The sequence below is a fragment of the Odontesthes bonariensis genome, chromosome 10 (assembly GCF_027942865.1).
Source record: "Odontesthes bonariensis isolate fOdoBon6 chromosome 10, fOdoBon6.hap1, whole genome shotgun sequence".
NCBI classification, from domain to species: domain Eukaryota; kingdom Metazoa; phylum Chordata; class Actinopteri; order Atheriniformes; family Atherinopsidae; genus Odontesthes; species Odontesthes bonariensis.
The window spans coordinates 33,922,972-34,067,150 of record NC_134515.1 but is presented as its reverse complement, the minus strand read 5'-3'; the positions used below and the strand labels follow the sequence as shown (position 1 = coordinate 34,067,150).

General features: G+C 40.7%; 5 protein-coding genes across 9 annotated transcripts; 1 reads left to right on the top strand and 4 right to left on the bottom strand.

Moving 5' to 3' along the window:
* Positions 1-35,826: 35,826 nt before the first annotated feature.
* ada (adenosine deaminase) lies at positions 35,827-64,296 on the top strand. The gene is made up of 11 exons (XM_075475340.1): positions 35,827-35,973; positions 42,203-42,264; positions 43,946-44,068; positions 53,391-53,534; positions 53,650-53,765; positions 56,333-56,457; positions 58,096-58,167; positions 58,910-59,011; positions 60,892-60,959; positions 61,060-61,189; positions 63,317-64,296. The coding sequence occupies exons 1-11, from the start codon at positions 35,842-35,844 to the stop codon at positions 63,419-63,421; spliced, it is 1,179 nt and encodes a 392-aa protein (XP_075331455.1). The 5' UTR covers positions 35,827-35,841; the 3' UTR covers positions 63,422-64,296.
* A 185-nt stretch (positions 64,297-64,481) lies between these two features.
* On the bottom strand, positions 64,482-96,822 carry pkig (protein kinase (cAMP-dependent, catalytic) inhibitor gamma). Of its 3 annotated transcripts, none has more exons than XM_075475336.1 (3): positions 96,567-96,822; positions 69,170-69,354; positions 64,482-65,419 (listed from the first exon to the last, which is right to left on the bottom strand). In XM_075475336.1, exons 2-3 carry the CDS (start codon positions 69,324-69,326, stop codon positions 65,337-65,339), a joined length of 240 nt encoding a protein of 79 aa, XP_075331451.1. In that variant the 5' UTR covers positions 69,327-69,354; positions 96,567-96,822; the 3' UTR covers positions 64,482-65,336. The 3 variants fall into 3 exon arrangements, with proteins under 3 accessions (XP_075331451.1, XP_075331452.1, XP_075331453.1); XM_075475337.1 differs by lacking the exon at positions 96,567-96,822 and adding an exon at positions 75,760-75,864; XM_075475338.1 differs by lacking the exon at positions 96,567-96,822 and adding an exon at positions 69,755-69,839.
* Positions 96,823-99,615: 2,793 nt separating this feature from the next.
* Positions 99,616-104,108, bottom strand: LOC142390396 (uncharacterized). Of its 2 annotated transcripts, none has more exons than XM_075475816.1 (3): positions 103,995-104,108; positions 103,104-103,219; positions 99,616-102,218 (listed from the first exon to the last, which is right to left on the bottom strand). In XM_075475816.1, exon 3 carries the CDS (start codon positions 102,054-102,056, stop codon positions 100,470-100,472), a length of 1,587 nt encoding a protein of 528 aa, XP_075331931.1. In that variant the 5' UTR covers positions 102,057-102,218; positions 103,104-103,219; positions 103,995-104,108; the 3' UTR covers positions 99,616-100,469. The 2 variants fall into 2 exon arrangements, with proteins under 2 accessions (XP_075331931.1, XP_075331930.1); XM_075475815.1 differs by having other exon boundaries at positions 104,000-104,108.
* Positions 104,109-115,774: 11,666 nt separating this feature from the next.
* On the bottom strand, positions 115,775-121,220 carry ttpal (tocopherol (alpha) transfer protein-like). Of its 2 annotated transcripts, none has more exons than XM_075475335.1 (6): positions 121,175-121,220; positions 120,268-120,494; positions 118,773-119,016; positions 118,367-118,560; positions 117,975-118,085; positions 115,775-117,611 (listed from the first exon to the last, which is right to left on the bottom strand). In XM_075475335.1, exons 2-6 carry the CDS (start codon positions 120,475-120,477, stop codon positions 117,333-117,335), a joined length of 1,038 nt encoding a protein of 345 aa, XP_075331450.1. In that variant the 5' UTR covers positions 120,478-120,494; positions 121,175-121,220; the 3' UTR covers positions 115,775-117,332. The 2 variants fall into 2 exon arrangements, with proteins under 2 accessions (XP_075331450.1, XP_075331449.1); XM_075475334.1 differs by lacking the exon at positions 121,175-121,220 and adding an exon at positions 121,037-121,168.
* Positions 121,221-126,826: 5,606 nt separating this feature from the next.
* On the bottom strand, positions 126,827-131,459 carry hnf4a (hepatocyte nuclear factor 4, alpha). The gene is made up of 10 exons (XM_075475813.1): positions 131,363-131,459; positions 130,161-130,335; positions 129,772-129,866; positions 129,223-129,329; positions 128,980-129,135; positions 128,356-128,443; positions 128,097-128,249; positions 127,701-127,937; positions 127,406-127,528; positions 126,827-126,969 (listed from the first exon to the last, which is right to left on the bottom strand). The coding sequence occupies exons 1-10, from the start codon at positions 131,448-131,450 to the stop codon at positions 126,827-126,829; spliced, it is 1,365 nt and encodes a 454-aa protein (XP_075331928.1). The 5' UTR covers positions 131,451-131,459.
* Between the last annotated feature and the right edge of the window lie 12,720 nt (positions 131,460-144,179).

Genomic DNA, 144,179 nt, shown 5'->3' with positions numbered 1-144,179 from the left:
TACACGAAAGCCCAACAACAGGTGTCAGATATGTTTAAAACAACATTGGACAATCTGCACTTGACAGACATTTGGAGACTTCATAACCCAACTAGCAAAGATTACACATTCTTCTCCACGCGTCACCTAACACATTCCCGCATTGATTACATGCTATGCTCTACTGAACTGAGACCAATGTTTCCATCTATAGTTATGGAACCAGCCATCTTATCTGATCACAATCCAATAATATCAACATTTAAAGCTGCAGTCGGCAGGTTTTCAAAATTGCGAGTCTAAAGTCGGAAAATTCGAACTGATACAACTTTCAGGTCCCTCCCCCAACCTCTAACAAGCTCCGAATCGCCCCCCAAACCCCTCCCCCTCTGTGGACGAGGTTGTGCACGTGAGTTCACACCAGTGTGAGCGCACACAAGCTGGGGCAGACTCACGCTCAGCAGCGTGTGCACAAGCTGTGATTGACAGGTAGGATTCCTCCACCGTAACTTGATTGGTTAAAAACAGCTGGGAGCGCTCGGTTTTTGCAAGCATGATTACAGGCTTCAGAGGGAGCTACAGATTTCGTTATTTTTCCTAAACAGCCTATTTAATATTCTACTTCCAGAATCCCATGACAGTTCAAGCTAATATGACTAAAAAAAAGTTGCCGACCGCAGCTTTAACTGTAATACGTCAGGGGGAAAATCTAGAAGATGGCAATTTAAAGACATGCTATGCAACTTTTTCATGGTCATAAAATTGCTTGGCAATCATCAGTTTGCTTGGCTGACCCGTTCAGATGAAAACGGTGACATTTCCATCTCCATCCTGTGGCCCTAGCCCGAAACAGCGCTTGCAATTTTGCCTGTGGCGCCGCGTGCTTTGTTTAGCTCTGGAAGTCTCGCGACGCACGAGAGCCGAGAACTACTGCTTCACGGCAGGTCGTTAAGGGCTCTGAGCCGAGCCAGGTAGCCTGATAGACACACCCCCTCTCCATTAGCTGTCGACGGCTAAATTGAATGCGGTTAGCTTCTAGAGTTGTAATATAGTTTGTAATAGATATCATGATGGCAGAACCACCGCTACTTGCCCGTCTGACCGCTGAGTCACCTAGAGCCAGCGATTCAGCGGTCAGACAGGCAAGTAGCGGATCCATGCCAACTCGGAGCTTTTTAAGTTTCGATTCATTCTCGTGACTTGACGAGCGAGCGCCCAGTCGGCAGCTACAGGCTCGGTTAGCGTGGCTTCATGCATCTTGTACAGTCGTTGAAAAATAATTATTTAGTGATATAGGGAGGGCAAGATCATTCCATGTTGTTTACTTGTAGGTCTAAACTCAGCATTGCCTCACCTAATGCTACCACATTTGTCGCTGTGTAAATGCACACACTAGCTGTTGTGTCTGGCTTTCAGATAAAATGGCATTGAATTATTACTTGACAAAAATAAATGAATTAACTTGTAGCCGTAGGCTGCTCTTTGATTTATCAAAATGAATTGATAAATGGGACAAAAAGAAAGGCGAGGCGCATAGCCACTAAACGGCAGAAAGGGTTGTTTTTTTTTTTTTTTTTTTTAATAAGTGACTCAAGTGATTCAAGTGGTCCGTATAACTCGAATCCCCTCCTCGAAATGATCCAATCAGCCCGGCTTGCCCAAAAGATTTGAGTTAAGCATCTCTACTTCTCCAACTCTCTGCCAGTGTCTTGAAAAATAAACCGTAAATTGCCTCTGGTGGGTTTACGACAGTCTGGCTAGACTGTCGCCTATTTTCTACGGAGCTCCCCCTACAGCTTTGGGTTGTGTATTGCATGGTAAACAAACCCCATATTACTGAGCCCTGCTTTAATACATCCCTTCTTCAGAATTCAGAATTCGACACAGAGTTCAGAGCAAAAATGGCGGAATTTCAACTACAGACCCATCATTTGTATTGCAAGCCACAAAGGGGTTTATTAGGGATTTTACATCCTCCTTTTCAGCCCATTTAAAAAGGAAAAGACAAGAAAGGATTAAAGAATTGGAGGAACAGTGTCAATCATTGGAGCACAAACTTAAAAACAAATTTTCTAGAACAATACATAATGTTCTTGTAACAAACCGAGCAGAACTAAATGATTTACTGAGAAGAAGAGCTGAATTTTTAATGCATAGAGTATGACAAAACTATTATTCCAAGTAAACTACTTGCTCTTAAGCTAAAACAAAATGCATCCAGGGCCACAATTAATAGCATATTCACAGAGAACGGCATCTCAACAAACTACCAAGATATTAACACCACCTTCAAGTCCTTTTATTCAGAATTGTACAGGTGCCCAACCAATTTCAACACAGCGCAATGTCAAGAATTTCTTAAAAATCTGGAGCTACCTTGTCTAAGTCCAGATGAGGCAGAAGAACTGGGCCAACCAATCTCACTAGAGGAACTTAAAACTGCCTTGAAGGGTGCTAAAAAGGGCAAAACCCCAGGTTTAGACGGAATCCCATCAGAACTATTATTGCAGTACTTTGATATACTTGGACCTACAATTCTACAAGCTTTAACATCAGCTATGGAGAGAGGCGCTTTTCTCCAACAAGCAAATACTGCACTAATATCAGTCTTACCCAAAAAAGGCAAAGATCCGAAACATTGTGCAAATTACAGACCTATAAACCTACTGGGGACGGATATTAAGCTGTTTTCCAAGGTGTTGGCACTGCGCTTGCAACGTGTCATTGAAAAGTTAGTTCATCCCGACCAAACTGGCTTCATACCCAACCGCCATGCAGCAGACAATATACGCAGACTGCTACACATAATTCATGAAGCTAAAAACCTCATAACTCCTTCAGCAGTTTTATCTCTAGACGCGTTCAAAGCATTTGACCGCCTATCCTGGAATTATTTGTGGCATGTACTGGAGAAACTTGGTCTTGGATCAAAATTTATTGACATGGTGCACACTTTATATACAAACCCAACTGCTATTGTTTCAACCAATGGTCTACACTCACTGCCTTTTCATATTGAACGTGGCTCCCGACAGGGATGCCCACTGTCACCCCTCCTATTTGCACTTTCCCTGGAACCATTGGCCCAAGCTATAAGACAAAACGGAGTCTGCAATTATCCACTCAAATCATGTGACAACTCAATGTCCTTATTTGCTGATGACATTCTACTGTATATATCCGACCTTGAGGACTCCATACCTAAAATTCTACAAATCTTCAGTATATTTGGGTCAATCTCTGGTTACAAAATCAATTGGGACAAATCTAATATGCTTAAACTAAACAATGTACCAGTTAATGGGCCAGTTAATCATCCAATTCCATTACAAAACAAAATCACTTACCTGGGTGTCACAATTCATACATCTATGAATAAAATTGTCCAAGACAACTATGAGACTATGTTAAACAATGTACAGAGAGATTTGAAAAATTGGGCTGCACTACCAGCATCATTCAGATCCAGGGTAGCAGTGGTTAAAATGAATATTCTGCCCCGTGTGAATTTTTTGAGCGCAATGATCCATCTAGCACCACCGGTAAAATACTGGAAGAGACTCTACTCACTTATCAGACAATATATCTGGAACAATAAACAACCTAAACTAAAATTTTTAACTTTGTAACGCACCACAAGTAATGGAGGAGTAGCTCTTCCCAACTTTAAAGTGTACCATCTGGCCTTTCAGTTACGTGCTCTTAAGATATGGATGGACCCCTTAGCTACTGTTCCATGGAAAGATATAGAACAACAACTTATTCATCCTGTAAGAATAGAGGACTTAGCCTTTACATGTGTTAGTCTGAAAAAATGTTCTTTAAGCTATCAGAATCAGAATCAGAATCAGAATCGCTTTTTATTGCCAGGTATGTGGACACACACGAGGAATTTGACTCCGGTTACACCTCACTCTCTTTAGTGCAACAATTACAAAAAAAGTAGACAAAAAAATAGACATAGAACAAGATTAAATCAGAAGTGCAAATTGGTGCATGGTGCAAGGATGAAACACTGAAGTCCGGTTTTAGCTGTTTAACACAGAGACAGCCTGAGGGAAGAAACTGTTCCTGTGTCTTGTTGTTTTGGCTTACAGAGTTTTGTAGCGCCTTGCAGAAGGGAGGAGTTTAAACAGTTTGTGTCCAGGGTGTGATGGGTCTGCAGAGATGTAACCTGCCCGTTTCCTGACTCTGGACAGGTACAGATCCTGGATGGAGGGCAGGCTGACACCAATAATCTTCTCTGCAGACCTTATTGTCCGTTGCAGTCTGTTTTTTTTCCTGTTTGGTGGTTGATCCGAACCAAACGGTGATGGATAAACAGAGAACAGACTGAACAATGGCGGTGTAAAACTGGATCAGCAGCTCCTTAGGTAGGTTGAGCTTCCTGAGCTGCCGCAGGAAGTACAACCTCTGCTGGGCCTTTTTGATGGTAGTGACTGTGTTGGTCTCCCACTTCAGGTCCTGAGAGATTGTGGGGCCCAGAAACCTGAAGGATTCCACAGCAGACACTGCGTTGTTGGTGATGGTGATGGGTGGCAGAGTGGGGGGGCTTCTCCTAAAGTCCACTGTCATCTCCACAGTTTTTAGCGTGTTCAGCTCCAGATTGTTCTGACCACACCAGCAGACCAGCCGTTCAATCTCCCGTCTGTATGCAGACTCATCACCGTCCCGGATGAGGCCGATGACTGTTGTGTCTGTTGTGCCGATGACTGTTTAACAGACGGGTCTCTTGAGGTGCAGTCGTTGGTGTAAAGGGAGAAGAGCAGTGGGGAGAGTACACACCCCTGGGGGGCACCTGTGCTGATGGTCCGGGTGCTGGATGTGATGCTCCTCAGCCTCACCTGCTGCTTCCTGTCAGTCAGGAAGTTTGTAATCCACTGACAGGTGGAGGAGGGCACAGTGAGCTGGGTGAGTTTGGTGCGGAGGATGGCTGGGACGATGGTGTTGAACGCCGAACTGAAGTCGACAAACAGGATCCTGGCGTACGTCCCTGCAGAGTCGAGGTGTTGCAGGATGTAGTGCAGTCCCATGTTAACGGCATCATCCGCTGACCTGTTCGCTCGGTAGGCGAACTGCAGGGGGTCCAGCAGGGGGTCTGTAATGTCCTTCAGGTACCCCAACACCAGTCTCTCGAAGGACTTCATGACTACAGATGTGAGGGCAACAGGCCTGTAGTCGTTCAGTCCTGTGATGGGGGGTTTCTTGGGGACCGGGATTATTGTGGAGAGTTTGAAGCATGAGGGGACTTCGCACAGCTCCAGGGATCTGTTGAAGATCCGGGTGAAAATGGGGGCCAGTTGGTCAGCGCAGACCTTCAGGCAGGAAGGTGACACACCGTCTGGGCCGGGTGCCTTCCTGATCTTTTGTCTGTGAAAGACTGACAGAACATCCTCTTCAGAGGGGAGAGGTGGCAGAGTGGCAGGTGATGTCAATGGGGGGGGGGGGGGGGGGGGGGGGAGGTGTGAATGTGTCAAACCTGCAGTAGAACACATTCAGCTCGTCAGCCAGTTGATGATTCGCTGCAGTGTTTGGGGATGGTCTCCTGTAGTTGGTGATGGACTGCAGGCCTCTCCACACTGACGCTGGATCGTTGGCTGAAAGGCTGTTTTTAATCTTTTCAGCGTAGCTCCTCTTGGCTGCTTTCACCTCCATTGTCAGCGTGTTTCTGGCCTGGTTGTACAGGACTCTGTCCCTACTTCTGTAGGCCTCCTCCTTGGCCTGACGAAGTTTTGCAGTGAACCAGGGTTTGTTGTTGCTGTATGTGCGGAAGGTTTTGGTGGGCACACACATGTCCTCACAAAAGCTGATGTAAGATGTCACGGTATCAGTCAGTTCATGCAGGTCTGAGGCTGCAGTCTCAAAAACACTCCAATCAGTGCAGTCAAAGCAGGCTTGTAATTCCACTTTGGCGTTGTTGGTCCATCTCCTCACCGTCTTGACCACAGGCTTAGCAGATTTCAGCTTCTGCCTGTAGGTCGGGATAAGATGAACCATGCAGTGGTCAGAGAGTCCCAGGGCTGCACGGGGGACAGAGTTATATGAGTTCTTAAAAACAGTGTAACAGTGGTCCAGAGTGTTTGTGTCCCTGGTGGGACACTTAATATGCTGTTTATATTTTGGCAGTTCGTGGCTGAGGTTTGCTCTGTTAAAGTCCCCCAAAACAATGAGCAGAGAGTCAGTAACACAGGCCTGAGGAGGGATGTAGACTCCGACCAGAACAAACGAGGAAAACTCCCGCGGCGAATAGAACGGTTTACAGTTGATGAAGAGTGTTTCTAGTTGAGGACTGCATGATTTGTTTAGGACCATGACATGAGTACACCAACCTTCGTTAATGTAAAAGCAGATTCCGCCTCCCCTCGTTTTCCCCGTAAGCTCCGTTATCCGGTCCGCTCGGTGCAGGTGAAATCCAGGCAGGTAGAGAGCAGTGTCCGGGATGTGCTCACCGAGCCAGGTTTCGGTGAAGCACAAAGCAGCAGATCTGTTGAAGTCCGTGTTGGTTGTATTGAGGAGCTGCAGTTCGTCCACCTTGTTCGCCAGAGAGCAGACGTTGGCCAGGTGAATAGACGGGAGCGCAGTGCGAAACCCCCGCTGCCGCAATCTGACAAGTGCGCCGGCTCGCTTCCCCCGATGTGTCCGGCGTCTCCAGCGGAGACCACAGAGAGCTGCTGCTCCTCCAATGAGTAGTTCTGTTAAGTTTTCCGGATCGATGAGAACCGAAGAAAAAACTTTGCTGGTGGTTAGGCCTATACCAATGTTTAGGAGTTCTTCTCTGGAGTAAGTGACCAGAGAAGGAGCACAGAAAACACGACAAATGCACAAAAACGTAAAAAACACGAGAGAGCAAAGTACCGAGGCAGCCATCCGCGGCGCCGTCTCCATGGTTTCTCTATGGCCCTATCATCACAAACACAATATCCAATCTTAGACATGCAGAGGGACTTTTGGGCTACACAAATAAATGGCATAAGCATACACCTTTATGGCACAATTCACACTTAATGTCTGGTAATAAACCCTTTGCATGCAAACTGTGGAGTGAGAGGGGTGTGTATACATTGGACCATATTGTTAACGAAAAAGGTTTATTGAGCTTTGAAGAACTTAAAACCAAATTTGATATCTCTAAAACTAGCTTCTACATGTATTTATGCATACGATCAGCCCTGAAAAGTCAGGATATATCATGGGGAACCTCACCTGATACACACCCCATTTGGAAATTATTTTTTTACTTTCCAGTAAAGAGAGTGGCATCTACCGTCTATAAGACAATGATGGAGGCAATTACAGGGAAACTTCCAATAATTCAAATATGGGAACTAGACTTAAACATTGAAAAATGATCGACTGGGAAGCAGTGTGGGAGAACATTTTTCAATGCTCTAAAAACCCAAATCACCAACATATTTACTTTAACATCTGTCATAGGACATACTGGACTCCTCAGAAAAGGTACATTACAAAAGCCATTCCAAGTCCCCATTGCACTTTCTGTAAACCAGAACAAACTGGGACGTTTCTACACATGGTCTGGGAGTGTGAAGAAGTACAGGAATTTTGGCACAAAATAGCAGAGACTATAGGTGGTTTAATAGACCGTCCAATCGCCCAATGATTCCAAACTTCAACTGTTTGGAAAACAGAGAAAAATCTGGCTTGCGGGGTCAACAGCGGCCAAAAAAATGATAGTGCAGAGATGGTTGCCACCACACTCACTTTCTATGCAGCAGTGGATGGCTTATTTCTTGGACATTGTCCTACTTGAGCTTTCTACAGCAAGGATAAACAAGGCAAAATGGAGAACTATTAACCTATCGAAAGACGCAGCTGAGCAGATCTCCGATATGTTGAACTCTACTGAAAAGGAACCAGATAATATTTCTGTAGAGGATGATTAGATAAGGTGTGATTTATTTTTACTTTTTATTTTGTTTTGTTTTATTCTTATTTTACGTGTGGGTGTTTGTTTTTTTTTCTCTCAGCAGACCGCGGGATGGGGGGAGGGGGGTTATGGGCACATGGGAGGGGGAGGGGGGTGGGGAAACCTTGTTTTGTTCATATATCATTCTGTGAATAAGGAGAAAGTTAATACAAAAAGACATCAATATACTCTACTTGTACAGGAAGATCTTGTAAATGTAAATGTACCACAAGCAAAGATATGTAAGTGTTGAATTTCATAATTGATGTCAATAAAAAATTTATCACAAAAAAAAAGATTCATTAAAACCTTGTTTGGGATTTGTGAAACCTTTATTATATTTGTGAAAATGCAATAGAGACACATTTCACACTATTTTGAGTATATAGACCACATTAGACCAGGTCCAGATAAAAAAAAAACACTGTACCTAGACCTCTCAAATCTCTGATTTGTGAAACCTTTATTGAAAGGGACAAAAACGGGACACTTACATTTTTTTAATATCTTTTATATCAAGTCAAACCCCGTCTCTCCATCTCATTTCTAATGGACATGAAAATGTCTTCTTTCTCACTACAAAACAGTAAAAAAGTAAAAAGGTTATGTTTATCTCTTGAGAAACATTAAACACATCTTCATTGATTGTTCAATTGGGAAACAATCCTATAAAAGTCATGATTTGCACTTACCTTTGTTCCATCTGGCCATGGACCACTTTTGCCACAGCTTCAGTCACCGTCAGATTGCAGACCTCTTCCATATTGTTGCCTGTGTTAGAACCACTTTTGCTGTTAGTGCTATTATTTATCATTTGAACAATACAATTACAGTAATTATCACAATTATGAATACCTGATTGTTTAAAATAGTTTGTTGGGTTTACTAACATCTGCCATCATTTCAGACCCTGCTCTTGTTCTCCCGGCCACCAGTTGTCCTCTTTGTGTTACTCCCTTTCCTCATCACCTGACCAACTACCTACCTACAGACATGATCCTGACCCTACCCGATTGTCCAGAGTTTATAAATATTAATATTGTCCTGCTTATCATTTGTTACATAGTATATTGTATCTCCAACAGACATTACACAAAATTAAGCTAATTCAGGTGTTATATTTGTTTACTATTAATTATTGAGGTGTGCTATAAGTACATCCATTGCATACCAGAATAGATTTATTTTTGTAGCCACCCTATGTTGCATGAACTGCCTTCCTGCAATGAGTCTTACCTACTTTTTTTTAAAGCTCTTTCCTGCTCGACCCTTAAGTTTTTCAGTTTGTTGGTGTCTTGTACAATAACTGCTAACAAATGAAACCTATGTCCCTAAATCCTCCATTTTCCTGAGTTTCTGATTCATCTTTTCTGTTAAAAGCAACATTTCAAGTTTTCCTTTATCTTAATGTCACATCACATATATGGACAGCATCCCTGTCTTTTTTGTGGTTGTGGGGGTGGTGCACCTTTGAAGTGACTCTTTGTCTTTGGATGTTTATTACTGGCAGATGTTGCAGATTTTGCCTCAAGACGCTTTTTTGTTGGAGGAGGGGAGTTGAAATACTTCGATTTTCTCTTTCGAGTACTTCGCTTTTTCCATTTCTCTTCTTGCGAAAGGGGAAGAGAGTCTGGTCCATCAATTTTCTCTCCATCATCATTGTCTGATAAAGGCAGTTTTGTCTGTGGTACCTGCTTTTTCATTCCTTTGATTCTTCCCACAACAAACTCTTGCTGGAGTTGCAGAAAATCTCCTGCTTTTCTGTGAAGCTTTGATGTCAGAACTACATTTTGTCACACCGCGGTGAGGTCAAGTGGGTTTTTTGTCATGTCTCGTCACTTCCTGTTTTATTTTGAAAGATTAACTTCCCTCTCGTTTCAGGTCACTTGCCCTTCCTCTTGTGTTCCAGTCTGATTGTCGCATGAGTGATTCCACCTGTTCCCCGTTAACCCTGTGTGTATAAGAGTTGTCTCCCCTTGTCTTGTGCCAGTGTGTCGTTATTGTTGTAGCCAACGTACCTCACTCTTGCCTTCTTTCAAAACCTAAGTCCATGTTCTATGCCACGTTTCTGATCTCGCTAAGAGAGTTTTTGTTTTTGGATAACTTTTGTATTTATAGCCTTGTTAAATAGCAGTTTAAGTTTAATAGCATTTTTGCTTTTTCCTCCGAGTGGAGTGATTTTTCGTTTCTAAGTAAAGTTTCATATCCTAGTGCCTCCTATTTTTACAGGAGAGGTTTTTTGTTTTCCTCCGTAGCAGGAGTGATTATTAGTTTAAAGTATAAAGTTTCAAAGCCTTTGTTTTTCCTCCTCAGTGGAGTGATTATTATTTCTATAACTTTTCATAGATATACTTCTCTCATTTTGGGAGAAGTATATGTAATTATTGATAACTTATATATAGTCCTTCTTGTTCTCTCTTGGAGAGTTTGGACAACCTTGTTCCTCCTGAATAAAAGCTTTGGATTTACATCACCTGCTCCTGTGTCCTGCAAATCTCTGGGCGTGCCACATTTTCTTACAGTTTCTTTTTAGCACTGCACCTTGCTAAGTTTCACTCTTATCAGCTTAAGCATGTGAGCAGCACAGAGGTGTATCACAGTCATTTGCACTGTTTGCTGCTCTTGGCACACCTGAAAACAGTCGTAAGTACTGCTGAATGCTGACATTGTTGAATGCCTGAACAACTGCGTGGATCATAGCCCAACTGAAATCGGTTTCGATTTTTTTTTTTTGTGGCCTCAAGTCTTTCAGGAACAACTTGTAATAATCCTGACGCAAGCAAGTCAACCAATTTAGAATTGTTGCAGTGGTTTGGTCTGAAGTCAGCATTTCTGCTACTGGAACCACAGTTTGGGTTGTGGACTGGCATGGTGTGTAAAGTGCATAATATAGTACTGACTGACTGGAGGGGTGAGGTTTTGCAACTACACTGCCAGTTGCATCCAGATATAACAGACAATCATTCTTCTTTCGTTGTTCATGGAGAATATGCAACTTGGATTCTGAATAACTGTGAACTACAAAGGGAGAAGCACACTGTGCTTTAACTTGGAGCTTGTTTATTCCACATCCTGCTTTTGCTGAATTTTAAAACACTCCATGAAAGCATCACTATCTAAACGATTATCAAGATTTTTTTTCACTTGATATCTTTTGCAAGACTGGGACAGACTTGACATCGCACAGATTTCCTGCGAGAATTTTCTCTTCATCCATGGATGCCAGTTGTTTTGTGTGGACTAACATTCGCCAAGTTGTCCTCTGAGTGTGTGGCGCTCAGGTTGGCGGCAGTGTCGGCTATGCTGTTCGTGGCAACTGTGATGAATTTTTTCCTGGGCTTTTACATTAGCAGGCATATCATCTTCAGTATCATTTGGATCTTCCTCCAAAGATAGGAAGTAAGTTGCGCAACCAGAAAACGTGCATACAGCCTTACCCCTCCAATATGCACTTTTATTTTTTCGACTTTGACCACATTTTATTTTGTTAGACTGAAAGGAAAGAACGGAAAATTTGTTTATACATCTTATTTTGCGGCTCAGAAAATTCGTCCAGCCTTTCTTCAAGTCTCTGTATCCTTTTCTTTTAGCTGGCTGAATTCCAGCCCATTCAGTCCTTGTTAGGCTTACTGTAAACTCCTGGGGACAGGATGGAATTTCTTGTCCAAAGGATAACCTCTTCACCTGTTCCTTATCCTTACCAGACTGTTTTTGGGTATCTCTGGTACATGAAGGACAGTGCCATGGGGATATGGCAGCAATGTCTTCAATACTTTGGAATCCCACACAAACAGGATGAAACCAGTCATGGCAGAGGTTGCACTGCATGGCTCATTAGGATTGTTTGGTTGTTTACAAGTACAAAATAAGGTATCATCAGGAAACCCAATGTTGTCAGTCTGAATGTACTCAGCTACTGGCTTGTCTCCACTGGCTTCAGCATTAACTGTTGTGTTTTTCTTACTTTTTCTCAATTTCCAGTGTTTTTTCCTCATCTTTACAAACTAGATCCTCTGTATCATGCTGAACCTCCCACCCACAATCCAGTCTCTCTCCACACAAAGTATTATGTACATCCTCACCGATTTCAGGACTTTGTTCTTGCTCACATGTTGGAGAAATGTCTTCAACAGCACTAAGTTTGTCCTTAGTCTCAAATCATGTGTCTCTCTTTTCCTTATCTTCATTTTTTGCAAAATTTTGAGATGTAAGGCAAGGCAATTTTATTTGTAGAGCACAATTCGTACACAAGGTAATTCAAAGTGCTTTACAGCTACATACAATCACATGAAGGCAATAAAATCATTAAAAAAACATAAAAAATAATCATTAATTAATTAATTTAAAAGTGAAGAGTGCAGATAAAATACGTTCAGGTGTCATATGCACAGCTAAATAGAACTGTTTTCAGCCTGGATTTAAACATTGTCAGAGTTGAGGCCTGTCTCACATCTTCTGGAAGACTGTTCCAGATTTTAGGAGCATAAAATGAAACGCAGCCTCACCTTGTTTAGTCCTGACTCTGGGCACCAGCAGGAGACCCCTCCCTGAGGTTCTCAGAGCCCGAGTTGGTTCACATGGCTCTAACATGTCAGAGATGTACTTTGGCGCTTGACCATGAAGAGACTTGTACACAAGCAGAGCTGTTTTAAAGTCTATTCTCTGAGCGACAGGAAGCCAGTGCAGAGACCTGAGCACTGGACTAATATGGTCATATTTCCTGGTTCTTGTCAGGACTCGAGCAGCAGCATTCTGGATGTACTGCAGCTGTCTTACAGCCCGTTTAGAGAGCCCAGTGAGCAGGCCGTTACAGCAGTCTAACCTGCTGGAGACAAACGCATGGATTAGTCTGGTTTATACACTATTCCTTTGATTCTGGCAATGTTTTTTAGATGATAAAAAGCTGCTAATGTTACTGATTTAATGTGGGTGTTAAAATTCAGGTCTGAGTCCAATATTACCCCGAGATTTCTAACTTTTCTAATCCAAAAGTCCAACAAACTATATACCCCACCTGAGTGTGGCCAATGGCTAAGTAACATATATTTGAAATTATTTTTTAAATAGAACTGGCTTGCTCTGGGATGCAATTTCAGCAGTGCATAAGTGGAATATGTGATACTAACAGCCGCAGTCAGTACACGAAAAGAGAATTTTTTTAAAAAATGTGCTTAATAACTTTATTATAGATAGATTATATCGACTAGACAGAATGAAAATATTGCCAAGTCAACAAATCAAAACCAAACCTTTCCATATAGAATGTCAACATTATAATTTAAACACCAAATTGTTCATTTGCTAATATTAAAAATATATATATATATTTAATGAAATGCTTTGAAATGCCATGTTCTCACATTATGATATTTGTCACAGCCCCGTTCTGAGACTGTGGCAAAGATGGGAGACCAGACTGTACAGTGAAATTATTCCAAGCATTTATTCACAACCCAGGAGTGTTAGCAGAGGAAAATATATATAAAAGTCTGTAATCAGTGATGTAAGCGTGTGTGTGTGTGTGTCAAACAAAAAAAGCAAACAGAACAAAAGGAGTGGATGCGACAGAGCTCTGCAGTATGGATAGCCTTATCTAGACACCACACCAGTCCAGTCCCACGAGCTGGTACCTGCAAAGAAAAGCTTGAGAAGCAGAAAACAAAGAGGCACCTTGACAGAACCTCACAAAAACAGCGGTGAGACCATAAAAAATTAAAAGAACAAAAATTGCTGACTTTTTTACAGACTCTGCCTTTTCAACAACTTCTCCATTTAAAAAGATTTGAGAACTCTAGGTACAGTGGTTTTTGATTTGGTCTCACAAATCAGGGACTGTGTTATAATGAATCTTCAGGGTCTGTACTTCAATCCAGTCCAGATTTGAGCAGTCTAAGTAATGTAGTTTCCATACAGGACCCAGTTTAGTGTGATCAGAATGCAAAAAAAGCAATAAAATGGCCCTGTTCTGCATTTTCACAAATAAAAGGTTTCACAAATCCCAAACAAGGTTTTAATGAATCTACAACCTCTTTAGAATAATTCCATCCAGATTTGAGCAGTCTAAGTAATGTAGTTTCCATACAGGACCCTGTTTTGGCCGACCAAAATGCTTAAAATGCAGCCCTTTATGCCCATCCTTTTAATTCGCGCGCCGGACTTTTAAGATATTTCACCCGAAACTAAAGTTGTTTTTGTTTAGAGTGTGTTTTTATTGTGCTACTCCGAGTGTTAAGTGGATGCACGAAGTAAGTATCGTTTCTTTATTGTGTTTATTAGAGGCATAGTTAATTCTCACGTGTGTTTACTGCCGATGGGTAACAAATGTCTGTTGTTTAACATTGTTTAGGATTATAATGTATATGCTGATGTTTGTGAGTGGTTTGAGTGTCCAGTGAGCTAGCAGTCAGAAACTTTATATAGTTCATGTGGTTAATTACTCAACAGCGGACCGCCATGTCCCATTGTCTAATTAGTACCAGGTTTAGCCAGTAGATGGAGCTATCGGACAAGTGAACCTATTATGGCTAATACGTATTTCTGTTGGGTTATTTATGCCATTATTATTGTTACACACTGTATGTACAGGAGAGTCGTATATATTTTTTTCTGCTTATGTAAGCACATTTATTATTATGGACATGGTGTATGTAACTGTTACAACACGGAGTGCTCAATAAATTACCGCAGTCATCAGATCTGCTGGCAAAGAAATCATATCCTATCATCATTCCTGTGTCCTGACCGACACCGCATCTTGTCTGCTGTATAACCCAAACGAGCTAGCATTGATCCTCCCTCAGAAACAGTATATTATATCAAATCTATTCAAAATGCTATATTTTTGTTTTAATAATCAAGTTATAATATAAAATTTACTTCTAAACCTGCAAAATGATTACACCTACACTAAAAACAAAGAAAACATCTTGAGAATACGATATCGCTTTTGGGAACTATTTAACAGACATCAATAGTTGTAAATAATTGGATGAAAATGTTTTTTCAACATATACAGCATGCAAAGAGAGTAATGGTTATTTTAACTATGACATAATCCAACTTGGAATAGAAGATTAGCTTCTTTAAATTTGGACATTTCTGTCACTTTAACAAAGTTTACAGGCCAGGCGCACAAAAACAACCCAATTCAATCAACATTTTGTTTACATGCTTAGATGTTATCTTAAATATATATTTTAAAAAAAGTTTGAGGTGCAAAATGTAACTTCTGGTGGAGGGTCTGCCATGTTCCACAGTATGGCATAAAACTTATCCATGGAGATAATCAGGTAATGCCAACAGGCCAAGTTACAGGTCAGATCTGTGGAGAGGCGAGCCCCCCCCCTCATAGTAAGAATGCACGTTTGTTAAGGTATTTATTTTTCTTTACTATAAAAACAGTTCTAATTGAATAAATGCAAGATGGATAAGTTACTGTGGAACATTCCTGCAAAAGAACATCTTCATTGTCATGGTTTTTGGTAGTTATTTGACACACATGCAAAGATTCTCTCAGAAGGTAGATGATGGTAAATAAAGTTTATTATACAAAGAAGTTCTGAAGAGTCTCTTTGTCCAGAGCAGCTGGTGATGAGGTTGGAGTTATTTGGGCTCTGCAGTGGGAAGTGAAGAAGGTGAGTTCCAGAATGTTTTGCCAGGAAGATTTTGTGAAAGGACAACTTACATGTGATGAATGGAAGTCCGCCAGGGAAAGGTGAGTGGAGGGGCTTGGGTCCAAGGGAGGTTTCAGGTGAGTTCCAGAGAGTTTGAGGATCCTTGGGAAAATCCAGAAGGAGTTCGTAGTGGGTGTGAGTTGGAGGACGGACAGGGTTCGCAGGGTTGTTCATAGTGAGAAGGAGCAGGTTACGCCAGCCGTGGAAATGGATCCAAGAATCAAGTTGAGGTTGATGAGGGCACGGGATTACTGAAGCGCTTGAGCTGACTGCGATCAGGCGACAACGGAAAGGTAACCATGTTTGGCTAACACTCAGGTGCTGAAGGACTGGCAACCTGCTCCTCTTATCCTGCTGCTGATGATTCTTGATGAGAATCAGGTGTGAGCAATAATCCCCAGACCATCCTCCAGGTAGGCTCCAGAACTCCCCGTAGTGGAGAAAACAGAAACCCAAACCCCAGCTTCCTAACATTCATGAAACAAGCAGGTGGTGGTTTCCTCTACCAGAAAATGCACCTTTAAGACTTTTAAAACAAAAGTTACATGTTGTGCCTTAATAACCATAATACACATTGTGGATTTAACAAAGCGAAAACTAACAGTTCCTCTTCTCAAACAAACGTCACTCGTGATCAGAGAGTTCCTGTATCAGGGTGAGGACTTGAGGGTTCACGTTGAGACGAGTTTTCATTCTCTTCTTTGGTTCCTTTTTCTGAGTTTGAGAAATAAGACCTGTAGAATAAAAGCATATTAAACCCTATTAAGCATTTTAATTGATCAGTTAAAAAAATAAAAAAAATCCCAGCCAGGCAGAGACTCAGGACCAAAACCCAGACTCAGGCCACACCCTTTAACTGTGAAATGTAAAATGTTCTATGGAAATCTTGTGTTAAAACCGGATGTGGAGAGTACATTGGAACGGTTCTGGAGCGAATGTAGATACCTGGAGTAAATGAAGAGTATTGAGTAACAACACCCAGAGCCAAGAGTCGGACCAAGGTCCGAGTCCAGAGGGGTATTCCACGAAGCTGGCTTAGCGGAAAACCTGGCTTTTCTCGCTACTTCTGGCTAAACTTAGAGAGAGTTCCGTTCCACGAACGAGGTTTATTTGAATGCCCGCTGAGTAACCATGGTAACTTATGCCGCAGAACTAGCCTGGGCGCGGGCAGCGTGTATCCCTTTTCCAACCCAGTTTAGACAAAACCACGCCCGCTTCCGCAGTACGGAAGCCTAGTCAGGAAGCGAGAGACTGACCCAATAGTAGAGATGCTTAACTCGAATCTTTTGGGCAATCCGGGCTGATTGGATCATTTCGAGGAGGGGATTCAAGTTATACGGATCACTTGAATCACTTATTAAAACAAAACAAAACAAAACAAAAAAAAACCTTTCTGCCGTTTAGTGGCTATGCGCCTCGCCTTTTTTTTGTCCCATTTATCAATTCATTTTGATAAATCAAAGAGCAGCCTACGGCTACAAGTTAATTCATTTATTTTTGTCAAGTAATAATTCAATGCCATTTTATCTGAAAGCCAGACACAACAGCTAGTGTGTGCATTTACACAGCGACAAATGTGGTAGCATTAGGTGAGGCAATGCTGAATTTAGACCTACAAGGAAACAACATGGAATTATCTTGCCCATATCACTAAATGATTATTTTTCAACGACTGTACAAGATGCTTGAAGCCACGCTAACCAAGCCTGTAACGAGGTACAGAGGCTTCAGCAGTCAGATGGGTTGACGACAATCTTTGCTGCTGACTGTGCGCTCGCTCGTCAAGTCACGAGACAGAATCGAAGCTTAAAAAGCTCCGAGTTGCCATGGATTCGCTACTTGCCCGTCTGACCGCTGAATCGCTGGCTCTGGGTGACTCAGCGGTCAGACGGGCAAGTAGCGAATCCATGCCAACTCGGAGCTTTTTAAGTTTCGATTCTGTCGGGTGACTTGACGAGCGAGCGCCAAGTCGCGGCAGCAAGGATTTTCGCTGTCGGGCCGTGACGAGTCAGCGGGGATTCATCCCTCACTGCAGGGCCGTCACTAGGTTTGAGAGACAGGGGTGGCTCAGCCTCCACAGGAAAGATATTGCGCGCGCCTTGTGCGCGCGGAAAATTTTTCAGTGCACCTGCTAAGGCTTTGTCTATCAATTCGTTATTTTAAGAGCATCATACCTTGGGGAAACACTTCCCACCATTTCTATTCTATTTAAAAATAGCTTTCTTTATTTAATTGCTCGCTAATACTACTTCACCAGCTAAACTACACCACCTAAAATGTGCTAAATTACAAAGAATAAACAATGGTAGGTGCCATGCATTGCTGCGTAAACGGAAGAGGGCAGGTGGTTCTCATTTTAAAGAAGACTGTTCTCTAACCACCAGACTCACCAACATCTTCATAAACCAGGCCATCAGCATGGTGAACTCCCCCTGCCCCTCTTTCACCTTTCCCATCTCCCCCCAACATCATCGCAAAGAAGGATATCCTTGATACTTTTTCACATTAGTCTGAAAAAGTTTTAATGCAAATAACAATGGAAGCATTATTAAGTACAATGTATTAATCAAAACACAAATCAACAGTATATGAAACTTACAACTTATAACTATAGTCAACCCAAGGAAGCACTACCGCAGCATGCGGTGCTGCACTAGCAGACTGGGAGCTTCTTTCCACAAGCCATCAGACTCACAAACACTGAAAAAACATATTACATATCCTTACATATTACATATATATATATACATATATAAATTACTCCCCCCATCAACCTGGCGGGTCAGGAGACTGGTCATACGCAATTTCAAACTTGAACTACAACAACTTCAACAACTTAAGCTTAACTTCCTGTTTACTTTGTTGGAGGAATAATCAACGAGTGTCTTCTCTCTCTTAGTGGCAAAACGGTCAATTATTTTGCCGTCATTGACCTGACTGACTATGCCATTTTCAATGGCCATGACTGCAAGGTTATGAAGCCTTTTTTGCCCCATTGTTTTACGTAGCCAAGTGTGCAGTCGGCGCAGAGCACTAAAGGACCTCTCACATGAGCAGCTACTTACAGGCACAGTCAGAGCAACTTGGAGGACTTCTTTCAGTGAGGGGAACATGTCTGCGCTGAAGAGATTGTGGACAGCTAGCATATCTTGGGGTGTATACCCAGCATCTGCTTTGCGAGCAAGAAAGTTTCTGGCAACAAGGACCTCCTCTGTTTTCAAGACAATGTTATAGTGCCCAGCAAGCTCTTTCAAATTCACTTCATTCAAGAAGTTGTCAGATTTAGGGCTGCATGCCTGTATTCCTTTAAGGAGCCCTGCATCTACACTGGCAAACCTTTGTTCAAGTTCACCAACCATCCTATCCAAACAGGGGAAAAGCAAATCTCTTTTAAAGACCACAGAGTTCACTAATTCAGTGCGCAATCCAACAGTTGTGTCACACACAAAATCTTCCATCCTTCTCTGTTTCTGCCTTTTCTTGGCATGTGGTTCTGGAATGTCATGTGTGAGGCACAGAGCCTTGGTTCTCTCGAACATTTCTGTTGCAAATGCATCAGTGCGTTTACCTTTAAGAGTGTCGCACACAGCATCTTTTCCAATCAGTGCTTCAGCCAGGTCTAATGTCTCCTTCTGAAGGAGTTTGTGGAGGCCTTCAGTGATGGACAGAAGTGTCTGAAACATTAGCAAAGCATAGATAGTCGAGAACCTTGCTAGCTTTGCTTTGATACCGGTGGCCATGGGAGACCCGGTGGCTGACAGGCACTCAAATATGGTAGATAAGGTCTCAAGCACAGCATTGATCGACTGAAGCCGACATGCCCAACGAGTGTTGGAAAGTTGGACTAGTTCCACTGCCAAACCAAGCTTCAGCTGAGCATGTTTGAATGTGTGGTGATGTACAAGGGAGGTGGTGAAAAAAGAGTAAAGAGACTCCAACAAATCAAACAGCTCCACAGCCTCTGAAACAGCCCTGCAGGTGTGGCACAACACTAGATTGAGCTGATGTGCATAGCAGTGTATATAGATAGCCTCAGGATGAAGCCCTCTAAATCGTGCCTGCACGCCTCCCGTGGGTCCACTCATGACGGCGGCACCGTCATATGTCTGCGCCACACACTTCACATCAGCAATGCCATTGGTTTGGAGCTGCTCTTGTAGCTTGTCTGCAATAGACTGTGCATCAAATGACATCAGCTCTGCAAGTGCCAGAAAATGCTCCTTTACCTCCCCCTCTGACACATATTTAACACAAACAGCCAGCTGCTCTGACCGACCATCTCTTGCCTCATCCGCCATGATGGCATACATTTTAGAGCGTGTGATCTCAGACACAATGACACTTGTCACTTCCTGAGCACAACACTCAATCATCTCATTCTGAGAGACTGGTGAGATGTATGTGGAATTTGATGGAGGAATATGGTTTTGCAAGAATGGATCAAACTTCCTAAGAAGACCCATGCAAGCCAGAAAGTTGCCTCTGTTTGTGCTCTCAACACTTTCATCATCCCCACGAAAGGGTAGTCCCTGGGCCCCTAACATTGAGGTGACAGCAACAATTCTCTTCAGATACTCCCTTCTAGCCGCTATCTCATTTGCCTCTGCAGACATCATCATTTGCACCACATCTCCCTGCTGGGTAGTTGCCTGGTACCCCCTCCATGCAACAACACTGTCCTTATGGGACTGTGCCAAGTCATGTTTACTGAAGACGGCCAAAGCTTTTTTCCAATGTCTGCAACCACTGCTAACCAAAGCGTCATGTTTAATGTTTTTTCCAAACACTCTACATGGGAAGCAGAATACAGCATTCCGGCTAACTGAATACTCTAACCAATGGTACTTAGCAAACCAGCTGTGGTTAAATGCCCTTTTCTGTGCACCAAAGCTGTCCTGTGGATAGCTATTCAGCTTCACCTGTCTGGGACCTGTGTCTTTATCACCTAAATCAGAAAGGGGAGCAGCAGCTTCTTGATCATTTTCTTCCTCGTTGCCTGCTTGTTCACCTTCTGCCTCTCTCTCAGATTCCTCTCTGTCTCCCTGCAGATGTATTTGCTCGACCTCCTCTGAATCTGGACTCCCTTCCTCACTCTCGTCCACAGTCTTTCTTTCTGCCCCACCCTTCATGGAGTTCAAAAACAAAAACATGGTTAAACCCTGAAGTTAATTTTATATCTGATCATATCAATATAATGTATGCCGTCGTATTTTTCCGAAACTACAGCATAGGGAAGGGAAGTAAGTATATGGCTGTTAAATTAAATGATGTTCTAATAATTAAGTTCATATTTTGTTGGCATAGGTCAATTTCCAGATCTGTGTAAAGTTGGCCAGAATAAGGTCAAGACACTCTAAGAGGAAAAACGCCTAAGTTGAGTTTGGGATACATTGCACCAAGGGCGAAACCATAGTGTAAATATTTAAAGTGAATTTTGTACAATTTTCATATAGGTCTATTGATAAAGATGTGCTTGTCTAGAACATAGTTTTAAGCAATGCAGTATAATGACATTCAACTTTATTTGCACATATGCACTAGGCCATGGCTGCCACTCTCATGACTAACATTATCCATTAACCTCACCTGTGAATTTCCAGCCTCTGTCTCTGCTTGTCTTCCTCCCTCTCCAACTGTGGGTTCTCCTCCACTACCACCCCCATCCTCTCCCTCAGCCTCTGCTCCTCTATCTCTTCCTGCCTCTTTTCCTCTACCTCCTCTGTCCTCACCTCCAGCCTCTCTGCTGTCCGTCACCTTAGTAAAATATGTTGATGCATGGCATACAAACAGATTAGGGATAGAATTTCATGCTAAGTTAAGTTAGGTTACCCTAGGCAACTTATTCTTTGGTGTGACAAATAACAGTAGTAGCATTAATTGATTGTATTTAAATGCAAGAATATTTCTAAAGGGAAAACAATAACAACAAAACTCTGGCTAGCAGAAAGGCCAAATGGCTAGTGACGCGGGAAAACCACTAGCCACAGTGACCGGTGGGCAAAAAAAGTTAACGTCAAGTCTGGCTTCAGATACTGAGATGCTGAACACTATTTAATAAACTACTATGGCTCTTAAAACTAAAACAAAACAAAACAAACAAAAAAGTAAATGGTAACTTAGTGGCCACAACGTTCTGAAACTTTAACTTGAGGAATGAGTTGCACAATGCTGTGGCCAATTTACATCGTTGTTTGTTGCTCTTTACTGACCTCCATCGAGACCTCATCCTCTCCTCCTTCTCTCCTATCCTCCTCCTCTGCTGTGCCCTCTTGATCCTTACTTGGTTCTACTTTCTTAAAAAATCTTCGTATATCCATCTTGCCAACGAAGAGACAGACAGTTTATACTTCCATGCCAAAACTAATGCTAGTACAACATCGTGTTGTCCCGCTAAGTTTGTTCACCATGGTAACGTACGTGCCTAATTTATTGTTGAAATGGACAAGCTACAATATTGTCTTTCCTCACTTCACGTAGCTCAATATACCCCAGGTAAAGTTAAGCAAATGAAATCCGCTGACATCAAATTGCAAACTCACCGTGTGTATCTTCAAAGGACGCGCTGCTGCGGTGCTTGCTAGAAGAACTATCCAACAACATGGTCCAACTGATGCACGCGTACCACGTGACGTGAGACGCTGGACGCAGAGCCAATGAGGAATATGAATAGGCCTAACGATATTAATAATTGCATTAAACGATAAATTAGTAAACAGGAACTTGTGTTCAGATTAACTTGCCTTCTTGGTGGCTCGTATTCAGTGCTTTACTGCATTAGTTTAAAAAAAATAAAATAAAAAAATAATATGTATAAATAAATTTAAAAATTGCAAAATAATTATAGGATGGCTAGGTCTGTCAACGTCACTGCATTCGAGGAATCACAGAAACATTTCTTTTCTAAACTCAAATATGCGCGTAACCAGCTCTCTGACACCAAGTCAGAAACGCCTTTTTTTCTTCTCCCTTGCTTTGCCGTGAGCGCGCACACACAGGCTCCGTCTCCCCACTTCTTTTTTTTTTTTTTTTTTGCCTTACACGCTGCTCATGCTTGGAACAGAAATGGGTTTATCAGAATATGTCTGGATTATGCGTGAGACATGCATGTTCATGTACTCGCATCTCACCATGCGTCAGTTCATCCATCATCAATAGGAACACTCCACCAAAGCACGCCAGTACAGTATGAAAGTTAGTGGATAGCTACCGACAGACAACATATACACAGACAACATTTAAACCAAAGACTTCACAACACATTTGAACCGAACAGCCAGAAAACAGAAAACATTAACCCCAAGCCGGCATATTTTCTCTCTCTATTTTCTCTGTGCGCGCACCCGCGTATCTCCACACTCCTGTTATGTTGACAGCTGTTTAATTTTTAACAATTGTAGCGTGCACTGGGCCACGCCCGAACTCATTTTACTGACAAAAGTTACTGATCACTTAATGCCACAGTCAGGTCAACCGACCTGTAAATAACAACAACTCTTCTTAGCGCATGACGTGTCTCTCAACGACACCTGTTTCACATCTCAGCGCGCCCAGCGATAACGCGCATTAATCAGTTTACCGAAGCTATTGGCTCCAAGACCGAAAACAGTATCTGCAGACATCCCAAGTCTCCCGGAAGGTCCGGGAGTCTCCCTGATATTGATAGTTAATCACGGATGCCCGCGAGTCGGATAAAATATCCCGGATTTTAGACTATTCGAGGGAGTTTTTTTTTTTTTTTTTTTTTCAATGCGAGTGAGAGCGTGCAGGCAATAAAATAACTCGTGCAACTTGCGCGTTTCGACTGCGCAGGCACGAGAGAGAGAGGGGTGTGGGGAGAGGTTGCTTGTGAAACCTGTCTGTCCAAAGCGACGCTCTGTTCAACGAGCGTCCAGGGCGAATGCTTGTCGGGGGGGGGGGGAGAGAGAGAGACTGAGTCATCTCCCTGAAATGAGTTTTTGGAACTTGGGATGTCTGTATCTGTGATTTCGTCTCAGCAAATTTACACCTTGACTAACATGCGATAAGCAAGCGCCACGAATTCACATTGCACAGTTATGATGCATTATCGACGAAACCAACAAGAAACACTGTGACTTAGTATAGGGCTGCTGTGGGGGCGCGCGTCCGCGTTCCCCACCACACTGCCCAACTCACACTCTATTACTTATGACTCGTTTACCGAAGTTGTTTTAATAACTAACTCCATGATCTGAATACAACGACTATTGACTCAATAGTATTGAGCTGAATTTCCTACTGGGCGACAACCGGCTTATCACAATGCGGCAATGCGGAGTAGGCCTATTTAACCAGCCCAAAATCCTTGTGATCACGCTCAGACTTTTTAATAACAGCAACTCACAGTCCTGTTAAAATTTACGTCATCAACTTCACTATTTATATCAACCGTAACAATTTAGACGGATTCTTCCCCACTCACTGAAAACCACAGGTGACCTTTCCTCCCGGACAGGCCCTTAAGCATGCCCACTTGCAAAACGACAGTCATCCAGCCTCCCGTGCAGCTTAGCGGCCCTCATGAGAAGATGAAAAACTCACGTTTGATTAGCCGGCCTCAAGAGTACGCAGCTCCCTGGGAGGACAGACGAAAGCTGAATCGCAGAGCAAAAACTTCAGTTCGTGATGCCAAAATGTGGTAAATATGAGAGGATCGCCGAGCCGATGTAGAAATGAGTGATGAAGAAGTCTGCTGACACGGACTTAGTCGAACAAAGAAATCTTTATTTCTGTCGTCATGTCCGTCTCAAATTTACAGAAAAGATGCATCTTCTGGGAGAGTCTGTGTCGATTAGCCAGATGAAAAACTCAATCCCCTGGAGAGAAAGTCCCTACGTTTTAAGCGTTGTTCAAGGCCACTTGTCCAGGCGTTTAGCCAAAAGATATGGTCTGACTTTAAAGATGAACTGAAACGAATGTTCATCTATCATTCAAATGAAATTTTTGTCTTTTTCTAAAACCATCAATCCAACTTGAACTAAATTTTCCGGGCATAACTTGTTAAAACGGCCATTTAAAAGTGTGAATTATGTGGCCTTTGGTGCGAAATTGGCCACATGACCGTGACGTCATAGGGTTGACTCCCTTATTTGCTTGTATGGCTGGCTGCGAAAACAACATGCATTTGATGGACCTATATCTCATAAAGGAACCAAAATTCTGATACAAACATCAGCAGGTCAAAAGAACACACCTCTAACATTATGTGGAAAAACTTTCGTTGAATTTAAGCCACACAAATTGATTTAATATCTATATTGTAGAGGCTCTCTGCACCTCCGTATGGGTAATGGAAATGAAAGAAAGTTACCATTTTCGGCACAGGATCGGCGGGCACAAAACAGCCATCGCTCCTACTACACGCTGATTATTATTAAGATGTTATCAATCAAATGACACAATAGTGTATGTTTGCTGTGATAAACTGGAAAAGATTTGAACATGCCGGTTTGGCAGATGCTCACCATCCTCCCCTCCTGTTCCCAGCCAAAGAGACATCCCACCCTCCTCTGACCCACAGCTTTCCTGTAACATCTCCATCTCCACCTCAGTCATGGATTCTTCTGCTTCCACTAGTTTGTCATCAACCCAATCAGGAGATGCTGCTGTCCCCTTTGCCTCCCCCTCCCACTTTTCTGTTTCTAGAAGTCAGGTGAAGAGGCAGTTGGAAAGACTGAACCGGAACAAGGCTGCAGGTCCAGATGGTGTCAGCCCCCGAGTCCTGAAGGCCTGTGCAGAGCAGCTCTGTGGGATTCTGCAACACCTTTTCAACCTTAGCTTGACCCAAGAGAAGGTACCACTTTTGTGGAAGACATCCTGTCTGGTTCCGGTACCAAAGAAAACTCACCCTTCAGATATCAATGACTACAGACCTGTTGCACTGACATCCCACATCATGAAGGTCCTGGAGAGACTCCTGTTGACCCACCTGTGTAAGCAAACCAGCACATATCAGGACCCCCTGCAGTTTGCTTATCGCCATGGAGTTGGAGTTGAAGACGCTATCATACACCTGCTTCAACAAACCCACTGTCATCTGGATAAAGCAGGCAGCACTGTGAGGATCATGTTCTTTGATTTCTCCAGTGCATTTAACACAATCCAGCCTGATCTGCTTCGTCTGAAACTCCAGAAGACTCAGGTGGAGGCCTCAACAATCACCTGGATTAATGACTACCTGACAAACAGACCACAGTTTGTCAGACTGAAGAATTGTGTGTCTAACCAGGTGATCAGCAGCACAGGAGCACCACAGGGGACTGTACTCTCACCATTTCTTTTCACTCTGTACACTTCAGACTTCCAGTACAAGTCAGACTCCTGTCATCTACAGAAATATTCAGATGACTCTGCAGTAGTCGGGTGTATCAGAGATGGACAAGAAGCTGAGTACAGAGAGCTGGTGGACCGCTTTGTGGCATGGTGTGGGAACAATCATCTCATCTTGAATGTTAACAAAACAAAGGAGATGATTGTAGATTTCAGGAGAAACAAGGTCAGATCAAACCCTGTTTCCATCATGGGAGAAGAAGTGGAGGTGGTTGAGGAATATAAATACCTTGGTGTTCATGTGGACAACAGACTGGACTGGAGACACAACAGTGAAGCCATCTACAAGAAAGGACAGAGCAGACTGTACTTCTTGAGGAAGCTAAGGTCCTTCAAGGTTTGCAACAAGATGTTGCAGATCTTCTACAAGTCTGTTGTTGAGAGCGTCATTTCCTCTTGCGTCATCTGTTGGGGCAGCAGCATCAGAACCAGGGACCTAAAAAGACTCAACAACCTGATAAAGAAGGCTGGTTCTGTTCTGGGGACGACTGTGGAACCTCTGGAGACAATAATGCAAAGAAGGATTTTGCATAAAATCAAGAGAATTATGGACAACCCTGAACATCCTCTCCATGAGACTGTTATCAGAAAACAGAGTCTCTTCAGTCAAAGGCTTCTTCAGTTTGGATGCAAAACGGACCGCTACAGGAAATCTTTCCTGCCCACAGCCATCAGCATCTATAATAACTCTTTGATTTAACTGAGCTACATCAACATTTAATTTCCCTCTGGGATAAATAAAGTATTTTTGAATTGAATTGAATTGAATGGCATTCTGCTGCGCTGTCTTTGACACGTTGAAACCTAACGAAGGGGCACTTTGAAATCCAGCTACTTAAAAAAAACGTATGTGATAATAACATGGTTTTAATGTAAGCTTAATAAACAATGGCGTGGATTAACGGGTCGGAGATTCTTCAGTGCGCGGCCCCGTTTGCGGATCCTCACGGGTCGGCGGCAGGGAGATGGGCACCCGGCCTCGGCACGACTGACAGCAGCCATCGGTAGGACTGATCCATGGAGCCTCGGAGGTCGTAGCCGGCGCAATCACCAGAGAGACCAGACAGCAGCGAGCGTTGTTGGTGGAGGGCAAAGCCAGGTGGGCTTTCAGCCGGCATATTACTCCACCTCTCTTTCCACGTCTTCTGCGACGGCTGTTGCGTTGCAACCGACCAGGTAGATGCCATAGGTAAGAGGGTACAGACGCCAAAACAGGTGGAGGTGGCTTTGTCTGATCGTTGACGTGATCGATATTATGTCCACAGAATCTCTGATTTTCAAGAGACTCAGGCGATCATGCATCAGTAGCGATGAAAACGATAAAAACATGACAAAACACAAAAAAAGCTAGCAGAGGTAGACGGCCAGCCACTCACAACGTCGCCAAATTCTAGCTGGATATGTGTGTAGACCGAAGAGCAGACCGAGCAGTCCCCTGCTTCCGAGCAGCAAACACCGTAACAGGTGCAGCTATCGGCAGGCGGCAGCAGGCAGTGATACGATCCACCGTGCTCTTGTCTTTGCCTTGTCCTTGTCAGCCTCAGTTCCAGTATTTTTTAGTTTGGGAAACATGTGCAGAGAGATGCCTTCAGTGAAGCTGTTATTTTTGCAACTAACACCATTTGGCCCTCCAGCAACACAATATTTTCCACCGTGCTTTGATGTCTTAGCCATAGACGCCACCATTACAGTTAGACTACTAGAACTTCTGTGTCAACCCTATGACGTCACGCATAAAAAAATGAATTCGCACAAAAAGACAAAATGTGGCTCCTTTTGAGCCCGTTTTAACATGACTTCCTGGATAAATTATTATCCAGACAATATCTCATTTTAATCGCAAGGCTTGGAACCTTTAGAATCAGCAGCAAAAACTGTGAAATTCCAACAATTAAAATTCGTTTCATAAGTCCTTTAAGGATGTCTCCTATCAAATCTACCTTATTTGGTCATGTTAAGTGTTTATTTTTCAGTGTATCCCCGTGCCTTGCACGGAGGCGCGCGCAATAATTATGCACTTGATGAACTTACGTAGCTGTGTACTCAAATGAACTCAGTAAGGCCTGTTCCTCCATTTTGTATGAGTCCATACACTTCACTACTTTCGTGGAATACCCCCCAGGTCTGAGAAATGAGTAAGCCATGTTTACTCACCTTTGAAGAAACTCCAGAGTTGAAGCCAGCTCAGATGAATAATGGATGTTGAAACAGTAGATGCTCTCGAACCTGAGGCACAATGATGAAATGAAGGAGGAGATGTTTGTGTTAAGGTTCCGATCCAGACTCAGCATGGACCTTGTTGAGGAATAGCAGAACTGTCCTATGAACAAATTATTTAACAGGTTATATTAATAAGTGCTGCACTCTCATGACTCATTTTATAAACAGTGCAATTTAAAAAAAAGAGAGAGATATGAAACAGACTTACCACAGACCATAACAGTGGGTGTCAAAGGCTCCAGTTGGACCTTTTCTGCCAGACGTGGATCTTCTACATAGAAGGACATGGACTCCTCCTCCTCTTCAAAGTAGCCGAGCAGGAGCATCTCTTTCACATCATCTGAGCAGCCACTATGCTGTCCCCGCATCCTCTGAAGGCTTGCATAAGTCTGAATGAACTTGTTGCTCTTGTTGACACAAACTGCGGTCATGTAGTTGAGAAGCCTTTTTTCCTTCCAATCCAAATTCGTGTGAATGTCTCTTTGAGGTCAGTCCAAGGACTGAAAAGCCAAGTTCATCAAACCAAAACGGCCACTCCTCTCCAAGGCATTTGATATTTTGAAGCTGTGTGTAGAAATTTGACCTCCTCTGGATTGGCATCAGAGTGTTGGAGCATCACCTTGAGTTTTTCCATCTGTTGCTGCTCGCTCTTCCCATGGGATCTCGTCTGTGCGGTCTGAGTCATCAGTCTGATGTTTTCTTTTTCTTATTTTGGGTGTTGAAGTGCGCCTCAGATTTTCAGTTCTGTTTTGAAACTTTTTGACAAGGGAATAGTAGCCTATTGCAACAATATCACCCTCTATTACATCTTGCAGAGAACTGGGATATTTTGCCCCCATTTTTTTTGCTTTTTACCTACATGAGGGCCTTTTTCCATCATCTCAGACCATTTGCCTCCTCAGTTTTGGGCCTGGCTTTTTCCCCTTTACAAATAATGTATCACTTCCTCAGGAAATTTACTCCATGGAATTTCAAAGTTGCCGTCCCACTGTGTGTCGAGTCCTGGGGTGCTGGAGGAGGGTGACGATGAACTTCGGGATGAACCGGAGAGTGATGACAGCGATTGGGTAGGTGAGGCTTCCACAGATGATAGTGACCTGTTCTCGGGAGTTTGGTCTTTAAATGACAAAAAAAAAACAAGATTATGATTCACACTGTACAATATTTCTAAATGTCCATGTCTGCTTGCGTGGTGGTGTGTGGTGTTTTTACTTACATTTCTGTTTCTAAACAGAAAGAAGGTCTTAATGTTGTCATCAAATTGGCCTCTGTTAAGGTCTTCATATGTATCGACTCCAATGGACTGTACCACAATGTTATTGTTTACTGCTTGAAGTTCTGGTAGGACTTCCATGATGGTGACATCTTGGAAGGTTTGCTCTGAGTCACTCATATTTGTACCGAAGAAGAAATGCCACCTTCAAACAGAACAGACAAAAACCCACTATATACACTTAACAGAGCAGAGCAGTGGCGAACTGGGACTAAAAAACAGCCCTGGACTTTGACTCGGCCCAGCCCACAACGAATGCGCGAAAACTCATCAGCCACAGACACGGGTCTCAAAATACTTAAATCTTAACCCATGATATTTTACCTTCTAAATTATAGCATTATCACTGTTGACTAAAAGTTTTATTAAGAGCATAGTGTAGAATACTCACTGAGAAATAAACAACACCACTTAAATGTCTCTCTGCTGAACAATACAATGCAGGTGAGGTGACTGCCTGAAACACACAAAAACAAATTATATAAGTTATAATAGCTGGATAATGAATAGCTGGATAATAGCTGGATCTTAGTGCAGCTTTTGATACAGTAGATCACCACATTTTATTAAACAGACTTAGAAGCCTGGTGGGTGTCTCTGGCACTGTTCTTAAATGGTTTTACTCCTATCTCACGGATTGACAGTTTTTTATAAGTATGGATACATGCTCCTCAAGAATTCATAAAATCAAGTGTGGGGTTCCCCAAGGATCAATTTTAGGCCCATTGCTTTTTAATCTGTACATGTTGCCACTTGGGGATGTCGTCAGGAGACATGGCATTAGTTTTCACAGCTATGCTGGTGATACACAGCTTTACATTGCCGTGTCTCCTGATGACCTAGAACCAGTTAACGTTCTTTTAAACTGTATTTTAGATATAAAGTCATGGATGGCAGAGAATTTCTTACAGCTCAACCAGGGCAAGACTGAAGTTTTAATTATTGGTCCTGAAGACAAGAGAGAGATAATTTTACCCAAACTACAAAATTTTCAATCTTCACAACATGTAAAAAATCTGGGTGTTCTTTTTTACTCTGAGCTGGATTTTATCCAACATATTAGAAATGTAACAAAGACAGGATTTTATCAACTTAAAAATACTGCCAGAGTACGCCCATTTCTCTCTCTTGCCAGCACGGAGGTGCTGATGCATGCTTTTATTTCTAGTAGAATAGATTATTGTAATGCCCTGCTTTCTGGTCTTCCCAAAAAAAGTATTCATTACCTACAATTAATACAGAATTCAGCTGCACGTGTGCTGACCAAGACCAGAGGGCGGGAACACATTACACCAGTTTTAAAATCGCTGCATTGGCTCCCTGTGCATTTCAGGATTGATTTTAAGGTTCTTTTAGTTGTTTATAAATGTCTTAATGGTCTTGGGCCTTCTTATCTATCTGATCTGCTTTTAAATTATGAGCCCTCGCGGACCCTGAGGTCCTCTGGTACCGGCCTTTTAGTTGTTCCTAAAGTTCGACTATTATGGACCTCATTTGTGGAACAGCCTGCCAGAGAACCTCAGGGCTGCAGAGAATGTTGATGTTTTTAAAAAGAGGCTCAAGACCTACCTTTTTAGTTTAGCTTACAGCTGAATTTTATTTAATTTATTTATTTATTTATTTATTTATTATATATATATATATATATTATTATTATTTGTTTGTTTGTTTGGTTTTAGTTTATCCATTATTTAAAATATCTATTTATTTATTTAATTATTATTATTATTATTATTATTATTATTATTATTATTATTTTATTTTATTATATATATTTTTAATTATTTTATTATATACTTATTACACACTTATTTATCCAGTGTTTTTCCTCATGGGGATCTTCCACACTGGGGACTATGCCCACTCGGTCTGTGGGGTCATTACTGTGGGGATCGCCTTGGTTCGGGGTGGCTGGGGAATCCTGCACTGGAGCCCTGGCTGTGATGTGGATGCCAGCCTGCCCTGATCTGGGCGGTTCCCCGTGGAGGCGGCCTCTGTGGTCATTGGTGGGCTGGCTCCCGGTGTGGACAGAGCCCCAAGATACCGTTTTCTCACTTCAGCGTCAAGCCAGATTTTAATGTTGATTTTAATGTTGATTGTTGTTGATATTGATGTTGCTCATGTTGGGGGTGGTGGGGGGGTAGTATGTGTGCAGTGTGGTTGTCGGTGTGATGTTGTGTGTGAGTTTATGCATGAATTGATTTGATTACTGATTTTATTATGTAAAGCACTTTGTGCTGCTTTTTTGTATGAAAGGTGCTATATAAATAAAGTTTGATTTGATTTGATTTATGTTAAATCACAATGTAAAGAGGCTGTGATTATAAGGTTAACTTGAATACTCACTGGTAAATAAACAGCACACTCTTCAAATGTGTCTCAATGAACAATACAATGGTGACTGCCTCAAACTATGCCAGCAACGAGCTGAAGCATCTTAACAGCTCAGTGTTGGGGGAGAAGATGGTACAGATGGTATTCTGAGAGGAAGATTCAAGAAGCTTTATTTATCCCGAGGGAAACTGCTGTGCAACAGTTATGGTACAGGAGGGAAAGTACTAAAGTAAAATAAAAATAAAATAAAGCTAACATAAAATAACATAAGTACCTGAATACAATATGTGCAGTGCGCAAATTAACAGACTCAATAAAAAAACAATATATGCAAACAAAGTGATCTGGAGAAAGTGGCATTGTATAAAGTGGCATTGGGTAAAGTGACATTTGGCAGGGGATATTGCCTTTGTGGATATTGTCACGGTTTGGTGGTGGATGCGAGGAAGGAGGACCCAGGTGCAGACACGTAGCAGGAGCCAGGAGGGAACTTTGGAATTGAAATGAAAATTGCAGCGAAGCTGGAATACCATTAAACTAAACTTGAAAAACCAAAAACACCTAAGAGAAAACAAAACCAGACTGTTCATTATTCAGGAGTAGGAATGGGACTGCAGAGGAAAGCCATGGGAACAACTACGAGGATCTGACAAGGAATGAAGACGACCGGGAGTTCTATAAAATGAACTCCTTCTATCAAACTTGCTTTTCTTGAGAATTGCTCTATGGTGCAAACACAGCAGAAGCACAGATTACTTACTTAATATCAGACCAGGCCATTGCATTGTAACAGAGTGTAACAAAAATGAGCAGCCAACTGTCATCTACTGAAGGGCATAAGTGTGGATGCGGTCAGATTGGTTGATGAGAGTCAAAAATTGGTATAATGGGTAGATAGAAATGTTTGAAAAATGGGGTTACTCTAGGATTCCATCAAGGCGACTGGCTATGTCTGTCCTGACAGAAGTTTGGTAAGAAGAGTTGGCTGGGACCACTCTATACGATGCCTTTTATTCCACCAGACTTGCTGTTGTGCTTTCCAGAAGCATCTCAGAAGTGGATGTCTGCTTTAAATACATGCTTATTCTATTGTTTTTATGGCAGTCATATAAAGCTTCTCTGAGTAGATGCTGATTCCTGATCACTTTATCGACATAACTAAAGTCACCTAGCCAGAAATTAACCGGTCAGAAGATTTTCACCATGAATGACAGATTCCAGTTGAAAAACACATTACATCACATACTTACTTTTAGATTTAAAAGTTAGATTTTTAAAGAAATAAAAAATGTAACACCAGAAAGGACAAGGTGTGGAAATGCAGAATATTACAGTAGATAGCGATAATCTAGATAACACAAAAACGCCCAATTTTCCCTTTCTGAATGTGACTTGAAGAACTTGTACTGCTTCTAAAACACTCCCAGTGTGATTTTTAACCCGAGACGTAACAAAACCACTTAAGGAGACATTGGTCAACAGTGTTGGGTGGAATCCCAGGCTTCCTGCCAAAAAATGAATGCCTGTGCATGTTGATAAAACACTGCATTGCTGGTAGAAACCGCAACCACTGGGTGGTGCTCACTCGCAAACACCCAAAATTAAACTAATGAGAAAAGATCTTTTGGTTTAGTCAGAAGTGTGGTTCCAGAGACCTTGTAGCTGTTCAGACTTCATTTTCTCTGAACTATAAAAAAGTTGTTCTTCTGCAGTTGTATAGTTAGAGGCAGATAAAACAGAAATTTTTCAGTGTATGCTGTGAATTTAAGCTGCTTTATGTGACCGTTCCTTTAGGAAAAATAAAGAGCAAGAGATATACTTTAAAAGGGACTCTTGTGAACATATAAATGCAGTCTGACCCTATAATGATTAAGAAAAATAGTTTTAGGAATAGGGAAAGAATATAGGCTGTCAGTATTTCCATCAAAAATCCACAAACATCAAGGATTGAAAGTGGAAGCAAAGAAAAAAGGCATCACAAAACAATTATGTATTACTGATGTGATCAGTTTCAGGGCAAGTCTGGTTGAATTGGTCTGTTGCCAAAGCAGACTTAACATTTAGTTCACAAGTTTGAGATTCAAAGTGTCAACGAGTTTTCTCCAGATCTCCGACTTTGTTTTTTACAGACCACACTGCTGTTTCTATAAAAAATGATCACTAAATACATTTTATTAAATCCTTGTGTGCTTTGCCCTAAATTCTTCAAGTTGCTACATATTTGGCTTGTACATTTGACGAGGGTTATAAGCCATGAAAATGTACATGCATTGGGTGTGTAACATTCTTCTTAAACTAAATAAACTTCTATCAGTGACTGGGCCTTATCTAAATGAACCAGAGACAAATATTATCAATTTTAAAGTAGCCATCCAAATTAAAGCTTTTTTTAAAACTATAGGCCACATTCTATTTCCTTCTATATTGCCAGGAAAACTGGAAATGCTGTAGTGATTTATTGAAACGGAAACAGAAATACACTATACAAGGGAACAAAACAGAAATCATACCATTCTAATAAGCTTAAAAGTGAATATTTATATATATATTCTTTAAATGGTCTTTTGTAATAGTTCTCTGGGCTTCACGAAGACATTCCAAAGCTCTTCTTTCGGTGTTGACTGTCTTTTGCTCAATTGTCTGTCAAGATGATTGGAACTGCTTCAACAATGTTGAGGTCTGGGCTCTGGGAGGATTTACTGCTCTATAAGACCTATTGCTACTGCATTTCTGTCCACTTCTCATGTACTGTGGCATGCTGCAGCCTTTTCCCCTGCTTCCCTTTATTAAAAAAACGCCAAATCTCAATGGCGACCACTCCTAATGAGACTCTTGACATATTGAATTTTTTATGGACATTGATTTCCAATACTGTTTATTTGATATAGATAATTTTTTAAAGCTTGTTTATTCTATATTTGTACCTGACTTGTCCAGTTAACTCAAATCTTCTAAAGATACAGTTCACACGATGTTCAGATATGCTGTATTATGCTGTTGAGTCTTTTGCTAATTGCTGTTTAGACATCACCCTATTTGTGCTAAATACAACTTAATGCCTCTTGAACCTTTACCTTTGACGCTTTTTCATCGATGTAACTCCAACATTGAAATGATTACAGTATGTGTCATTGCAACAACATGCCTAAAGATACAATTCGAAATGGGTTCTTAGCTGAGTTGTCAGTTATGTGTGGACACAACACAGGTTCATCCCTTGAGATGGGGGCCTTTTGTTTTGCTTAAATGATTTAAAAGTCAATATAAAGTGATTTTTACAAACAAAAACACTGAAAATGGTCTGGTACAAGGACTGCACTGAAAATGAGTGAAAAAAACCAACGATATCCAAAGAAAAACTTTGAAAGACTCTCAGAAAACCAGGAGAACCACTGCTTCAGACGGTTTCAGGAGTTTGGCACAGTGCTGTATAGGAAAATCCATAATTCATTTTTGAGACATGAGGCAGATGTAATGCATGTTCCTTTGTCTGGCTTATGAAACACAATATCTGTTCTTAATCAAACTGAACAACCTGATATGTCAGTGTAGAAGGCCAGTGGGCTTAGTACGACCTCAAACAGAGTTAAACACAAGTTTCAGAAGCATATCCTCTAAGATAAGGCATTATCTGCATACCTGTCAGTTGCTTTTAAGAGTAGCCTTTCTTGAACAAATTAGGTTTTTGGACACCCACAGGTAAGTAACTTTGATGTAAATCCTCTACATCATTAAAATCCTCCATATTTCCACTGCCAGAGGTATATTTAAAGATATTGCCTATACCCCGACGAGGATGACTCGCAATTTATTATTAATACAACAATTTGCACCGTTTCGTAATCTGGTTTGACATGATTAATTAGCCAACGGAAAAGCTCTCATCACATGGGTGCAAAGCTGCTGCCATACAGGGCCGTTAATCCCTGTCCCCGGTGCTGGGGAGACGACACGTTAACGTACAGTTCCTTCCGCCTGTTGCTCCACGCTGCGCACTGTTACCGGCGGCCTCTCCTCTCGCTCTTATCTACTGACAGCACTTGTCGGTGCTTTTTGCCGCTGGCTGAGCGAAGGCGTGTCCCTGAGCCATGCATATAATAGTGAAACGGGCTGCGATAGGCATTGGCTCTCCACTTCTCAGCTCCGTGTGCACCAGCAGACTCACCGGCTGCCGCAGGATCTCTACAATGGCCGAGCAAGTGGTTTTCGACAAGCCAAAGGTACGTTATCAGCTGGAACACCAGAGAATGACGGTTAATTCCACACATTCAGAAAGGGCTGATAATAACGGTGCGCCCTTTGCTGGTTGGACAGCCGCTCTGACTGATTTTTAAGTACAATTAGAGAGAAACAGAAGAGAATGACAACAAAAGTTTGAAATATGAATAAAGATTTAACCGAACAAAGCAGCTTCGCGTTGTTGGCATGATAACCGGTTTCAAACCAGGAAGAGCATTTCTGTACAATTAGGTTTGACTATCTGCCAACCATCAGCTCACGCGACCGCATCAATTAAACGAGACTTTCATGAATACACATTTTACACGTGAAAGAACTAACACTTATCCGTTAGTATAACTGTAAGCTATTAGTGTTTGCTTGTGATGATGGGCATCCCTGCATCTGACCAAACGCAAACTTTTCTAATAATTTCGCCCAACGTGATGGTGCTTTGAATGAATAGAAGAAAAGCTGTGAGCATAGGAAACCCTTCAAGTTACATAATACTTTGGAAGGTATCGCGTACAGTCGTGGCAAGTTGGAGTCAAAGTGCTGACTGAACATACCTGTTCTGCCCAAGTATGATGAGAAATAACTGTCTGACAGAGACAGAGAAGTGGAAAGACACGCAGCTCAAGGAAAGGGGATGTGGGCACTGTTGCCACACGCAAAGAGGACACACATATATATAGACGTGTGTGCATGTGCGTGATATTGAAAATTGCGAAAGCACCGACCTCAGGGAGTGAGGCTGCTGGCAGCGATAACTTCATTACATATTAATATGCTGTTGTACAACTGATACCACCGATAGGGTCATTGTGTAACGTGGCAACCTTCAGTGATTCAGCATCCACAATTTATATGCTGGCTTTGCTTCACGGTAAAATGTAAACAGGGTTATCAAAGAATGTGCATTTATCAGTAATCTACCAATTGAGCATTCGGTCTAAAACATGATGGAAGTTTTAAAAACTCCCTTTATCTGACACCTTCACATGTATTTACTTGAAAATGGAACATATAATGATGATGCTTTTTTTTGGGCTTCAGAGTACACGTTTGGGTGTCCAGAATTACTGTCAACTCAAAAAAATACAACACGGGCAATTTGTTTGGGATATCCTGAGTTTAAAATATGTCATTCGTTGAACCGTTTACATTTGCAGTGCTTTTCTGTGTCAGACTCCCAGCTCAGAGTAAAAGCATCAGTTCTTTTAATCTTTATCTCCCCCCAAACTTCAAGTTCAAATCATGCGGCAGTTGGAGTGGAAAGTCATAACTCTTTTTTTTTATTGCTTTTTGCGTCGCTATTAGCCATAAAATCCCATCAGCAATGATAATGCTTTATTGGGAGCCTGCCAGATGTTTTATATCCCCATTAGCAAGTCTGACAGGTGTTCTGGATTTTTCTCCTTGTTTGATGTTGGAAATTCAAATTTTTCATTTCTCACATTTTTTTTTATTGATCGCACCATTGGCAGCTAAAATAAACTAAATTAAAATTAACTTTGGTAGAAATTAGACCAATAGGCCACAGCTTTTAACATTGGCCTAATTTTTGTTTTACGTTAGACGTTAAAGTTTTAAGCCAGTTCAGTAAATGACTCAGATTGCGCCTTGAAAGAGGGATCAGTGCAAACTGAACTGCAGGCAAGAGAAATTTGAATATTTTTAGATCAAATTTCCAGTGAGGTATTTCTCTCTCAGTTGGCAGTCTGAGCAGGGTTGCTGTGTTTGCTAACGTGAGCTCTCAGTCTACTTACTGTTTACTGTCATATGGTAGTAACTGCTTCAAGGGTTATTGAGTACTACTGGTCTCAAAAGAGGCAGAACCTGCAGAAGTGGAGTAAGCAGTTAATTCCACACCCTAAAACAGGTTAGTGAGGATAGATAAGTAAATTCACGGTGGGAAACAAAGCTTTTGTAATGTCTCTCTGTGGTCCAGACATTTGGTTAAAACCTCAGGAAATTGCATCAACTTGTGAAAAAAGAACATCTATCTTCTTTAAAGAGAAATGCTGCAAGAATGATCTGGAACAAATACAAATGTCAGCTTTCTTTTAGGAGTGAAAACGTGTGATTTTATAAAGTTAATGGTGCATTTAGGGTGCTTAACATCTCTAAGATAATGAAAAATGTTCATCACGAGTCTCTTTAAGCCCCAGGTAACAATTTGACCTATAGTCCCAAAACCCAAAGACATTTAGCTTGCCCTAAGACCCTTACCCTAAGACAAGATGGCAAATGTTCACAATTGCACAGGTTTTGTACTGGGTACATTATTTTCATTTTTGATTTGTCTATTTTCTTTCACTAATTCATTTCTTTTGTTTATTATAAGGCAAAAAAAAGGGACATTTTCCAGTAACACTGACCAAACTGTGTGCTTATCGTGAATTTTCTGTTCTGTTTCAGGTTACACTCTGACACAGTTGGGTCACATTAACAGTGTATATGGTAAATATGCAAATAAATACAAAGGATTAGTGACAAAAAGCCAAATGTTGCTTCACATGAGTCATAACTAGAATTTAGCCTTGGGATTTGTTCCTGTTCGGTCTCCTGAATTTGTACAACAATTTTCACATCTCTTGCAAAACGGCCCCAGGCTGTTTAACGTCTCACGATTATATAAGTAACCTCGATGTACGACAGGAAGTTCTATGTAGACTCAAAAAAAAAAGAAAAAACTGTGACAGGATTTCCTCAGCTTGAAGTTGAGTTAAGCAGCTGTCTTCTCTCTAGAAACAGTTATCTGGCAGTCTGGTGTTACTGACACATCAAGCTTTTTATCGAGGCAATATAGACAAAACAAGGCCAAAAAACACATGAATGCTTGTGGTTTGGCGAAAAACAAAAATCGGGTTCATGCCTGCCTTTGTTACATACAGAGGTACACAATGATGCAGATGCTTTCACTCTCTGTAAAGTAGTACAGTTTGAGGAATCGAAGCAGTTGGTCATAATCAGAGCTGCAGGTGACATTTACCAAATAATAATTTGCTGCCGGTTATTTTAGATTAAATAACCGGCAGCAACGAAGCATTTTAACTTAAAATTCCTAATTATCTAAAATTGCAAAATTGATAAAATGGTTAAAATTCACTTATCTATAACAGAAAAAAAGTTGAAGGAGTTGAAGCGTACCTACAGATAAATTTTAGCCTGAAAAACAGTTTCAACCTTAATCTTTTTACCAGGTTTTCTATGAGAGTTTTAGAAGAAAGCCGATCATCAATTAAAATGCCAAAATAAGTCCAATCTCACACCCTTGTAACGTTAAAATGCTGGGAGGGGGCTCAAGTACTTTCCTGCCATTGGAGAAAGTTATCAATTTAGTTTTGGCAGCATTTAAACTGATGTACTTTATCTATGCTCTTCCATCACAGCACAAAATGCTGTTTTAAAAAATAATGTAGTATGTCCTCACTTCCATTTACTGAGCCTTTCTTAAAACTTTCTTACAGTTCTATAAAGCCTCTAATTTAAACAATTTATTAACTGACCACAAAGTTGCTAAAATTGTGACTGACCAATTCGTGAGATCAGTGCTTCTTCCTTCATCTTGATTCACCAGAGCTACTGCAGACTTGTGACTTTTGTAGTTCCTGTTTCCTGGGAAAATTGTATTTTGTAATCTTTTAATTAACCTCACGTTTTCTATCGCGGAAACAGCAGTTTGCACACTTTAATGTGCTTCAATTCAGATATTTTTTTCAAGAATTATAATGTCATCATGGCATGGAAGTTTTTCTACAACACAGATCAGCCTTTTTCTGGATGAATGGATTCTAATTAGAGGGCTGTGTTCCTTTTCACATCCAGAACAATAAAGACACATCCTGCTCCACTTTACTGGCACAATATCTTTAGCATACTGTAACTTTCTTTTCGTATAATTTTAGACACATTTGAAATAAGTTATTTTTAGAATGACTTTGTGACTAGTAATTATTTTAAAGATAGATTATTGCAGGTCTGCAACCCTAATGGCTCCATGGAGATGAGCACTGATATCGTCAGAGGTTCAGATGTGGAGAGTTTTCTTTAGGGAATTATAAAGACAATCGACACATTTCCAAAATGAAATCTTGCTTTGGCACCATTTCAATTTTCTTCAAATGCTTTGGACCTTCCCACTCTTAACATGGAGCCAGGTTTTCCAGGGCTGAGGATTACATTTAAATCATCATAAGATTTCAAGAGCAAATGCAGGATCTGGATGAAGCTCAACCTTTGGTCATGAGGAGGATCAATGTCTGCTTTCTTATATCTAAGTTCCAACATATTTAACTGAGGCCTCAGCTGTTGAAAACTGTCTAATGATTTATCAGCGTCATCTGCTGGGATAAATCACAGCTCTCAGCAGCAGAGGGAGAGCCAGAACACTTTTTCTTCTTTGACCCTTCTGGTACCCCTGGCCTCTTCAGCACTTGTTGCCCAGTCATGCGTTTTGCATTCATAAAGTACTACAGCCAAAACATTACAGTTCAGTTCTGCTGCTCTCTCGGCCTGCTCTGATTTTGAGCACTAACACATTATTTTCTCACTGAAATGTCTGTTAACATTTATCTGTATGTTTATGTTTCTGTTTATGCATTTAGCAGACGCTTTTATCTAAGGCGACTTGCAAATGAGGATATAATGTTACAGCTAACATCAAATCTAATCCCTTCTTTCTGTTCATGCATTTTACATGTTTTAAGACGTGACGTTTAAGATGTGATACAGTCTTTAAAAGCATAATTAAAGCCTCTCTCCCTCTCTTTAAGCCTGTTATTCTTCAAAGCTTGTGATGTTTGAATGATATTAAATTGATACTGAATGATGATTTAAGGGTCAAATCTGCAGTCAGGGGAGGATCAGGTGGATGTGGGCTTATTTCGGATTTTAAAAATAAAAATAAAAGATGATGGCACTCAGGATCCATCCATAAGGGCTGTGTTATTAAGGGCTATTTCACTATAAATCTGGCGTGTCACAGCTGTCATGTAGGTGTGTCTGATACCGTCAGATCTGGACAATGTCATGAGTCCGTGGTAATTTACAAAACGCACTCCAAAAGCAAATTAATGATATTCATGTAGTTTATTACACAAAAAGGTGCGACAAACACAGACAAACACTCTTCACTTATTGATTTAAAACTAATAAAAAATAAATAAATAAATAATAAAATGGGTAGCCTAATATATGAAATTGGTTTTATTCGCAGCACTGGGACGTCCGACACAGGTGAGCTGTCATTAATGTCTGTATTTGTAATTATTAATGTTGCATGATGCCAACGCTTTTGCACGCTGAAAAGACGCGTGGGCTCTGTGGAGAGCTCCGCTCCAGCTGCTGCTGTGACAGGTCACTGACGCTGTGTTTCTGCTGAATCTAACATGTTTCAGACTCGCCTGATTTACATTAATACCTGGATTTTGATATTTGAAATTTCAGGGGATTTTGCTAAAAAATTATTATAGTTGGTTTGGGAGGTTGTGGAGTTCCTCTAAAAAATGGTAAAATTGGAATTCCGACAATGGGAGGAAAAAGTGTCAGAATGGCAGGACGTTTGATATAAAATTAAGTGTCACCATTCCGATAACTGGAGGCCCATGTCGGGATGTCAGAATGGTGGCATGTAACCGGGAGGGACTGGGAGGATCGAGCGGGTTTGGTGGATAGAGGACACAGACTATCCAGACATGAGCTCAGTGTAGAGCTGTGGCATCATTAACATCAAGGGAGGAGAATGTGCTGGAGGTCGGAAGAGCGCAGGCAACAACGGAGAAGAAGCGGGTGGGCGACAGGTTGCTGCAGAAGGAAACCATAGGGGTGGAAGCAGAGGGTCTTTTCGGGAGACTCACTCTGAACTGAAAGAAATAGTGGTCAGAAAAGTGCAGAGGTGTGACGGACAGGGCCTCTGTGACACAGTTTCTTGTGAAAAATCTAGCTCTTTGCCAGCTTCATGAGTCGGAGGCCTACAAACCAGTTGTAGCTCAAATGAGTGCATTAATGTCAGAAATTCTGAAGAGTTAGGACTGTCAAGGTGGATATTCATATCACCAAGGACCATTATGGGACAGTCATGCTCAGGGATGGAAGAGACCAAGATGTCTAGTTCATCTAGAAAGTCACAGAGTTGTCCTGGTGGCCGATACACAACAACCATGTTGATTTTGAATGAAAATAACTTTGATTTACTGACTATTTATTATTCATCTTTCTCATCCACAGATTGAGCTGCATGTGCACCTCGATGGAGCCATCAGGGTGGAGACTATTCTAGATGTTGCCAAGTAAGTTGCTTTACTTTATTTGGATTTTCATCTTTGAATATTGTTTGAATCAGTTGCCCTGAGATCCAGATACACTTGTTTAGACAGATATATAAAGTTGGTCAGCAAAGACATGTAAAATCATTTATTTGTACCTGTGTCTGTTAAACAAATGTTTTAGAAATGACAGATATAAGCTTTTATTGCATTTTCTCGACTGGGAATTGGGTTTGTTTTAGCACCCGTTTGCCACATGGTTCCACTTGGTTCTGGTCAGGTGGTTCAGTGGGGTTATCAATGTTAGTTTTAGCAAAACAGCTGCCTACATTATGTTAAATGACAGTGATGAAGGCTGTCAGAGTATATTTACTCTATTGAACATTAAACTAAAACTACATGGTGAGTTCAAGAATGCGTGTCAAAATGCTTCACGGAGCAAAAGGAAACAGTTGAAGGTGGTAAGCATCTGTAGGATTGTCACAATGAAGAACCTATCCAAAACATAGCCATCAAAACTAATATTGTGCGTTGTAAAATGTTAGGCTCTGAAATACTTGTAAATAAGCGTAAATAAAAGCCAGGATCAGTGGCTCTCTAAAGTAAAAGTTTGTATGTGCTTTATCAGAATATAAGAAGACATCATGGGGTAGTTTAGGAGCCCTGGTTTATTCAATTATATATAAGTAACTCAGAGGTCAATGTCACGATATATCACACAAATAACAATACTTGATAACCCTAGGAGGCAACTGTTACAGTATGAGACAACATATACGAAAATAACCTGAGTCCAGACCACTATAATACTTGGATTTTCATTTTCCACAGGTCGACCATGAACAGCTCGTAGGCACTGATTGCGCTTTAAGGCAGCGACTCATTGTGAGTCATGTATTGATCTGGCCCTAATTGTTAAGACATGCACCACATAGGTTAAGAACATCATTGACAAATTGTGTCAGAATTCCTCATTACAGAATGGCTCCATGAATTCTGGACTTCATTGTAGCCCAATTTTTTCTGTGTTTTGTTTATTTTAGTTTGCAGTGACCAACATGAAGAATTGTAGCTTAAATGGGCAATGTTTCACCAATCTTTGTTTTTAAAATGACTGTTATGGTACTGTGGTGACGGTGGACTTACGGATAAATGGAAAACCAGAATTTCTAACTTAGGACTGGTAAAAAATTAAAGAATGCTAATTTGAAGTCAGATTTCCTTGTGAGGATATAAAACATTAAACAAAATACTGGTTGAGCCTTATTAGATTTAATTATTTTGTCATTATTTTTCTTAAGTTAAGCGAACTAAATAACTAATGGTGAGATTGGACGTTAATCACAAAACTATAAGCAAGATCAAAAGAGTATCAAATTCTGAGGTACAAGGAATCATCTGAGCATCATCTGAGGTTGAAGCTGGGCAGAAATAACGAGAAAGGAGGCAGGGAATCTTTTTAGTGCTGCATATTTTCCCTGCAAAGCATAACAGTTCACTGAATGTCACATTTTCAGATGTGGGGGACCAACACATAATGTCAGGGTTTTTGAGTTGGCGGGGACTTCAGACATCCAAAAATATACTCTCAAGCATAGTCAATGGAGATACTTTTTCATAATACTTCCCCTTTAAGATAAAACAAAATGCTTATTTAAATTTCAACATTGTTGTATAACTTCTTTTTTCACTCTACACCTTCTAGGAGACGTGGGATTCGTCTGCCAGTCAGTACTGTAGAAGAAATGAAAGAGAGAATTATTGTCCACGAGCCTGCCACCCTCACAGCATTCTTGGGAAAATTCGGCGAGTACATGCACGTGGTTGCGTAAGTGCTGACATGTCACCTTTCAGTTGCATAATTACCAAAGACTTTTTTTTATTGAGCCAGAGACAGGGAGTGCAGAGTGTGAGACTGGAGTTATGAAGAGTCAGGGTCCACATTCTTGCACCAGGAATGTTTACAGTAAGAGTCAAAGTCCAGTCATACAATTTGTAGTATGTAACAAATAAGTGTTATCACTACAGTTATGAAACATGCAGTATCTGTTAAAACCAGGGTGTGTTGTACAGTTTGTGATTGATTGTATTGGTATGTAAGACACAGCAGTATTATGTAATACAACTCTGTTCTGCTGCAGGGGTTGTTGGCTTTAAATGCCAGACATGCAGGACAGGAACACAGTATTATTGAGATCAAGTGTCACCTTGGCAACCAACCTAAGAGGATAGTAAACCGGTTTGGCTAACCTTCCGGTGTCCCTCAGTCTTAGTTTTAGTCCTGAACTCTTTAGAAAACACAAAATACAGTCTTCTGTCAACAATGCTGGCCTGTAGTTGTTAAACTGCATCACACAGTATTGCTGAATGGACTCTTCTGTATCAGAGCGCATGAAAAGCCTCGTGTGCACAACAACCTCAACATTAGGGAACTTGCCAGTGTGGTTTTGCTCATTCAGAATTGTTGTATTCGGTTAACGGCTATTGGAGGAGTCATTAGAGGATGTTGGAGAACATCAGACATTCAGGTCCATGCATTGAGCTTTCATTGCCATTGAAAGTGCTGGAAGCAGTGTTGTTGTGATGGTGTGACATGGAGTGGAATGAGGTCTGCACTGGAAATGAAAGACTCACTCTTACACTCTGTTTTGTAATGAAGCATGACCATATGGGTAGGACAGGTAAGAATGTTGTGTAAACAGATACAACATATACATATAAATATATACATATATATAGGGCTATAAGTAAAATGTTCCCTTATCACTTAGTCTGACAGTATTTTTATTTATTTTAAATGTTAGCTCACCGTATTTCTTATAGATTTGCATATGCTTGTAAATATGACTAATAGGTTAATATTATAAAATGTAACTATAAAAAACACGACTAGACAGTGTCTAGTCAAATAGACTAACTTTCTCTCACAGTCTTATTTTTGTTTGGTTTGGTTTTTATTGGCATAAATCAGATTCCATATACTGTACTTTTCCCATCTATGACAGTAATGCACATTTGTGACCATGTGTTGATATTTTGACAAAGTATGTTCACAGAAAAAAGGTTTGGCATACAAATGCTTATCTGCTACAGTTGGCGTCTCCAGGATCATGTTAAGATGTGATGGCACACACACACACACACACACACACACACACACACAAATACTTGCACAGCTATTCCTGGATTTTGCATTGACATCCATTCATTGGGTAGCCCAGTCTCTAACCCTTACCTATCCTCAATTCACAACTTAGCCCTAAGCCTGACCATGACATCAGAAATGATGCACTGCCTCATTATGACTGAGCTTTGCTCCCCCATGACTAATAAAAATAGGATCATACTTAGACTTTCTAAAAACAGTACACATAACACCAGATAACAGTTCATGTGAACAATGCACATGAGAAATTGTAAAAGTAAAATCTGTCACATCAACATAAGAAATTGATAAAAAAAAGTTCAATTTGATTCACGTAATATGTACACACACAAATAAAGTTACATGCATACACAGAGAAAGCAATTAATTCCTTTTAGGAAGGTAGGGTGACAAGTGAAAGGTAGAATTACAGGTCTAAGTCTTTGTATTTATTAAACGTTCTAATAAATCAGACCACATTGCGAGTTAAAGAGCGGACACCAAGTTGTACCACAGGTAGCCTACCTGCCACTGTTGGCTTCTGAAATGCCTCACATTTTTGGATCCCTGTGTGACACTCGTGTTGTCACCTTGTTTGGAAATCTATCGTGGGGTAATTCTGATCTGTTGGCCCTGGATGTTGGGCTGGATCCTCCTGAGGTCGTGAGATTCTGCCCACCGGCTGAAAGGTAATCATCTGTTAGTAGACCCTTCAGCATCGTCAGGCTGCTGCCTGTTGCCCATTGTGGAGCTGGGCTGCTGGTAGCTGATGGCTGCTGGCAGATGAAGCCCCACTGCAGGTCAGAGATCTGCTGAACCGCTGGAGCCCGCTAGCTGTTAGAGCCCTCTAGCCCATTGGTTCCCAAACGGTGTGCCGCGGCACACTGGTGAGACGTGAGGCAAGTCCAGGTGTGCCGTGCAATCTACAAAGAAATATACATTTTTTAAATTTACTATATTAGTACTTTGTATGCACTTATTTCATAATACAGAGGCAAACTCTATACCTAAAAACAATTATTTATTTAAAAATCCTCAGAGAACCCCATATTTCACTGTTAACGCAGTTGCGCAGGTGGGAATTGCGCAGGTGGGAATGTGATTCTCATTTTCTCCATGTGGGATGGTACTGTCGAACTGTGGCAGTGGAGTACATAGACACGCCCCCCAACCTCCTTTGGATCCCTCCAGGTCAGGGACCTGCACCTGGTCATTGGCTGTTGATGAATTGGCCCTACATCCATTGCTGTCCTGCTGTCTCGAGGATTGATTCATGTGTCTCTTCTTCCTTTGATGTGTATATCTATCTTGCAGAACAGTTTCATTCACACAGATATTTCACTCATTGACCTGGTAATTTCCAATATTGATGACAAGGAGTCAATTTCCAATTCAAAACGAAAATGTTTTATCCTTCTTCTTCTTCTTTTACTATCTGGCAATGTTCAGTCTGACCCAGGCCCCTCTCTGAAGAATATTAGTACCCCTGATGAAATCAGGCCTTGGTATCTTACACCTAAATGTCCGGAACCTGGTTCCTAAAATTGATAAAGTTAAAATCTGGGTACAGACCACTGAACCTGATATTCTTGTGTTGTCCAAAACTTGGTTGAATAAATCAGTCTCAGGTCATGCTATCAACAGTTACAATGTTTTCCGCTGTGAGCAGCCCAGGAAAGGTGGAGGTGTGGTCATTTATATAAAAAACATGTTTCATACGACTCTCTTCTCCTCTCCTCTGTATCTATTAGCAAACAGTTTGAATTTTTGGCATTGAAACTTGAATTTCCACAGAGACAGTCACTTACAGTCATGGGCTGTTACAGGCCTCCCTCGGGCTGCAATGAGGCTTTAAGTTCTTTAAATAACCTTGTTGCAGGGTTGAACTGAGTTTGTCTTAGTGGGGGATCTAAACCTTGATTGGTTGTGATCAGCCTCAGACAGCCTAAAATCCATCTGTGACTCACTGAATCTCAGCCAGTTAATTGACAACCCAACTCGGCCTACCATTAAATATCCTTCTTGATCATCGCTCCTTGATCTAATAATAACAAATGCCCCCCACAACTATACTGATACTGATGTCTTTGGAAACCATCTGAGTGCCATTTCAGTGGTCAGAAATGCCAAACTCCCCAAAAATAAACCATAAATTCTACTCAAAAGAGATTTTAAACATTTTCATGAGCAGGCTTTCTTGCACAATCTGTCTAATTTTGAGTTGAAACGAATCCCCCTCCTCGATGATGTTGAGTTGGCCTGGAAATTCTTTCTTGATGAATTCTTGAAGCTTATCAATAAACATGCTGCCTTGCATAAATTTAGGATAAAAGGGCGAAATACTGCCTGGTTTTCCACTGAAATTGGAAACCTCCTTAAAGAAAGAGATCATGCCTGGGCCAAGGCACGAAAAAACAAATTAGAGGCTGATTGGATCAGTTTCTGTCAACTCCGGAACAAGTGTACCTCCTTAATTAAGAAGGCTAAATATGGATTTAATTTATCTGAAACCACCAAAAATCTAAAGCCTCGTTTCCACTATGCAGTCTGGTACGGGTTGGTTCAGAACGGTTCGCTTATTTCAGTGTTTCCACAACCTCAAAAGCATACCGGTCCCATGAAACCCGTTACCATTTTCGTAACCCTTCTGCTTGGGGTACCGAGCACACAGGACCGGTTCCAGGCTCTGCTCTCCATTGTTGGTGAGGAGGCTGTGCAGCGGCAGCTCGATGGTGCTGTGCGAAACCAAAAAGTTTTCCAGCTGATTGCCGCAAAAATGGCAGAGAGTGGTTTCAACCGGACCGCGAGCCAGTGTGGCATTAAGAATCAGAATCAGAATCAGAATCGCTTTTTATTGCCAGGGATGTGGACACACACGAGGAATTTGACTCCGGTTACACCTCACTCTCTTTAGTGCAACAAGTACAAAAAATAGACAAAAAATAGACATAGAACAAAATTAAATCAGAAGTGCAAATTGGTGCATGGTGCAAGGATGATACACTGAAGTCCGGTTTTAGCTGTTTAAAACAGAGACAGCCTGAGGGAAGAAACTGTTCCTGTGTCTTGTTGTTTTGGCGTACAGAGTTCTGTAGCGCCTTGCAGAAGGGAGGAGTTTAAACAGTTTGTGTCCAGGGTGTGATGGGTCTGCAGAGATGTTACCTGCCCGTTTCCTGACTCTGGACAGGTACAGATCCTGGATGGAGGGCAGGCTGACACCAATAATCTTCTCTGCAGACCTTATTGTCCGTTGCAGTCTGTTTTTTTCCTGTTTGGTGGTTGATCCGAACCAAACGGTGATGGATGAACAGAGAACAGACTGAACAATGGCGGTGTAAAACTGGATCAGCAGCTCCTTAGGTAGGTTGAGCTTCCTGAGCTGCCGCAGGAAGTACAACCTCTGCTGGGCCTTTTTGATGGTAGTGACTGTGTTGGTCTCCCACTTCAGGTCCTGAGAGATTGTGGAGCCCAGAAACAGAAACGCAGACACTGCGTTGTTGGTGATGGTGATGGGTGGCAGAGTGGGGGGGCATCTCCTAAAGTCCACTGTCATCTCCACTGTTTTTAGTGTGTTCAGCTCCAGATTGTTCTGACCACACCAGCAGACCAGCCGTTCAACCTCCCGTCTGTATGCATACTCGTCACCGTCCCGACATTAAGCTGACATCCCGACATTAAGTCCCGACATTAAGTCCCGACATTAAGCTGACATTAAGCTGAAATTAAGCTGACATTAAGCTGAAGAAGCTTGGAGGTGGTTCGAAATTATGGATGTTATTTGTTATTTGCTGTTATTTGCTATTTACGCTTTGGCACGCACTCCGCCCACCCCTGAGGGTCCCCTTTGTACAGTGGGAACGCAAGCTGACCCCAAAGCGACCCGACCCGTACCGGACTGCATAGTGGAAACGAGGCTTAAATGATCCCGAGAAATTTTGGAATGTTGTGAGATCTGCTTCTGGTGCTATAACTTCTAGTGAACTGCTAATTTTTTTGGTCAAAGATTCTGTAAACTTGACTGATAAATGTGCCATGTTAAACTATTTTAATGAACATTTTATCACAGCAGGGCACTTGTTTGATTCCTTTAACAGTAATTTTAAAAACACTTTTTTAAATAATGAGCCCGCTGTTGTAAAATGTCCCCTGTTGACTATTCTGAACCCACATCTGTTTCTGAGGTTCCCAGTGCGCTAAAAAAGTTTGACTCCAAAAAAATCAGCTGGTCCTGATAGTTTGGATCCATTTATTGGATCAGCTGGCTGCTGACTTAATTGCTGAGCCTTTAGCCTGAGCCTTTAGCCTGTATTTTTAGTCTAAGCTTCACCACAAACAAACTTCCCAAACTTTGCATTTGTCCTTCCACTGCTAAAAGGAGGCAAACCCTGAATAATTACAGGCCTATCTCAAAATGATGTTCTCTGGCAAAAGTATTTGAAAAAATGGTCTGTGACCAACTGAAGGAGATTTTAGAATCAAACAACATTCTAAATCCCTTTCAGTCCGGTTTTAGAAAGCAGCACAGCACTGCTACTGCTGACCTAAAAGTTTTCAATTATGTGTTTGAGGCATTGGATTAAAAATAGTTTTGTGTTGCTCTGTTCATTGACCTATCCAAGGCATTTTAGACTGTGGATCACAGTCTCTTGTTAGAAATTCTGGTCGAAAATGGCATCTCCATCTCCAGGTGCCCTGGAGTGTCTTGTACCAGGACCTAAGCAAAGGATCCTTTTAGGTCCTGTGGTTTGTGGTGAGGATAGTCGTGTACAGGGCCGTAGCCAGGATTTTGGAATAGGCGAGGTCCATGATGCGCGCGCCGAAATTTTTACAATATATATATATATTTTAAATTATATAGTTTTTAATATATAGCCTACATTTATGTATATGTACAATATATATTTATATGTTTTAATGTATTTATTAAATTACAGGTCACACAAGAGTTGTATTGTTTAAATGTATTTTAATTGTATAAACCAGCATTTATTATTTTAATGTCCTGTACTAAATTTACATTTTTTTTATAGTACACCACCATGTTTTTAAAGAATATAGGGGGTAACTTTGAACTTGTTGAACTGAATGATGAATGGTAGTGATATTCCAAAATAAAAATAATATTCAAGTAGAAATAAATCATTGCAAATTACAGCCCCTAAAAGTACAAATTTACAATCAAATTACCTTTCACGGATATTCTATGCTTTTACATGAGCCTATGTTTTTAATGTTCATATTTTATGTAGCTGATGGTGTCAGTCGGTCTTTTTTTTTCTCCACTAACCAAATGACGGCTTCTTAAAAACAGTGACTTATCAAATTGCTTCACAAAGTTGTCAAAGAAGACATCATAGCCTACTCATAACTCATTATGCGTAGGCTACTGTTTTAAAACTGTTGGCTTTGTTGCGCCCAAGTGCTGCACTGCGCAGGCTTAATCACTTGCGATGTCTGCTGAATTGCGTTCTCTTCCACGAGTCGCACCACTCCACTCGCACAGTCTTTTTCACTCACACAGGCAAAAAACGAAAACAAAGCCCATGGATGTTAACCACAATCTGCAAAGCACGTTTCACAGAGGTTTTGAGTTTTTTTATGTTTGATTCAGTTGGGCATTTTTGGCGGTCCAAAAAAAAAAAAAAAAACCTCGGATGAAATAAGGGAGGTCCAGACCTCGCTGTCCTCTAATGTCGCTACGGCCATGGTCGTGTGTTGCCATACTGAATGGCTTGGGTAATTGGTCTGCAGAAATGTTTAGGTAGGTGTCAAAGTGAAATTTATGTCAGTCCCAGGATGCATTGCATTGGATCAAGATGAGAAGTGTTGCTCACTTTACCTGTCAGTGGTCATGATGATATGGCTGATCTACTAAAACATGATATGCAATGGTTCTCCCAACCATTTGGGACTAAGGAGATGATCGTGGACTTTAGGAGGCAGCAGGGGGTGGAGCATGCACCCCTCCACATTAAAGGATCTGAAGTAGAAAAGGTCAGCTGCTTCAAGTTCCTTGGGGTTAATATCAGCCATGATCTCACCTGGTCTGCCCACACAGACAAGGTGGTCAAAGCTGCCCGGAAACGCCTCTTCTTCCTGAGGAGACTCAAGAAGTTTGGCATGAACCCAGTCATCCTCATCAACTTTTATAGGTGCACTATAGAAAGCATCCTGACTGGCAGCATCTCAGTGTGGTTCGGGAGCTGCACAGCCATGGACAATAAGGCCCTATGCAGTGTGGTCCTATCTGTGCATCATTGGGAGGAAGCTCCCAACCCTTTAGGACATCTACCAGATGTCCTAAAGGGCAGAATCCTAAAAGACTGCCATCACCCATCCTTCAGACTGTTCACCATGACTGGTAGGCGGTACAGAAACATCCGGTCTCGCACCCTCAGAATGGAGAACAGTTTCTATCCTAAGGCCATCAGGCTCCTAAATGGACTATAATGCACTCTCATCACTTACACACTCGACACTTACACTTATACTTTACACACTTTATACTTTACACATGCCTACCTCCACTGCTGTTTGCACTGCAACTTGCAATATTGCACAATATTGCACAATATTGTATTTTTTATTTTACCTTATGTTATAGGTTAGTATAGGTCTTAGATTAGCATAGGCTATTATGTGTATTATATGTTCAGTACAGCTCTTAGCCTAGCAAGCCAGACCCGTACAGCAAAAAGCATTTGCGGCCGCGAGGGGCGTCTAGATTTCTAGGCTATACAGCTCTTGTATTTAGCGTTAAAATGTATATTGTAGTATCCACATTGCCTATTTATTGTTACTGTCTTTGTTAGAGTACTTATGACATGACATGTTACGGCATGTTATGTCTTGTTATGGTAGCTGCTGTACGGTGTCCTGTCCTAAGAATTTCAGTGCCCAGTCCGACTCTTTTGTTCTGTGTATCTGACAATAAAAGACTTGACTTGACTTGACATTTGAGGTTGCCTCATTTTGAAATGTAATTGTAGGCTGTTATTCCTTGTATGAACAAATGACCCAGCTGGGTAAATTTGGCATGAGGACAGGCTCCAACCAACCTTGGGGTTCATACACATAGCCCTTCTCTCTTCCCTTTTTAATTCTACCATTCATTATTCAATTACCAGTCTCTATGACTTTATATTTGTGCCTCTTTCCTGCACGAACGGTGGGATATTCTGAGCACAGACAAATGTACTTTGTGAGTGTATCAGTCGTTTTGTGAGCAGAAAATATTTTCATGCAAAGAATAACTTAATCTGAGCAAAGAAAAACTCTTTCTGAGCACATGAAATTCATTTTATTGTTTGGTCCTCTCTCTGAGGACACAACAATATCTGACAGTATATGACCGTCTGTGCAGTTGTATTCCTTCACGCAGCAAAATGTGACGGAACTTTATTTGCCTAAGCCAGTCTTTTCAGGGGCAACAGCACCTCCCAGAGTCACAGAAAATGATGGTCACAAATCTGCCAGGTCATACACAGGTGGAAGACCTGTGGCACTACTTACATGTGGCCATGATGAGAAGTTTTCTTGATGCTGTTCTGGTTGACTCATTGTCATAAATCCTCAATAACCTCCAAATGCTAGCCTTGTAGCATCAAACATTGAGGAACAATTTCCCCATATGTGCTGCCACACGGAAAAAATAATGTGATAAACTAATCATTTACTTGATAATTAGGAAATGTGACAAATATTCCTGATTGAAAGGTAAATCTCCAGTTGAAGTGGATGTAGTTTTTTTACAGTGTTAGCGGGATGCAGCTGGAAACAGCCAATCAGGTTGACCAGTCCAGTTGAATCCACATGATTGTATCAATCATTACTGTTATGTTGCACATAGATACAATATGTGCTATATTTTGTATGGCATCAGTAACGCTGATTTTGAAAGCCATTGTTGTTTAGATGATGTGCAGTGATTAATGGTTCGATTTTTGATCTTTGAGATATATTTATCCGCTCAAAGCCATTTATTCTTTCTTTGCTTCTTTTTCAGTGGAGACAGAGAAGCCATAAAGAGGATCGCTTATGAGTTTGTCGAGGACAAAGCCAAGGAGGGAGTGATTTATGTTGAGGTCAGATACAGTCCACATTTTTTAGCTAACAGCAACGTAGTGCCAATTCCATGGAACCAGCCAAAGTAAGTATGTTTTCTGCAGTTTTGAGTCAAATCTCTGCTGTGTCGGGATATGTTTATATGAAGTTTGGCTCACTGCGTGTTTTCTTGTTCAATGTCTTTTTTTCTTTTTGCTCAGAGGTGACTTGAGCCCAGATGAGGTGGTGCGCTTGGTTAACGAAGGCCTCAAGGAGGGGGAGAGGGCCTTCGAAATCAAAGTCAGGTCCATTCTATGCTGCATGCGCCACATGCCAAGTAATGAACTGTTCATGCTCCTGTCTGCCTAAACAGCCTTGTGGGATAAGGTTCCTACTGTATATGTATCTTCTGTCTCGTCTCAAAGGTCTGCTGTAGGTGTTCTTGTTAGATGTCAGAACATGTATCTCCAGATTTTTCTAATAAGAGTAGGGGCTTTTCCATGAGTTCTTTTAGGCAATAAACTAAATTCAACAGTTAATATGCTTGAAATATAAATACTATGTTTACTATGTCAACTGAGCATTTGCTACTAAGGATAGAGGACAAAGTATGTCTGAGGGTAATGAGAATGTTAGTTACATGTAGTTGGCCGTACATCAAATAAGTGAACCAATAATGGTGCAGGATAAAAAGCAAGGGACAGCCACCATATTTAGGATTTATTCGGTGAATACAATTGTCTGTTCACTCTGTGCAGTCAATCCAATATTTTGACAAATTCTAGTCTGAAACATAGTGGTGGACCTTCAGTCTTTGTTCCAGTATGTAAGCATGGTAGGGAAATCAATAAAGGCTGTAACGCTAGCCCCTTCCAGCTTGTTACTTCTCAGTTGACCTATTGTGTTGCATACCAAACAATTGACAAACATGTTGTTGGTGGCAACTTGTTATTATTTGCACAGTGCAGTGAATTGGAGCGCTTTAATGTTTCTACAAAAAGAAACACGTCATCCATCGTGTTTATTCTATGTTGTTACTTCTTCTTCTCTGTGCCGACATGTTCTGTTATTTCTGGCTCAGAGCCCAGGATGAAAAGTGTGGAGCATGTGCACAGTGCCTTATCCAGTTTAAGTCCAGTTGCATATAGTCTTGAAACGTATGTATACATGCAGCAGTAATTCTATCTTCAACCCCTTTATTTGAATATGTTAGTCCCTCTTGGAGAGCTTCGATTTCATTTTGGTGAGACCGACACATTTACATGTATTTTAAAAGCCTGGTTGTGTTCAGAATAAGACAATCATTCAGAGTTTTTCCTGTTTTTCTCCCTTCAGTGTGAAATTTCTGTTTTGATGATAGATGGTTTTCACAGAGCAATACAGGGATGTAAAAAGAAAGTACACCCTCTTTCTTTTATTTGACATATTAGAACATCATAAAAACGTTTTTTTGTCCATGGTAAGTCTTTAAATTAGGTAAATGCAACCTCAGATATTAAATATTTATCTAAGAAAACTAAACCAAAATGCAGAAGCTGTGTATGATTAATAACACCCCATAATTAAATAGCATGTAAAACCACCTTCAGCGGCAATAATTTTAAGTAAGAATTTTTTGTATGATGATCCTTCTTCAGTTGACTGGCAACGTCCAGGATGTACCCTGGATCTCGGGTTGGCCCCGACCCCACCCCCCTGATTGGGATAAAGTTAGTATAATCGATCTCACCGTAGAGTGATGGACCTGAATGGTCCAGACCAGCAAACAGCCATAACTTCTGCTTTTATAAAGGTGATCACACTTGCTGATGATCAGTCGGTTGAGTTGATTTCATTTGCAGCCCTGGCTGCTATGTAACCTCTTAATTCCTAAGGAAGCAGTAAAGATGTACTTAAAATTTCACCCTCTGCTTTTGCATTTTGGCCTAGTTTATGTTTTTATAATTAATGACATGGTGTAATGTGCTGTTGTTCTGCTGAGGTTGTGCTTATCTTATTTTAAGGCTATGTAGGGTCCTGGTGATTTTCCATTATCTAATAACACCTTAGAATTGAAAAAGGGTATACTTTTTTCACATGATTGTATTAGCTCCAGCGTTACTATTAGTAACAGTAGGAGTTCAAGTATTAAATCAACAGGGACATGCAGTGTGTTCAATGTCTGAGCTTCGTCTGTGATATTAAGTTCGGTAACATGAGCAGTCGATGTCAGTAGCAGCAGTGCAATACTCTGTTCCTGTGTAATCTAATCTAACAACAAAGTAAAGTTGAGATCTGCTATTAAACATCTTCTACAAAATCTTTCAAAACATGCTGCAAAATACCAGGTATCTTTTTGAAGTAGACCTTGTGAGTGTAAGCAGAATATCTGAACAAGCTGTGGAATAAATGTGTGCAGTAAGATGTGTACATGTGTGTGCATAGTTGGACAGTTTGCAACCATATATCAGTAGACCGTAGTTATGTATTTGCAATGTCTGTTGTACAGTCTAATTAATTTAGATACAATTGTATTTTGCATGTATGTAACCAGATAGAGGCTAAACAATAATTATTTGATATAACATTGCTTTCTTAAATGTTCGATAAGAACACACCCTGCTCTTTTGCAACTGGCAGTGGTTTCATATTTACTTTGCAGATTGCAAGTAGTATCAGTCCACTCCTCTCTCAAGGTAAAAAAGCTACGAGTTACATGTGAATTATTTAAGAAGCAGTCCCCCTGGTTACTGGCAGTCTGCCAGAGACAGTTACAGCAGAGTGATTCATATTTTCCTGGGCTTCAAAGCCTTATTCATGCAGATGATGTAAAATGAGCTACAATCAGCTACTCACCATCTTCATGTATGTGTTTGAGCTTGCAGAACCGAACATTCTAGTAATTTTAAGTTTTAAATCCTCCAGGCTGGTCCATGGATATTGTGGAGCTGTGTAAGAAATATCAGAATGAGGGGGTGGTCGCCATTGATTTGGCAGGTGATGAGTCACTCAACTGTGAAGCCAATCCTGACCACAGGAAGGCCTACGAGGTGAGCATGTTGAAACAATAGCAAATTAACATGGAACAGGATCTGTCGGATTAAAAAGATGTTGTTTTTTCAGATGTTTTTTCATGAGCATTACGTGCCAGACTCACAGATAAAAGCTTGCATTGCCACATGAGCTGAATTCAAGGCCATCAGAACAGCAGCATGTTCTGCTGCATAAGTGGAAGCTGAAAGTTTTTATTTTTATTTCCCAATTTAGCAAAAACTGGCAATGAAGTTTAAATACACAAGGCGATTGAAGAGAGTAAACATTTGATTCAAATCATGATATTTTTTTGAGAAAAGGAAAAATATTTTCATAATCTTCTCATGTTGTCAGAGGCTGCGATTTTTGGCACCGGCAGCTTTCATGAATCATGTTCAGCATTATGATGGCCAGACATTAGTGACAGATCTCTGGATTCCGGGTCATTCCCAACACAAATGACAATTCCATATGGAATGAACTGCCTTATATGGGTATGATTCCTTCCCTACTTTGCTCTTTGCACCACTAACCCCTCAAAGACTCAGGATTGTTAGGAGACACTGAAGTGTATGATGTTATATAAGCACACTTTCAGTTGATGTAGGCTACTTATTTTCTAAAGCTGAAAAGCTTGTGTCTATAAATCTTTTTCATTTTTTTCCACATAAACTCAACACAGTTTGGGTTTAAAATCTAATACTCCAAGTGATTTTCTTTAATTGCTGAAAGTTCTCAGGAAAGCTCCATTTAGCTTTCAGCCATTCATTCATTGATTCCTTCAGAGAATACAACAAAGAGCAATTAGTTTACCTGAATATGCACAATGCCTTCAGCCTGTCAGTCCCTAATGAAGATTAATCACTTAATACAATCAAAGTTTTAAGTGGCATCTGTGACCGTAATGAAGGTCTCCTTCACTAATCCCTTTCCCGTTTGGGAAATCTTCAGGGACTGATGAGTTACGGTTCATGATGCAGTGCTTTCTGAGGAATCGGAGATCATGGATGCCCAGTTTAGGCTTGTGCCCGCCGCCGTTTCTCCAGATTCCTTGAATTGCAGAGGGAAAATACTTTGAATGAATACATTATGTACTATCTGTTTGTGATGAGCACACTAGCCCTGTTATAGTATAACTGTTTTATATTTTATATACATAGTGAACAATGATCCTGCATTGATGGTTGAAATTTTCATTTCACTTTAATCTTTTTTTTTTTCATAGATGGGGTGTCTTAACGTAGAGAACTGAATCCATTGCAATATATGACAACATTTGTGGCTACTGTCCAATGCCATGACCCCAGTAGGGCTTTTCAAATAAAACACAAGAATATAAAATAAAAAAAAGTTTATTTTCCTCTACTGTCATTTATTAACAACAAGCAGACTTTTTAGAGTACCAGATGTACCAATTTATTGTGGCATACTTTGTATGTCCAAGGTTACGAATGTTAAAATGAAAACAGATGATAAAACCGAAGAGATGTTTCGTGTTCTCTCAACAAAAAAAGTAAAAAAACAACACATTTTCCCTTTGTGCACAAAAACATGTATAAATAGTTGATTTTGCATCAGTATTGCAGATGTAAAAGCCAGATGTTTGGCTGTGCTATTTGCTAACTGATGTGTTCCGTGATGGATTGTGTTAACAGGAAGCAGTTCGTTGTGGGATTCACAGGACAGTCCACGCAGGAGAGGTGGGCCCCGCCTCTGTGGTGAAGGAGGTGAGTTGCTCAACAATACCATAAAAAAATTCTAAAGGAAATGGCTGAGTCATCTGATATCTTAATTGTCTTTAAATGTGTGTAAACAAAACACTAAAGCTAGGCACTAACAATAGAAATGTGGGCAGAGACCCAAACATAACAAGAAGAACAGAGTTTTGTGTTGTCAGTTTGAAGGTTAGGAGGGCTGTAAAATTACAGTGTACTGTATGTTTGCGTAAAGATATTTTTTAATTAAATGTTGAAGCCATCTGAATGTTTAATTATCCAACATGTGCGTTAATAAAACTATGAAGCAACACGCTAACAAATCAAACTGTGGGTAGAGTGCCAAACGAAAAACAAGAGCAGTTGTTCGTATTCTGGCCAGACAAATGCTGGCGAAAGAAACATTAACTTGGGAGCACTTTACAGTATTTCCACGTAATGAAGGAATACACAATTATGTATGAGTGCATATATTAAAATGACTTTTTTATTGTCCATCTCACCTGCAGTGTGTCGCGCACAATCACATCATGCTAAAATAAAGCAGCTTCTCTCTAAGAATAGAATAGAAAAATACATTCCTTCCCCATGGGGGAAATTTAAATATGCAGCAAATAATAATAATAATAATAATTTGAATAATAATAATCAGCACATCCTTTAAAATTACAGTTCAGTTCAATTACAGTGTGCTTCTAGAATGTGCAGACTGGTGTTTTTTAACTGATGTCATGTCCTCTGGGTGATATTTTAGGCTGTTGAAGTGCTGAAAGCTGAACGTGTTGGACACGGCTACAGAACACTGGAGGACGAAGCCCTGTACAAAAAACTGCTGGCCCAAAACATGCACTTCGAGGTAGTAAAACCATCAGCATTTGCATCAACAGGGTTATTATGTATGTATATATATTTATATATTTATATATATAAATATATACTCTAATTGTGAATATGCAGAAATATATCTAATCTTTTAAATGTACTTTGCCCTGTTCATCATTACATTGGTAGAAATGTCCAATACAGTCCCAAAGTATAAAGGAGGGCTGGTACTCTGCAGTTGTTAACACTTCAACATAACCGTGTCTTCATTAGAGTCAAATGGTACAGTTGAATATTTAAAAAAAGAAAAGTGGTTGAAGAAACTCTCAAGGAGTTCAGAAAAGATGGCTGTTCTGCACTGAGAATCCAAGCATGCTTAAACGAGGCTGCGATGTGGGTCTACAGCACTGAAACTACAGATGTTTAAAAAAATATATACAAGAAGTGCTTAAGATACTTCATCTAATGAAGTATCCGATCACCTGAAGGGGAAAAACAGAAAGAAAGAAAGAAAAGAAAGTCCTTATGAGCATTTGGTGGGTTATATCTCACAGTTAGGAACCTTTCTAAGCTGAAAACACTATTCGACTGGACCCAAAGTGAACACAGAATTGAGGCAGGTAGTTATAGTGAACCTGAAACGGGTTGTATAGACTAAAGGAGAATTTCAATTCAGGAAGGGTGGCCATCCGCCTCGACCAGCTGGGGTTTGAGAAGACAGAAAAGAGGGGACAACAAACACTGTAACACCATTCAAAGGAAGAGGGAATTTCTCCCTGAAGCGCTCAGGTCCAAAGATAACAACTTCAGTTTTGTCTGAATTTAGAAGCAGAAAGTTCTGAGTCATCCAGGTCTTTATGTCTTTAAGACATGCTTGTAGTCTGACCAACCTATTGGGTTCATCTGGTTTCATAGATAAGTACAGCTGAGTATCATCAGCATAGCAATGGAAATTTATGCCATGCTGTCTAATAATGTTACCTAATTGAAGCATGTATAAAGTAAAAAGAATAGGTCCAAGCAAGTCTCTTTAATAAAATACTGTGATCGACCGTATCAAATGCAGCCCTGAGATCCAACAGGACAAGCACAGTCACAAGTCTGCTATCAGAGGCTAAGAGAAGCGGCTGAACCAAATTTTAAACCTGCGGTGATAAGCCCCACCCAGGAATATGTTTTTAATGAAAGGAAATGCGTTTTCCTGGTGGGAGGACGTGTCACTCTAAAATAACCATAATTATTATTCATTAAAAAAATCCCAAACCCCTTGTTTTTGGTATCTAAACAACACCATATGTATAAGCAGCAGGACATTTGCCAATGTGTCAGCAAATGACAACTACTCCCCAATAATTCAGGTTCACCTGTTTCTAGTAGACTATAATGGCCTTTCTTGGTTCTGAATCTACGTTACATTATTCTGATTAAGACACTATTGATGAAAAGTTCATGGCAAATTGTTGTCCTTCAGATGTGATGAAAAGTATTTAACTACTATTAAAAGATACATGTAGAGCCCTGCTTTTTATTGTATGTGTCATTGCAAAGTAACTAATTACTAGAGCTCAGGTGCCTCCGTCAAATGAGGAAAATCGCTTCTCCTGAGAGCTGCTGTTGTCACTGATGCTGCATTCACTAAGATTTTCTGAACTGTGACTGAAAGTCCATCTTGACTTCCACTAAATCTATAGTCCTGGCCCCTTAGTCCCCCTGCCATATGCACACTGACAATGTTGGTCAGCACAGCTCGGATGAGGGCTGTTTATTGTGTTCATTAATTACAGTAACAAACTGGAGTTATCTGTAGACATGGGGGTATACTGACCCCTGGTGGAGGCTTCTTTGCCTCATCTGTTAACGGAGGGACTACAGCAATAAGATCACCCTGTGCTGCCTCTGCTGTCATGATTGCAGGTGTGTCCTATTTCCAGTAAGCTGACCGGTGCTTGCAACTCGGACTTTACCAAACACCCTGTCATCACGTGAGCATCTTTTCTTTCTCATGATTTCTGATTAGCAGACTTTTCATGAAACCAAGTTTTCACTCTTAATCATTTTTGTTTCATAATATGCTTTGTGTAGGTTTAGGAAGGACAGGGCTAACTATTCCCTGAATACAGATGACCCTCTGATCTTCAACTCAACCCTGCACCTCGACTACAGCACAGCGCACAAACACATGGGATTCACTGAGGAGGAGTTCAAACGACTGGTGAGATCCAATGCCTGTAGAATTATAGCAGTAATTCTTAAGGAGAGGTCATTTCTATATGGTTTTCCTCACTTGATACTTAAACCAGGAGCAAAAAGCTTACATAGAAATATTCTACTTTACACTTAAAAGGTTTTCTATATTTGTATTCAATAATAATATAAAATTGTGCTTCATTTAGTTCCATCAGGTTTGCATATAAGATGATTTTGCAAAATATCAAAAGGAATAGTTTGACATTTTTAGGAGCTTTCTTTTTGTTGAGGGTTTAGAAAATCTAATCTCTACATATAGTCCAAAAGCTCTATCTTTAGAGATGCCAGTCGGAAGATATTAAAACAGTGACGATCGCATCATACTTAGTCCCGAGCAAAAGAGTAACACTGGACACATGCATAGCGATTCATTGCGTATCATTTTTCTGTTTTGAATAGTTTTGTTTAGTTGAGTTCAAAGACTCATCTGTAGTTTTTTTTTTAAATAAATCAAGATGTCACATCATCATTCAAAGACTGCTATTCATTCAACAGTATCAGACACAGTTGTGTCTCATTGTTCAGCTTTGAAATTTAATTTTATTATAAAGTGCCAAATCCCACTTAAAGGAGAATTCCGGCCATTTTACAAACATATCCCATCTGTTGGAGACCCAGGGAAGTTGGCCAAAGGGAAAAACGCGAGAAATTTTCATGCCTGCTGCGCAAAGTTGTCCAATTGCGCTGATTTTCATGAAAGCGGGCTCTATCGGGCAAGCGTTTAACCTTTTCTGAGGCTCTTAACGTGTATCAAAATACTTTTGACCAAATTGGCCGTGGTGTCAGTAGCAATACAATTCAACCCAGGGGCTAACCATACCATTAGCTAGCACAGACATGATACATTTTGAGATTTCAAAAACAGCGCACCTACCTCTCTCAGCTTCCGTGTTCCACAGGCGTGCGCACAAATTGATCGCCGAAGTCATACACTATAGTATTCCAAAATTGTCTTTTTGTCCACCAAAAACGACCCTCGGGAACCGAACTACACATTGCCATGTTTGTTATTGTTTCCTATCGAACAGCTGACTCGTTTCAACACCCATTTTCACCGTGCTGTCATGACGTGTCACATGACTGCTTGAAGGAGCGCATCTTCCCCCATTATTCAGCTGCGGGAGATAAGAACCCTCGGGATTTTATTGTTTGCAATTTAGAGATGGATGAATTGTATTGCTACTGACACCACGGCCAATTCGGTCAAAAGTATTTTGATACACGTTAAGAGCCTCATAAAAGGTTAAACGCTTGCCCGATAGAGCCCGCTTTCATGAAAATCAGCGCAATTGGACAACTTTGCGCAGCGGGCATGAAAATTTCTCGCGTTTTTCCCTTTGGCCAACTTCCCTGGGTCTCCAACAGATGGGATATGTTTGTAAAATGGCCGGAATTCTCCTTTAAGTAACCTCAGGGCACTTTAGTCAGTAAAATAAAGACCTCAGTGCATCATAGACAGAAGCCCAACAAAGTCCCAATGAGCAAAAACTGCAAAGCTAATTATTCTATTGACTCCTACAAGATTAATAGGTCAGCAGTTACTGGCTGTTTTCTGTAACAGTTACAACATCAGTCGTTACCATTCGCAAAGGGAGCTTTATTAACAGATACTGAGAGAATTATTTCACTATATTAAATAGTTTGGAGACAAATGAAAGGAAAAACCAGATTTGAGGCTCACAATGTTAGATCAGCTTTGGTGCAGCTTACTCGTTCAGTCATTTGACGATGGAGGAGTATGTTGTCCATTCAAACTCTCCCAGAAACTTTGCTTCTTAGGTTAAGATCTGGCAACCGAGCAGGCTTTTAGTACAAGTGCCATGTCATTTTCATGTTGAAAAGCTATTCAGAATCCCCGTTTGGAGGACAGAAAAGTTTTATCCCAGGATAAAGAAAATCATTCCCCTCCAGCACAACAGAGCAACTGGATCCCGTCACTGTAGAGGCCAAGCGTTCAGGCTTTTCTCTGTAATTTATCACCTGTTTGTACTGGTTTACCCTTGGCAGGAAGGGGAATAAACTAAACAGCCAAATTGCTCCTTAAAGTTGAACTCATTAACTATTTGAACTTAGAACTTCTTGTGTCTTATAGAACATCAAATCTGCAGAGTCGAGCTTCCTGCCAAATGAGGAGAAGCAGCAGCTCCTCCAGAAACTCTACGAAGCCTACGAGATGATACAAAGCACTGCCTTTTAAACCTGACCAGAACATCTATGGAGAACATGAGATCCAACCCAGGAACACATCACTCTGACCCCTTAATCTCCCTTCCTGACACAATGGAATGTCTTTTTACTGTTATGTAACCTGACATTAAGTCTACATCAAATATTAGAAGTTATCATGTGACCACTGCCTTCACATCACATACCTGTACTTGCATACCTCCAATGTTTTAGTTTAGGATGCTCTTTCAGATGAGGTCACACCCCTCTGAAAGGAAACATAACTACATGCACATGTTTTTGCACGTGCAAGTAATTTGGTTTTTCTTAAGCAGATTTCGTAATAGCGAAACATTCTTTATCTTATGTTTACATCTTTTTGTAAATAGAAAAAAATATCAGGGAAGCTTTAAATGCGCAATTATTTAACATTGATAAAACACCAGTTTGAACAGAGCCTGAACAGGAGGGCTAGGCCAGCTTATTTGTTGTCCACTTCAGTCACAGCTAAAACATTTCAGTGTGCTCTCGGGATGAAACAGAGTGCAATTGAAAGCCATGCATGGCTAGAACTTACTTTAGGGCAACAAAATCAACTCTAAGCATCCATTAGTTCAGATTAAGGGTATCCACTGTCAGAGGTATTTGTGCTTTTTGCTCATCGTATGTAGACTCCAAGGCAAAAATCAGGTGAAAACAGCTCAAAACCAAAAATGTAGTCTTATATTTTAGCACTAGGTGGCACCATACTGTCACCTAGCTGACCCAATGTGGTTTTGCATTTTAGAATTATTCAGTTCCTTTGATGTATATATTTATTGGAAATATTGCTTTCATTTCACTGATTAAAAAGCACTTTCTTTAACATATTTAGAGCACTTATGAAAAACATATTTTGACTGAATAAAGGCTTTTATGAAAAGTTTCTGCGTCGCACTTTTTCTTGACCTTGCACAGAACAGTGACTTCAAATATATTTCTATTCCATCCTCTACATTATGTTATAAAAAAAAAGCTTTTAAATTGAATATACATGAAGAAAAAGCAAGCTTTCAGCTTGAAAGAACTGCTGGAAACCTACAGCTTTGCAGACAAACTTTTTTTTATTGTATAAAGAGATAAATGAGAGCGCAGGGCATGTGCGTGGTGGAAATGTAAACACCGACTTCCTGTGAACATCCTAAAGTACACAAAAAGCTGCATTCAGAAATATTTATGGTTGTCATTATTTCTGGCTGGCTGGGATTCACCACCTTTATTGCTCCCATACCTGCAATTTTCAGTTACTGTAATCAGCTAAATGCAATGTACAAGAAGGTAAATATTCTTGAAAAACATACAGTACAAATGTTAAAGTAATTCACAAGTATTTTATTACACAAAAGAAAATTTCTATCACAAAGTTATCACTTAACATTTAGCAATAAATATGACCACGATAGTAAATGGAGACTATGTAGTTACTATAAAAAGGAAAACCTTTGATAATGTGGAACTGAACTAGATGATCACAAACACACACATACAAAGAAAAAAAAAAAAACGACAGACATTTTTGGATGAATACACCCTCCATGACAAAGTCATTAGGCTGGAGCAATGTTTTGAGTGTTATAAATTAATTCTGCTTAGTCCATCCTCACAGACATTAATTCAAAGTTTCTGTGCTTTCTTGTCTTGTCAGGAATCTAAATGACAAACAGAGCATGAAGCAAAAGAGTTTCCTCTCAAATGTCGGTTCCGCTCCGTTTTGTTGCCCTCGTTATAATCTGATCCAGTAAAGAGGCAACATTTGGGGTGGCTGAAGCTCCAAACACGCCGGCAGTGAGCGAAAGTGTCCTCATGTTCACTTTGGACAGCCACTACACCACCGCTCCTCTTCCATTCGCCTTACTTTCTCTTGCTTCTTCTACAATTCTCTGCCTCTCCTCAGTCTCCGACAGATTTTAAGATGGGCCGCCACCTCCCTGGGCATCTTGGCTTGTGGAGCCCTCTGGCTCAGGGGCCGGAGAGGCCCCTGGGTCTCCTTCTGCAAAAAAAAAAAAAAAAAAAACACAAAACATTGTTTACAGTCAAGCCCAAGAGAGGAGTGACAGTCTAAACAACATGGAATAAATCTGCTTTCAGAACAAATATGAATCTTGAGGAAGGAAGTACAATTTCCTGAAGCTACACAGAGTCGCTATGAAATGAGAGCATTTCAGAATTTGACACTTCTCACCGTACCAGGACTGATTTCTAGTGGTCATGGGAAACTTATCTTTGAGTAAAAGGGAAGTCGGCAAGAACAATGATGCAACACATGATTGCCAGGATGGAGAGATTTACAGTCATTTGAAGACTTGTTCCTCCTAATAAATTGATTTACTGAGAGTAGAGTAAGCAGAAACTATTTGTCACGATCATTTAACACTGACAACAATCAAATCTTACTGAGACCACAAGTTAAACAAAAAAACAACACTTGCACTGCCTGTACTATTGATATTTTGGTGCATGTAGCTCCAGAGCCAGTTCCTCAACAGCAGCCATTTATTATCAAATATAATCATGTGAAAAAGAAAATGCACCCTCTGTCATTTTATGCATCAGGGACATAAGAAGGACATGACATCACACTGTAAAGCAATTATTGCTGCCCATAATTTATTGAGGGTTTATAAGACCATTTGTGAGCAAGTTGGAATCCATCTTACCATACTGAGAAAGATTATTAACAAGTGGAAATGATTCAAGATGGATGGCAATCTTTCTGGGAGTGGATGCCCCTGAGCCCGCCTCGAGGACAGACTACGCAGCGTTCAGAGGAACTGCAAAACACCTGTGTTACATCTCAGACTCCACAAGTCCTAGTTACCATGTTAAATATTAAAGTTCATTACGGCACAATTCGAAAAAGTCTCACAAACACTTCAAAGCAACTGTCAAACACTATGGTGGAGGGATGATGATCTGGGCTGGTTTTGCAGCCACAGGACCTGGGCACCTTCAAGTCATTGAGTCAATCATGAACTCCTCTGAATAAACAAATATTCCAAAGTCAACTGTGAAACCATCCGTCTGACAGATTTTACAACAATTTCACAGAACACAATGGCTAAAAGAAAACTACTCGTTTCTAGTGTTTTTCAGTCAAAATCCAGACCCGAGTAATGTTGTAGCAGGACCCTAAGATGGTAAATGGACTGTATATTAAGCTTTTCTAATCTATTAATAACAATAATAATAACTTTAATCTATATAGCACCTTTCAAAGAACCCAAGGTCGCTTAATTCAGTCGAGTTGACCCCTCAAAGCACTTTTATACCACAAGCTGCATTCACTCATACAGCACATTTAGGCTGTAGCATTTTACAGGCCACAGTGCTTTTTTTCTATTGAACACATTCACACACCGATGGGTGCATCGGTAGGCAACGTGGGGTTCCGTGCCTTGCACAAGGAAACTTTGACATGTGGTCAGGGGAAGCCAGAATTGAACCACGACTTTCCAATGCATCAAAATCAATTAACTGAAACAGCATCACACACCAGATGGAAATTAGCATTTGTGCTAAAATCTGGCACATTTACATGTATGTACACTATGTATATGTTCATTAATGTGTAATGTCCTGAAAAATAAAAGTAAAGTAAGTAAGTAAGTAAGTACGTAAGTAAGTAACATCGTAAAGAAATCTCAACAAAAAACAAATTTCCTCAACAAAAATGGGAGAGACCAAAAACATCATAGAGACAATTGATGACTTCAAGTTATTGCTGCTAAGGTTCAATAAGTTAGTGAATTATGGGGAGTCCTTGGTTTGTGAACACTGCTTCTGCATTTAAAACAATACTATGTAACTTCTCAAAAAGTCCATTATGGAGCTCCCCCTACAGGCTTGGAGGTAATGTACGGTTACGACACTCTAGTCCGGTCTCTTGCTTTGTCGGCCTCTCTCTTTCTCTTCCTTGCTTCATTAGTCAACGTCTACTTCTATTTCTTCGGTGCCTCTGCCATGATGATCGTACTGACAATGTTGCGCTAGCTTAGCCTTATACCTGGGAGCGTGAGAGGGGTCTATTTGTTTTTGCGGTAGGTGTGCCAGAAATCAAGTCGAAGTACTTCCGCTCAGCTCCCGGGCCGGTCCAGCAAAGTTACATAGCGCAGTTATTCCAACTCAGACCCCCGAAGGGCATAGGAGACAGGCCAATCGTAATATTAAAACTCATTCTAGCCGCACAATTTTTTTCAAACTGTTATTTTAAGGTAGAAATGTTACATAGTATTGCTTTAAGTTAGTTTGTCTTTAAGACATATTGACACGGTGTAGTATGTCATGTGTTGTTCATCTAAGGCTGTATTTACCTAATCTTAGGACCTGGGGTCAGTTTCACAAAGCAGGTTCAACAAACTGAGTCTAACTCTTAATGCGTTCATACGGCGAGTTTCAAGGCGTTTTTAGAAATAAGTGCACCGCTGCAGCTACAAAAGCGCAAGTTTAATTTTAGTCCTTTGCAATCATAATAATATTACAGGGGAAAACTGCTTGAATGGTAGCCCATTCATTTAGGTGCAATTTAGGTGCAATTAGGGGGAGAAGCGCACTTGGCAGCAGTTTAAGATGAAATATAAAAACATTGTTCAAACAGGTGAGACCTCGGCATGGAGGTACCTCATTTTGATCATGTTTTACACTGTAAAGTAAATATTAAGTGGCTATTTCACTGTGCAGTTGTTTTATCCCCAACATAATGCTGTTTTCACACACATAAATGTCTTCTCATCTATATCATGTTCTGTTAAATAATTAAACCTATCTAAACTAACTCAGACTTCTACTGAGCCAACAGAAAGAAAGAAGGCAGATGCCCGCCCTAAGCCAGAATATTGGAAGGCCAGTGGCTGAGGGAATCCTTGGAAGGAGCTCATCCTCTGAGTCCACCCCCCAAGACACAACTGCCTTTATAAAAAATAATAGGCCTATAGATATCTTTTTTAAGCATATCCATACAAATATTTATTTGTCTTTTGTCCCAACAGATTCTGATGGTAACGCTCAAAAAGATAATTGTCTGTAAATGCTAAAACATCTGATAACGATCTCCCGACGAATATTTAATTCTCTGCGCAATAATGCTGCACCTCCATCCACGGGATCACTGTCAAAAGGACATGTTGGTGAAAAAAGTCATCTCCTACTGTGCCTAATGGACTTCTAGAAGTAGAAGAACTCGCTCTGCTGACTGAATGAATGAGGAAATCAAATGGCGTGTGTGGCTGAAAGAGGGCGGAGACAGAGAGAAACTCGAGGTTCATTGAGTAAAACCTGGTCCCGACCAGGTTAGGTTCATAGTCTGTTACTATGGTAACTGACCGAGAGGTTAAGTTACCTCTCTTTGTGAAACAGGCTAGAGTTACCCCCCTTTCTCTGGGTTGAGTTACCTCACTTTGTGAAACGGAAAACTCAGTTTCCCTCATTTCAGGGTAAATAAACTCAGAGTTTTCACTAAACCTGCTTTGTGAAACGGACCTCTGGTGAGAATAAGGCATTTTTTTATCATTTCCCGATGCAAGAAACTAAATAAATTAAGGGCCCGTGTATAGCTGGGAGCAGACGTGCCAACAGACAACTGCACCAGAAACAGACCAGTGGTTAAACTGTGTCTCAGTAGACTTTCCAGTGAAAGTTATTTCACACTCATGCACAAGTTAATTTCCTTTTAAAAGATTACTTTATGCACAAAGGTATGTTTTGTTTTTCACTCTGCAGCACACTGTAATGTTGCTTTACTGACCTGGAACCTTCAGATCCATCTCTGCCAGGTCTTTGGTGAGTTCACTCGTGCTCGCTGCTACTTTCCCCTCCTTCCCCGCGATGTCAGGCACTGCGTTCCTGCGGCCTGTGCGATCACAGTTGATAAAGTCTGAGTATGACGTCCCCACGTCCATCATCTGTCCATGACCCGCGCTCTCATTACACCTGTGAAAGGGAGGAGAAAATGTGAGTAACGCAGAGATTCTGCAGCAAACAAATCCCCCTCATCAGCTGGCCTCTTAATGACCGCGGGGAGTGCACTTTGTCTTGTGCCTTTCTACTTAAGGAGAAGTAAGAAGGCACACAAAAATACCAGCTTGAGACAATGTTGAGTTATTGAAAAAGGCCAAAGAATCACCAGTGGAAGTGAGAGGAAACAGCCGAGATCAAATCGATAAGAATGATGAAGGTGTTAATAACTGCCCTTTCCATTTCAGCACAGGGATTAATGACCCCATGACATCCGTCCTAATTGGTTGTCCTAATTAAGTCAGGAAAAGGAGCTCTCAATTGTATAGTCATCGCCATCTAAAAGAGTACATTTTTGTGTCCAAAAGGTACTTACACTGCATTTAAAAAAGAGGAGGGCTGGATAGAGCAGGATAGAGCACTGGTCAGTATGGAAAACCAGTGGAAAAGAGCTTGAACAACAACCAGGCGGGGCTTGAAAGAGGCCCAGAAAAACAGTCCCTCTCAGCTGTCTTCTGCTTCCTGTTCTCAGGCCATATTTAACTAGGTCATGGATCCTAACAACCACTAAAACACTTGCTAATTCCTTCGAGAGGAGAGGACAAAAAAAAAGCAAAAAAACCACAATATTGCTCCAGAAAAGATTAAAAAGTACGAACAGAAATAGTCTGTCCCTCCGATGAAAAGAAAGCCTGGAGACAATTTCTAAGATGTCATTGCAGTTGCTCTCCTTTATTCGCTGACCCCCCCCCCCCCCCCCCCATAGCTTTACACAGATATCCAAGGCCTCATTGTTGACAATGTGAGCATGACCGACAACTTTACAGCTACAGACTTCCTCTTTATGAAAGCATGCCAGCCATTGCACAACAGCTGAGCAGCTAAGCTACGAATGCTTAAGAAACATGAGAGAGCGGAAGTGCAGAAGGGAAACAAGCTAAAGAAAGAGGGGAATAAAAAGGAACTGGCAGACAAGAGAACACGCTGACCTGGGAACGACCTCATCCCTCACACTTTCATTCAGAGTTTTTCCAAAAGGTCCCATTTATTGTTTCCTTTCTCATTTGTACAGTATGTCAAAAAGGAGGCACGCAGGGTCATTCCCTCAGAGGTCAGCAGCTGCTGCAGACGCAGGCCATGCCGTTTGGGAATGTGAATGGCAGCTTGACAGTCCCAGTAAGTAAAAGTGGTACCTCTAAAATATCACAGAGTTCCGGATGGTTGGCATTTCCCTTCATGCTCCTAATCTCACACAATCTGTGCTCCCAAATGCAGATACAGGCGTGATCCACTGATAGACGTCATCTTGAGAATCAGCGCTGAACATTATAGTCATTAGGGAGCCAAATCACAGAGAGGCTCCAGTACCTCACAGGTTCATAATCAGGTATCCAAACCAATGAAGCTTTCACTAATTACCAATTGGTGCAGGATTTTCTGACCAATGCTGAAATTTTCATTTAAATGTTCCGTCTTTGTGTTACACAGTCATTTTTCACAAGTCTGGATCCACATTTTTTCTTTATATTTCAGTTTCCAAAGTGTAATCTTTTAGCTGCCTTTAGCTAAAGTTCTCCAGGCTTTCTAAAGGTCTGACTTATCATTCACTTAATCAAAATAACTGCACCCAACTCAAGGAGGGAGCCAGTGTTGTGTCTACAAAACAACAGTCAACTGAACAAAAATAATAAATAATAATACATTTGATTTGTATTGCACTTTATATTTAATAATCTCAAAGTGCTACATAAAAGATATTTAAGCAGTAAGCTTTCTTGAAAAGGTGAGTTTTTAGGTCATTTAAAAGCCTCTGCAGTCTGTGGGGCCCTCAGGTGTTCCACAGCCTCGGAGCAGCAGAGGAAAGGGCCCGATCGCCCATCGTGCGGAGCTTGGTGTTGAGAGGGAAGCAGGAGAAGTGGGGATTGTCCTCATGTCGAGCTGTGTGTCATCAGCATAGCAATGATAGGATACCCCCATGCCTGATGATATTGCCCAGGGGAAGCAGATAGAGGATAAAGGGGGTGGGGCCCAGCACCGAGCCCTGAGGGACACCGCAGGTGACGTTGTGGGTGTGTGACTTTGCTTTGCCCAGGGCAACGTATTCTGTTCTGTCGGTCAGACACGAGGTGAACCAGTTATGTACGTTATCAGAGAGTCCAACGGTGTATTTCAGACGGTCAAGGAGGATGTTGTGGTCAACTGTGTCAAAAGCAGCTGTTAGGTCCAGGAGGATGAGTAGAGATGGGGAACCGGTACAAAGAACCCATGTTAAAGCATGTATTCAGGCACTGTTACCAACAGCCTTTCACAGCACCAAATTCATAATATAAATGCCAAAGATGACAATTTGACAGACATAACATTTCAGGGTGTCCAGAACGTCTCTTTACAATTTAAAAAAAAAAAAAAAAAAAAAAAACACATTACAAAGGCAATCGATGACATACTTGAATCAGATTCGTTCTATGTAGTGTAAAGTTTATCACATTGCATTTGTGTATTTCAGGTATCTTGTTAATGAAAGAGATACTGTTAAATGAACCCCTAAAAAAAAAAAAAGAAAAAAAAGACAAAATGCGTGTCGTGGTTTATTGAAACAAAATCAGATACGCAGACTCAGCAAAACTACAGAACTAAGTATGGAAGAGATCCACCGTCACGTCTGTCAATTCGTGCATGGCACAAGAAATTTATTTCTTGACTTCTGGACTTCTTTCTATGGGGTTATGTTAGAGATATCGAGTATCGAACAACGATATGGGACATCCCTGATCTAAAGCAAAAGATCACTGATGCCACTGCCACCATTGATGAGGCTATGCTACAGCGAACATGGCAAGAAATCAAGTACCGTCTTGATGTGCTTCGTACAACTAATGGTGCCCATGTAGAGGTGTATTAAATTAGTTTAAAAAAAACCTCAAATATCTACTCCTCATTTTGTAACAATTTCCATACATTTATCTGTTCATTTGCTTCTGTAATACATTTTTTTTTTTTTAAACACCCTGTATTTTTTACCAAGGTGATTTCTAAACAGCTATGAGCTAAAAACTTCAGCACGGTATGCAGTATGTCCTTAAAAAGAAAAAGGGGGAATTGGTTAGGTGGAAGACAAAAGAAGAAGTGGTAGAACTAAATAATTCTGTGCAGTGGATGAAGTTTCTCAAGATGTCACGAGAAGAAATAAAGGCCACTACTTCCAAAAAAAACCAAAGGCCCTTCTATTAAGTTTTTTTTTATAAACAAAAAATGTCAGCTCTCTTCTTTCATCCTCTGAAATGAGCTTTCTTTTGTTTTGCAGGTTGTGTACAGAAAACCTTATAATAATAAGACACGTTGCTGTGTGAATGTGATCAACTGCAAAGAAGAAAGCAGAATTCAATTGGTAATGGCAGCCAGGTCTGCACGGTCTACACAGCATGCAGTGATACGAAGGGAGAGAAAACAGCGCCAAGCGATTGTGAGGTCTGACTTTTTCCTGTACAACGATTTTGTGATGCAAATGTATTACTCTTTTTAACGCATATTGTTTTGAGAACCAAACGCTTTATTTTTGTGCCCCCATCCAACTAGCCGGACTAACTTCGTCAACGCCAAAACGAGGCTGGAACTCAGCTCACAGGACGCAGCAGGGGGTAAGTCAATGTTCATAAATGATATTGCTAATATGGGATGTCATACAGCTTCATGCCAAAAGAGGCGAACTATCCCATTAAACTCTATTCAAGTCACTACTTATATGTGATATATGTGGTATGAGAATTATACTGAATCCCTTTCTTGTCAACACAGGAGCTCTGCAAAGCCTCTCAAGCTGTTTAATATCAACATGGGATTTTTTTCCCCACAATAACTGGGAGACAGATTTAGGGTGCCCTGGACCTATGTGCCTATTCTGAGTGCAAGCACTGCCCGGTATGTTATCTTTTCAGGGCACTTTTAGAAAGAATAAAAAGTATTTCATCCCAGAGAGGTGACTCACTGTTGGGTGGGGTCTTCACAGTTGAGTGTTTAATTCCCCCCAAAAGAAAAAAAGAACAGCCCATATGCTGACAAAGAGGCTGCAGCATTGGATGAAGAGACGCCTCAATGTGGAGAGTTCCTCTTGCTGACTCAGTCCAACACAGGCCCCTTTGGTAGCAATTAAAAGAGGGAGACTCACTAAACTCACTCTTAGATAATCTCACAGAATGTGTCTTTTTTTCAGTGAAAACAAATTTAAACTATTGCAGGGAAAAACAGGAGGACCATCAATGACAGACAACACAGAGCAGGCTATGTCCAGCAGTGAGTTATTCGTTGTACATGAGTTTGAATGCATTAGTTTCGAGTAAATGTGCCTGCTCCATCATCTTGCATCTAATTAAAAAAAAATAATAATAAAACAAATCCAGTAAACATGTCAAAATATCTTAATATTAATTTATTATGTGCCTCCTGCTTTAAGAAGAGTAAAAAACTGTCTCTACTGCACCACTGAAATCCTCTGTGTGCATTCTTATGTTCGCCCATTTCATCTCCACTGGCTCATTTGTTATGCAGATTATGGGAGTCCCATCTAATTGCCATTTGTTTGTTTAATTAGTCGGCTTGCCTGCACATGTGAATCAAATCCTACTGTGAGATCATTACCAGGTTTCCATGGAGGGATGCTGGTGATGGTGTTCTGTGCACATGTTTACCCTCTTCCTGCCGGCTCTCAGCTGTGGTCGGAGCACTTTAATGGAAGTGCATTAGGATACATGCCAAGCTAACCGCCATGATAAACTTCCAGCAGGAGGCGGCTGCTCATGCTGCTGTTGTTCACCTGCTACGATTTGTATAATGCAAATAGATATGCAAAGTGACTTTATATATACGAATAGTTGCTATAACAACTGACATTGTTTTTTTTCAATTGTTATTATTGCTTCAATTATTTCTGTAATTGTTTAAATTCATGAAAAACTACTGATCTGAAACATGCTCAGTCTTTACACTTGAAAGTATAAATGAGCCAACTTGAATTTTTATAAACAACTAAATTACTGACTTCAACTTTCTATTCTTATTCACATTCTTATAAAGATATATTGTACAGAATGTCTGTGATGGACTGCCCACTGTTGTCCCACTGGAGCCTTTTAAACGGATAGTTCACCTCTTTTGACATGAAGCTGTATGACATCCCATACTAGCAATATTATTTATGAACATTTTCTTACCTCCAGCTGCGTCCTGTGAGTCGAGTTCCAGCCTCGTTTTGGCGTTGATGAAGGTAGTCCGGCTAGTTGGCTGGGGTTTAAAAAATAAAGCGTTTTGCTTCTCAAAACAATATGCGTTCAAAAGAGTAATACATTTGCATCACAAAATCGTTGTGCAGGAAAAAGTCAGACCTCACAATCGATTGGCGCTATTTTCTCTCCCATCGTATCACTTGCCTGCTGTGTAGACCGTGCAGACCGAAGTGCAGACCGAGCAGTCCCCTGCTTCCGAGCAGCAAACAACGTAACAGGCGCGGCTGTCGGCAGGTGGCAGCACGCAGTGATACGAAGGGAGAGAAAATGGCGCCAAGCGATTGTGAGGTCTGACTTTTTCCTGCACAACGATTTTGTGATGCAAATGTATTACTCTTTTTAACGCATATTGTTTTGAGAAGCAAAACGCTTTATTTTTGTGGCCCCAGCCAACTAGCCAGACTACCTTCGTCAATGCCAAAACGAGGCTGGAACTCGGCTCACAGTGCGCAGCGGGGGGTAAGAAAATGTTCATAAATAATATTGCTAGTATGGGATGTCAAACAGCTTCATGTCAAAAGAGGCGAACTATCCCTTTAAGTCTGGTTTGTGTTTAATAAACTCATTATCTGGCTTCTTTAAAGATATTAAATATCCATTAAAGCCACCGAGGCAGCTGATTTCAGGACAGTCATAATTTTGCAGCAAATATTGATAAGGTAGAAACTTTCCATGTGAATGGAGGTCACCCGACTGTCAAAAAGTTTTCCAGCGTCACTTCATTTGATTTATGAGTGCTAATGAGTGTCATTTCTTTTAGGGAAAAATAAACATTTGTCAGTTTCAGTTGGTCTATGAAAGCTTTCTATGCTTTTGTTTACTTTGCGTCTTTGGGTTGTGAACGGTTGGCTCGACAGGCCAGGACACACCATTGAACAAGCAAATAAAAAGCAGAAAATAATAATTATCTCTGTGTTGCTTACATTCAAAACCCAAAGATTATCAGTGTGCGATGCAATCCCAATGTTCAAAAAGAACGGTTTCCGTTTCTATGAGAAATAAATCGGTGGTACAAAAAGCTTACTCAACAACTCTAGGTCATTACAGCTCTTGCTGTTAAACAATGCATTCGTAGACAAAGGTTATCAACAGTCTTTCTTACCAAAGCTGTCTTAGCTGCCTCCTCCGCTCTCAGGTGCTTACCAATGCTTGCAATCCATTCCCCCTGCAGTGTGTTCAGAGACAGAGCACCACAACACTAGTCAGCTCTCTGCCCTCCTGCTTGCTGCCTCTCAACCCCCCACCAATGTGGTGTGGCCACTGTCCATTCACATGATGTCAGCAGCTGCTTGGTCAACAGCGAGCCCACTTCAGACATAAGGGAGCTAGATTTCCTCATTGGGATTAGCATTGTTGTTCCTCTTAGGTCTTCCTCTTATAAATAAATAAAAGCCCTGACAATTCAACTCTGGTTTGCATAGTTGCCCCATATCCTTACTCTCATTATGGGATCTGGGCTGGGTGTTGAGGATCTAATTTCCCCTGGTGACGTGAATATCGCAACTTGGCATACAGCTTGTGTTAGCACTTCAGCAGTTGGCCATTTACACACATACTGTGAAAACTTTCTGGGAAGCCGGGTAGACAGTCTCTGTGCAACTTAAAAGAGGCTTTCAGTGCATCTCTTTCCCTCGCTGGCACTTTAGGGTCTCTGGATTACTGTTAATTCACAGCAGTAGGCTCCATCTACGCTGTCAGACATACAGAATTATCAACAATAACACTGGAAACTCAATTTGATTTTCAATCTTCTTTTCACTGTGCACTGATACTCAGAGTGATCTGTCATTCCTGTATAATTGCCATCCTAAAAGAGTGCACAGGGTTCCTATGCCTGAAAGCATTATGAATCAGCCGCGGAAGAGGAGATAAGAAGCCTGACAAACACCATTAGCATCAGCTGCTGTGGAAAAGTCTCGAGTGAACTGATGAATAAAACAAAAGGGGCACGGTTGCTTCTTCAGAAAGCTAGAGCCAAACCAAAAAATCAGTCCAGCTTGGACAAGCAAACATTGGGAGGAGCAGCATACAGTATACGAATGCCATTGCTCCAAAATGGAAAAATGATGCTCACTCCCACCATTACTCATCAATAAATCCACAGATTACTTCCTCTTTTTTTGTCATAAAACTTCAGAAGTGAAAAAAAGTGAAAAAAAAAAAAAAAAAAAAGTGTAGGGCTTTGTATCAATCCAGCAGTTATTTTTGTAAATATGCAACAGCTGTGGCTCAGGAAGTAGAAGTGTCCTTGGGAAAGGTACTGAACTCCACACCGCCCCAGGCTGGAATGTATCATGGCTTTTACTGTAAAGTGGTGGTCAACAAGACAAGAAAAGTGCAAAAAATAAAATATATATATGTAGACAGTCAATTTAATACAATTAAGTCCCCTAATGACTAAAAAAACTGCCTCACACTTTGCTTTTATTCCTGACCAATCAGAGCAGATTGGGCCTTTCGGGAGGAGTCTTAAATAGACAAGAGATAGGGCAAACAGGAAAAAGAACTGTTAACCTTGCAATCCTCCAAATGCGAGTGAAATTACTCCAAAATGTATACGTTCAGTTAGATTTTATTGATTGGCTGGACTTTCTGAACTTTCAGTTTCTGTCCCCGGCTCAGATCTGGAAGTAAAAGAGGACGCCGATTACGAATCATCCCGTTTGTGATACAAAAATAAAAAATAAATAAATAAAAGAGTGATGTCACCACTCAACATGCCACCAGCTCTATTATTTATCAATTATTTTTTGTCTTAAATGTAATAGGTAAGCGCAGAAAGCATTAGAGTCAGACATAACTCAGCATGACAGGATAAGATCCCAAACCACACTGCTAACGCAGTATATGCGTACCTGGAGAACAGAGAACACACAACAGAGATCTATACTTGGACAAGAGCAGTGGACCAACTGAGTGGCCAACTCAAGCTATGACCTTCGCTCCACTCATCTTTCAGCACGGTTACGTGCATGGTTGAGTCAGGCAATGGTTTAGAGTCAATCATGGGCATTCTTGGAAATAAAGTGGTTGCCTGGAAACCTCCCAGTGATGACAACACTTCAGGAAGCTAACCAAATCTTAACTGAAGTATACACTCTTCTTCTCAACCACTGCTAACCAACACAGTGAAGAAGTCCACTACCAGTTTCCTCAAAGATACGTCATCAGGTAGCGGGAATGGAAGCCTACACCTACCTGCTTCCCAAAACGCAAGCCTGACTGATTAAAGCAAAAAGAAATGTAAAAGTTATCACTCCTGGGGAAGACAATGCAACTCCTATATCACGGTATTTGCTGCATGTTCACAGAAAAACTACTTAATAACCAAAAAAAGTACAAAGACACTTGATTCTGTTAATCTTCTAAATCCCTCATCTGTTAAACAGATGGCAGGATTGCACAATGGAGAACTCTGAAGAGAGAAAACGGCTTCTTTTGTTAGAACAGCTCACTTAGCAGCAGCTGGGTCAATCAATAGCCGCTTGAGCCAGAGCATCGTAATACTGCTCAGCTTTCACAAGACACGGAACCACAGGATCACATGGACGTTCCCATATCAAATGCTCATCTTTGGAGGCCAGTTCAGGTGTTGTTACAAGAGATATTAAAAGCAACACTGTGTCCCGTTTGATTTGTGTGTTCCACAGAGGCCGTGATCATTCAAGGTGTCACTGGCAGTGGAGAGAAGCGGTAAGACAGATGGACATATTAGACAGAGACTGTTGTAGCACCATACCAGACCTCAGGCTATAGGGAATCCCCTTGTTTGTATGAGTGTGTGTGTGTGTGTGTGTGTGCGTGTGCGTGTGTGTGTGCTGGGGAGTACTCGTGGTCTCAATCCAGTTGAGCCACCTGCTTCTGACTCAGCTGTGAATCATGAGTGTTTGATGAGAATCCGTCACACCCATCCTTCATACACACACACAGGGCCAGAGTGGGGCCCCTTTTCAGCCCGGGAATTTCAGGCCCAAGACTGGCTCACTTTTTCCATGGTAGTGGAAATTGGATAAATGAAGCAACAGTTCAGCTCTTACTATCCTCTAGTTTTTTTTTTAATTGATACCATGGTTCAACAAATAGAAGTTAACAAAAAATATTCCACTATTCCACAAGGATAGGTTGATAAATTAACAAAAGCAGAAAAAAAAAAATAAAGCATTTGAAACGTATCCCACTCTTCAACAAAGAGGCATATTGACCTAATGTTTACAGTACAGTATACAGTTATATTGCGATTAGCACCAACAGCATAAATTACCGCCCAAGCAGTGCACTGGTTTCAGCCACTTTATCTTTAACTGTGTCATTGCTTATCGACATGAGGATTTCCTTCTCTGTACACATTATCATGAAAGCCTCCAAGTTGTCCCTACTCAATGACCCGACTCAAACTCGTAGCCTATTCCTCACAAATTGTAAGGCCGAGAAGCTTCTCTCACATGCAACCTGTGTGATGGACAAAGTCAACTGAAACTTATATGCTAACTCAATGACATGATAAGCGTCTGTGAGGAGGTTGTACTGTGAGAGTATTAAAGATGGGGTATGAGATCTTGGAAAAACGGTTCCTGTAAGCTATATTTTTGAAAATACACAACCTTGCCTCTCCCTTCAGCCCACCCCTCGAAACCACGCCTTCAAAACACATGAACGAGTCACGAGCCTGTGAACGTGCAGGGGGGAGGGGTAAGGAGGGCTGACGGTTGATTGGCATGTCAGAATCCAATAGAAGTAACTCTCATCATTACTTCTATTGGTCAGACATTTCCTCTTGCTACACCCTCTACAATGGACTAAAAAATTTTTTTTTCCCCCAAACAATCTATTTTAGTGGGTGCAATGGGGTCGTGAGGAAGTTTTCAGACAATATGATAAAAAATGCTCCAGAAAACATCTCATAACCCACCTTTATATGGACACAAATGACACAGTTTTTGCAGGAGGAACAGGTCCTGCTTTTAAGCTCCATCTCTGTTTTTTTCATATATGATAGTCCGCCACCATCCTCTTGACCTTCCTGTGCCACCTCACTACATGCAGTACATACAGTATAACCTTCAAGAGAGGACTTTTTCAGGAAAGTTTTTAGGTAGTTGTGTGTATCTGCATATTATGCAGCCGCGGCCGCTGTATTTGGGCAGGATGGGCAGAGCCCCGCCTTCCACACCCCCAACCTTTCTTTTATAGATAAAATATAGATAATTATAAATTATAGATAAAATATTTATTTCAACTTCAATCACAGTGGGAATCGTATTACACCATATTGTGGCTTGTGACGGACTTTGCGAGTGGAATCTGTTTTTATTTTCGCTGAAATATAGCCTACCTCCAGTGTGGCTGCTTAACGTTAGATCTATGGCCATTGGCCAGGGCAGATGCCTGGTCTGCCCTCAGCTAAGCCCGGCCCCGCCGAACTCTCGAGCACATTCTACCAATCAGAATCACTGTAGGCCCCTACGTAGCATAATATCATGTTACATTTAGCGCGCCTGTATAGATGCTATTGGGGCAGGTGTATGATCTGCCCTGGACATGGAAAGGACTCAAAGGGTTTAAGAAATATTACTCCGCCCATCTAGCCAGTGGGAACTTCAGTGCCGCCAAATTCCCCTACAAACTTGTTGGATAAAACGGATAACTATGTCGGATTTGATGATGGATATTGGCTGTTTAATCCGGATTCACGTTTGTGGTAGGTAAAGATTTTACTTTATAGTTGCTATCTTATAAAGTTTAAGTGATTGTGAACGAAGTCTTTGCAAAATGGGAAACTGGGAGTGATTTAATGAAATATCTTAGCTTGATGAGCAAAGCAATGTTGAGACAGTAAACAATGTGTTGACAGCTTCGTACATGTACAGTAGGTTACTTGTCTGCTAGCTTAGGTTTCCCCAAGACTAGCTAAAAACGTTGCTACACACTGTCCCGCCTACTGCTATATTACTCTGCACAAGCTCAGGAGCGAGTCAGTCTGATAGTAGGCTACAGTGAGTGAAGTTTTAACCATGGCTGCTAGCATCGAACCTGTACTCAATGGCGTTGAGTTTCTCTTGGAGAACTCATTTGAAAGACTAGATTTGGGAACAAAATTGGCTATTAAAAACCTCGGCCCCCATAAACCTGATATTAATATAGTTCAGCAAACAATGGATAAGGGTAGGTCTTTCAATCGGACGTTTTCCCGTGCGTGGTATGACAAAAAGCCCTGGCTCTCTGGTTGTTCCAATAGGAATAAAATGTTCTGTTTTCCCATGCTTGCTCTTCCAATCGCCTGGCATGGGGGGACAAGGGGATATGTGGAGCACTGTCGGTGTGTGTGACATGAAGCATTTTTCGGAAAAGGCAAAAAAAACACGAGTCCAGCAAGGCGCATCTGAATTGTGCCATGAAATTAGCCATGCTAGGTAATGCTTTGCGACAAGTTTCCCTCTAATTGAAATGTAGGCAGTATTAATTCCCTTCACAAACTTTCTCTTCGCTCATTTTCATGGGGCTTTTGTGTTTGTTGTATGGCAGACTTTTATGCGAGTGCGCACATCTCCCCCTGCGTATGGTTCCATAGACTATTGGCCTATTGCGTATGCTCCATAAAAGCTTGCATTTTGATAACGCAGATCATCTGCCCCGCCTATTTTCCAGACCACGAGCCGCTACTGATATTATGACCGCTTAATCCAGAGAAAAGCAGACGGTTTTGCGCTACAGCTCAACGGGCTGCTGTGCCCGCTCCCACGGCCGGAAATCAGATTCTGGCAGACTAACTTTTTGGCACAATACTGGCCCAGCTATCGGTAGCTATTGGAAAAGACAGGCTCTATGGACCCAACCAACAAACTCTATTCGGGAGGGGAAAACTCCCTCGTATGGTACAGCCCATGCAGAGGCTGCAATGTCAGAATGCGGGACATGTGTAGCCTATTTTAAGTGAAGATGGACTAACGTGACAAATGTCAAAAAATAAAATTCTCGACCGGCCCAAAAGTGACTCTCCCAATTCTCCATTCCGGGCCTGCACACACTTCTATTTCAAAATGATGCATCAACTGTGCATTTATACTCATTCATGAGTCTTCAGTTTTACCAAAATAAATGTGTCAAGAGAGACAGATTTTAGAGAATGACTGAGTATCCCAAACAGACAGCAGTCACTTCTCTGTGAATGAAACAAGTCGTAGAGATAAATGCACTTAAGAGTCCGATCTCTCTCAAAGTCTCTTTTGTTTTATATAAACAACTTTACTGTGAAAAGCTGCTCTTCGGGTTATTGAATGTTAAGGAAATGTGGTGGTAACTCAATATCCAAGTCAAAAATATGTACCCAGAGCACTTGGGGGGGATAAAAGTGCAAACATTTCAAAGACATTGTAATGAAAAAGTATATGTTTTACATGCAATGCCTTTAAAAAGTAGGTTGCCTGGCATTTTTCCTATTTTGTTACCTTAAAACCAGGAACTGTGCTGGGTTTTGTATGATTTGGTTCGACACATCAGTCTCTCCCTTTTTCTGTCTAATTCCAGAACCAACAGGCCCAGCATTGCCAGCACCACTACCCCAGCAAAGCTCGCATCAACCACATCCTCCAGCCACGTGTGCCAGATTCACCTCGTTCTAAGGGGAGTGAATGAAGGACAATGGTGTGAAAATAGTGAAAACACTGCGGGGTTTAGACTTTCTTCATCTATTAAGTCCTCTAGTTTCGCTTATTGAATACTGTGAATTGCGCATCGTCCTCTTCAACGCTCAAGAGAAAATGTTACGTTCGAGCTGGAGTTAGATGGGCTCTTCGTGGAGTATTATCAGCAATGCAAAGAGAAACGGAAAACACCATGAGTACAGGGATTGAAAAATGCTACAGTAAATTCCACTATAGATGAAATTAGACTGGTGGAGCATGCATATGTATGCACATAAAAGAAAAATGTCAAGACGACCTATTCACAGCCCAGCCCAGTCAACTCATCTGCCCCCATATCAGCCTGTTGTAGCCTACAGAGATAGTGGAACATGTTTGATATGCATCAACAGGGAAACTTAAACGGAACAGAATCGCAATCGAGGGGTCACTAAAAACGCTATAAAACAATATTTTGTAGTCCAATCATTCCGATTCCGGCTGATTTATGGTCGGAAACCAGGTCGTCTGCGTGTGTGTCGCAGTTAACGCAGACATGCCCCCGCCCCTTACGCAGACACTCTGGTGCACCTCCCCAAAATTGTAACTCACCGCAGACATCGCCGCAGGGAGGAGAGAAAGGAGGCCTCTGATTGGTCAACTCTACATCCGCTCTACACTATGCGTATTTCCGGTTTGCTAACCGGCTAATGGTGACGCTAACCGTGCTAACCATGACGATTCTTTCTGCCAGCTCCAGTAGTAGCAATATTTCTTCTATTTCTAGATCGATCAGCTGCATCTCAATCAAAGTGCGCATTCGTCCAGTCGCCATTGTTGTTGAATGACCTCTGTAACCGTAACACCCACAATCCTAGCTTGTTCGTGATTGTCCCTCTTGCGTTGTGGCGTGGGATTAACATAGCACAGACAGCGCTTCAAAAGTAGGCATAAATCAAAAATAACTGCGTCGTGTCTGCGACAAGCTCACTGCGACACACTGCTGCGAGAGTATACACGGACCTTCAATTGTTTCTCAACACTCTCAGAGCTGTCTGCAGCACATCACAGCTTACATTAGGAGTCTGACAGAGTTTAGCTGTATCTTTGCAGGCAGCTGCTGGCTATATTCAAGTGGCCATCAGCTAAGTGGCCAGATGAATATGACAATCCTTGCTGATGCAAGAAAGAATATTTAATTAGCTATAAGTTTGATATTTTTCAAAAAAAGAAAACAAAAATTTTATTTGAAGCATTTTCACTTTATGTGCAGATTCATTTTCCAAATCACTTCTCTCGTTTCGGCTCCAGTTAGTACTCATTCTGACATTTATCGAGCTGGTTTTCCATCTCTGTGTGCTGGAAATCTGCTGTGCTGGTCTGATTTTCCTCCCACTGCCCATTCCATCTATTCCAATTCTACACCGAGGTTGTCCATTTTCTATTTTTGTAAACACGTTTCACAACTCTGCAGGAAGCAGGTTGTTAGTTAGCCGGTGTTGCCTCGTTACCCCCCCCCCCCCAGCTATCTGCGACCACGCTGAAGGCTGAACGAGACCCAAGGAGGAAGAAGAGAAGAAAGGGCGTGGGTGCTCGAGAGGAGAGGGAGGCAGAAGCATAGAAACAAAATTAGACGGAGATACTGAGTGGGAGGATGGGAAAAGGTCGAAAAGCCCATAAAGACAGGAAAAGGATGGAAAAAGAATGAGGATGAGAGCTGCTGAGAAGGAATGCTTGCATGTTTATTGTGCTTGCTAAATATAGGAATAATCCCTTATGTTTTCATTACTTGAGTTTTTGATAAACAAAATTCCTTCCCCATGTCTATGTTCCAGTGCAGAGAAAATTAGCCAATATATAACAGGATATATATGGCTTACCCATCTATGCAGCAGCTGTTACTACAGAGGGATTCCACCTGCCGACATACTGACACTCAACAGAAACTGCAGTCATTTGAAGAAAATGAGCTGATCTGTGCCCATCGCCACGTGTGCGAGAGGTTTGCCAAGTTATTTCACTCCGCTACATCATCACATTTTTTCTCCCACAAGTCTAGGAGGATGTGGGAGACATGTGATTCAGTAGAGTTGGTTGACAAGGATATGAAGCACGGATGCGACTCTTCCCCCGTTGGCAAAAGAGAACAAAAAAAAACAGAGGCAACCAGTGTACTTTCCTCTAGATTTGATAAGAAAAGTAGAATTCATGATCAAGACAAACAGCTTGAGGTGTTCTGATGTGCAGGACACCAAACCTACTGTGACACCAATACAAATCAGCAAGCTAGCAAACGTATTCATTCAAAGCCTTTCATCAAAGCTGGCCCAGTCAGAAATGAAATAATCACAGGTTGGGATGCAAAAGCTAAAATGTTCGTCCACAGCGGTTGAGAGTTTAAACTAACGATACGTTTGGTTAATCCGATTAAAGCTGCAGTCGGCAGGTTTTCAAAATTCCGAGTCTAAAGTCGGAAAATTCGAACTGATACAACTTTCAGGTCCCTCCCCCAACCTCTAACAAGCTCCGATTCGCCCCCCAAACCCCTCCCCCTCTGTGGACGAGGTTGTGCACGTGAGTTCACACCAGTGTGAGCGCACACAAGCTGGGGCAGATTCACGCTCAGCAGCGTGTGCACAAGCTGTGATTGACAGGTAGGATTCCTCCACCCTAACTTGATTGGTTAAAAACAGCCGGGAGCGCTCGGTTTTTGCAAGCATGATTACAGGCTTCAGAGGGAGCTACAGATTTCGTTATTTTTCCTAAACAGCCTATTTAATATTCTACTTCCAGAATACCATGACAGTTCAAGCTAATATGACTAAAGAAAAGTTGCCGACCGCAGCTTTAATCCAAGCAAATTTGTGTCCACTTCCAAGCAAACTAGTTAAGGATTGAAAACTCTTGTGACAAGCTGCCCTGACAATATTTTGTAGACTGCCAAGTACAACATTTCCTGTATTATATGTGAATTGATCACTTTAAGAATATACGTGTGTGTACATCTCTTAAAGCCCCCTACAGAACCAGGTGTTGGAGCTGTGTGAACACATTTTGACTTGACAACCAAGTACCTGTGCTATGTAACCTATACAGACACTTAATAACAACAGTATGAGTTTAGTTTATTCGCTCAAAACCACTGAAGATGAGAATATTTCAAAAGTTTATTGTCCTTTTAAGGAGTCAAACATCCAAGATTAGGATGTAATCTTACGAATGTTGTTTTTTGAAGAAGGTTGCACAATGTGTTCTGTGTACCATCTTAATCTGAGGAGAAACTAGAAGCTACTGGTGTCAGACAGAAATGTCCGTTTTATTCCACACTGAAATGCAGTGCAGTAAATAGTAAACAGACTGTACTCAAAGTACATTCAGAAAGTATTGAGACCCCCCCTCACCTTTTTCCCTTTTGCCATGTTGCAGCCTTATGCTACAATTTTAGAGATTTTTGCAAAAAATTCAAAAATTCTGTTTTCACCATGTCATAAGTGTAGATTAATGTGATTAAAAAAATGATTTAAACGACTGGAGCATCAGGCTGCAATATAACTAAAAAGGGGAAAAGTGAAAGGGGTCTGAATACTTTCTGAATGGACTGTATATAGAGCTTTTTTAGTCTAGTTGAGCACTCAGACCCATTCACACATGCCTTAGTCTATAAAGGTTACAGGCTACTGAGTGCTTTTTTCCCCCTCCATCACATACATTCATACACCAATGGAACAGCCACACTGTAACGAATTGCTGTATATTTACAACAGTATCCGACTGTATTTGACAATAATTGTAAAATACTGTTGAATATTCATCCCTCACATGTAAATTAATAGTTAAATCAGTCATTTAACAATACCAGTAGATAACTGTAATTTAACAGCATAAAACAGTATTTGTAATGAATTGCTGTCCAAATCCAAAATACGTTATTATACTGTTAAATAAATTACTAAAACACAGTTATCCTACTGTCATGTACTGTAATCCAAAAAACAGTATTATACTTTTTGATAAATAACAGTAGTTGCACTGTAAAATAACTACAACACCTACCATTATTCTACGGTCATATACTGTAATCCAATAAACGGTAATATACTGTTAAAATAAATAACAGTAGTTGCACTGTAAAATAACGTTAATAATGTTATTTTACAGGGAAATTCTTTACAGTGCACCTAGTAAAACTACAAAGTAGCATAAACAATAACACCTGAGTAACCGGGCCTCCAAATACTGTATTTCTACCTTGATTCAGATCTCATTAAGTGTTAAGTGATAGATCAATAAACTGTGGCAAATACAGAGCTTACTTACGCAGCAATTAGCCCACCATTCGATGAACTAGGCGCCTCTCTAATAGCAGAATGGAAAGTGGGACACTGTATACTTCCTATTATTGTCAAGTGCACTTTAACCACTGTCATCATTTTCTTTTGTAGTTCCTATAAGTGGTATCCCATCATCATTACTAATAACTGTGATTTGGATGGAAAAAAAAAAAAAAAGAAAGAGATAAATGAATAAAACATTATAAAGCAAATTGAACCAAAAAAAATGAACAAATTAAATCAAACAAAAGCAGAAAGTAGATCATGAAACTGATTCCCTGTCAAACAATTGAGATCACACTGTTCTTTCTACCCTCAAGGTCTGCTCTGTCACATTGCTTTCACGGTTCAGCGGCTACAGCGCATCATTCTCATCAAACGGAGATTTAAATGTGCCACTCCATTTACGATAATTAAAAATCATCGTCGTTCTTCATGAAGAGATATTCTCATCAAATCATCTTTCACTGAACAACAAGGCCAAAACAGGACACGTTCACTTTACTTCCAAACCAGTTCACATGGATGAGAATCCATTTATATATCAAGGCTTGATTAAAATAAAACTCTCAAACACATTTAAAATGGTATGTATTCAATGCCTATAATCTATTAAGTCCTGGGTGGTGCTCTGGGTCAAACAAAAAAAGGGCCTCCAGTCATTGAATCAACTGGCTGAACAAGGAAAAATATGTGTTTGTAGCACAAGCCTTACAAACAATGTCATTCACCATGAACAAGAAATAAATTAAGCAGAACTGGGTCTTATCATTTTACTGCCTATCCATTTTTAATGGCCACAAATCAGGTAAAGCGGAGCAGACACCCAGCACAAAATAGCATTTACTGTGCAGTCTGAGAAGAAATGAAAAGCAAACATTAAAGTGATACTCCACCCAAAACCTCTCTTCTGAGTCGGACACATGCAATCCCTCCTGGCGGGAGAATATGGATTCTGAGAGCAAGCGCTGTGGTCAGTGCGTTTCCATTGTGGTTACTGTACTGTGTGCTTTAGTTGGGAAAAAAAAAAACACACACATCCAAATTACCAGTGTGCTCAGTGAGTCTCCAACACTGGCATCTTTGTCCACATATAGGAAAGGATGTTGCGACCCTGTCAGGAGATGCCCGTGTTTATTTCACCGCCTGAAACACAGTTGGTTTGTCCCAATTCTAAAGAACGGGAGCTGCTCTCTGTAAAGTAAGAAGCTACCCTTTGACCACACGGGAGAAAGTAATTTATAAAAACAAAACAAGAAATATCTTGGAGTACTTGTATTACTTAAAAAAATATATATTCATATATGCAATTTATATTTCTAAGCAAACAAACACACTCCTTTAGAGCTTTTATTCAGCCGTCCACCTATCATTTTACAGTTATGCCTCATTTTTAGTGTTCTGTGACACGATTTGTAGGGGCCCCAGCCATTTCCAGCAAAACATTAAAACCCATGGCACAAAACAGGCCCATTGCCAAACCAGTTGGAGACTAGCTGGTGAACATTGGGAACATTTTGCAGCTGCACTATGAGAAATTACCCTCAGGAACTGATGGATACCAAATTGGAAAAGTCTGAAGTGTGAACATTGGACTCATATTTATAACTATAAATGCTGCTTGGTAAAGATAGAAGTGGGTGATCGGTCACCATCTTGTGACCTCATCACGGACGCTCTAAATTTGGCATGCGATATGCTTTTTTGGAAAAGTCCTACAGACTGGGTCACTGTGATGCAATAGGTCAGTATTTTTATAGAAAGTTCAGTTGCTGCTAACCAGATACCCCCATTGCACCCTGTCTTGCGTTTCTGTTAAGCATATTTAATAATATGAACAGCAAAGCCATGTTAAATAGCCTTAATTAGTGAGGTCATGTGCCTGTGTGCACTGGATGCTTCTGTGAGCATGTGCAGAATAAACGGTCTCTGTTCTTCCCAGACCAAAGAGAGGTGATGGTGGTCGGTCTATTCTCTCCCGTGAACATAGCTACTAGCAAAGGCTAGCTTACCACTTTGGCGACTGAGATAGCAGTAAGACGAAGAAGAAATGTATAATCCTCCAGTTTCCATATCTCCAGGCTGGTCAGGTTGCTGCTGCAGTGCTGCCTGAAGTTTTTCATCTGTCCCTCCTGCAAAGACTGGACTCCTAACTTACAGTATTGTTGGAATGGAGCTGATGCTGGCAGTCATGGTTTTGCCCCTTGTGACATCCTCCACTTGAGGGCGATGCTGATACTTAAAAGTTATCTCTGTCAAATAACAAGCAGAATTGAATACTAAATCTTGCCCTATGTGTCGGGAGCTGCGACCATTTATCCATTTATTTGGCTGATGGACTAATGGGTTCGATCAGAACTTAGGTGCTCAGTGCTCACAGAGGCAAAAAACACAACAGGGATGAATGTTCGGTTTCTGCCCTCGGTCTTGGTGAAACGGTTGACTGCCATCACCAGCTACAGTGCAATGTGAGAGTTCATCCATGCAGATGCAGCTGAAGCTAAATGGTAATAGTGGACTCCCAAAGCATCGAAATGGCAACTCATTTGTACACACAGAATAGCGTGGTGCACAAAAAGTTCAGCCTTTAAAGTGACTGAATGCTTTGTGTCAAGGCAAACACAGACATGTTTGTGAATCAAAAGATTGCAATGTGATTTTTTGGAAAGATTCCTCATCCCTACCAACAGCTTTGTCATATTAGCTTAAAGTGATAGTTCGCCTCTTTTGACATGAAGCTGTATGGCATCCCATACTAGCAATATCGTTTATGAACATTTTCTTACCCCCCGCTTCGTCCTGTGAGCCGAGTTCCAGCCTCGTTTTGGCGATGATGAAGGTAGTCCGGCTAGTTGGCTGGGGTGTAAAAAATAAAGCGTTTTGCTTCTCAAAACAATATGTGTTCAAAAGAGCAATACATTTTTCTCACAAAATCGTTCGTCCAGAAAAAGTCAGACCTCACAATCGCTTGGCGCCATTTTTTCTCCCTTCGTATCACTGCGTGCTGTGTAGACCGTGCAGACCGAAGTGCAGACCAAGCAGTCTCCTGCTTCCGAGCAGTAAACACCGTAACAGGCGCTAGTATGGGATGTCATACAGCTTCATGTCAAAAGAGGCAAACTATCCCTTTAAACGATGATGACATGTGAATGTTATTCCCACACACCGAGCTTAAGCTGTCCTTGGGGGAACAAAAATTATTTTCTTTAAAAAAAAAATAAATAAATAAACTGGTCAAAGATCACCAGAAGAGATTTCACTGTGGCCATTTATCGTTTTTCATTTTTAGGCCACAAACCATCATCTACAATCTTTCCATCAACATGCTCAAAAATTTGAATGTCAATCAGTAATTTGATTCATCGTGTTGTTGACCACAAGGACAGAAATTCCAATCATAAGCACCCTGATCGTAACCATATGTTACATTAACAGTAGTTTATGTGTGGGAAATGGATGAATGAAATGAATCAATCACATCAGGTAGAACTAATTCAATTTAAAAAAAAAAAAAATATATATATATATATATATATATATATATATATATATATATATTTTGTAAATTAAATGTGGAACAAGTTACAAACTAAGACAGGAGCTTTGTTTTTTTATGCTATACAGCAGAATGATTTTTCCATCTGTCACATGACAGATAAGGCCAGGGTGATGGCACCGATTTTCTCCTTATTAGGAGATCAGAGAGCTGAAACAGAAATGCTTACAGGTCTATGCAAAAGGCAAAGGAGTCAAGACAGTTGAACTGACAAATCCCCGTCATCAAAAATATGATAGACCACGACCAGCGAGTGCTTCATAATAATGGACTCGGATACAGGCTGATGTTTTCTTATCCCTGGTAGAGCATCTGAAATACGATCAATTCTAAAGTAAAATCTACAAGGTCTTTGAACCAATTCCAAGAATGGATTGCTATATTTAGCTAGAGCATGTCATGTTCTATCCTTAAAGCAGAAAAAAAAAGACCCTGAATGTGGCTGCTTTAGATTCCCATTTAAGGACAGAATTCTCCAACGATGAGTGACATAATCCATCCACTCTAGGGCACGCTGAGGAAACTGGCTTAACCTTCAGTCAGACCACACTGGGAAACAGACAAAGCTGTGTAGCAGGAAGACGATCTGATGGCTGCTCATGAAGGAACAACTGACAGCAACAACCACAGATTAAACTGCCCACCTTGCTGTATGCAGCCTCAACATAATCATGTTATTGTTGGCAGCCTTCAGCAAATATGAATTGTAATTACTGATGGAGTTACAAGAAGAGAATAGTTGGTAAGAGTGCTGGTCATGCATCACTGCAGATAATCATAACTGTCCTGATATGACCCGATTACTCACGATCTAACCGCCTTCTGAAAAACCGGCGTCACAGATTAGAAGATGCATAATGCACAAAGGGCCCCAAGGATAAGCCTTCATAGCTGCCAAATCATCAGCATGTGTAATCTTGTTGGGAAATGGTCAGCTTGTTTCTTCCGTCTTCCTCCTTTTGAGCTGGCGAGTGTGATGGAAGCCCGGGAGAGAAGGCTCTGCAGGGTTCTGTCCAAGGTCGGCAGGGCACGTGTTCCTCTGTAGTAGAAGGGTCTGTTCTGGCTGCTCTCCAGCCCCCCATTGACCATTTTTGACAGATAACAGGCCATGTTTGGTAAGCTGGTACAAAGAGCTGCTCCAAAGAAAGCCACATCTGACATCAAATAGAACAGACTGTGCAGAATTTAATCTTAAATTCATCAGGTGGCCTAATCCCCTGTTATGTGATCTTTGTGCATAAAGGGAGACAACATTGTCCAGTAAATATACTCATTTTGCCCAAGAATGACACTGCAAAACATGCTGAAGAATAAATACGCTTTTCAGTCTAGCTGTGCCAATATTTTGATTAGAATTTAAATGTCTATTTTGTTATTAGCAAGGTGAACATTCTCAAAACTATGTGATAGTGTCTGTTTTTCTGTTTTATTCTTTATTTTTGTTTGATTTATTGATATCGTACATAGTTCTGGCTTACTTGTTGCAGCGGGGGGGGGGGGGTCTTAATTTACGATGCACAGTGTATGACGCACATACAGCGTCACCGCACCTTTCTGCCCAGAACTTGGGAAGTGTGTGTGATGGTAAGATGTGTTGGGATGCTCGCTGTCATTAAATTAAGCTTGTGTGTTTAAAAGTTGTTTGTTTAGTTGAAAACGTCCTGTAAATGTAGCGTAAGGTTGTCGTTAATGTTTTGGTGTGTTTTAATCGTTATAAAAATGTTGTTTTTATTTGTTTGGTCCGAGTTGGACCTCATTTGCATATTTTCTGACCCGTTGCAGTTGCTGAGGGAGAGCTTGTGCCCGTGTGTCTGCTCACTGTGTCCCCCTGGTCTAATAGGTTTGTCATTGCATTTGTCATTAAATTGTTAAAGCTGTTCATTTTATAATTAATTGTATATGGTCTGCATTGGAGGGATATTCACAGTATGAGTGTGTTGTACATATCAACGGTGCACATAGGAAAAATATTTTTATTTGCTGTTCTTGGTCTTATGCGATAGTAAATTCGATATCTTCATGCTTTAGAATGTTAATCCACAAAATTTTTGCTTCTTTATGGTGTATTTCTTTTTTTATCATGGACCTAGAAACAGTTTCCCTGCCCTTCAAAAAAAAATAAATAAATAAAAAATTGCAAATAATTACAAAATAACACTGACCGGCAACACTTAACGTGAGCCTTAAAATGCCAAATATGTGCACATCACATTAGGGCTTTCACAACAATTGCAATCATCACGGGCAAATAAATTCACAACAACAAGATCTATAGAATCTTTAGTTAAACTACAATAATTGCACATTTTGTTTTATTGTTTAGCAAATTAATTACACTCAAAACATGAGTGTGGAGAGGTATCAAGTATAACTCTACTGCAGTATATAAAGGAGAATAATACTGAACAAGTGAACTACAAACAGAAGATGGAGAGGCCTAATCATCAGGGAACAATAGCATACACATGTTGGAGTAAATGTTCTCAACTACCCTGCCATGAAGTGGGCCACTTTCTTCCTCATTTTGATGTGAACTACCAATGTCAACTTTTCTCATCTTGCTCATTGTTTCACACAGAACCGACTTAATCCCCGGCTCCCTCTCGCTTTTTTTGGTGCCACCTAACTAGGGCTGGGCGAGTTGACTCGTTATTATCGTGTTAACGCGTTGTATTTAATGCCGATAATTATTTTATTGCGCATTAACACAGGTTTTTTTTTTTTTAATTTTAAATTTTAAAAAAATAATTTGGGGGAGGGGGGGCTTTTGTGCCTTTAATGGATAGGAAAGTTCAGAGAGACAGAAAGCAGGGGGCAGAGAGAGGGGGACGTGAAGGGCCTGCTGCGGAACCGGAAAAGAAAGTAATCTGCGGATCCACCAAACATGGAGAGGGGTACAGAACCTTTACTCGGCCATTTTCATTTTAAAGTTCTTCCAGATGGCGACAGAACCAAAGTCATCTGTAAACACTGCCAAGTTGAATTGTCTTCTCACCGTAGTAGTTCCAGTCTAGAATATTACTTAAAGGCAAAACACACAACTGATACCAGCAAGTCATTCAAGGAAACAGACAGTGGAGCGAGGCTTCTACATAAAAACTACAGAAAGATGCTGATGTTAAAAGTGTGTTTGCACATCAAATGTTATGGCACTTTCATTCATATGGCAGCACATTTAAAATAAAACCAAATGCTAAAAGCTATACACTACTTTTGAATTCATTTTTGGATTTTGCATACAAATGGGATTAATCAGGGAAATCATGTGCTTAATTAGATTAAAAATTTTAAATCGTTGCCCAGCCCTAGACCTAACATGTAATCAGACGACAGAAAAAAGCTCCAATCCAACACCACCAAATTTTGACTTTAACAACACAACTAATGGGGCTTTTCCATGACATGGCTGATACTCCATGGTGACGGGAAACCCTGCAGCGAGCCGATTGGTCAGACAGACTCATCACATGTAGGCGTAAACAACTCTCTGCAGCGGCCGGCACACAGCAACACACTTTCCTTCCCCACGAAGGCCTTTGAAAGTCAGTTTACCGCATAAATCACATCTCATTTGTTTATCTCATCTGTGCACACGGATTGCATGTTGTGTTCATGACTAATAAATACATGAGCATGTTTATAGGCGCTTAGTCGTTGTGGTCTCTCCCAAAACATATTGAAACCCTTCGGAACTATAAGCCTGTCCCAAACTACTCCCTACTCATACATGCTCTTCACTTGGAAGTCGCTTTCGATAAAAGCTTCTGTTAAAATCAGTGGAATGTAAGAAAACACACAGAGCAAAGTTGTGTGTCTCGACTGTGACTCACACACACTGCGATGATAAATGGCAGATCGAACCCGGAGTGAGGGAATTCTGAAAACTAAGCATGAACGAACCGTGACGAGTCCAATTGTAACCTATAATGGAAAAACGTCATAAGACCTCAATGTGACACTCCCGTTTATAGGATAGCGAAGCACAACTCACTCTCTCATCTCTCATGTAATCCACAGGATGATGGCTGAAAATGTGGCTGACCAGATTAGGAGCATTGTCCCAGTGAGGTAAATGTTGAACCTTCCACTTCTTACAAATCCAATAAGCTCCCACGACGCTGTGGTAAATTTCTTAAGGTGTGGGCGGAGCACCCCCTCCCTCATTTACCATCTCCTCCAACTGGATAATATCCAGTGTAACACAAGCTTGTGACTGTAGGCTAATTTTTTTTTGCCTAATTTCAGCCACCTCGTCTCCTCACTCCTCCTGCCGTGACCTAGAAATGTATCACAGCCAAACAATTTGATGATAACTCTCCATTCTAAAAAAAATGACCTGTAGAAGAGAAGGTCGAGGAGAGAGGAGTCGGAGCCACAAATGCTTCTTAATCCTCCACTGTGACCAGAAACAAATATCCACTTTGTTTTTATTTTATTTTATGTAAAGCACTTTGAATTGTTTGTACATGAAATGTGCTAAAAAATAAATTTGATTTGATACAAACACATTTAACGCTCATGTGACAGACGCAATGTTAAAAAGCGAAAGGCTGCAGCTAAAGGAGCGGTGACATAGCTGTGTTTTGTTCAACTGACAGGAGTTTGAAACGATGCTCTGAAACGAGGACGTCTCGTGCTGCTGAATGCCCGTCACCTAAACTCCCGTCTCCTTGAGTGTGTCCTCGACTCCTCTGCTCACATCTCTGCAGGGAGGAACTAAGACGTGAGGAGAGAAGTGCGGGGAGGAATAAAGTTTGTGCAGTTTGGGAAATGGGATGTTTAGGTAGGCGTTTGCTGTTTAATCTTCTCTTGTTCCCTCATATTAGGATGCAATACCTCCTCCTAGTATGTTGGAGCTGGGTTATTTACATCATCATCATGTGCCTACAATTAATAGCTTTAGCTTTTTTCATTATACGGTTACAACAGCACATATTTCCACTCTTTCAGTTTACTTCAACTTCTCCCTCTCTGACAGACTGTTCGCCTTCCCGTTTGACAACAGTGCAAAACTGTATTATTTCAACTGTGTCACGAGGGCTTGGTCGTATTAAAGGATAAGACCGGTTTTTTGACATTGGGCCCTTGATTTCACATTATAACATGATGTTCTACTCACCCCTGCTTGTTGTTGGTCATTTGGAGCTGTTCCGAAGATATTCGAGAGGCGTCTGCCTGCTCTCTTGAGATATTCGGCCATGAAACGGTTTCCTATGGGCAAGTTTATACAGGCACAAAATATGCTGTTTATAATTTATTAATTACTCTACACTAGCACTGATAACGTGGAGGTGCGTCGCTTACTTAAAAAAATCCGGGTTACTGTAATTTTGAATTTTTGTCGTAAAGTGGGTGTTACTGACGTCATCGTCGTGCTACTACCACAGACAGCCCACAGACCTGCTGCCTATTTATTCATTCGGCTAAAATTCAAAATTAGTAACCCGGATTTTTTTAAGTAAGCGACGCACCTCCACGTTATCAGTGCTAGTGTACAGTAATTAATAAATTATAAACAGCATAGTTTGTGCCTGTATAAACTTGCCCATAGGAAACCGTTTCATGGCCGAATATCTCAAGAGAGCAGCCAGACGCCTCTCGAATATCTTCTGAACAGCTCCAAATGACCAACAACAAGCAGGGGTGAGTAGAACATCATGTTATAATGTGAAATCAAGGGCCCAATGTCAAAAAACCGGTCTTATCCTTTAAGATAGAACACTGTCCATGCACCATGGAAGGCCTGGCATGTTTTCTGATTCATTCAGCAGAGACATCTCTGCATCCAACTGCTGCCACCACTCATCACTCTCATGCTATTTCAGTGAGTTCTGAAATACTAAAGAAGCCAAGTTGATTTTTGTTTAGGGGAGAGGGGAGAGGGGAGGGGGAGGGGGGCACTGATGGAGAAGAATAAGCGTAGCTGGAGTGAGGAGAGAGCAGCCCAGGCAGTCATTAGCTGCACTGACTGCAGCAGCTAAGATGTGGGAGGGCCAGGCATGCCAGCCCTTTCAACTGAACACATCCAACGCACATAAGCGGATAAAGCGGCGCATACAAGTGAATGTCTGACACACTCCGCAGAAAAGTAATCTAAATATCATCCAGATCTGAAACCAACGAGAAGCAGGCGTTCATTCAAGCCACGTACATGCAATGTTTGCCAAGTGGTTAGCGAAGAAATGTGTCTTGTCTTGTGTTTAAACGCTGGGCCGACTGGGAAAATGCCTTTTTCTAAAACCAAGTGTAAGCACCCGCTTCGTGACTCTGCAGCTCCCTGCGGCTGGTCACTTCAAACGGAAACTGCCCGACCATTTTATCAGCTTAAACCCACCCCCCCAAAAATATCTATTCCAGCAGCCTAAATGTCCGTAACATCGACCACAAAAAGAGCACCACTAACCTTGGTCGGTTCGCCTCCTCTTATCCACTTGTTACAATAGAAATTTAACACCATGGATCTCCAGTTAAGTTTCCTGGCAGCCGGACAGAACTGCAGCACGCCGAACTGGACCGAAGCTGAAGCGGGTTAGGTGGGAGTCAAAGAATGGACCTCTGGTAGGTAAAGCGGTGTCAGAAGCCTGCCCGTACTTCTCAAGGTACCGTCGGCCAACAACGGGAAAAGGTTGTGTCTTAAAACAGCTGTTTTCCAAAATGGAGTTTGTCGTGTCTGAGCCAATCCGCGCGAGCCTGAGGGGGCTCCCGCTCCTCCTGTGGGCTGGAACCAAATCCACGCGCTGCTCTCCGAAGATGAAACACGCACAGAGGGTGATCCTTTGTTAGCTTTCATGTCTCTGCGGCTTTGCTTTAAGCTCGCATCAAACCACCAGGCAACCACTGAGGTGGGATGCGCAAGTAGGGAGACCACCATATATTTGTTTGTTCAACTTTTCATGCTGCAAATGGAGAAATGACGATGTCACCTATCTACTTTATGACCCGCCATCCACACACCTAAGTGAATCAGCCCTACAAAAAAAGTATTTTTTTTATATATATATTTCACAGAGATTATTCTAATACTCAGCTTTTGTTAACGAGGTGGGTTCTTAATTACGGAAGCTTATTGCATTTACTTGATACATTTTTTTTTTGGTTTGTTTTACTGAGTAATTATTTGTGTTTTTCTGAGTAATTTCTTTTTTTGTCTGTTTTTCAGAATAATTATTTCTGTTTTTCTGACTAATTAATTTTTTTTCTGTTTTTTGGAATAATTATTTCTGTTTTTCTGAGTAATTTATTTTTTGTCTGTTTTTTGGAATAATTATTTCTGTTTTTCAGAGTAATTTATTTTTGGCTGTTTTTTGGAATAATTATTTCTGTTTTTCAGAGTAATTTTTTTTCTTCTGTTTTTCGTGGTAATTTTTTTCCCCCTGTTTTTCGGGGTAATTTTTTTTGTCTGTTTTTTGGAATAATTTTTTCTGTTTTTCTGAGTAATTTTCTTTTTCTGTTTTTCTGAGTAAATTTTTTCCTGATTTTCTGAATAATTTTTTTTTTTCTGTTTTTCGGACTAATTTTTTTCCTGAGTTTACAGAGCATTTGAAGATCCATTCATTCATTGAGAGCTCGACTTCATGGTTACAAACATGACCGACTTGTTCAGTTTAATCAAGTTTTACTTTGATCTGGGTTTAAGACACTGGGAGATAGTCCTGTCTTTAAGTCATATAGATGGTATTATCATTAGTTTGTCGACTCTACGCAGGCACCTGAGTACTTTGCGGCTGTTCAGAAGGAAAGCCCATTCAGATCTGCTAGACATAGCAGTTTTTCTCCAGGATCAGTTGGACAGATACAGTATGCTCCATGGATACAGGATGATGCATTTGAAATGCATTCAGGCTGGCTACGTGGTGACTCAAGAGACGATCAGGAGACTGCTGAAAATATTGGATCCGCATGGTGTGGAGCTGAGGCGCCGGAATCGCCTTCGGAGGCGTATGTACCAGAATCCAGGCCCAAACTTTTTGTGGCATGTAGACTCCTATGATAAACTCAAACCGTACGGGATCTGCATCAATGGCGCAATAGATGGATTTTCACGAATGGTGATTTGGCTGCATGCTTACTCTACAAACAGTGATCCCAAGATAATCGCGCACTACTTCATTGATGAGGTGTCATCAAGGAATGGAACTGCTGCCCGAATTCGTTCGGACCTCGGAACCGAGAACTGTTACGTTGAACAAATGCAGATGTTCTTGAGGCACGATCATCTGGACAACTTTTCGCACAGATGTTATCTGTATGGATCGAGCAATCACAACCAAAGAATAGAGAACTGGTGGGGCTTTTTAAGGCGGCAACACGCACAGTTCTGGATGAACCTGTTCCAAGATCTAAAAGACTCAGACTCCTTTTCTGGTGACTTTCTGGACAAAAGTCTCATTCAGTTCACATGTCTTGAAATAATAGAGGTAAGAACTGGAATACATTTATGTTGTTTCTTGTGACACCTGATTAGTGGTTCAAGAATTCAGATGTTTTACTTCTCCAAAAGCAGTAGTACTGCCCCGTGTAGTGGGTTATTTTAGTGTGGTACTAATATCATAGGCCTACTGATATTAAGTGAAGTGCTCACTCCATGTAGGTTACATTCAAAACAAAGGACAGTATTATCAGCAGTATATATTCAAAGTATGAAAAAAAAGATAATTGCATGAGACAGTTTACTACAACTGCAGATGTTTAAGTTGGAGCTGATTTGAATTACATTACTGGCTAGTTTAATGCAATATAATATTTACTGCAGTTGGTATAGCAAATGTGTGAACTGATTTTCTTACTGTCTATTTTTATTTACTTATATTTAGAGAGAACTGCAGGAGGTTGTTCACCTCTGGAACACTCACAGGATTCGCCCATGCAGGAATGCTGTGTCTCCAGGTGGGCGCCCAGTGATGATGTACACCCTACCTCAACTTTTTGGTGCCAGAGAGTACCTGAAAGAGGTATCCCAGCAAAAGATAGACGCCTGCAGAGAGGAATGCCTTCAGAGAGGACCGTATCCCTGTGATGATGCAGTGTTTGATATTTGCTGCCTTGCCATGGCAGAAAACAGTCTTCATCCATCCACCTCTCCAGAGGAAGCCATTGAGCTTTACATGTTCTTACGTGTTTACATAAGAGCTCAAATTTAATGATCACATCCTGCTGGACCTACTGGATCAAATGACTGAATCTAAGCCTTCACATGAGGGTAGAAATTCTTATGGACCATACATTGCACATTTCTGTTTCTCTCATTAATTTACTGTATGTCATTTGCAGCCAAACAATTACATGTAACAAAATTTGGTGAATATGTATGTATCTAAAATTAGTTGGGGATTATCATGTCATCTCTCAAACAAATAAACAGATTAACTATTCTTATGTATTTGAATGAAATGTCACTCTATAAATTTATGTTGAAATGCAGTTGTCATTAAACTTTCAGCAAATGAAGCATATGATTATCTTTTATTAGGGCATGCATCTTTCCTTGAGTTTACAAACAGTTGTTAACTTCAACATTTCACAATACAAGCACCCCATAACAAAAGGAACATGTCCAATTTTAAGATTGTGGTCTCACAGAGCAGGACTCCTGAACTACATGACCCAAGACACAATCTGTATGAAGACAGTTGTACAAAACAAGTGTAAAAAAACACACCTCAACTTGCTACAAGTAGATTCACAAACACTGTCAGTATTAACATCTGACATGAGGTAGAGGTTGAAATTCTATTATGATTTAACAGTGAAAACATAACAAAAGTATATCTAATGTTCAAACATTTTCATCCTTGACTGATAACAAAAGTGTCTTAAATCAAAGTAAATTCAGCCCCTGAGGTAGTCACATATTCTCTTTATAGAAGCTCTCATAACAAAAAATGTCTCAGTAAGTCTGTGTAAGTTATTGTTCCTTGATATAATAAAACCAACATCATGAACTGTAATAAAAATAATTTTGCACTAATCACACAGCACCTGAGCTAATCACATTTTCTCCTTACATTATCTATCCCACATTCACACAGTCTAAACCTACATCGCTGCCACTGATGGAGAAGAGAAAAATGTGTATGTGTTCATAAGTCACTTAGCCGCTCTTATGCAATGTCCATTGCATAAATGTTGCTGGACAGTATAGCCTCCATTTCAGCTCGAAGCTCAGGATAGCTGTTGTAAGTTGATGGCAGCTCCACAGTTGGGCCACAAGTATGGGCAACTGGCCGCCGCGCCAGCCCTTCCAAAGAGGTGAATGTGACTTGAATTTCTTTTACACAGATGACATCAGACCCAGTCAGAAATCTCATCAGCTTCCGGAACCTATTTCATCCAATCCCCTTATGTACTGATGTAAAAATTGCAAACTTTGGTTCTCTGCTGAAGTAGCTGGAGAAGCTGTTATCATCTTTATCACCTTTCGTGTTGTTGGTTTAATGTCCTCATACAGCTTCTTCATATCCTGTACACTGGGGAAAAACTTCCTGAGTATTGGTCCTGCAACCTCTTTAATTGCTGGATGCTGGATCATTTGCTTGTGGGCGACCTGGACAAGGACAGCTCTCAAGTTATCTTGTGTTGGTACTGTTCTTACTCCCATGCGATCCATAAGATCAAGGAGCTCTTCCTCATCATCGCCGACAACAGCCTCTTGCAAAGCAGTGGACAAGAGATCACGCTCAGACTGACTAAGATACAACATCAGGGAGTCAAAGAGTAAATCAGGTGAAACAGAGTGTTCACCAAATGTGACAGCTGCAGTAAAGGCTTGAGCCAGCCGAAATGGAAAATACCCATGGTCCTTCAGTCCCTTGGCCAATATCCTGCCAACAGACTTCCATTCCTCCTCTTGCCATTTTGGGGAGAGTGATGGCACCCTCACATCTGCACCTTCTGCTGCACAGTCTAGGAATTCTGTCCAGAAGGCAGCGTAAACATCCCTGGATACACCATCAGCATCTGCCCCCATTTCATCAATGAAGCTGTATTTCACAGAGTAAGTCATCATTGCTTCATCCTTGAATTGGGCAATCAGTTCATCTAAGAGAGTCACTCTGTGAAGTCTCACAGTCACATGCAAAAGTTCATTGGCAGGACTTGGTGGTCTAGCAGAAGCTGTCTCAGTATCAATAGGAGTTGAGGTGTAGGTGGGGGTGTTTATTTGTTCATCTTCTATTGCAAGGATTGGCTCATGTATGAGTGTATCATCAAGATCACCTAAAAACGGCCCACCTGTCAAAGGACCAAAAATGACCTCTGATGTATTACACAAAGATGTAAGATCAATAATCTGAACAGCTGCAGTAGAGACAACAGCTGACATTGTGGCAGTGCTTAGCTCATCATCTTCGACTGTGTGCATTTGATTTTCACTGTTATGTCTTTTCTGTGTCAGCTGTTCCCCTTCCATTGTGTGCGTCTCTTGTCCAGATTCTGCTGTGTTTTCATGTTGCTCATCTGTCTGTATGTCAGCTCCTTCCTCTGGGTCATCTGCACTGGTCAGGGTCTTTGTGAACAAATAAAATCTTAACAAACCCAATTTGTGTTTCTCGTAGTAGTCTCCCACACTAACATCCTCATCAAGTTGTGCTTCCTGAAAGTCAACTATATCATGACTGAACTCTTCCCACTTTCCCATTGTTGACTTTTCATTAGGGAAAAATAGTTTCTTAGCTTGTGACAGAATCTCAGTTTTCGTGGCATTCTTGTTCATGTCAAGAACTCTGGTTCCTCCACCACTGCGTTTTCTGACTTGTCTGCTGTCATGTATCCACGCTAGTTTTATTTTTCTGGTTGTCTTCCAGGCTCTCTTATTACTTTTTAGACGTATGTTTGTTGGATGCACTGTATTCTCCCCATCAAAACCTTGAACTTCTTTGTTGCTCATTGTGCCCATTTTTTTTTAAAGTTTTTTGAATAAGGACAGTCTTGTGGTATCATCTCCACCTCTTCTCTGTTTTTCCATACAGAAACGCCTTGTGGCAATCCTGTCACCATAGGCTGGAATGTAAGAGGCCATGGTTGCATCATCTATTTCTCCAATTATCGAGCTGTCAATCTGCAATAAAAACAAAAAGTATACATTAGACATGACACAGCTTAAACTACATTATCTCCAAGACTATTTACTTCTGTGCTAAATTCCAGGACAACCAATTATAAATGCCTAATGCAGATGATAACACAATGGACAGTATGAGACGGTGAAGCTGGCAATAATGTAGTGTGCTGATATAAACACTAGACATTTATTCTTTCTGCTATGTTAATGATATATCAACAGTAACTTGAAAGGGTACTTAATCCTGTTCACCTATTGTTTTAGTTTAAAGTCATGCATAAGTTTTCAAATGCAGTCAGATGGGATTAATTATCCTTTCTATTCCATATACTTACTATCATATTATGACACAAATAATTAAATACTATAAATGTTACAATGTATTAGTTTAGCATGATATATATTGAAAGTGTTGTTCTAACTGTTCTTATACCATGTACATCATCTATAATATCAAGATGTAAACATTGCATCTGAGTTGTCCAATTTTATTAATTGGTTGCACATTACCATACTGGCAAAAAATGTTAAGAATCAAGTCTTACTTTGATGGCACAGAATACTTGACTTATATTTGACACTGAAAATCTCAAATAACAGCATTTTAAAACATATCATATCAAAGCAAAATATAAAGCAGTGAATAGTTTGTATATTTATTTGTATATTTGTGTAACAGTGATGTCTCTCAATGCAGGCTGCATTGTTGGAAGGGATGCTTGACAAATGCAAATATTTGAACCTCTGGAACCACATGTGATGGTCTAAAATATATAAGTACATTTAAAATCATTTGAAGTTCAGTGAAATATAAACATATAGTTGGGGAAATCATTTTAAAAATGAATATAGCCCTGCAGGAACAAATTTTCTGTGACTTACATGATCCCGTTGCATTTTCTGAATACTCTCCTCAGGAACACCTCTGTTGCGGAGAAATATCCACAGACCATCATCATGAGGGAGGCCGGGGCTTGAGGATGAAGCCATTGCTGGCACTGCAAAAAATGTAGTAAAAAGGCAGGATCTATATAAATATTTGCATCAACAATTCACACATTTAAAACTGTCAAGACCAATTGTGTCATGATATTGTCGAATTATATGAAAGCTTAAAATAATTTTGTTTAAAATGGATGTTTCATGTCTTGTTCAATACTCTATCTGTATAGTCATTTGAAAGTCGACCTGTCATTAAGCATTTTAATGTGCTTACTCAAATGACCAGTGTCATTTTGTGATGAAAGCCTTCCCTGGTTATTCATAAACAATAATATTACTCTAATAGTACAGAAGACTAAACTCGGCATCTCAGAGTGGGCTTTTAGTATTAGTATAATAGTTATTATTATTACTACTACTCAAATAGTCAATAAAATAGTCAGTAAGCAGATGCAAAAACGTTTTACATTTTAAATCATTTTATTCACAGGCCTGTACAAATAATATGCATGCATATGTTAAATAGCCTACAAAGGAAATAGCAAAGGAGAGGGAGCCCATAAGCAAACCACAGCAACCCCAGAAACTCAAAACACTCGTCATGGTGCATCAATGGTGTCAATATATAGTGACTAGTATACTGGCAACGTTCTGTTTGTTTGCATGCTTACGTGCCCCCTGTTAAGCAACTGTTACGATTAAATGTTACTATTCTCATGTTACGTCTCTATAGTGTTGGCGTATAGGCTACTATTAGCATAACCTAACGCGATAGGCTTACATTAGACGGATAGTAAACATAACTAACTCTGTGTGTAACTAATTACATACCTTACCTTAATTGACACGGTACGGTAGAGAGTTGAAGGAAGGTATGCGCGGGCAGGAGTCCCCATAAGTTCACGACATGGTCCACGGGAGAACGGGAGTCTGTTACAGGTTGGATGTTCTCGCGGGAGTTGGAAGTATCGCGATATTTAAAAAAAAAAAATTACTCCGAAAAACAGGGGGAAACAAATTACCACGAAAAACAGAAGAAAAAAAATTACTCAGAAAAACAGAAATAATTATTCCAAAAAACAGCCAAAAATAAATTACTCTGAAAAACAGAAATAATTATTCCAAAAAACAGACAAAAAATAAATTACTCAGAAAAACAGAAATAATTATTCCAAAAAACAGAAAAAAAATAAATTAGTCAGAAAAACAGAAATAATTATTCTGAAAAACAGACAAAAAAATAAATTACTCAGAAAAACACAAATAATTACTCAGTAAAACAAACCAAAAAAAAATTTTATCAAGTGAATGCAATAAGCTTCCGTACTTAATAACTTACATGATTTATAATAATTACTGCGGTGGATGGTGGTGATGTTTAATTATATTAGTTTTAGTAGGTCATATTGATAATAGTAGATCATATTAGATCATATTAATGTGGTTATTGACTGCAAAATGTAAAAGACAAACTCCAGAAATGTATGAAGTGCTCAGACACTCATAGGATCAGGGTTTGTTAGGTTAGGGTTTCCCATTGCCCTGGTTAATTGTCACCGTATTGAGGCATTTATACAAACAAAATGGCAATATAAATATATGGGTAGTGTCAGACTTCTGAAGAATAACTTCATCTAGATGATTAGAGGAGATTGTAAGGAGCCTGGAAACACCTTGAGAAAAAAAACTGTTAAGCAGCTGTTCTGAAGGTTTTTCCAGGATTGTAACCATTTCCTCTAACCATCTGGATGAAAAATACCCAAGGTAGAAGGTATTTTCTTATTGGTTCTTATTTTGAAATGAGTTTTCTTTCCCAAGAATACCTTTTTGCTTTAGGATATGTTGGAGACTTGGTTTTCTTGTTCCAGTGTTTTCAAGAAATGAAAAAAAAAAAAAAAAAATCAAACATAAACCAGACACATGTCCTGAAAGATGAATCTGGGCCTTCAGTTGAATCCCTGACATTGGCATTGTTTGAAAAAGCCTCGTCAGAAACGATCTCCATAGAAGATTTGCTGGAAGCAATTCTCAATGAAGGGAAACAGAAAAAGCTAAGTTTCGCCAAATTACCCAATGGCGACAGGTCTCGTGGAGTGGTGAATCCATATTTTAAATTTTTGGTTCGACTTATCATTGGTATTTGAGGAGGAGGTCAGGAGAGAGGTGCAACAGTGAGTGTCAGCAGCTGTCAAACTCTGTCAAACACAGTGGAGAAAGTCCTGCTGCATCAAATGCTATTTCGTAAAAATGTGATTGGCAATGGCTTCGTTTTTCAGCATGACATTGCCCCCCCCATAATAAACTGCCAATGAAGTAAAAGCATGCCTGAATAGAAAAATACACAATGGTACATGTATACTGGAAGAAAGAGGTCCACTTAAATGGACAATTTGAGCTATAATGTGCTGTATGTATAGCTTGACTTGGCCAAGTGAACAGTGGATTGTGCAAAAAACCAACATTCAAAAGCAGTCTGGTGCTTATAGCTTTCTCTGTGGGAGATCACTGTAAGTACAGCTGCATTCACTGCACAGGAATCTTAAAGTTATTTGAATGGGGATTCTGTCAGATGACGCTGCTGATATATAAAATCCGTTTTTTATTAGAACAGAGTCACCGTCTGGAAAGGCTTTAAGCGAAAGCGAGTTGACATGTAGTTTGGAATAGGCCTCATATGGAGGAATGATTCAATCCCTAACTGCAATATCTGGATGTGTTAAGTGATAAGTAGCTCAATTGTGTTTGATTTTGCCTGGACTAACATGTTTACATGTATTTCAAAAGTCCAGCTGTGAATGACTAAAAAGGTAGTTAATTTTATTCTATTATTATTGAACAGTGCTTACTATTAAACACTCAACACAACTGGAGAAGAGTGGGATTATCTTGACAGAGAAAGGAACAGAATGCAGGCAACATATAAGTGAAAGAGTTTTGGAGTGACCTTGATGGAGCCTGGAGAACTATTCCTGAAGACAACTTCAAGAAATGAAAAGGTAGCTTGCCTAATAGGGTTCAGGCTGTGTTGAAAAAAGCATAGATTGTAGGTCATATCAGATATTGACTCTCAAGCTTGGTAGATTTAGATTTGTACTAACTCTGTTTTTGCCCTTTATACCATATTTCTATCAATGCTCGTACATGTAACAATAAATTACACATCTTGCATTTTCCTAGCAATTTATGTAGAAATCAGTGGTGGCTCGCTCAAGAATTTTGCATGGAACTGTATGCTGTATTTATGTACAATATACAACCAATATGGTTAAAGGAGTCATGAATTATCACAGGAAATAAGTGCTGCCGAAGTGTTATGCCATTTCCATTTTTTAAAACCAAAGAAATCCCATTTGTAATGTGGTAATAGGAGAGCTCTCAACCTGAGCAGCAATAATTCTGAATACATTAATACCATTGAAATGGATTTCTTTGAAGGCTCCCTACAAAGCAACAGAATACATGTTTAACATGCTGATGAGTGCCCACCTTGACAAATAAACTTAAGTCAGTAAATTGAGTCAAATGAGTGCCCCTTTGATTGATCTTCTTTTATTTCTTGGAGTTTTCTTATGACCTCCTACTGCATTACTGCTCGGCATGCAGGTCTTTTTCACAAAATAAATGTCATGGAAAGAGACCAACAATACCAGTGTGGGCTATGCTGAGCTTAGATACAGTCAACATCAGAGCAAATGAATGAGTGCCATGTAAATGCTCCAGATGGCAGTGGTTCAACATCAAACCAGCAGGCCCACAGCCAAACTTATTTTGATCTTGACCACACAGCTCAGAGGCACATCTAATTATACAACACAGGGCCCTTAAAATCTCATAGAATATCCTACTATAAAGCTGTTGCTAGATAAGTAATGACGCTGTGAAATGCAAACAAAAACAGAATGGATTGACCCACAAATCATTTCAACCCTATATCTATTTTTTTTTTTTAAAAGGAACAATGACAACATATCAAATCTTCACACAAGCGTTTTGAAAGGTGGGTGAAGTTTACAAGTGTATTGCATCACCTCTTCTTTTAACAACATTGCAAGTGTTTTGGAACTGAGGATACAAATGCTTATCAGTTGAAAGAGCAATGTTCTCTCATTATGATTAATAAATAACCTCAAGTGCTCAGCAATTCCCTTACTCCTCGTGTCTTTTGTTTCATAATGTTGAAAACTGATCTTAATGGGTGGCAAATATGTTCTGCAGGAACGTTAGTTTTGCACATCGACACACAACTTAACTTTGTCGTGTGTGTCCATTTACATTATAATTCACTTGTTTTCTGGAGCCACTTTTATCTAAAGGGACTATTTTAAAGATACCTATGCTATGATACCTTCCAGTCAGGTTTTAGACAGCACCACAGCACTGAGACTGCTCTGACCAAAGTGTTTAATGACATATGTCTGAATACAGACGGTGGAAACATGTCAGTCTTAGTTTTACTGGATCTCATTGCTGCATTTGATAAAGTTGACCACAATGTATTGCTCAAACGACTGGAAAACTGTGCGGGTCTTTCCGGAACTGTACTAAACTGGTTCAAAACATACTTAGAGAACAGGAAGTACTTGGTGTCAATAGGTAACTTTACACCTGAGCAGACTAGAGTCACATGTGGAGTTCCCCATGGTTCCATCCTGGGACCTTTTCTGTTTAACATCTACATGCTCCCACTGTCACAGATTATAAGAAACAACAAAATAAACTACCATAGCTATGTAGCCTGGCTGACGCGTCCACAATCTCGATGAGATGGTGGTCTGGGAACTAGGTGTGCATTTTCTCGTATTTGAGGCGTGGTTTACGAATGCCTAGAGCCGTTTATTGGGCGCTATGAATGTCTATCAAATGGTGTCTGGTTGTTCCCATGCTGCTTTGCGCGCGATTCATAGCCAATTGTATCCCTTATACCAGATGACGACAGAAATTCGACGAGGAAGAAGAAGAAAAAAAAAGTAAAATAAAAGTAAACTTGCGCTCTAAGCTACTTAAAGTGATGGTTTGGAGTAGATTCACCCTAGGGTCATTTGAACCGTGACATCCAGCCAAGTTTTTCCGATATTGGCTGAACATCAGCCGAGTTACTGAGTTATTCCGAATAGCTTAGTACAAGCGCTAATGGACCCTGGCAATATCTCCAAAATTACCACACTAAAATCACATGCCATGACACCAAACTTCTACAGTAGTACAAATATGGTCTGTACTCACAAAACGATGCATTTGGAAGTTTGTACATAGTCCAGGAGTTTATTATAATCAACACAAGCCTAATAGCTTTTCTGCTGCTAAAGCTGCGTCGACGTCACTTCCTTGATCTGGGAGCTTCAATGTAAGATGAGGGTTGATCTACTGTAGACAACAAAGTATATGCTATATTCTACATGAATTTTTATGTTGTAGAGTTGTGAATTTATTTTATCAATGGAGAAATTGAGCAGCCTTGCTTTGTTGTCTACAGTAGTAGATCAACCCTCATCTTACATTGAAGCTCCCAGATCAAGGAAGTGACGTCGACGCAGCTTTAGCAGCAGAGAAGCTATTAGGCTTGTGTTGATAATAATAAACTCCTGGACTATGTACAAACTTCCAAATGCATCGTTTTGTGAGTACAGATCATATTTGTACTACTGTAGAAGTTTGGTGTCATGGCATGTGATTTTAGTGTGGTAATTTTGGAGATACTGCCAGGGTCCATTAGCGCTTGTACTAAGCTATTCAGGATAACTCAGTAACTCAGCTGATGTTCAGCCAATATCGGAAAAACTTCGGGTGGGCTACTTGGCTGGATGTCACGGTTCAAATGACCCTAGGGTGAATCTACTCCAAAACACTTTCTAAGGCTGCATCGAACGGTAACGTTGTGTCCGCTGCCATGTTGGATTAACACTCTACAAGCTTCGGTGTAGCGCATAGACGTCGTCATCGTCTTGCTCACTGAGACCAAAAAAGTGGAGCACATCAGCCCAGCTCTGAGGTCTTTACACTGGCTGCCTGTCCATCAGAGGATAGACTTTAAAGTTCTGATGCTGGTCTATAAAGCTCTGAATGGTCTAGGACCAAAATACGTAAGTGACCTCCTGACCCAGTATGAACCTTCCAGACCCCTCAGGTCATCTGGATCCGGTCTTTTATCAGTTCCCAGAGTCAGAACCAGACATGGAGAAGCTGCATTCAGCTTCTATGCTCCACATGTCTGAAAACAAAATAGTAAGCCTCAGATCAGCTGAAACACTCAGTGCATTTAAGTTGAAGACAAACTTATTTTCAGCTGCATTTGAAAAAAGCTCCAAATCTGAAGCTTGAGTTTCAAAACTTAATCATATTTTAACTACTGATTTTAGCTATTGTTCTTATTTCTATCCTTTTTTGTTTCAAATTGAAATCGTGCTTTTTATTTCTACTGTTTTAATGTCTCTGTAAAGCACTTTGAATCACCTTGTTGTTGAATTGTGCTGTACAAATAAACTTGCCTTGCCTGCCTTGCCTTGACGTGTCTGGATCACACAGAAGAACATTTGTGAGACGCAGAACAGGTGAAAAGATGCTGGAAGTGTGTGATGGTTTGGGGCTGCATTGGTGCTGGTAAAGTGGGAGATTTGTACAAAATAAAAGGGATTTTAAATAAGGAAGGCTATCACTCCATTTTGCAACGCCATGCCATGCCCTGTGAACAGCGCTTGATTGGAGCCAATTTCCTCCTACAACAAGACAATGACCCAAAGTACACCTCCAAATTATGTAAGAACTATTTAGGGAAGAAGCAGGCAGTTGGTATGCTGTCTGTAATAGAGTGGCCAGCGCAGTCACCAGATCTCAACCCCATTGAGCTGTTGTCGGAGCAGCTTGACTGTATGGTACACAAAAAGTGCCCATCAAGCCAATCAAACTTGAGGGAGGTGCTTCAGGAAGCATGGGGTGAAATTTCTACAGATTACCTCAACAAATTAACAGCTAGAATGCCAAAGGTTTGCAATGCTGTAATTGCTGCAAATGGAATATTCTTTGACGAAAGCATAGTTTGAAGAACAAAATTAATATTTCAAATAAAAATCATTATTTCTAACCTTGTCAATGTCTTGACTATATTTTCTATTCATTTTGCAACTCATTTGATAAATATAATCAAGTTTTAATGGTAAACACAAAATTTTCTGGGTGACCCTAAACGGTAGTGTAAGTTTTAAATAGCCAATTATTGTATTCTCTTTTTGAAACACAGTTGTGCTATAATAACAGAGCGGTCTTTCTGCATTTGTTCCCTGCTAATTCCTCTAATCAACTTTGTAATTAGAAACATGTTTTCAAAGCTTGAGGTATTTTTTTTTTAAGTAACACTAGAGAATTTGGCTATTTCATTATTTGGCTCCCTCTAAAGGTTGCTATGCGCCGACCTTATCGGCAGCAAGTCTGTGTAGCTCTCAATTTTTCTCATCGTTTATATGATTATGTGTCATTTTTAGTTTCTATCTAAACATTTTTAGTTATTTTTAGTGATCTGTTTTTTTGTTTTAAGTAATTTTTTTGACAATGTGCACTTCTACTAAAGCAGTGTACACAAGAGAAGAACTGTTGGCACTGTCAAGGACTGGACGCGGAATTAAACATCCAATTCCGGCCGAGCTTAAAAAGCTGTACCGTGGATGCAGAGCTGGAGCGAAACTAAAGGCAAAGAGGCACAACAGGAGGTGGAGGTACAAACCTTTTCTGCCCTCGGTGATCATGGGAAACGCTAACTCACTGCCAAACAAGTGTGATGAGTTAGAGGCGCTTGTGCGGAACCAACGGCTATATAGAGAGATCAGTTTGATCTGTCTGTCTGAGTCCTGGCTGAACGACAACACACCAGACTCATGTGTGGACATACCCGGCTTCACAGCCGTACGAGCGGATCGTGACCTGAGTACGAGCGGCGGTAAGCGGAAAGGCGGGGGTGTTATACTGTTCTTTAATCAGAGATGGGTAAACCCCCGCAATGTAACCGTTAAGGAGAGGGTTTGTTGTCCAGACATCGAACTGCTGTCAGTTGGTTTCCATGCATTCTATGCGCCCAGAGAGTTCCCACACACCGTCGTCATCGTTGTTTACATTCCACCGAGGGTGGCACCTACAACGGCGTGTGACGGCCGTTGCTAGGATACAGACCCAGCATCCTGAGGCATTCATTGCAATCACAGGAGATTTCAACCACGTCTCTCTATCCTCCTGCCTGACTGGCTTTGTACAGTATGTGGACTGTCCAACACGTGGAGAAAAGACATTAGATTTGTTCTATGCTAACGTGAAGGAGGCTACAGGACAGTGTCTCTTCCACCACTGGGTAGATCTGATCACAGCATGGTCTATCTACAACCCACATACAGACCTTGTGTACAAAGACTTCCTCTTACTAACAGATCTTTCAGGAAGTGGTCACCAGAGACGAGTGATGCATTGAGAGACTGCTTTGATGTCACAGACTGGGCTGTACTGCTGGAGGAAGATGAAATGGACATTGACATGGACAGGAGGGTCAGCACTAGCCTGGCGACGCCATCCTACGTACTTCCGCCCAAAGATTTTGGCTCCGCACATAGTCTGGCCAAATCCCCCTACCTCGGTTCGCTCAGTGTTTTGCCAATCAGCAAACAGTTGCGAGTGGTGACGCAGAACTCACGCGCGGAGTCCATTGTAGTCCATATAATTGTAGTTCAACCGCAGCGGAAATAAACATGGCGACGGAAGAACGCCAGAAGCTATCCATGAAGTTGTCTCAACTCTGGAGAGCATTACACAATTAAAACAAGAGCAAGAGGAATGCCTCGTCAGTTTTGTTAGTGGCAAGGATGTCGTAGCTCTCCTTCAAACTGGCTTTGGGAAAATTTTGATTTCTCAAATGGTACCGGTATAATGAAAGCGGATGTGGGAAGCGTGATTCGCGAGCTAGAGCCTCGCGAGAGTAAGCATGAACCTCGGCGCATAACCTACGTCCTTTCTAAACATTACTGATTGGTTAAGGGAACTCCAATGAATTTAAGTTGCTGAGTAAGGTCCCACCCTCCATGGAAACGGATTCCTCTTGGGTTTTTCCAGACTGTTTGACGGAGTCAACAGTCGGTTTTCGCCCAGGCTAAGTCAGCACCATCACAGACTACATTAACTTCTGTAGGGACACTGTGATTCCAGTGAGGACTGTAAGGTGCTATCCAAATAAGAAACCATGGATCACCAGTGACATCAAAGACCTCCTGAACCAGAAATTGAGGGCGTTCCAGAATGGGGATAGAGAAAGGCGGATGAGTGTACAACAGGAGCTTAAAAAGACATTACGTCGAGCTAAGGTGGAGTACAAGAAAAAGGTAGAGAGACAGCTGGAGAACAATAACACCAAGGAGGTGTGGAGGGGCATGAGGACCATCACTGGATACAGACTGAAGAACTCTCAGTCTGTAGAAGGTGATGTGGAAAGAGCCAATACTTTCAACCATTATTACAACAGGTTTGACAGTGTGGCTTTTCCCTCCTCTGCTGCTGCTCCCTCCACCCCCACCACTACAGCTGCTTCCTCTATACTGCTTCCACTGCCCTGCTGTACTTCCACCTCAATGGCAACCTGCATCGCCAAGCCTCCTCCTCCGCCTGACTGCACCTCTACCTCTGCCGTCACCAACAAGCTTCTTCTGTCCAGCTGTACCTCCACCTCTGCAGCAACTTCCACAGCCTGGTCTTCTGAGCCAAGCTACACCTCCACCTGTGTGGCAGCTTCCACCACCAGGCATCCTGAGCCCAGCTGCATCTCCACCTCTACGGCAGCTTCCACTGCCAGGCCTTCTGAACCCAGCCACACCTCCATCTGTGGGGCAGCTCCCACCGCCTGGCCTCATCAGCCCAGCTGCACCTCCACCTCTGCGGCAGCTTCCACCACCAGGCATCCAGAGCCCAGCTGCACATCCACCTCTGCGGCAGCTTCAACCTACAGGCATCCTGAGCACAGCTGCATCTCCACATCTGTGGCTGCTCCCACCGCCTGGCCTCCTCGGTCCAGCTGCTCCTCCACCTCTGCAGCAACTCCCACCACTAGCCCTCCTCTGTCCAGCTGCACCCCCACCCCCATCTCTATGGTTGATAGCAACATCACTCCTGTCGCCATCCCTCCGCTACAACCTCTGTGTCTAACTATAGAGGAGGTTGCGCGAGCGTACAACTAACCGGTGAGTTACATGCTGTTTATAAAGTTGTTTTGTAACGTCCCCATGCCAGTAATGTGAGAACCATGCATATGGTTTTGATGGTAAGGCTTGTGACTTTATTGTCGGATGGTTTATAAAGTGGTGTGACGTTTCTGCAGTGTGCAAGTTGTTGTTTTACGTGGAAGGGTTAGCGCTTGCCCCTAGCCACCACGTATTAGCCTCGCATGACAGGCTGTGCGAACAGCGCGATCGCCACACAGGGAGCGCAGATTTGCACCTGTCTGTGTCCTACTATCTGTATTTGACAACCTCTAGCAATGGAAATGCGCTTCAAATGCCCCGGAGTTCCCCTTTAAGTCAGGGAGGGCTTCAGGCCCAGATGGAGTCTGTCCAAGGCTTCTGAGGGACTGTGCTGGTCAACTAGCGGTCCCTCTTCAGAGGCTCTTCAATATGAGCATTCAGATGGAAAAAGTCCCAGTACTGTGGAAAACTTCTTGTCTCATACCAGTGCCCAAATTAGGGCAACCGGTGGAGCTGAATGACTACAGACCGGTGGCTTCGACATCTCATATCATGAAGACCTTGGAGAGACTTCTTGTTCGTCGCATGAGATTGCAGGTTGTTGAGGCTCTTGATCCCCTCCAGTTTGCCTACCAGAAACACATAGGAGTGGAAGACGCGATTCTGTACACGTTGCATCGGGCATATGCTTATCTGGATGTGCCTGGTTCATATGTGAGAATCATGTTCTTTGACTTCTCCACTGCCTTCAACACCATACGGCCTCCCATTCTGAAAGACAAGCTGCTCGGTATGGGTGTGGCCCCCTCCCTGACATCATGGATTATAGACTATTTGTCTGCCAGACCACAGTATGTCAGGATGGGGAAATGTGTTTCTGGAACACTGGAATGCAGTACTGGGGCTCCGCAGGGTACTGTTTTGGCTCCTTTTCTTTTCACCCTGTACACATCAGACTTCAGGTACAACTCAGAGTCATGTCACATTCAGAAGTATTCTGATGATACGGCTGTTGTGGCATGTGTGCGCGGTGGACAGGAGAAGGAGTACAGGGACCTTGTGGAGGCCTTTACTGACTGGAACAAAAATAAATGTTTGCTCCTGAACACCACCAAAACCAAAGAGCTGGTGGTGGACTTCAGGAGATCCAAAACCCCATACCAGTCAGTCTGCATTGATGGAGGGGAGATAGAGACTGTTCAGACCTGCAAATACCTGGGGGTGGTGCTGGATAATAAACTGGAGTGGTCTGCCAACATAGACGCAGTGTACAAGAGGGGCCAGAGCCGTCTCTTTTTCCTGAGATGGCTCAGGCCCTTCAATGTCTGCAGTGATATGATGTGCATGTTTTATCATACTATCATTGAGAGTGCACTGTTCTATGCTGCTGTCTGCTGGGGGAGTTGCACTACAGACAGAAACTGTAGGCGCCTGGACAAACTTGTGAAAAAGGCTGGTTCTGTTGTAGGCAGAAGGCTGGACCCTCTCGGTGCTGTGGTGGAGAAACGGATGAGGAGGAAGTTAGATTCTGTGATGGAGAATAATAAACATCCTCTCCACAGCATCCTGACAGGACAGAGGAGCAGCTGCAGTGAGAGGCTCATCTCTCTGCGCTGCAGGACAGAGGTTCAGAAGGTCCTTTGTTCCCACAGCCATAAGGCTTTATAACAGTGACTGCTGAGTTCTTCTCAAATTGATTGATTGATTTTTATTTATTTGTTTATTTTGCCATTTATTATTATTTTGTTAGTAGTAGTATTATTATTGTTGTTTTATTGTTGTTAATTCAATCATTGTAAATTATCAATCATTTAAAAAAAATGTTGAGCTACTTGACGAATTTGAATTTCCCCCATTGGGGGATAAATAAAGTATTTTTCTATTCTATTCTATTCTACAGTTGTGGGATTAACAACACAGTCATAAAAAACAATCTCCATGCGAGTCCTGAACATGTACAGCCATTAACAGGATCTCTTGTCATATTAAAGAGGCATGAAAGACGCCATCAAAAGCCCACGAATACATAAAGAAGTGAACTGTATCTCAGCCCCAGGGTGCTCCAGGGCAATTTCAGGCCCAGGAATGTCCATAACAAAGGTCAGAACTAACTGACCAGTCAGAACCACACCATTTTAAGGTTTACAAACTTCTCTAGTATTGGTTTAAATGTGGGACATATCATTTAATTCAGAGAAATGTAAACGTTTTAGTGTGAAGACAATTTGAATCATTTTTGCTACCTTTAAGTAAAGGATAAGAATATTTCTCCCAACTCTGAACTTGTGATGGGAATCCACGAGACAACAACAGTCAATTACACCGCAAAAACACCACCAAGTTCCCAAGAGGCTGCTGCATAGCTCATCCTTTACCAACCACAGCATAACACATAACAAGACACAAATAGAACCTTCTATATTTTAGCTTTATTTTACTGTAATCCCTATCAACAATAAATATCCTGCAATAAAATACAGCTTGTAGTCACAGATGTGTTTGGAATAAAAATATAAAAGAGTAAACCAAAGTTGTCAAGTTAACTTTGGCCTACTTCAAGAAGACAGATGCAGATTATTTCAGATTTCTGTACATGGTGTGGAGTAGGATTTGGCAAACCAGGTGTTTCTAAAGTCAGCACTCTGTATGTTATTCCCCATGCAACTCCTTTGATCAGTCATGGCCCTGGATTAAGATTGTGCAAATGAAACACAGGCAAATGAGTTGGAAAACAAACAAACCATAAGGCAGATTACCTAAACTCAGAAGATTTAAGACAAACAAACAAACAAAGAAAGTTTTGACTCAACAGAGTCTCTAAAAAAAAGAAAACACTTTGTGAGTTACATAACCAGCTAAAAAATGACCAGTACATTCTCTCTTAGCCATTTTAGGCTCAAAAGTCAAGTATATCCACCCCTCTGTGAGAACAGTCCTGATAAGAATGCCGATGAGTGTTGCTGTAGTGCATACAAGTGCAACAAAGGTTGTGCAACAGTTTAAGGCAGTTTTAGATGGTTGCAAAACACAAAAACTGTCTCTGCTTGTTTTTAGATGAATTGTGGGGACATGCATGTGGACTGAGCACAATTGGAAATGTAACACTAACTGCATGAAGATCAGAACCAAATTGAATAAATATTTAAGAATGTTTCTTCAAATTCAACATCACCTGAAATGATTAAGATTTTTTTTTTTAATGCCATGATTAGATGATAGATTGAAAGTTTTTCTCTTGGTTTAAACGCTGCTTAAATGGCCAAAAATCTTCTTTTTTTTTGCTACGATTCCTCCCATTCAGAATTTCAGAATCTGCTTCCAATGAAAGAGACAGGAGATCCAATCTTCCATACGCAATCTTTCCAAACATGTATTCCAAAGGTCAGCTCATGCTAATGATACTTGAGTGGCCTCTCTTTGCTTAGAGGGTAACCTCAAAAGTTAGTGTTTGTTATATATTACGTTTCTGTGTTTATCTGCTTGTAGTGCAGGGATGGCATTTTGTTTTAAGACACTCACTCGACTGGTTCTTATGAAGCCTTAGCTGAGCATAAATGTAAGGCTAGCTTTTCACCCAAAAGCATAACAGAAAAGTTTTTTTTTTGTGGGATTTAGGCAAGCGAAATCTGTTTCATAGAAATTATGGGCACACAACTACTGAACAATGTGAGCCCATCCCTGGAGCACCAGTAAAAATAAACTGAGAGAGACTAACAATAATGGCTTAACATGCATCGGCTCATATCAAAAGCCTCTTCACCAGAGAGCCTGGAGCTGCCTTTAATCAATTATTGAATGCTGGGTTATGAGTAAATTGAAGATTGTCCTCATAGAGTAGTGCTGCTTTGCTAATAAAATAAATCATGTACAATACCGGCAACTTGGCCTAAATATAAGTCTACATACATGTTTCAGATGAAACAGAGAATATCCTCTCAGTGACGGGAGTGTGCGCATATACGGTGCATCAGTAACAGTAGTAAAGTTGAGAGCGCAGCCCCCTGAAGGTGTCGTCATCCTTCCCGCTGGCCTGCTCTCCCTCAAACAGCATGGAGTCTGGGAGTACCACGCCCTCTAGTGGATCTGGTTGGCAGAACTCTACTATAAATTCTTCCTCACAGTCGAGCAGCAGTCTGGACCAGGCGTTCATGTCCAGTTGGCCAGCGGTGCCGCCGTATTCCTCTGGCAAAACTGATGCCGGGATGTTCCGGTGCAGAGAGCGCAGGTCTGAGCCATGAAGGACGTACTGTCCAAGGAGACAGGAAAGACATGCAAGCTGCATGAAAGCTGCCTCGTCAGCAAGCCTCTTATTTGAAGTGGCTGTAATCCATATGTCAAGTAATGTAAAAAAAAATTATTTTTTTTAGTATTGAACCCATTAAGTATCATCACGGTCTATAGTCCCTTAAAGATTCTTTTCCCTTGTTTAGGCTTTACGTTTCCTTTGAGGTTCACTTCCACTGCATTTGCACTCATATTCAAACATGGCAAAAAGGAGCATTTTTTTAATGCAACGGCTCCAAAAAATGCAGGCTGAAGATAGAGATGAGCAACATCGTTGGAAGTCAGTCTTAAAACAAGAGTAAGATCATTCAAGAACAATAGTTACCCTCTCTGCCATCTTCTCTTTCAGAAACGGCTTGATAATAGCAAAGATGCCTTTGAAAATCCTGGGCTCGTTAATTATGTTAACTGCCTTGATTCTGATCGGAAACCCATCCTGTGAATGACAAACTGCATTCAGAACACATAGCTGGGTTTAATGTGTATTCAAGTCAATATTAGAAACACAGCAGTCGCACTAAAACTCTCCAGACAATTGAAGGGATACCGTACGAATAAATGAGTGCGTCAGATAGATAATTTTCTTCATTCCCGTGACATTTTTAAAATTTATGTTGCAATCATAAACCTTCAAGTTAAATCAAACTAATATTTTTTAGTTAAAGTGTCATCAGATCACAAAATTGGGTATATTTATCAAGAATGTGGACATCTCACCTGGAGAATGCTCACAACCTTTTTGGCAAGAAACGGGCCTGGATTGGATGCCTGTGACATGCCCACTCCAGTGTAGTCGGCTAAGATGACAATACCGTTCACCTGTGCTTCTTCTGGCTGGATCAGTTTCTCCAGAGTCAGATAGATGGCCCTCACATTGTCAACAAATGGATAATCATTTGGTTTCCATTTTCCTGTACAAGAGGTAATTTTACATCATCAGCTAAGATTATCCTTGTCGAACTGTCAGCAAAATAGAAGGTTCTTAGTTACTTAGTAAGTGCTTAAAGAGTGGGAATAGATTCTTCTGAACAAAGCGACAACTAAATTTAGAGAATTCATTGTGGAATTGTTAATTTGTTATAAATCTGCTGAGTTGACGATCAAAATTTAAGTCGAAGCCAACCTGGCCGGAGACAAAGGATGTATCTTCCGCTGGGGTCTGGCCTTGGTAGGACTGTGAGAAAGCCCAGGTCAAGGACGTGTTTCACCGTGGATGGCCTCAGGTCCTGGAACACCTCTGGCCACGCCTTACGGCCAGCATGGTAATTGAGCAACAGCTGCAGGGCACGATCATAGTCAAACTTCCGTGCCCGCAGGAAGCGCAGCAGGAAGGCGTCATCGAGTCGAGTCCTGAGATTTGGCTGTTCCTGGAAAGTCACGTGGAATAATAACCAACAATTTTTTTTTGGCAAATCAAAATGTTAAACTTTGACAAACTGGCAATATAATTAAAAAAGAGATAAGTTATACACACAATTAATTAATGATCGGCTTCTAATATTTTGATCATAATAGAGGTTGAATAATTTTATTACATAAGGGTCAAATTGTTTGAAAAGGATGAGTTTGTTGATACCATATTGTTGTTTGGACCAAAACCAACAACAAACTAACCCTTTTTAATAAGCATTACACACAAATTTCTGTGTTTCACTTTTGTCCTGAAACTATTATAACTATCAGTGAATCATGCCATTGAAAAGCTGGTTGTCATGTTCTTTCATTATGATAACAAGGAAACTTCTGTTTATATTCTATTTTGGTATTTTCAATGATAAAAAAAAAAACGTTGAAAAAAAAACTCTTAAAGGGATAGTTCGCCTCTTTTGACATGAAGCTGTATGACATCCCATATTAGCAAGATAATTTATGAACATTTTCTTACCCCCTGCTGCGTCCTGTGAGCAGAGTTCCAGCCTCGTTTTGGCGTTGACGAAAGTAGTCCGGCTAGTTGGCTGGGGTTTAAAAAATAAAGCGTTTTGCTTCTCAAAACAATATGCGTTCAAAAGAGTAATACATTTGCATCACAAAATCGTTCTCCGGAAAAAAAATTAGACCACACAATCACTTGGGGCTATTTTCTTTCCCTTCATGTCATTGCGTACAGCCGCCTGCCGACAGCCGCGCCTGTTACGGTGTTTACTGCTCGGAAGCAGGGGACTGCTCGGTCTGCACTTCGGTCTGCACAGCACGCAGTGATACGAAGGGAGAGAAAATAGCGCCAAGCAATTGTGAGGTCTGACTTTTTCTGGTGAACGATTTTATGATGCAAATGTATTACTCTTCTGAACGCATATTGTTTTGAGAAGCAAAACGCTTTATTTTTGTGGCCCCAGCCAACTAGCCGGACTACCTTCATCAACGCCAAAACGAGGCTGGAACTCAGCTCAAAGGGCGCAGCAGGGGGTTAAGTCAAATTTAATAAATTATATTCCTAATATGGGATGTCATACAGCTTCATGTCAAAAGAGGCAAACTATCCCTTTAAGAACAAATGTGCCGATCAGCTGAAAAGGAGAAAAAGAATTTAGATACTGGATGGATGGATGTACGGACTACCTTACAAACATTTATTATTATAATATTGTCAATTATGATGTAAAAGTACAATGCAAAACCTTTAGAATCATGTCTCTCAAAGCTTGGACATCACGGAGACGCCACTCTGGCTTCTCCTGGAGCTCCTCCCGTGCCTTGGCCACCAATTCAGGGGTCAGGGTGCAGGAATAGATGGGTGGAGGGGGTCCGGGGAACCAGCTCTGTCCTGCAGCTGCGGCAGACTCCGCTGGAGGATGACTGGGACTGTCGTACTCATGTTGATCGGCCATGGACTGACTGGGTGAAGCTGTTCACAAAAAGCAAGATTTAAACACCACCTGAACCCCAGCCCTCTGGTTTCACTGGTGGAAGGGTTTTTTCTTTTAAGGTTAGCATGCGATTACTGTCATTCAAATATAGTAAACACCAATTTAGAATAAAACACAGCACTTTGTAAAAGAATTGTCATAACAGTCTTAGCAAGAAAAAAAAGAGCTTAAAAGCTGTCAAGTAAGTGTTGCAGGGTAAAAATATAAAGCTCCTAAAAACTGTGCTCGAGTAAATTCATTTGTTACGCGTTAACAGCTGCGTAGATTTTACATCATTGATACATTTTTATTTTTACAGTATACACACACACCTATATATATATATATATATATACACACACACACACACAGGAACATATATAACTATACAGGAAAATATACAACGGTCATAGAGTAGGTTTGTTCTCCAGGTTCCTCGACAGAACCGTTATCAATATAAGCATTCCAGTAATGGGTCTGATGGCCTGAGACGTCTCTCGAACACAACCAATGCAGCAGAGACTGATGACTGAATACTAACTAGAAATGCGTTTAACATTAACCCCCATAACAGACGTAGATGTCATTGATGAACACCCACTGGCAAGTGATGACTGGTGTCAGAAAAGGGCAGCAACGACGAAAACAACAAACCAGTGTGTCAAAAATCACTACCGACCTGTCGGGAAAATCCTCTTTCCGGGTAGAGAGATGGCGCTATCTAATTGGTCTATTTGCAGCATGTGACGCGCGGCTGACGCACCACAGACGTCGAAATGTACGTCGATTATTTCGATGGCCAAGCTGCCTTCCATGTTCATAGGAATGTAGGCAATCCTAACAAAATATATTTTGACACAACATAGACATAAAAAAAAAAAAAATACATATTTTTTTTATTCATGACAGCCTTTATTATTATCAATAAAATAGTTATTGTAGAATGTCTCTTGACCTACTGAATTATGTCACGTAGCAAGATTTCACCAGCACAAACAATACATTCGACATCTACATATTTTCGCGCAGTGTTGGTACACCTGAATCCCCCATCCGTCAAACACACTGAAAGCAGTAGATGGCAGGATTGGCTTGCTTGTTGCTGAGCCTGTGTGTCTCTCTCTCAGCATGAATCACAAGCCCTGGCAATAATATTATGGAATCACCAGTCTTGGAGGATGTTCATTCAACTGTTTTATTATTGTAACAAAATTGAATAAAATGAATAAACACATCTTACATATGTAAACATATTTTACATATGATGTAAAGGATGTAAAACAAAATTACACTATTTTTGGAAAAATAATTGAGAGAAACACAGGTCAATGTTTGTGAATGAACTGTAAGAAAGGGATTGAGGGAAATGGGATTAACATACGGAAAAGCTTAATGTAAACCATCGCTAATACCTAAACAAAAGAAAACAAGTTTACATTGGTTAGAGAGAAGCATCCATCCATCCATCCATCCATCCATCCATCCATCCATCCATCCATCCATCCATCCATCATCTGCCACTTCTCCGGGGATCAGGTCGCGGGGGCAGCAGCTTGAGCAGAGAGACCCAGACGTCCCTCCAGCTCTTCTGGGGGGACCCCGAGGCGTTACCAGGCCAGCCGAGAGACATAAGGTGCATTCCCACTGTAGGAACCTTTTACAGTTCCTATAACCTTTTCAGGAATGGGGCCGTTTTTTCCCGCATTCGGACATACAGGAACCAGGGACCACAGCCCTCAGTTCCTATAACCATTTTAACTCCTTCTCCGAGGCTGGGTCTGTTCTGGGTTCTATAGGAACACATCTGACGGAGGTGTTTGGTGGTCGATAGCTACGCCCCATGTCATGTTGTCACGGCTGAAATGTTTACTCATATGACACAGACACAACCTGCGCATGTTTAATAAGTTAAACTTACACGCCGTCTCCTTTGTCTGCGACGCTCTGCTCTCCTTCCTTCCTTCATGAAACGAAGAAGTATTGCCTGCGCTCGATCCTGACTCTCTGTGTGCTCTTCCAGCCTCGATGTTAGATGCCCGATATGATCGTCCATGATTAATATTACCATCATGCAGACCATGAACACGGTGGCCTCCCCGCTCTCCATATTAGCTTCTTCGCGGTGTTTTTTTCTTCTCTCCTTACTTTTCGCGGGTTTTGTTTTGTATTGTTTTGTTGTTGAGTGTGGCGCTAAAGTAACACATCACTGTCGCAGACGGTTGCGTCGCATCAGTCCCGACCTGGTCCCGACTCATGTGCGAATGCAAACTGAAACAGTTCCCCTGGGGAAGGACAGTTATTAGAACGTAATTCGAGGTGGACCGTTCTTAGAACTGCTCTGTCCAAATGCGGCTATGGTCTCTCCAACTTGTCCTGGGTCTTCCCCGGGGCCTCCTCCCAGTGGGACGTGTCCAGAGGCATCCTAACCAGATGCTCGAGCCACCTCATCTGTTCTCATCGGTTTTAAATTAATTTAAAATATTTTCTTTGTTTCTCTTTATATTCTTTTATGTATTTTTAATGCTTCTTCCACTCCCTGCTGCAATGCTTTTATTTTATGTAAAGCACTTTGAACTGTTTTGTACATGAAATGTGCTATACAAATAAATTTGATTTGATTTGATTTTGATCTGACTCCTCTCGATGCCGAGGAGCAGCGGTTCTATTCTGAGTCCCTCCTGGATGACCGAGCTTCTCACCTCATCTCTAAGGGAGAGCCCAGACACCCTGCGAAGGAAGCCCATTCCGGCCGCTTGTATTCGCGATCTCGTTCTTTCGGTCACTACCCGTGACCATTTTTCGGTCATCTTTCGGTCACTACCCTGCTCGTGACCATAGGTGAGGGTAGGAACATAGATTGACCGGTAAATCGAGAGTTTCACCTTCTGGCTCAGCTCCTTATTTACTACGACGGGCTGGTGCAGTGCCCGCATCACTGCGGACGCTGCACCAATCCGCCTGTCAATCTCCCGCTCAATTCGTCTCTCACTTTTGAACAAGACCCCGAGATACTTGACCTCCCCCACTTGGGGAAGGATCTCATTCCCGACCCGGAGAGGGCATTCCACCCTTTTCCGGCTAAGGACCATGATCTCCGATTTGGAGGTGCTGATTCTCATCCCAGCCGCTTCACATTCGGCTGCGAACCGCTCCAGTGAGAGCTGAAGGTCACGGCCTGACGACGCTAGCAGAACCACATCATCTGCAAAAAGCAGAGACCTGATTCTGAGGTCGCCAAAATGGTGCCCCTCAACGCCCTGGCTATGGCTAGAAATTCTGTCCATAAAAATTATGAACAGAATCGTTGACAAAGGGCAGCCCTGACAGAGTCCAACCCTCACAGGAAACATGTCCAACTCACTGCCGGCGATGCGGACCAAACTCTGGCACAGACCATACAGAGACCGAACAGCCCCTATCAAGGGGTCTGGCACTCCATACTCCTGGAGCACCCCCCACAGGACTCCCTGAGGGACACGGTCGAACGCCCTCTCCAAGTCCGCAAAACACATGTAGACCGGTTGGGTGAACTCCCATGCACCCTCCAGGACCCTGCTGAGGGTGTAGAGCTGGTCCACTGTTCCACGGTCAGGAATAAAACCACACTGCACCTCCTGAATCTGAGATTCGACTATCCGACGGATCCTCCTCTCCAGTACCCCCGATTAGACCTTACCAGGGAGACTGAGGAGTGTGATCCCCTTGTAGTTGGAACACACCCTCTGGGTGTGTCCCCTCCCTTTTTTAAAGAGGGGGACCACCCCCCCGATCTGCCAGTCCAGAGGCACTGTCCCCGATGTCCATGCGATCCTCATCCACCCTTGCCACCGAGGAGCTTTTTGACCACCTCAGCAACCTCAGCCCCAGAACTGGGAGGCCCCACATCTGAGTTCCCTGACTCTGCTTCCTCATCGGAAGGCGTGTCGGTAGGATTGGGGAAGTCCTCGAAGTATTCCCCCCACTGACTCACAATCTCCCTAGTTGAGGTCAGCAGAGCCCCGCCCTTACCATACACGGTGTTGACGGTGCACCGCTCCCCCCCAGCCGCTGGATGGTAGACCAGAATCTCTTCGAGGCTGTCCGGAAGTCGTTCTCCATGGCCTCACCGAACTCCTCCCAAGAGAGAAGCAGTCATGGAATATGGATGATTGAATTTAAGCAACTTTCAGTATTAAATCCCAAATCTCCATTGGGCAAGATGATGTCACTGGAACCTTTGTTTGGCACAGGTCCAATGAAACAATCAAAGATGACAGCCAGAAGAAAAGAAAATTCCCACAATGACTGATTATGTAGAGTTGATGGCAGATAAAGGACTAGAGGATGTGGCAGTCATTGCTTTTTCAGTAAATGTGTTTATAAGCAGATCTTGAGTCCACTGTTGCTCTGCCTGATCATGCTTTCTTCTTATGACTAATTTCTTAGTCATTTTTCCCAATACTCACAGCACAACATACATTATATAAATTGAGGTTTAAGTTATTCATTCTTTTTGATTGTGAGTAAATCAAGCATGAACTTAATAAAAAAAATAAAAAAAACATGCACCAAATTTCCTCACAATTAAGTTGTTTTCTTTTAGCATTAAGCGATTTGGTTGTTTCAAATGAATCTATTTGGGTTGGGTCAATATTATCTACAGGAGTTGACAAAGCGCATCTACAAAGACTGGGTCTTAGTTTAATTGAGTGGGTAGTAAATGTTAGTGGTAGTAGTTGTAGTTGTAGTAGTTGAAGTTTTTTTTAGTTTACTCATGTCACAGTTTTTCGTAAAGTAAAAGTTCTTGTTCATGCAACTAGATTCAGTTTTGTTTGGTTGAAGATTTAATTGATCCAATCTGTAAAGTGGACACAACAATTGCTTAAAACTTAAAGAAAACCATGTAATTGTGTTCGAAATTTGTTCCATTTTCTTTTTAAAATTGTGCATTCACCCTGTCATTTCCTTGAGAGTAGTGAGCAAAGTGTGAACTGTGAATGAAATGTCTACAAGTTGATTTACTTGAACAAACCTAGTCGATAAAATCCACTCGAGTTTCAGGAAAACAAAACTTAGGGAACCTTTTCGAAACATACAAGATCGATGCCACAAAGCTACTTAAGTCTTTTTTAAACATTTTTCTCATGATGCTGTGTTCTTGTGTTTAAAAACATTTTGAAGTCTTCAAATGTTTGGACATTTTCATGTCAAACAGATAATTCAACAGATTTTTTGATTTGTTAAACTTTTGGAGCTCTTGTTGCAAAAAGAAAAAGATAATAGTTAAGCCTAAATGCAGTACAAGACTATGTTAGCTACCTGTTTTTCCCAGGTGGAGTGTTAAAGTATATCTTTGAAGTTGTTTTGTGTACTATCTGTAATGATTTTATGATTAGCTTATCAGAGACCAAGCAACACTGCCACGTTGGACCCATTTTTTCTCCCCAGTGCTTTCCCATTTATCTTTCCACTTTATCCCCGTAGCGAACTCTTCTGTTATGACCTCAGCGTAGAATATAATCAGTAGAAAACGCAATATAAAAATAGACGAAAGGATTTATTAAGGCATTTTCACATTGTAAGGCAAACATATTGCCTGGTTTTGTAAGGCAGTACAAGTTACAAGGCACAATTGATTTAATCTATTAAACCATGACAAAACACTAATCGAAAAATACAATATATATTCTTTAAAAACGAACACAACATATCATTGAGAAACTTCCCCAGCATGTCGTCCTATGAAGTGGCACCTGTGTACAAAGCGTTGCTATCTGGATGTAGATTTTAGAATTTAGTCTTTATATATTGCAGTGCATAAAACAAACCACAAATGGAAAGCCTTTGTCACTAAACATTTAAGAGTCCCAAAAACCTGAGCTCATTCAAAGCCTTTCCTTTATCTTTTTTCTGAGTTTGTTTTATCACTAATAAACATAAAAAAACAGCTGTGACACTAAATGTATGAAAATGTAAGGCTTGTTGTAACATTCATAAAATATTCATATGCTCACCATGTCTAGCATAAGCCTCACTGCATGCACTGATGTTACCCAATAATGAACTACATTTGCAGCAGTGAACTTCGAAGAAAAGTTGTAGAACAACAGTATGCCTGGAAAGTTACAATGTTAATAGTTTTATCTGGCTTTCCTTGAGCTATGGAGCTCAACCGCCCCTATATTCTAAATAAACCCCTGAAAGCTATCTGTTAGGAACTTGTAATTACATTTAGCTACATAACTGTTTCAGTCAAGTTAACAGCTTAAATGCTGATTGTTAATAAACTTTCAAATAAAGACCCTGGTTTGACATAATAAAAAAGTTGAAGAAATGAGTTTTCAAAAAGCTGTTATATGGCCTCTTGCTTTGTGATGGTTAGCTGAGGGATGGAGGTTGGCTGCTTGGGTACAGTAGCTATGACCCCCTGGGCCATTTTATAATGTTCTGAGCTTGAGGCAGTTGGTGGAGATGGGATTGGGGTTTCAGGAGTGGCTGAAAAGAAGAAAAAAGAGAGAAAAAGGAACACGTTAGAGGCAGAACTGCTGAATAAGCAGGTGTAGATTGTCCACTGTGTGATATAAAGTATTTTGGATATGGAGTGCTTTAGGGAAATTTCTTAGAGCATTAAACACATTATGAATGAAAAACAGAAGTTTTCTTTGACAAAATAAGCCTGATTAGTTTCCACAAAGAATTTAAGGGATTATTCTGTCGAACTTGTTTGACCTTTAAGCTACCTGACTGAAACGCACATGGAGCTGAGTGAGGAAATTAGTCTAGCTTCAATTACATATAATTGATTATTGTTAACTTAGATTCATTTTACAGATAGTCTTGATTAAACTTGGATGGAGAAAAACTTTAATTTCCTTCAGTGTTTGACAGCAATAAAAAAACAGCAGTTGTTATACTCTTTTTTGGGGCTTACAGATTTGGCCATTATGGATTGGTGTTGGCATGTTGCTGGTCACTATAACATTGCTGCTGAGGTGCTCTTGAACCAGGTGAGGGTGCAGAGAGTGAGGTGCATGTGGAGCTTCATTAGCAGAACCTAAGAGACAAAAGCAACAAATACGGTCCATAATCTTGTAACAGCATATCTTACCAGTGTGATTCCCAGACTTGCCCCCACTGTCTATTTTCTCTTTTGATAAATTTTGTTATATGCATCAGTAGGAGGATGAATCATTTGAAAAGTGAAAAAAGTGAGAGAGCCCACTCACCTCCTAAAAGCATTTCTTGGAGCAGGTTGTCAATCTTGGCCATTCCAAAGAGCTTGACAAACTGGATCTGCTCAATCATTTGCCAAGTGATGCTCTGTAGTGTTGGCAGCAACAGGAGGAGCTCCCCAAAGCGGCCACGAGAGTCATACTGCCTGTCGTTGATGTAGTCCTCCAGGCTGACCTGGACCTGATATCGCATTCGCTTGATCTTTGCAGGGTCACTAAGACCTTTAGCATCTGTAGGCAAACAGAAGCACACATTTTTACAAAAGAGAAGTGTGTTAATGAGTAGCATCTTCATACAGTAGAATGCATCCCTAGCTTTTGAACTTGCAAATGGTGTTACCAGCTTGAAAACAAAATTGGAGAATCCAAAAGTTTTGTCAGGAGTAGTACCTGGGTCAAAGAAAACTATAGCCTTCAAGCAGGCATATTCGTTGTCATCTATCTGAAGCTCTTGGAAAGGAAGCACCAGCTCATCCAGGATTCTGAGTGCTACCCTCCCCACCTCCAATTCTGGACAGTTTCTGGGAATAATGTGATCATTTCCTGTAGGTGAAGCACATTTTAAATAAAATGCACACAAGAATCAAGAATTAAAGAAAAGGTATTTTCAAAATGTGTGCAAACGTTCTCCTTTTTGTGTCAATTTTACCTAATAGGAGGATGTCTTTGTACAGCATGGACCTCTTTGCAACACCAAGCAGGAGATGCTCTCCTGCATGAGCTCGAAGCAATGCCACCTAGAACAAAGACCATTAAATACTTTTATCTGTGTGATGATATCTCAGTCTTTTGCATTATAATGATGACCTTCAGGTATTCTATACAGTAGTTCTGTTCTCTCTAAACTTCCATGTAATCTTTTTACATGGAAGCTTAGAAGACTGGATGCACAAAAAGCTCTGGTCGGAAGCCCAGGCTCTCACTCTGCATCAGCAAATCAGTGACTAAGGCCTGGTGATCACACTGTTAATGATTCTACGTTTTTTCAAGGAGGGATATAACTTTAAAACCAGCTCATCATATTCTAACTCAGGATTAAAAATACATTAACTATTCTGGTTGAATGTGTGAAAAGTCCTGTCATCTTTGGAAATGTGTCTAATCTTCCCTCCTTTTTGTTGCCAGATTGTATTTTATGAAGAAAGAACACATTAAGAGGCAAGCCTGTAGCCATGTGCTCCTGCAGACCGCATCATGGTTGAGAGTCGACTGGTTGATGAGTGACCAGAGTGTCTATACCATTATGTACACTCTGTCTGTGCATGAGTTTTACCTGGTCATCCAAGGGCAGGTCACAGAAGGCTGGGATGTACTTGGCCCACTCCACCAAGACGAGTAGTTGCTGTTTCATGGACTCGCAGACATCTGTGATTGTGGCGATCTTTTTGGTCCTTACATCGCCGTTCAGTATAGGAGCAGGTGATGTGATCTATACAAACGCAGATTGTGAAACCGTTCAATTATTTGATACAGGTGACTTATGGTAGTTTGATGCAGGATTTTCAGTGAGCTTTACCTGTCTTGACAGAACATCTGCTTGAATGAGTGCATTGATAGATGGTAAACTGCTGTCTTCATAGCTGGATCTCCTGGTGCTGATTCTGTCTCTTTCATTTTGTACAGCTAAAAACACACAGATTTAGACTATCATCAATGAACCATGATTGGTTGGAAATTGTGATTAAAAAAAAGTTGTGGGTTAAAAAAAAACACAATCAAATTAAAAGAGGAGACAACAATTCTCTGCCCTGATATTGACTGAATCCTGACATTCAAAAGAAAAAGAAGTCTTCTGAGGTTGTCGTGTCTATCAGTATATGGTCATTATTGCTTGGAAATGTTTGCTCAGCATAAGCTGCTCAGAGACTTCAGCACTCCATGGAGTGAACATTAACAAAAAATAGTACTCTCCTGGGCATTGCAACACCCATTGACAAATCACATCAATTTGGTGAAGACAGCTCACACAGTGTGGCAGTGGTTAAATGTTCTCGCAGTTTTTACAACATACAGACTAAGTTTACAGGCTGAGTCAGTTTACCTTGCAGAAATAGAATGCTCTTACCCTCTTTCTTCATGCCAGCTCTAAAGCACTTCTTCAGTCTGCAGTATCTGCATTGGTTTCTCTTGTCTTTGTCCACAATACACTGTCTGCTGAACCTGAAAAGAAGATGAAAAACATTTGAGCTGTTGTGCCATCCAAAAGGAAACTCACTGAGGGAAGCAAAAACTGCTGCAACCATTAGTCAAACAATTGATCATTCAGATACATTGATTAATTGTATTTGCCATTTCTTTATATCAAAATAACAACCATCAGGTTGATTGATTTAATCCACATTTATAGCTGAGAATAAGTTCCAGCTGCTGGATGTGCAATGCTTTGCTTCAGTGGCACTCCTAAAGCAAGGAAAAATTAAGCATTTCTCCCCTGAAAAGCAACGCTGTCCTCACCTGCATGAGTACATGTGATTTTTGCGGACGCTCCGTCTAAAGAAGCCTTTGCAGCCGTCACAGCTTGAGGCCCCATAGTGTTTGCCAGTTGCTCTGTCTCCACAAATGGCACACAAGCTGCCTGCCGCCAGGTGGCCGGTGGTGTTCATGTTGGTGCTTTCAGCCGGTGAGGAGTCTAACACAAGAAGCAAGAGAGAGAGAGAATATCTCATCAAGTCAGCAGGCTTTGGTTACTGTTTATTTTTTTTTTAAATGCTTAATTAGATGGCAGGTAACAAGCTTGTGAGATACCGTCACTACTGGACAGGCTGGAGAGTTAGTTTGATTTAAGAAGGCGTGAATGGCCAGAGTGAAAACATGAATCAGCTCCAACGATGGCTGATCAAAACCAGCCTTAATCAGAGCTTACGAGAATCTTTTAAGTCACTGAGTAGCTCAGATATACTCAACAGAGGGTAGTTGTTGTTAGCTTGATTACCTTTATAAAGGCAATCACTGAAGACAGTTTTCTCTTTAGCCACACTCACAGTCATAAGACGGCCTCAATCAATCATAGGATATGTCACGACACATGCTGCGATGTATGCACATGTCTAAATACGGCAAGTTGACTTGTATGGAAACGTTGTCATATATTTCTATGTTAAGTCGTGAGTTTGCTTGGAATCAGCTTCCCATTAGGCCTCCCTTTCCTTTAACTCTCATTGGGAATAGTAGAATCACAGCCACAGGTCATGGGAGACTGCCTGTACAAATAAGTAGGTGTCATTGTAAGCACATATCGAAAAACTGTATCCGTTTTCTTCAGCTTGAACTCTGTGGGAAAAGACCGTTTGTAACAAGAGAAGGGTGATCATGATACTCCAGCCACTGCATCATCTCAGAGTGAATATCAATCCAGCAATCAGTTTGACACCACATCACTGCACAAGCTGAAACAGGTTGAAACGGCTTGAACCAAATGACCTGAATGCTTTGAGAACACAGCAGGCTCATAAAATCAAAATCTCTTAATGTTCTGCTATTGCAAGTGATAAAAGAAGAGCAGTGCACAGGATGATCCCCCTGTGAGCAGCAGCAGATGGACAAATGACCCCTTTTTATCACTTCATGCTGGAGCTCCCACTGTACTCTCCTGACCAAAGTTTTAAATCAGTAAAAGTTTCAAAGTTCAATGCCAGAGTTGCATATATGTGACTCACCTGTGCCCAAAGGGAGCACTTGCATGTTTTCGAACTCCAGCGTGGTGTAAGCTGGATCCAGAGCCTCGCTGTAGTCTGCCATGTCCATGTCTACCAGTGGTTTGGGAAACAAATTCTCAACTACCTGACAGTGGGGCAGAAAAGACTCGTCCAAGAAGCTAATGTGCCCCCCCACCTCCTCCTCCTTTCTTTTCTCACACCCCCACACACTTCTCTAGTAACCCCCCCCTCCTGCTCTCTTTGAGGCCTAGCTCCACCTTGTAACAGGACGGCTCCTTTCTGACTGAGTGTGATGAGAACCTACCGGTGACAGAGAGGAGAGCAGTCACTGACAGCAGAGCTCACCTCCTTCTCCCCTGTCCCTTCAGCCGCTAACCAGAGGAGAGGTGGAGTGTTTGTCAGGTTGATGGTTAACTAGCCCCTTCTATGGTGAATCACTGCATTTCCTTTTTTTTAGTCAGGACATCGCACAACATCAGTATCAGCCACCTCAGGATGGCTCTCTGTCAGCCGTAGATTAACCCTCTATGAGAGCTATATGAGGTCAATCATGACTCCACCACTTTAAATTCTTTCACTGGTACTTTCAATTACATGCTGATGTCACATGCACACTTCTTACAGCATCCACATGAGGCCCAAATAGCTTAACCTTCCCCCCAAATGTCTGCTGGGAAACCCATAGTGATGAAAAATAACTAAGTACATTCATTTTAGCAGTGAAGCTTAAAATGTTTCCAATATAATCTGATTTATAATTCTACTCCACTATATTTCAAAGAAAAAAATAGAACATTTGATCAGTTTCTTTACAAGCACACCTCTCCCTGTCTGCAGGTCAGCCTGCTGTTGGCTCAAAATGTCACACTGGTGTTCACACTGCTGAAGGCAGGCTAAATGTACAAAGCTTCCACCCACACTAAAACCAATTTGACCTTCCTCAACACTTCAAAACTGGCAGTTATTCAATTCTGACATAAATTACTTCAAACTGACTTTTCTTAGCTCTACAATCTAGTATGATCCTCAGTAGACAGAAATAAACTGATTTGTTTACTTTGCATCCTATGATTTAAAAAAAAAAAATTTGGGGGGGCTTCTAATGCCTTTAATGGATAGACAGTTGGAGAGAGACAGGAAGCAGGGGGCAGAGAGATGGGGAAGACATGCAGCAAAGGGCCGTCCAGTGTGGGACTTGAACCGGGGCCAGCTGCAGTGAGGACTGTGGCCTCTGTACATGGGGTGGCTGCTTAACCCACTACGCCACTGACCGCCCCCATCCTATGATTTTATCAAAAAAAGATGAATTAGCTGCCATTAAAAGGTTCTTATACAACATTGCATCCAGAACGACAGGACTGTGATTCTGTAGAAAGGTCATTTTGACTTTTCTTTTTTCTTTTAGTTTATTCTGTCATGATTAACCAGAGAAATAACTGTTGCTAAAGCAAACTGTTGCCTAAAGGTAAAAGCCCTCATTGTTTGTAAAAATGCAAGGTGAACGTGAGGCTGATCCATATGTAGCTGCTCCTCTGAGAGACAGCTTAGAAGATACACAGCAGATTTAAAAATGCTCAAAAAGACAGATACATTTTGCATTTTCAAAGGGATGGAAAGTTTGTATTTAACAGTCAAAGCTTAGCTCTGGTATTTCCTTAAAAGTACATCTTAATGGGCATAATTAGAAATAACCTCTACATCCTTCAAATAATTTTAAACAGGATTTATTACATTGTGGAAAATATAATTTCAAAAGCAAACTGCAGGGTAGAGTTAATAACAATAAAGATTTGCTAAATAAAAGGGAATTTGTCGTCTTCATTCATTCATCATTGTAATGATTGTTGTCGAAGCTTAAAGACATACCAAACAAAAGAAAATGATTAAATTATTAAAGCATTAAAGTGCTAAATTATGAAGATAAATCATCACAAGTTAATGTGCTGTACTTATTGGTGACAGAATGACACCTCATTCTATCACATGCTTATATTAATATTTAAGAGGATTTTAATGATTTGTTAGTTTTGTTAATAAACCTTTTTTGACAAAATATCTTTATCTGTCAGCTGAATGATTCTTTGGATTACAGCCTGTATATTATAATCAAAACAACTGGTACATATAATAGAGACATATACATGTCCAAAGTAGAGGAGTAAGGAGTGTTAGGAGGAAAATTGTAGAAAATTGAGTTTTAATGGGGTTATAGCAATGAATTTGGTGTAATTAATTTAGGATTATGATATTTTTACATAAAACCCCAAAACAATTACATTATAACTTTTCCCTTTTGAGCTCAGAGGAGAGAGATACGTTTATAGCTGGAGATTGTTGTGTGTATTTTTTTTAAAGTTATGGCAAAATAATGTTGGATCAAAACCATATGAGAAAAAGCTGGAGTCAGATCATGTTGCCTTTTCCTGTCTAACCTGTCATAACCTAACCTGGGTACTGAAATAAGTTGGCCAATGGTTACAACTCACTGTTGAGGTGAAAGATGTTTGTAAGTTTTAATAAACAGTGTAGCTAAAAGATTATAAAGAATACAATATTTCCACAAAAGTTTTCTTTTAAATTCAACACATTTGATGCGAGAATGATGATATTGGTCCATAAGTAAAGTCTGAATGGTTGTAACACTTGAGTTTTGCAACACACTGACTGAAATCCCATTTTCAAATTCAAAATTTCTGCTTGCGCAAGTGGTCCTCTCCTCTGTCACACAGCAAACAGTAGTCTTGTATTTGAAGAGAAAGTGCCAGTACACAGCAATCGGTCAACGATCCCAAGTTCAGCCAGAATTAGGAGGCAGTAAACCCCATGTAGGTGAACTTGTCAACCATACACTTAAATTATACTAGAGACTCATAAAAAATATTTTTTCTTCCAGTGGGCAAACACTATAACATTCCTAGAGGCTCCTGTTCATGATCCAGAGATGATGGGTTTCAGTGATTAAATATTGACAAAAACACCTCTTACAATAATTAAATCAAAAGTGAAAATGGATGTAATCAAGCTCTGATTAAAAACTACAGAAACTATACTTTTTTGTCTGTATAATCGTAGAATTCAATCAACTGACCTTACAGTAAGATGATAGTGTAAAGATAATAAGCATGATTAGTTCAATGGAAAAAGCAGCCATGATTAAAAAATGTTTAACAGGCATTTACACTCTCCTGCAGTGCTCACTGATGATTGCGTTGCATCAATCGTAGCTCGATTAGAGCGTGTTATTTCACTTGTGTGTTCAGAGGTCATCCATTACAACACTGCTTCATGTTCGATCCATGCTGCTCTTCTGCAACATCCTTATTTGCTTAAGAAGTGTGCTGATTATTTCAAAGCAGTAAGCATGTGAGCAGGGGGAGGGGATTACCGAGGATGGGAAAATCACTGTGGAGCTATGAATGAGTCACTCACTGCAAATCTAATCTCTGCTGTCATTAAAGTGCTTTATCGATGGTCCCATCTTAAATTTCAGCAAAGTTCTCAAGGAGCAGTCATATACTGGACTATAAAGTGCAATCTGTAAGGTTATAGCTTTCTTAATCATGAACCGACAAACTGTTCTTACGTGTAAGATAGGGCAGCTTGAAAATATCCAGTAACTTATCTGCATTATGTGGTGGAGGCATGCACACACATTCAAGGGCTGGACCTCTATGTGCAAGCTATAAAACATGTGGATTTATGACCAAACCTGTTTATTCTCGTGACAAATTTGATTCAAGAGATTTTCCTTGAGACAAACTGCAATTCCATTTTGTCATTTGGAAACTGGTAAAAATGTCCAGAAGTATCATGTCTGTTTGAATGTTTTTAGCATATATCCATTACAACAAATATCTGAAAGCAATAGTTTGAAACTTTTGGGAATAAGATGCTTTCAGTTCTTTAATTCTCTGAGATCAAATATCTGTCTCTTGAATGGGCCTGAGAGATGCAGGCCAGCTCAGCAAAGTTTAGCATGAAAAAGGAACACAGGGAAACAGCTCAACTAACTGTCCCATAAACTATAGACTGGACTAAAATGTTCCCAATACAGATGTGCCTCGAAAGGTGATACCATGGAGGGCCACCAGTGCCATTATCAACTGCAAATAGATCAAGCCAATTAAATTCTTTCCAATTAAATTGCCAGTAGTAGCTTGTTTTCACTCAGTGTTCTGGCACCCACAAGGTACTCAGAACCAAATGAGTAAATACAACCACCTTCCTTGGAACAAACCTGCAATCACAACAATATAAAGGGATGGCATTATAGTTGATCCTACATACTGTGTGGAAGCACAATGTTTGAGCATGACTTTCTTAGAAAGTTAGACTTCTTTATTATTTTTCATTTGAACTCAGCCCACACAGCAGAACTTAGAGTTAGCTGTTAAAGGTCTTGTGACAGGTCCATTAAATTCATCTGGACTCTTTGTTGGTGATAGATATATCCAAGACTACAGTTGAGTCAATTAAACCTGGGTTTAATGCCAGTTTAACAATTTCCTATTGCCCTCAAAAGCCAAATATTAGTTGGTGTTTACAGGCTTTTTGACCATTGCAAAAAGAGCTTAGGTGTTATCTCCAAACCTTTCCAACTCTAATGGACTCAATTTAAAAAAATGTAAAAAAATATTTTCTACAAGTCAATATGCGAAATTCAGTCTTTTTGTCATGCTTATTGTCAATGTCATTATGCTTTCATTTTAAAATGGGAATCAGGCCTTAAAGTGATGTATGTCTGGGTGGATGACTGGCTTGACTGACATTGGTGAAACTTTATAATAGTGGATGACAAAATTCTAAGAGGTGACAGGTTCATCCACAGGTAGGTGTCAGTTCAAATAGCTGTTTATGTATTCCCTTGTTTCCGTTCATATACTCTTTCGGTGTCACTTGCCATATTACTCGCTGTTTGGTTAGGTTTTCCCACCACAACTGTTTGTTTAGAGGTAGGCAACACTACTTCTTGGTTAGGCTAGGGCACTGCAGCTAACACAATGAATTTGCAGCTATAGCATAGTAAGTAGATCAGTACATACAAAAAGCGTTTTTCCCTTTATTTTCTTTCTTTTTTTCTTTCTTTTTTGAGCAGAGAACAGCATTAACCAAGCTAGCTTGCTAAATCCCTGTCATTCACTTGTATGATCAATTGTAGTTCTAAAAACCCAAAATAGCTTAAAGGTGTTATTTGTGGAAAAAAAATCCGTAAAACTAAAAAAAATAAATTCAACCATAGCTATCAGCCAAGTTCGAAAAAGGAATATCTTTGACGTTGAATGAAAAATATCCATGTATTATGTTGTTGAGATATCTAGCGACTGTAGCCAACAATAGAAGAAGAGGAAACAGTAGCCGGTGTTGCCAGTAGAATACTGCCCCTAACAGAGCATTAAATCAATACTATGTAACATTTCTACCTTAAAATAACAGCTTGAAAAAAATTGTGCGGCTAGAATGAGTTTTAATATTACGATTAGCCTGTCTCCTATGCCCTTTGGGGGTCCGAGTTGGAAAAACTGCGCTATGTAACTTTGCTGGACCGGCCCGGGAGCTGAGCGGAAGTACTTCGACTTGCAAAAACAAATAGACCCCTCTCACGCTCCCAGGTATAAGGCTAAGCTAGCACAACATTGTCAGTACGGTCATCATGGAAGAGGCACCGAAGAAACAGAAGAAGACGTTGACTGATGAAGCAAGGAAGAGAAAGAGAGAGGCCGACAAAGCAAGAGTTGCTCTAAAACAGACTAGAGTTGCTCTAGACTAGAGTTGCTCTCGGAACAGCCTGTAGGGGGAGCTCCATAATGGGCTTTTTGAGAAGTTACATTGTATTGCTTTAAGATAAGGAATTGCTAATTAAATCACAGTAATTACAGATACAGTAGAAGTTCCAGGCAAACAAATATCACCATTGCCACAACTCCCTCCCACAAAGAAACCAGTTCAGCAGCAAATTTATGATTTCTTTTTTTTAAAAGAGCCAAAATTACAGTCGATATTGATGTTGCCCTTTTTTTGGTTCCAGACAGCTTTTTATCAGAAATCTGATGCACAACTTGTACATTTTCTTCTCAACTGGAAAGCAAAAAGCTGGTACTGTTAACGTTGAAGAGAAAGCTTATGTTGTAGCTTCAACTTTTTTCAGTTGATACCATGATGCCTTGCTGTATGTATTAATGTGATTTACCAAAGAGGAGCATTGGAGGACGAAAGAGTACACCTTTTTTTTTCTGGGATAAAGCTGAAACCATTTGTGAAAAGAGCTACAGAGTTATGTTTGTTACCATGTTTTTGCTAAAATACGAGCTAATCATATCATGTAAACTATACACATGTAAAGGTTGATGCGTCGTTGTAACCCGCCCTACACAGTATCAGCAGTAAGATCAACATTAGCATGAGCTACTCCTGATGTTAGTTGTTAGTGAGCTCTCTTGATGATTTTACAGTTTAAACTAAAGGAACAGGTAGTAACCAATAGCCAACACAGCAAATGAAGAAAAGTATTTTTTCCTCTCGCGTTGTTACTCGGTTGGCTGAAAAGAAAATCAGACTGGAATAAATTAATCTTAAAGATAATAGAAATTGAAAATTCAAAAGTTGGTGGCATATATCCAAAATTTGGTGACTTTAGGGGAAAAGTGTTGACTGATCCGTCAATCAGCTCATACAAAAGAGACAGTGAGAAACGAGTTTTGTGCTTGACTCTTTTTAGTTGTAATGTAGACTTAGCCATCCATTTGTGGACAACCCATAAAATTTAAATGGGTTGGCCTAATTCCAGGGTAACTGCTTTTCACTACAGTCTTGCATTGAATTAAAAAACTTTCTCTTTGTATTTGTTTTAGCATCAATTTAATGAAGGAAAGGCTTTTTGTAGTAATACATTTTCATTGTAAGATGCCTGCTATTTTTTCCAGGCATCTTCTGTTTCTGTTTAATTGTTGTTGTTTGTTTGGTAATTTTTTGCTAAGGTTATAACAGACAGGGTGTTTAAAATGATTTCTGTCTCATAAACTCACATCATGATTTTTATTGTTTAATTCTTACAGTGCTGTTCTGAAGTACTAAAATAAATTATATGTTGGGATTTAAGTTGAGGAAGAACTATTACACGTAATTTTTTTTACTGACAACTGACATTTTGCTGTATTTGGAATACATGTTGAATAGAGGAGGCAGCCATGTTGAAATATGATGGGCCAGACATAGCTGTCGTATAATCAGTCACCCAAACTCTTGCCCCGGGGCTAAAAGTCAAAGGATCGCTGAGACCTGATGTAACACTTGTGTGATTCTCCCCTTTGAAACTTCAAACTCCAGTTTGTGAACAAAGTCCTGTCTATCTTCTGAATAAGAATCTCCGGCCACTGACCAAACTCCATTTGTAACCACTGCCTATTTGTACCGTCTCCTCAATGACTACATTTCATTGCCCTAAGTCTGATCTCAAAGGCAAGTGGCAGGGAAACAACATAGTTCAAATCAAAATCAAAGAGCCAGAAGCTGCGAGGACGATCATGGTGGCCTGGAAGAGTTGATAAGATGTGGAATATTCACTGTCTGTGGACCTATTTTGTTACTTTCTGAGAGAGCTACACCACAGTGGAACTGTAAGTGTTTGTGAGGCACATCCAGGAGCATGTCGATGTTGATAAGAGTAAAAACAGAAGGAGACAACGTACTGCAACAGATCTGAGGCCAGCAGAAAAAGACTGCTGCAGTAGATGGTGGAGATAGGTGAGTAGAGTGTCATGGCAAAGACCTGGTCAACAGATAACTATGTGCAAATAACACTACTTATGCAAGCCCATGGAGCTCACCAGTGGAGTATTATATCATCTGTGCTAATGGAATATTTCAGTATTGTTTATTTACAATAATGATATTATTATTATTATTATTATTATTTTAAATTTCCTGATGATGATATGTTTGCAAGTTTGTCTGCAGACTTCTGTTGCATCTTTGTATTTTTAGTTCAAACTAATCTAACACAGTTCACCTTGATAACTTATTACTCTACATTCTCTTGTCAAATGATAGCACTATGTAGACCAACTGAAGTTAATGTGTCCTCAGAAGTCTTAAAACTCGTTTAAAGCCCATTTATACTTAAAAGTAAACAATCTTCTAAAGTTGTGTGCTAAAATGACAGATAAATGTGGGTTTGGTCATGTTGCTAAACAGATGATTGAAGAGGCCATTCTATATCAGTTAAAAAGGTTTTAAAAGTGTACTTTTTAACGTTTACTTCAGGTAGCTCAGCCAACTGTACTTATGAAACTGCATTAAAAATGGTTGCGATATTTAGAAAAGATTTCCACAAAAAAGCAAGAAAGAAAAAGAACCAGTCAATCAAAATTCCAAAAGATAAGTTGCAATGTCTCAACCCATGATTACTTTTTTGTCCCAAGATAAAGAGGCAGTGATAAACCGCAAGTGGCTATTCTGCTATCTGTTTATCTTATGATATAAAAAGGGGCTTAGCTTTTAAGAAATGAGGGAGGTATGCAAGTGGAAAACATTAATATATTTCAACTTCATTTTTCCCCCATCCAAATCACAGTAGTTTAATTAGCAGCCTGTTGTGTCTTTTTGTTTTTAAAGTTTACTATTTCATGACAGAAATGATCTCTTTTTGTACAGTCCATAGCCGTGTAGTTTTAATGCCCAACCATTTTAAAGCCTTGTTTTTCTTTTCATACCTTCAAGGCAATTCAACCATTCAGCACACTCTCACTATGATTAAAGCTGATGGCCACCTTCTCCACAGATAAATTCTTCAATCTAACTTGTTTGATCATGTTTTATATCTGGTCATACTGAAAAAACGTAAGTAGCCTCTGTGCACCAAATAAGTAAACAATTGCATCAATAAACACGAAGACCCATGCACAACGTAAATCAATCACAGTCTCTGATAAGGTTCACTAACCATTAACTCTGTTTTGCTGAGAATTTATTTTGACTGCTGTCCCAATCACCTCTGTCAGCAGCTCTGCTCTGAGCACTTTTATCTCTATAGGTCCTCCAGTCATCAGCCAATCAATAGACATTTAACCTCCACAGCTTGAATAACAAGGTGCATAATATTCAGGAACACTGTGATCCCGTTCGTTCTGAGCTTATGGCAAAATAACTTTTTAGTGTATCATAATCTGATTAATACTGCGAACAAACAATACATTTCTAGCTTTATTCACTGGTGCATTTTCATTCACTTGATATATGGCAGCATGTTTACTGCACAGGGCACGATGATGCCTTTATTAGTTGGATTGTTTCATTAAGCTCACTTTGTTCACTATTCATTGTGTTTGTTCTACCAGCTGAGGTCGCATACTGCTCTCTCCTGGCCTAATTTTCACAGGACTACTACAGGCCCATTGACAGTGGTGGAAAAGGTCTTTTAAATGTTCAACTTAGATTAGAATATCCCAAGTGATACACCAGAGATACTCATACAGAGCAGTTTTACATTGTCTAGCGTTTCTTGAGTAAAAGTATACACCCCTAACAAATGAAATCCATTGAGCTACACCATTCATTTAGCTGTTATGCTGCAAACAGGTGGAACAAACTGCCAGTGGAGATTCAACTTTCACCAAATGTAGACATTTTTAAATCCAGGTTGAAAATATTTCTTTTCTCATGTGTCTATGCATGAAATCTGCACGATATCTTTTAACTTATTTGGACTGTTGCTTGTTTTTAAATTCATTTAAATTATTTTATTTGTTTCTCTTTATATTCTTTTATGTATTTTTAATGCTTATTACACTCCCTGCTTCAATGCTTTTATTTTATGTGAAGCTCTTTGAATTGTTTTGTACATGAAATGTGCTATACAAATAAATTTGACTTGATTTGATTTGATTTATCCTGTTACAATGTAATTCTCAGCTGCAAAAACCCGAATCGTGACATTCACATGGATATTTCAACACTTCTTGCACATTGCCTTTTTTTACAACCTACAAAATAAATCCACAACAAGAATTAAACTATTATTTAGTTTAGTGCACTAGTAAATGTGTTATTTCCTTTCTTCCGCTGATGTACTATTTACTACTGCCATCATGTGGACACTCAGCACTAGTTCATATTCAGTCCAGTGCTCAGTTCACCAGGGCCATACAAAAGTACATATTCAGAAATTCTTGAGTCATTAAGTCTCTGTTTAGTCAGTCCACATCCAACATATTCATAACATAAAACCCAGTGTCAAGAAAATGTAGCCTAATGCACACGTTCAGCAAAGTGAATGCACGCTGCCAAAACAGTTGTAGAACACCTTTTCTTTTTTCTTCTTCTTAGAATTCAGGCGACTATAAAAACCAGAAACAAGTATTTCTTTTCTGAAGCGTTTCATCATTCAGCCTCCAACAGCTTCACTTCCCTCACTGCAAGAACCAGAGCGCGAACGCGGGGAAAAGTCACATACCCAAACCAACCCTCGCAGCTCTCTCTGTGTCCTTTACCTTTACACGGGTTGGTGAAATGCAGTGTCCCATCCTGGCCATACATCCCCGTGAAGGCAGAGCTCTGATAGTGAGCCGGCCAGCTGAGCGAAGGCCCATGAGCCTGGGCGGCTCTCTCAGGCCCAGCCAGGCTCAGGCAAGCTGGGAGGAGTAGCAGTGCCACTGTTCCCTGATAATGTTTTTTCCTGGGGCCACCAGGGTGACTGGAAGGGCCTACAGCCCACAGGGATAATCCCTTAATGCCTGTCACAATGAGATTTGATTGGAGACTTGAACACCCGGATTAATAGCGTCAAGTGAGCAGGCTGCTAATTGGGCTTTCTTTTTCTGTAAAAAACAAACATGTAGACCTAACTATCATGCTTTCTGCTGGTATAGGTTGTCTTTTCATTTTATTAGTAGAGTGGTTAATTCAACAGAACACTGTGCTCTCACTTTCTTTTACACAGGGTGTGAACCTTTAGATGCAGCTTGCATTTAAATCATTTCAGTGTAATTACAGAGATCATGTCAGGTGTTGCATTTAATGTCTGATCACATGGTAAAGCTTAGGTAAGAAAGCTTGAATAAATCGACTACATGGTTCCCAATAATGCAGACTTTAAAGTGAAGTGCCTCCTTGGTTTGGTAGATGGCACAGTGTACATATGTGAGGAAACCCTGTTCTGTAATTGTAGCAAGGGCCCGTGGGCATGTTTATCAAACTTTAACTCTAAACTACATAAGTTTAATATTTAATTTTTTGTTTCTTAGCATCAAGTTTTTCTTCCCAGCTATGCTAAAAAAAGAGATCATAGATTTAACTGTGAGGTGATTTACAGTCGTGATTTTGCCATTGTTACAGCTGTTCCAATGGTCAGTTGTCATCTTTTCCAACAAATGAACATATTTCCAGTCAGTGGAGAAAAATAAAGTAGGCTAATGAATACTGGGACACAGACAGACATCTTTTTTTAAAAATAATTTTATCTATGTAATCAAACAAGTCAATTACAAGTTCTAGGTTTTCAAGTTGGGGTACACACATCTTATTCTTAGAAATGATTTAAGAATGACAGGTCTTTATATGTACCCGTAATATTTACAACTCAAGAGCTGTTGAATGGATGGGAATGGGCTATTTCTCATCATGTCCTTCATCATTAGGAAGGTGTGAGGTATGTATTCAATCTCTGAGTATTGTAGCAGTCAAATAAGCCCTCAATACAAGTGAAACAGGACAATCGTTGGCTACAAAAACAAAACAACCCCATCGGAGAGACATCTGAAACATCATAATGTGGTACATTCAGATAAAAGGAATGCACTGCTAAGCTTGGAAACATATGAAGGTGTGGATATCCACAGGAAAAAAAAGTAATGTATTACCACAGGGTAATTTCCATTTTAATTACATTGAAAAGGAGACTTCACAAGAGCCAATTCACAGGGTTCACCAGAGGGTGCAAAGCATTCATACACCTCAAGAAGAAAAAGGGCTGATTACTGTTTTGATTACATGTTAAAAAGCCAGAGCAGCTCTGCAACAGTATTCTTTGGACAGTTGAAACCAAGATCAACCTGTAGCAGGATGATGAGAAGAAGAAAGAACAGCTTGGTACGACTCATGATCCTGTGCATACGAGATTATCTGTAAAATGCATGGAAGCAGTGTGAGGGCATTGGCATGCATGGACACCAGCAACACTGGGTCACTAGTCTTTATTGATGATCAGACAGAAGAAAGAGCAGGCAGATATACTGAAAAGCACACGGATACACAGTCTGCTCAGACTGTGTTTCACAGTGGAGGTGACACATTGCCACAAAACACAAAGCAAAATGAGTCGAGGATTATCGGATGGTAAAGAAGCTGAATGTTCAATGGCTGAATTGATCACCTGGTCTAAATCTAAGGAACTGTATTTTGTTTGATGAAGACGAAAGTAACGAGAGAAAGACCCAGTATCAAACTACTGCAACTGTTGAGTTAGCATCGCAAAACAGGAACCTCTTTCTTTCTTGAAATTATTTAGTAAAAATGTTTTGAAAAAACGTGTCTGTTTCCAGGCCTGCCGGAAACTTAAAGTACATCTTCTCAGTAAACTATTTGGATTTGCATTTCAATCTTCTCTGTACCTGTACAACACAATGTTAAGACATTGCACTCTTCAGCATCTACTTGACAGGTATAATGACCAGTTATTTTGCAGACTCGTAGTTTACATTCCTATAACTTTATGAAAATAGAAGAAATGGGAAAAAAGGAAAGTTTGATTTATAGTTTAAGGACAGCTCCACATGGTGTAGATGCTCACTTAAAAGCAAAAGCACAAGCAGACTTAAGGTAAGAT

Coding starts and splice junctions, on each gene's coding strand:
- ttpal (XM_075475334.1), bottom strand. CDS start 121,082: ATGACATCTACGTCTGTTATGGGGGTTAATGTTAAACGCATTTCTA. Junction 118,086..118,366: donor AGGTTGTGAGCATTCTCCAG/GTGAGATGTCCA, acceptor TGTCATTCACAG/GATGGGTTTCCGATCAGAAT. Junction 117,612..117,974: donor AAGAGAAGATGGCAGAGAGG/GTAACTATTGTT, acceptor CTCCTTGGACAG/TACGTCCTTCATGGCTCAGA.
- pkig (XM_075475336.1), bottom strand. CDS start 69,326: ATGATGGACGTGGGGACGTCATACTCAGACTTTATCAACTGTGATCGC. Junction 65,420..69,169: donor GATGGATCTGAAGGTTCCAG/GTCAGTAAAGCA, acceptor TTTTTTTTGCAG/AAGGAGACCCAGGGGCCTCT.
- ada (XM_075475340.1), top strand. CDS start 35,842: ATGCATATAATAGTGAAACGGGCTGCGATAGGCATTGGCTCTCCACTT. Junction 58,168..58,909: donor CCGCCTCTGTGGTGAAGGAG/GTGAGTTGCTCA, acceptor GTGATATTTTAG/GCTGTTGAAGTGCTGAAAGC. Junction 60,960..61,059: donor ACCAAACACCCTGTCATCAC/GTGAGCATCTTT, acceptor TGCTTTGTGTAG/GTTTAGGAAGGACAGGGCTA.
- hnf4a (XM_075475813.1), bottom strand. CDS start 131,450: ATGGACATGGCAGACTACAGCGAGGCTCTGGATCCAGCTTACACCACG. Junction 129,136..129,222: donor CAGATGTTCTGTCAAGACAG/GTAAAGCTCACT, acceptor GCGTTTGTATAG/ATCACATCACCTGCTCCTAT. Junction 127,938..128,096: donor TATAGTTTTCTTTGACCCAG/GTACTACTCCTG, acceptor GTTTGCCTACAG/ATGCTAAAGGTCTTAGTGAC.
- LOC142390396 (XM_075475816.1), bottom strand. CDS start 102,056: ATGGGCACAATGAGCAACAAAGAAGTTCAAGGTTTTGATGGGGAGAAT.